The sequence below is a fragment of the Miniopterus natalensis genome, chromosome 4 (assembly GCF_054644295.1).
Source record: "Miniopterus natalensis isolate mMinNat1 chromosome 4, mMinNat1.hap1, whole genome shotgun sequence".
NCBI classification, from domain to species: domain Eukaryota; kingdom Metazoa; phylum Chordata; class Mammalia; order Chiroptera; family Miniopteridae; genus Miniopterus; species Miniopterus natalensis.
Genome location: NC_142084.1, coordinates 73,045,576 through 73,189,754, shown reverse-complemented (window position 1 = coordinate 73,189,754; position 144,179 = coordinate 73,045,576). Strand labels below are relative to the sequence as shown.

Below are 144,179 nucleotides of genomic sequence, written 5' to 3'. Positions count from 1 at the left end.
GGCAGCAGCAACGCAGATCTTAGTAACATATCTCTAGAAAGAACGCCTCAATATCAATGAGGACCGTTCCAGGCAGACGCAAAGTGAGGAAACATATTATTTATTATTTCTTATACTTATCAGGACCATATGAAAGTCCCACAGCACTTGGTCTAACCATTTCTCAGGAGTACTGAAGGGTAGCCTGAAGCCCTTCCCTGACATCTTCTGAGCTGTAGCTTGTGCCTCTGCGGGCCACCCATCCATATGTTCCCATCTACTTCCAGGCTCTCAGAAACTCATCAGAATCTGGCACGGAGAGCCACCCCTGCTGTTCTCAGCACAGCCGAGGATTGATTTCCTTTTTATATCCTTGCTGCCATTTCAGTGGGATTTGGGAAGCAGGGGAGGCAAACATGTGAACTCAGGCTTGAGCCAGAAGCGCCTCATTTTTTAGATTATGTAAACCTCCACCAGCTCCCTCCTGGGAAGGCCAGCTGAGAGGCAATGCCTTGGTTTGTTTTGGCAGTGTCATGTGGGGCCATCCGCCTCCTTGTCCCCCGGCAGCCCCTGAGTGCCAGTGCCCACACAGCACCATCCCAGCCATCCTGAGCCAGGGCGCAGCAGCCAGGTCTCGGTTGATTCACCTTGAGCAGGAACGCCTCAGCATCACAGGGACCATTCCCAGCAGCGAGCATGTCCCCTGTGGCTGAGATGACTGGTTGACTAGTGCACTCTCCCGGGAGATTGTGTGGTCTCTGCTCCTTGGACAACAGTGAGCGCTCATTTTACGCCTGGGCATGTGGGCTTGCACCCTAGATAGAGGCAACACAGCCAGATGTCAAGAAAGCAGGCTCCAGAGGGGCTCACTAGCTGTGTGACGTTGAACAAATTCCCTAACCTTTCTGTGCCTCAGCATCATCCGCTGTAAAATAGGGGCAATATTAATACTTACTTCATATGGCTGATATAAAAACTAAATGGGTTAATATATATGAAGTGCTTAGAACAATGTCTACTAAGCATGGTAAACACTCAATAAACACAGAAACAGAACCAATAGGGTGTGTGTGTGTGTGTGTGTGTGTGTGTGTGTGTGTGTGTGAAGGAATTGGCTCGTGTGGGTGAGGGCTGGTAAATCTGAATTCTACAGAAACTGTGGGTGGGTGAGGGCTGAGGAAAAGTTTGCTCAGCATCTATCGTGTGCCTCCTCCTCCCTTCCCATGTCACCTGCTCTACCCCCAAGCCACCCATGCTAGAGCTGGCTAGTGTGCTAGCCACAGGTGCGGTGTTCACAGTTTCATACAGGGCAATCCCTCTGCCCTGCAGCCACCTCTCTTGCCCTCCTTAGTATCAGGTAACATCATACACTCACATCCAGATCTGTATGTTGGACAGAATTATATTCTGAATGTGAGAGGGAGAGGCTGAATGGTGGGAGGCTGGTAGATGCTGGCATCTTATCTCCTGGGTTTGCATCCTGGTTCTGCTTCCTAATAGCTCAGGATCTCAGACAAGACATTTAACTTCTCTGGACCTTAGTTTTCTCATCCATAAAATGGTGCCATTAGCAGTACTTCTCTCACAAAATTGTTACAAAGAATGTATGGGATAATCTACACTCTGTTATACTGGCTGTTTTACGTAATTCAACATTTTAAAAATTTGCAGAGAGAGAGGAGAGAGGTGACTCACCCGAGGTTGAAAAGCTAATTGCAGCTTGGGGATCAGTCCGCATCTCCAGACCCCTTGTTCACAAAGCCTCCCTCTCTGCAGGGCATTAACGGCCCTAAGCACACAGTGTGAAATGCCAATATTCCCAGGAGGCCTACTGCATGTTGTTATCACCTTAATGTTAGTGATGTGAATTGGTTTGCCACCTTTTTAAAAATTGAACTCTGGCTAGAAAGGAGTGTAGATTGGGGTTGGGGAGGGACAGGATTCATGCCTGTGACTCTGGCGGCCCTGCCTCAGAAAAAAAAAAAATGTGTCCCCTCTCCCGATATCAGGAACAAGGCTGAGATTCAGGTCAGAGGATTGGACCGTACAATGAACAGTACTGCTCCCAAGCCCCCTGCTTTGTGTTTGTGTCTGACTCTCCCAGAGAAGGAGGCTCGGCAGAGCTTATGACCTGAGACTGGCCTCTGCGGTAGGCCTGGGCCACCAGGCGGCAGGGGAAGGAGAGACCACTGCAAAGTCCCTAGCAATTGCCCAGGCAGGACAAGCCATGGACCATTCATTCATTCACTCACTCAGCACAGTTGGTTACCTACTCTGTCCGAGGCAAGTGCCAGTCCCAGACCTCAGGCAATGGCTGCTCTGATGATCCTTTACTGCTGGCAGCCTCGCAGGCTCGTGATAGCCAGAGGGATGCTTAATCCAGGCCTTGAACCTTCAGGACCAGCACCGTCAAACAAACCACGGAGATGGAGCCAGAAAAAACGCACTGACAATTGTGCAGTGTCTTCCTTCAGGGAAGGGAGGCCAGGGCTACAGATGGGATTCCTCCCCTTCCCTGCCTCTTAGAGAGAAAGTACACAGAATAGGTTGTTGTTCTTCTTAATTAAACCCTCTAAGTTTAGACCTGCTTTTCTGAGCAACTTAGCTAGGGAACAGTGGACTAAAGACAATATAAGAAGGAAAATATTGTCAAAAATAGGATGCCATCTTTTGATTATTCAACTCACATTTTCAAGGACTAACTATGGCTTTAAAACAGTATTTCATTTACTCCTCATGAACTCTGTGAAGGCTGAAGATTACAAGGATACATTTGTTTATTGCCCACGGCTGATACGAGGGCCAGAGCCAGGATTTGAAGCCAGCCCTGCGACACAGAGCCCAGTCTGCCCAGTGCAGCTCCTGGGTCTCCCCAGGGCCAGCCAGCAGCCGCCACCCCACACTCCAGCCCAGGCACTGGCTCCCCAGCCCTCTCCTCAGAGGTGTTGCATTTTGTCTCCAAGAAGAAACCCTACCCTTCCCCATCTATTCGAGTTACCAATTCAGCCAGTATCCCCACCAAATAATCTCTCTTGTTCTAGAAAATTCATCAAACCGAAAAGTCACCATGAATTCCGTGATGCTTTGAGATGAATCCATAGTTTAATAATCACAACAGCATGTACGCGCATTTGAAAAACAGTGTCAAAGGAAACATTACTTATTCACTGACTAAAGCACTCCCTGTGCCCATGAATTAGAAAAGCCCTGAAATGACTCACCTTGAAGTTGCCGGGGTTTGGACTGGCTGAGGGCACTGCTTTCCATCCCATAAGCTCTCCCACCTGCTGAACCAGCAGAGCGATCTGGAAGGCAACATTTGCTTTCCTTTAGTTCCCCCTGGTTTATTTTCAAGCTAGAATTCCACCCCCAGCATGGTCAGTGTTACCCGACCTTCTCCTCACAAGGCCATGAGCCCACAACTATTCTGACCATCTCTTCTTTTTCATAACAGTACACAACACAACAGCACATTTACCAGTATTAATTTAATTGTCAGATCAGCCCCAGGTGGGTATATGACTGTCATTTTCCTCAAAATACTGAGGCTCAAAGACTTACGCAAATGTCCAGCTGGTGTTGCTCAGTGGTTGAACGTCAACCCATAAACCAAGAGGTCACCGGTTCGATTCCCAGGCAGGGCACATGCCCAGGTTGTGGGCTCCATTCCCAGTAGGGGGCATGCAGAAGGCAGCCAATCGATGTTTCTCTCTCATTGATGTTTCTATCTATCCCTCTCCCTTCCTCTCTCTCTAAAATCAATAAAAACATATTTTACAAAAGGACTTACTCAACTTGCTTAAGGTTGCTGAACTACTGAGAAAGCAAGATTCAAACCCAGGTTCAGTTCGTTCTCTATCCTACAACCTCCCCCTCCCTCCCTGCCCTCCTTCTCACCTTTCTGTCACCTCCCTTATAGCCATGAGATGGGGCCCCCGAAAGCTCAGGACAGGTGCCTGGGTTTGGTTGCAGGTGGAGGCCCACGCGCCTGCTCTCCCTGTCCACACGGCCTTGCTCTCCAGCCCATTTGGTTTCTAAGGCGCCACACCAGCGTGAAGTGACAGCCCTGTTGGTGCTGGGGACTGTTCTGCTCTCCACATCCTGCCCTAAGAGGCTTCAGGAGGCACAGGAGCAGCCTGTGTGGGGAAGGAACGACAGTCTTAGGAAGCAAAGGCTCATGGGAGCAACCTCAGGAGGGCAGCAGCTACAAAGGGCATTCAGGCCGGCTCAGCCCAGAGGTTTCTCTGGACCATCTGCTACAGAGAACTCCCTACACACAGGCCAAGGAAATTGCTTCCTTTGCTCTCTCTGGGCACTACCTTCCCCTCCAGGAAATGCCTTCCAAATGGCCCTCTCATCTTCAGCTGATGTCCCACCAGTAGTGTCCAGGGGCCCAGCACCCCAGGCCCGCCTGCCTCCAAGGACTCCTCTCCTCCGCCACCCCACCCCCCAAAGATCTCAGCAGCTGCCACACGCTGGTGTTAATTCTGAGTGCCTTCCAAGCACCTGGGTTAATTGCCAAACAAGCAGCTGCCTAACAAAGAGGTGTCCCTCCCCCTGCCCAATAGGACTCAGGTGGAAATGGAGTTGACACCCTGAGGCGGAAAGGCTGTGGCCCATCTGGCCCTTTTCCCTCCCCCTTCTACACTAAACACTTTCGGGCAGGAGGTGGCTGGCTGGGCAAAAGCCTCTAGAGACCCCTCCCCAGATTATTCCAAGTGAGAACCCTGCCCCATTCAAGCTCTGATGGGGCCATCTGTGCCTGAGCTCCAGGAAAAGGGGAGGCAGTGCCCCATGCCTCCAGGGGCCTCCAAGCTGTGAGGAAGCTCTGCCAAGCACTAGCCCCCACACACCTCTTTCAAAGCCCCCCCTTCCCACGCCAAATATCACCACCAGTTCTGCCGTCCCCCGCCTGCCTGAACCTGAGAGCAAACGCCAAGCCAACCTGATTTCCCGCTACACACACCGAGGAAGAGCAAAGGCCTGAGGGCAGGAAGGAAGGTTTAGGCTACTGATTGTGCAGCTGCTGGTACATCCAGACAACCAGACTGGCGACACAGGAGGGATAAGAGGAAGGGTTAGGGACAGAAACTAGGAGCAAGCCTCCAGTCTCCTCCTGGACAAAGGGGTGTCAGCGGATCCTGAGAATATGGGGAGGGAAGGGGGTCCTGCAATCTCACTGACTTCACAGCTTCGCCTTCCAGAAAACTCCAGAGTAAAAACGCACCATATAGCTCCTTTGGTGCAAGTCTTTTATTGATGAGAAAACCCAACACTTAGAAATGCAGATGGCTCGGTCACAGCGAGCTCCTGGGAGATTCAGGACAAGAAGCCATCCCTCCTGAGGCCACGGCCAGCACTCCCCTCCTTCATCTTCTGTCATCATTCGCAGCACAGCTCCCTCTGCATGAGTCAGTCCCCTTCAGTTCCCGGTGCCCCGGGTTCCCTGCGTGTAGAATACTCTGCCCCATAGAAAGAAGGAGAAACAGGAGGGCAGGTGTGTGGGAGACAGTCCTGGGGGTGACTGTTCAAGGGCTCCCCATCTGTGTGGAGAGGGAGCAGCGAGTGAAATCGGAGTCCCACATGGGAAGAGCCTGTGAGAAAAGCCGTGGGGTTCAGCCCTCGGCGCTGACACTCACTAGCTCGGCACCTTGATGCAGAGCTTTACCCCTTTCATCTCCTGACTCCAAGTGTAAAATATCTATAGGAAACCCAACTTCAGCATCATTGCAAAGGGTATGATCTGTTTTATTTTTTTTTTATTTATTTTTTTTTTGTCAATGAGCAGGGAATTTTATTTTTTAAGTCTTTATTGCTGAGAGTATTACAGATGTCCCCCTTTTTTGCCCCATTGCTCCCCTCCACCCAGTTCCTGCCCCACCCTAGGCCTTCACCACCCTACTATCTATGTCCCTGGGCAACGCATATGTGCATGTAAGTTCTTTGGTTAATGAACTTACCCCCTTCGCTCTAAGATTCGTCAGCCTGTGCCATGCATCGAAGCCACTGGTTCTATTTTATTTCTCGGTTTATTTTGTTCATTAGATTTCACATATAACTGAGATCCTGTAATATTTGTCTTTTTCTGATTGGCTTATTTCACTTAGCATAATAATCTCCAGGTCCCTCCACGCTGTCTAAAAGGGCAATAGATCCTTCTTTTTCACAGCTGCATAGTATTCCATCATGTAAATGAGATATCTGTTTTAAAAATACTGCCCTGACAGCTATTAGTTGGATCTGTCCTTCATACTGGGCTTAACAATTGGAGGGTTGTCAAGAGTTCTCTATTAGCCTATGGACCCAGACTTCTGATCTACCCCAAACTAAGAGGAAAGCCTGTAGATGAAGGTAAATGATGCAGATTCCTTGAGCTTGGACCATCCCCAGGATGTAAGCTTGCTTCCCCTGGCTCTCTTTATGGAAGGATAAGTGCAATACGCTCATCCTTGCCTTGGTGCCTGCTCTCCTCCTGAAATGCTCTCCCTTCCACCTGTTCAAATGCAGCCATCCCTGTAGTGAAGACCCTCCCCGGGAAGACTACCCCTCATCGACATTCCGCTTCTCTAACCTCTCGCTGTGATTCAGCATCTCATTTCCTTTCATCTTGTCTTTTAACGAGACCGTAAGTTCCTAGAGGCTAGAAATCACATCGTGTTAATTTTTAAATCTCCTTCGTGGTAGTTTAGTGCAAAGCAAGCATGTATCTTAACCAAAGGGGCCTCGGTTTGCATAAGACCATTTGCCTGCACTCTCCCTCACCCTAACTTTCCTGTTCTGGGTTCTTCTACATATAGTCAAAAAGAAGCTATAGTTCCAAGGAGGTGAGTACGAAGGAGAACTTATCCACTTGCATGACGATCTGAGGCTCCCTATGTTTGTTCACCCATTTCTTCATTCATTAAAGAGAGGAGAGTAGCTATATCTCTGCCAAATATAATTCATGCTGGGGGGACTTTGAACAGAGATGGGGAAAAGCCTGGGAGATTCACCAGACCTTGAGCCAGCAAACGCTGTAGAATTATTTATATCAACAGTAAGTGCTGGCTGCTTTTCGTACATTAGTGATTCTAAGAGCTTTACTTGTATTTACCCAAATTAACCTTACGACTGCCTTTGAAGTAGGGGCTGTCACTATTCCCACTTTGTAGATAATGAAACTGAGGCATAGAGATGTTAAGTCACTCACCAAGGTCTCATGCTAGAAACCTACACAGTCAGGTGGAAGCCAGGCATCTGGCTGGGAGGCTGTGACCCCGAGGATTCCACTGCTCTGCACCTCAGGTCAGTCTCAGGGCACCGGAGAGGGGAGGCACATGGGGAAGGGCATGACGCCACTGAGAGACTTCCGAACCCTGGTGAGGTGGGGCGATTGAAGAGCCAGCGACTCACCTCTGGCCCCTGTGAACCCTCTTCTTTCAAGGACATCCTGAGCCACTCCTGTGAGCTGCCACTTGCAGCTCAGCTCATCCAGGGCTTCCTAGAGGCAGCCTGGCATTCCTGTCTGCCTGAGATTAGCCAGGCTCCAAACACAGGAATCTTTGATCACTCCCAAACCTGTCCTTTTCATTTCTATGCAATTCTGCCTGGCTTCGATCTCGTACAAACCCCAAAGACCCCCCACTTTTAGGTCACCTAGTAACAACCACAGAGTCTGTTTCCTCTGTCCTGTGGGAGTTCAGTAGCAATGCAGAGGAAGAAGCCCAGTGAGGACATGAAAGATAATTAGAAGATGCTAAAAATGAATGGGGTTGCAGGTAAGGGGCCCACCACCCCTTGGGCAGATAGGGAACCATGACCCAGGTGGGTATCCTTAAAGACAGGAAGGAGAGGAGCTCAGAGCTTCAGGCCTGTATGCCAGTGGAGATGGTTAACACGGCCCAAACAGACACTCAGAGCAAGAGTTCCTAGAGAAACCTTCGCCCATAGGTTCTATCGTCACTCATGGAAACTCAGCACCTAATTCATATTGTCAGAGCAAGCACAGTCCCAGAGAGAGCATGAACCCAAGCCAGCTTTCACTCCTGATGGCATGAGACTAGCAGGCCAGAAGTCTTCAGTGGCGATGGAAGCAGCCGGCGACACACTCTCCAGGCCAGCGCTGTCTTCTGAGGCTTGACAGTTCCAGGTGCAGCTCACTGATGTAAATCACCCGAGTGCAGGGGCAAAGGAGGAGGGCGGATTGCAGCAGGTAGTGTTTACTCTGGTGCACCAAGTATCAGGACGTAGCCCCTGCCCCCCACTTCTCTGACTACCCCCCCTCCCCCCTCCGGGCCACTCTCCCCTGGCTCATTTTGCTTCAGCCTCACTAGCCTCCTTCTTACACCCTGAAGGCACCGAGCATGCCCCAGGGCCCTTGTACTTGCTGCTCCAGCTGTCTAGAACAGTCTTCCCCCAGATACCCAGACAATTCCCTCTTCCTTTGCATTTCTGCTCACACATCACCCTATCAGAAGGGTGCCCTGACCTCTGGATATACAGTTCACCCTCTCCTCACAGCAGCACTCTTGTATCCCTTAGGACTGCTTCATTAGACACTCAGGGCCACCTGAGGGGGGGTGTGTGTGTGTGTGTGTGTGTGTGTGTGTGTGTGATCTATTTGGCCCTGACAGAACACAGACTCCATGGGAACAAACTAGGTTTCTGTATCTCTGTACCTGGAACAGTGCCTGACCCAACAGGCACTCAGAATACTTATAGAATCAAACTGGATTCCCCTCCCTTAGTCTCTGAGTGATTTGCTTCTGAAACCATGAGCCGGTGGTTTCCTTTTTTGTGATTCATGTTGTTTGTTTTCTGGACCCACAAGTAAATGTAGAAGGTGCTCTCTCATAGTCACTGGGCAATCCCAGCCCTAGAAACACGGCTTCACCTCTGTCCCTGTGACCCCGGGGTGACTCCACCCCACCACACACTTTCCTGGTTCACTCTCCCCTCTGCTCCCCCCACCCCAGCTTGTGCTGTGCTCCCCACCAAATATGAACTCCCTTCTGCTTATCTAAATCCCACTCAAACTTTCAAACTACTCTCTAGCTGACTTTTTTCTCTGTCTGTTCACTGGCTTCTCCATTCTCTGGGCCCCAGGTCTCTTCCACGTTTAGCACTGAAAGTTCAAAATGTCCTTGTCCTAATCAGACTGTAGCTCTTTGGGGACAGACAGCATGCCTCCCACATCTTCTGCCTCCTCCTGGAACAAATACCATGCAGGGAGATAGTTCTTCTGTGTTGAACAATTTGTCAAAAAATTAATGAAATTATAGGGCATTGTGGAGCAGCATTTCTCTTTCTTGCTGATGTGGCTCCCGCTACCTCCATGTTGGTGTGTCTTAGATCACTGGGTGAGATAAGGGAAAGCATGGGAAAGAGAAAGTCTAAGGCAGATCCATGCCCATTAGTCACTTAGCACTCATTTGAAGACAGATTCTAGAATCGCAGAACACCCAGCTGGAAGGAACCTTGGAAGGCATCTGGCTCAAACCCTGGTGTCAATTCGGGTACTTAGATGCAAGCAACAGAAACTGGCACAGGCTTAACGGGGCAGGAAAGAAATATATTCAAGGGCTAGTGGGAGGGCTGGAGAACAGGGCCTGGAGCTGTGCTTCCAGGAGCAAAGCCCAGCATCATGGTCAGGTGAGTGCCGTTGCCACTCTCATGGGCGCTGGACTTCACAGCTTGTACTGGGGCTGCTGCTGCCTGGGACACAGTCCTGTTTGGGATGCTACCAGGAGGATCCCCCACTGTCCTTGCTCCCTTTGATTTAGATTCTGGCCAGTGCACATCTGATTGGGAGGGTCTGAGTCACCAGTCTCCACCCAGCCGAAAAGGAGGGCAGGGAACAAGCATATTTTCGCAATCTTCAGTGAGATGTGGGCTCTGCTTCTGACCAAAAATTTTTAGGTAGTGATTCACCAAATGGAGGAAGGGATTCAAGCGCAAATGTCCATCCATCTACCCCTCATACTACAGCAGAGGCAACAGTGATCCAGAGAAGGAGCGAATGACTAGGTCACATCATATATCACAAGTAGCTAGGACAGCAGCTCAGGTCTCCTGACTCCATGTCTTATATACTTTCCACTCGCCTGTGTGTAAAAGAAGCAGCCAGTGTGAAAATTAATCAAGGAAACCTCAACTAAAACTGGAGTTGGAGTTGTGAAGGCCTGTAGAGGGGCTCTCATGCCCTGCCAGTCATCAATCACCCCCAACAGGAAGAGATGTCCCTCGTACCTTGCACTTCCAAACAGGAGGAAGAAGGTTTTCCTCTTGCCCAGCACCAATCCCAGCCAACTGAAACACCACATCTCGGCCAATAAGAAGCCAAAGTGCCCGCCGGGTGTGGCTCAGCGGTTGAGCATCGACCTAGGATCCAGGCTATCTGGGTTCGATTCCCGGTCAGGGCACATGCCCGGGTTGTGAGATTGATCAATGACTCTCTATCATTGATGCTTCTATCTCTCTCCCTCTCCTTTCCTCTCTCTGAAATCAATAAAGATATATTTTTTAAAAAAGAAGAAGAAGAAGAAGCCATAGCCACCTGAGCTCTTATTTTCCTCCAATGAAATTTCATTTTTCTGCTGATGACTTTCCTGTCTAACCCTCCTTTCTACAAAGCCTCCCATCTTGCATAACCCCTGCGAGTATCTCTGTGCTTGCTAGATAAAATGCTGCCTGACCCACGAATAATTTAATAAAGCCAATTAAATCTTCACATTTGCTCAGTTAAATGTTGGTTATTAACACTAGTTTAAAAGTTAGAGGCAAAGCAGGACAAACCCTAGAGAGCAAATGGTCAGTGATTTGTGTCCCTGGCAGCTAGTTTAGGGAATAACTGTCTCCTAGATTTGATCACCACTGTTTTTCAACATTTACTCCTCACAGCAGACATTACCTCCTGGAGGGCAGCTCTCCTGAGTCCCCAAGCGCCTTGGTTCCCTGATTTAACTCTGCCACAGCCATCATTATTTATGCTGCAGTATCCACACATGTGTCTGCCCCCTCACCAGGCTGTGAGCCACGTGAGGTGCAGCACTGGCCCAGGGAGTATTGTGGATCATTCATCGCGAATGTGCACTGGGAACGCTGCAGGGCAGTCACATTTATGACAGTCCCCTCTCTCTATAATATTGACCCCCTTCCTGGGTCAACACTTTACTTGTCTTTTGCTTCATGTTTTCAGGATACCTGAAATCACTTTCTCCGAGCATTCTTGTAATAGATCCCGGTGACAGCACAAAGCACAAACCCCAGAGGGTGGCACTTGAGATGGCCTCATAAGGCCTTGGCCAGATTTCTTCCTAGCGGGTGGTAGAAAACAAATGGCAGAGTTGGCAAAGCAGATGTGTGAGGCCAGGAGGCAAAAGTCTAAGTGAAGCAGCCCCTGACAGGACAGAAAGGGCAGGCAGGTGTCTGATGGTTTCTAGGCCCCTGGAAATAACAGGAAGGGGCCTGCAAAGATGCTGAGTCAACAAGAAAGATGTCACAGGAATGAGGTAAGAGCTCCCTGGAGGGACATGCAGCCATCCCTTCACCTTGGAATAAAAATAGTTTAATATCTGTTTGAAAATATTTTCAAGTTCACGGTAGCACTCCCTACTCTTCATTTCAAGTTTGCCCAACCAACCTCTGCACTGACCCACGCATGAAACTTGCCTTGCCATCTCTGGGGCTTCCCCGGGGCTCCTCCGGGGCTATTGCCCAGCTCAGAGAGTCCTTCCTGATGCCCACCCTTCCGAATTCTTGCGACCTGTAAACCCAGCCCAGCTGCTGTCTCCTCCAGGAAGCTTCTCTAGGCAGACCTAGTTCCCAGCTGACACCTCAGGGCAATGCTTGCTTCTACCATTGGCTTCGACACTTTTGCCCCGTTGTCATCTATAGCACACTATTTTCTGAATGCAGGACATGTCTCCCAAGCTAGATTATAAGTCTTTCAATGGTTAAACATGTCAGAAATTCCCTTTTTCTCCATAGCACCTTGCACAACGTCGTGCACAATAATTATATATAACAACAGTTAAAACAATAAACATTATTACCAGAGGAAAAAGAGGGTATGGGGAGGTAGAAGAGGTCTAGGGGGGATAAATGGGGATGGAAGGAGACTTGACTTGGGGTGGTGAACATACAATACACAGATGATGTATTATAGAATTGGACATTTTTTTAATTTAAAGAAAAAAACAATATATATTATAAACAAAACAACCCATTGAAATGATATCATCAAATTCTTTATTCTACATTATTTATTTGGCCTCCATTTTAAGTGATTTATTGACTTTTAGTAACCTCTTTTTAAATTCAATATAATTATCAAAGTAATGGACACTGACGTGTTACACACAACATAATACAAACACCAGAGGTTGGCCAGCCGACCACTCCCGGACGTTTCTCCCTGTAACTCTGAGGCTGGAAAAGCTAAGATGCTCGGCTTCCATTATCCTTGGAGCTGAGGAGGGGCAGAGGGCTCACATTCGAATTTTGGCCAATAAGACAAGCGGTGGTCTGTCGTGCTGTCCCTCGTCCCTCATTCTTTCTCTCTGCCTGGAATGCAGGCAGGGCTGCTAGGACTTCAGCAGCTAACTTGTGGCCGAGGTGACAAATGTGAGCAAAAAGACATAAGAGTTTCAGAGATGCTGATCTTCCCTGACATTGCCAAGATGCTGAGCCAGGACTAGAAGCCATGCATTTTTGAGATTTCTAGTAAATGGAGGGGGAATCTATATTAATTAAGCCACTTAAGTCGGGTTTTTGTAATTTATAGGCAGCCAAGAGCTTTCCTAACTCATATACATGTACATTGTCAAAAACGAAGAAAAACAAAGATGAAAAATCACCTGTCACCTGACCACTATGTTGTTTGTTGCACATGACTCCTTTTTTTTGGAATATAGATAGACTACATTCTTCAATAAAAATGAGATATTTTAATTATACGGTTTTCTATAATTATTTAGCTATATATTATGAACATTTTAAAACCCTGCCATTAAGTATTTTATAGCATTCTTTAGGCGATGTATACTATAATTTATTTTACTAACTTCTTTCCACTTGATTGGATATCAGATTCTTTCTAATACATCACTTCTTATAATCATCGTTGTAGAAATATCCTTGTTTTTGCATAACTTCATAATAATTTTATTAAGATTTTTTTCTTAGAAATGAAGTTTGTAAAAGTTGGCATATCTTCAAGGTTTTGATACACTATCCTAATTTTTCATCTACAAGTTTTATATTTTTCCCAGTAGCACAAATTATAAAACATAAATTTTTAACAAAATATTTGTAGAAGTTCAAGAATAATTAACGGCGTTGCTCAGCAGTTAAGCATCGACCTGGGATCCAGGAGATTCCGATTCAATTCCCGGTCAGGGCACATGCGTGGGTTGCGGGCTCGATCCCCAGCAGGGGGCGTGCAGGAGGCAGCTGATCAATGATTCTCTCATCATTGATGTTTCTGTCTCTCTCCCTCTCCCTTCCTCTCTCTGAAATCAATAAAGACATATTAAAAAAAAAAAAAAAATTAAAGGAAAATATATGCCTAAAATAACACCAAGCTAAATAACCAAGCTTTACAAGAATGTCAGAATTAAAAATGTTTATGTGGGTATTCAAAAATGTATCTCACCATCGCCACCACCACCATAGCCTCCATCTTCATCTCTATTTTAAGAGAAAGACATGGACAAAAGCCAAACAATTGCATTCCAGTATTAAAAAAAAAAAAAAAACAGTCAAAATGAAGATGCAATATACCCCTGAGGGAGTTTGCATGAGAGGATAGAGGGGTCAAGTATTTGAAGCACATTTTCCTGAAGGACCTGGCCAGATTAAGGGAGATGGTGGAGGGAGCAATATTGGGGAAACAGGGAGACATGGAGAGTAAGACTATTTTCTAGAGTAGATGAGTTAGAGGTTGGGGGGAATTGCTGAGCACTAGAGAACAGGTGAGGAGAGGAGATGTTAATAGGAGACCCTATGAACCTACTTCTATCCCCCTGAATGACTATAGGAGATAGAGGTAAAGATCTGATGTCTGCTTAGATTGTTGTTTTTTAGATGTGATGAGGCTCCATGACTCTTCTATGTGAGATAAGATTTTTACAAGGGTTACTCAAGATATAGTTTACTCATCTCTAGCTTGTTGCCCTCCATTGCCATCCGTTCTTTCTACTCTCAACCTGTTTCGTCATGATGGCAGAGAGCATCTTAAGACTCACTCTGTAAAGGCCTCCAGCATCTTCAACATCACCACATCCTCAGCCCACGCATCAAACAGGGAAATGTGTCAGTTTTGTCGGTGTCTGGAGTGATATCTCTCTCGCAGCCCTGATATTGTTAATTTATGACTCCTTTTTAGTTGTTGAGATCAGCCTGGCTAGGGGTTTATAACTTTGTTTATCTTTTTAAAGAATAAGCTTTTGTTCTGGTTTGTTGGTTTTTTATTTTCTCTATTTTTGTCAATTATCCATTTTATTGATCTCTGCTCTTTATTTTCCCTTCTAGGTACTTTGGGTTTGATTCACTCATTTTTTTCCTAGTTCCTTAAAGTGGAAGTGCAGCTCATTCGAGTTTCTATTGTTAAGTCTTCAAGTTCACTAACCTTTTCTTTTGCAGTCTCCAAACTTCTCTTAATGCCATCCAGTGGATTTTTCATTTTATATTTCTATTTTTTTAATCCCTAGAAATTTCATTTGTTTCTTTTTAAATATACTTCTTTCTTTACTCATATGTTCCTTTGAATTCTTGAGGATATTTATGTTAGTTGTTTTAAAAGCCCTTGTCAACTAATTTTATTATTTCTGTCATTTCTGTGGCTATTTCTATTGGCTGATGGTTTTCCTGATTACGAGTCTCATATTTCTGCTTCTTCATAGTCTAGTAATTTCTAATTGGATGCTAGAAATCATGATTTATATTTTGTGTGCTGAGCATTTTTTTAAATTTATCTTTATTGTTAAGAGTATTACAGTTGTCCCCTTTTATTTCCCTCCATCGACTCCCTCCACCCCTCTCCTGCCCCCTCCCCAGGGCTTCACTGCCCTATTACACTTTATTCTGGCAGACAGTTAAGTTTCTTATGGATCTGCTTAATCCTTTCAAAGCTTCTTTTTAAGCTTTATTATAATGGCTTTAGAGAAGTCCTTATACTATCACTAGCTTAACCCCACTATTAACCCCTCTGAAGTTTCCACTGTAAACTCTGAATGCTCAGTGAGGACCCTAAATTCCAGCTGGTCAGAACTCAAACATCTTCCAGACTGTTCAGTTCAGTGTTTCCCTGATAGCATTTCACCCTAGGCATGTGTAGTTTATTACTGAACAACAGATTTAAGGGGACTATTATGCAGATTTCTGGAGTTCTTTTTCCATGCAGCTCCCTCATCTCTGGCACACTGTTCCAGAAATTCTGATTACCTTAGCCTTCCCAACTCTGTTCTCTGTTTACTCCACTCTGAAAGGCTGCTGGGTTCTATTGGGATTACCACCCTGTGCTGACATCCAGAAAGTGCCTCCAGACAGAAGCTGAAGCAATCTTAGAGCTCACTTCATTTGTTTTCTTTCTCTTGGGACCACAGTTAAGGACTGTCTAATGTACAAAAACTATTGCCTGATATATTTTCCCAGTTTTCTAGTTGTTTAAAGCAGAAGGTAAGTATAGTCTCAGTTACTCCAACATGGACTGATGTGGAAGTTTTTTATCTGTATTGTAAACTAAGCTACAAAACCTTCCTAGGTTTGAGCAATAGAGAGCTTCAGAGCAAGCACCCAGAGACCTGGTAGGGCTCTGCCAATAGGGCTAAAGGTAAGACATCCCCAAGATGATAAAATGACTGGAAGAAGGTTCAGGACTTCTTTTATTGTCACGCTTTTTACCTGGAGAGTTTTTCTTGGTTAAAGCTCTAGAATTCATGTTGCAATATTTAGTTATCTTAGACCTGACAAGGACTGAATTCCAAATGCCCAGGAGCAATAGAGGAAGTTATTTGAGTACTCACTTGAAAGAACTGAATTCACAATTTATGTTTTTATAAATATAAGTTTTATATTTATATGTAAATGAGTATTTCTATTTATAATAAAATGAGTTCAAAATTTATACTTTTCCTTGTTTAACACAAGTCCTTCTGACTGACTCCTTACTTCAAGTTAATGCAAGCTACCAGTTGAAAGGAGACAAGTCCTTTCAATTCCCTTCTCTAAGGATCTCACAGAATAAAGGCCATATGGCCAATCTTCATTTCTAAAATATCAAAGAGAATTAACTGTGTTTGCGGTCCCCTTGGTCTAATTAGACCAGGCTAAACCTCAAGAGGTCATGTCACTGCTATTACCCTAGTTCCTCTCCATCACCTTGCTCCTAGACTATTGCCACCAGTCGTCCCCACTCCAATCCAGCCTCCTCATGCTGACTGATAACATTTTCTATAATGAAACCCTAATTGCATCACTCCCTGGTAGGAAAACCTATATAATTTTACATTGCTACAAAGTTTTCCACAATTTGGCCACAACTTTCTCTTCTGATGTTTGGTCCTATGATTTTCCTTCACGCTGCCTTCTAGCTAGACATTAATTTCTGGTTCCTGTGCATGAACTGTAACTTTCCAGCTTTCTTCTCTCTCTCAGTTCACACTTTCTTTCCTCTCTCCAGAATAATTTTCTTATCCCAAATATTTGAATATAAAAACATTACCTATCTTTAAAAGCCCACTCTAAAACAATCACATTCATGAAAACTTTAATATTCTTAGAAGAAATCTCTCTCCTCTCTCACAGGGCTTAATCAGAACCTCATTTATCATGTGTCACTGTCTACTTTATAACCCCTTGGGCATAGAGTCCGTATATCATTCTTTTTTGTGGGTCTTTCAGCTTCTAATGGACGGAGTTGCACATGAGGGCACTCAGTGAATGGTTATTGAGAGGATGAACAATTATATGTCCATATATATTCCTTATTGTTCTTGCTGAGAAATTTAAGATGAATTTGTTTGAAACATATGAATTTGCTGTAGGTCAAAAATAGTCAAACAGTCAAATCAGCAATTTAAAATGGTTCAGTCTTATACATTATCTTCCGCATTTAATATGCCCTACCTGTAGCAAACTATATTACATAATTAAAATCATAAGATATCCAAATTAATCAGGAGCAATGGATTTTCACTAATTAAATAAAAATGTCAAAAATAATTGTTGGGCTTTCAGTCAAGATGGCAGCATAGGTAAATGAAGTACTTGCATCTTCCCACAACATCAAAAATATAACAACCCTGCCCTGGCCAGTGTGGCTCAGTTGGTTGGGCATCATCCTGTGCACTGAAGGGTTGCCGGTTCAATTCCCAGTCAGGACACATGCCAGGGCTGCAGGGTTGATCCCAGTGCCAGGTATGCAGGAGGCAGCTGATCAATGTTGCTCTCACATCAATCTTTCCCTCTTTCTCCCTCCTTCCCTCATCTTCCTCTCTAAAAATAAAATTTTAAAATCTTTAAAAAAAATACTACAGATTTGGTGAGTGACTCAGTTGGTTGGAGTGTCATCCCATACACCAAAAAGTTGTGGGTTTGATTCCTGGTCAGAGCACATACCTAGGTTGCAGTCAGGGCACCTACCTATGGGAGGCAACCGATCAATGTTTCTCTCTTTCTCTCTCTCAAAATCAATTAAAAAACATATCCTGTGGGGTAGAGGTAGGTCAATGGGGGAAAAAAGGGGACATCTGTAATACTTTCAACAGTAAAGATAAATTTTAAAAAAACATATCCTAAGGTGAGAATTCAAAAATAATAATAATAATAAATAACAAAAGGCTAGCAAATACTTAAATATACAACTAAACGACAGAACAACCATCATTCAGAACCACCTGAAATCTAGCTGAACAGAAGTCCTACAACTAGGAATATAAAGAAGAAGCCACATCAAGACTGGTAGGAGGGGCAGAGACGAGGAACAGGCTGGTCCCACACTCACGTGTGCTGGATAAAAATCGGGAGGGATATCTCAGCTGCAGAGGGCCCCCCGAGGAGCTGAGGGGTCAAAGCCCAACACCAGGCCCCCCAGCCCAGGGTTCCAGTGCCCAGAAGAGAAGTTCCGATCACTTCTGGCTGTAAAACCCAGCTGGGCCCTGGCCAGGGTGGCTCAGTTGGTTGTACACTGAAAGGTTGTGGGTTCGATTCACAGTCAGGGCACATAACTAGGTTATGAGTTTGATCCCCAGTTGGGGCATGCACTGGAAGGCAAGCGACTGATGTTTCTCACATCGATGTTTCTCTCTCTCCCCCCTCCCCCTAAACTCAATAAGCATGTCCTCAGGTGAGGATTTAAAAATAACTAAATAAAAATAAATTTTAAAAAAAAATGTATATGCCATTCCTGGGGAGATGTTTACTCTGCTTTGCTTTCAGGAGAAAATTTAGAGAAGCTTCAAGCTAAATGATCTCTATAGTGTCCTCAATACTTTCTCAGTCAATAAATCTCCTTAGGTAGCCAAAAGCCTTGTGTTTTTCTCCTCAAACCTAGCTCATAGTTTTCAAAGTCAGTATGCTGTTTGTGATGTCTGGGGTAGCAGGAGATATGGGAAGTTGAGTTACTGGCACAAGTTGATAGTGGAGCATAAGAGAGCTCATCTCAGCTCTCTTTGTAATCCATTTAATTAATATTTGTTTGGCACCTACTCTACAACACAATCAAGCACTTGACAATACAAAATTCATAATACCCAGCACTGCCAGGTACTGTGGGAAATACAAAGGAACTTAAGGAGTCATCCCTGCACTCAGGAAAGTTATAAGCTGATTAGGAAACCAAGATCAACACACAGGAGATATTAATAACCATGCAGGCTTAGTGACTAAGGGTGTAAATGAGTCTCCTCAGATGTAAGTGCTAACATATGTGATATTTCATTATAAAATGTTACATTGACAGGAACCAATAGAATCATTTACTGCATGAGATTATTGGTTACAGAAAATTGGCAGTAACCAGATCAACAAAATCCTAAATTTCTCAACCATTTGTTAAAACTTGGAAATCGTGTTCTTTAAGGCTTCCCTTGCCAGGTGATTTCATCTCTATTCTTTTACGTCTGTCCCACCCCCCGATGCGGAATGAACAGTGAGTTTGGTCTAAGGTTTGAACTGCTCACCACCCCCTGCCCACCAAGGAGAGACCAGCGAATGTCCACATCTTCGCACACGGCCTTTGAAGGAAAAATGAGGCACAGCCAGGAGGAGACGGCCTGATGAGCCGAAAGGAGTCGTGGACTGGAAAGCAGAAGGCCTTCGTCCTAGTCTTAGCACCGACCTCCCTGACTGCTGTGCTTTGAGCGCGTCACTTCCCCCTCTACACCCTACTTCTGGGCACCTATAAACCAAGAGGGGTAGGAAGAGATTTAAATTCAACATTTATTAGGAGCCCTGAGAAAATGTCCTTAAATGACTCCATTAAATGCCCATGGACAAAATTGAAAACCTACCTCTGAATCATGGGCCCCCAGCCTGTCTAACAACAGTCAATTCCTGGCGAAACATCTCTTTTCCAAACCCTGGCCACATATCTAACCAGACAGACCAGGTGCCCCCCCTCTCCGATGCAGTGAAAGTCTTTCTTTGAACACACGCTAAAGGGGATCATTTGGAGAACTTGATCATGGCTCTGACCGCCTTTTAACTCCCTAAAAACCATCCCTCATAAAGGCATCCGGAGGGTTTAATGTGATTCTGTACACAGACGCTCCCAACTAGTCTGGCTCTAACGCGTTTCTACTAGAAGCTTATTGCTGGGGGCTGTGGGTTGTGACAGAGACAAGCCCCTCTGTGCTGAAACCCGCCTCCCCTTGTGCCTCTGTTTATGCTCTTAGTTCCGGTGCCTGGGTAGATGACAAAGGAGGGTCAGCTCTGACTCACCCAGTGCTGTGAATGTCTTGACCCCGGTGGGCTGCAGGGCCTGAGATGTTTACTTCATTTCCCTTTCACTCCAGACTCAGCTGGGCTCCCAGAGAAGGCAGGCAGCCCACGTGACTCATCCGTCCAGAAATATTTACTGAGGGCTGCTGAGCAGGGAACAGGAAGGAACATCTCCAGTCCGGGGCCTTGGAGTCGCTGGGGGACGCAGTGAGGACCAGCCTGTCCCCGCCGCCTGAAACACCAGCCCTGAGAAAGAACACTCTGGAACCTTGGAGTGTGTAGGGTGGGGAGGGGCTGGATGCCAGCAGGCTGGAAAGTGCTCGTGGCCAAGGGGCTGCCTTGCAGAAATGCGTTTAAACATTTAAGGAAGGCTGACATTTCCCCAAATTTGAATGGTTGGGAGGACATAGAGGACTGTCCTGAGGTAGGGCCGCAGAAATATGTGTGCAGGCTGGCCCTTTCCCTCCTCCAGCCCCGACTCCAGGAGCAAACCGAGAAGCCTCAAACTTGGAAGAGAGTCAAGTCAGGGTGTTGGATATTTGGGGGATGGGGCTGCTGCCTCCCCTTTGTCAGAGCTCTTGGGGGAGCTGCTTCACAGAGAAAGTGAAGGGTAAGGAACAGCATAGACGGAGGCTGTGAGCCTTGGCCAGCTAGGACGCCTCCGCCCCGCACTGCCCTGAGCTTTTGGCCCAGCCCAAGACAGAAATAATAACAGCTGCTACCAATTTCAGACCACTTTCCAGGGGTCAGGCGCTGCTAAATGCCTTAGTTGCATGATCTCATTTAATCTTCACACCACCAGCAGCCCCCGCTTTCTCAGGGAGCTGTAATTATCTCCACCGAAAGTTGAGGGGTTAAGTAACTTCTCTGAGTTTACACAGTTAACAAGAGAAGGGCAGGTGCTAATGCAGGCTTGTCTGACTCCAAGTTCTGTCTTCCCCTGTACCCGATCCTGCTTGCCAGAAAAGAAGATGGAAACTCTAGGGGGACCAACAGGGACATGGCTAGATCTGTGGTGCAGTTCAACAGTGATGGACTGTACCACAGCCATGGGCACGGAGGGCTGGCTTCCAGTGCCTGTTGTTCTTGGTATTTCTGGACCCAGCCTTCTTCCAAGTGCCCTAGCCAACTGCAGAGGAAGAAGATGAGCACTGGGAGGTGGCCTCTACCTTCACCCTGTGCAGTCTTCAGAAATGTCATTAAGAAATAAAACCTCTTAATTATTTTCAATGCTATCAAGCCTTGTTAGGTGAGATTCAACCAAGGGCGAAATCTGTGACACCCCCTCCTTTGCTCGTGTTTGCTGCACTAAGAGGCACACAAAGCTGATTTTGTTTTGTTTTGTTTTGTTTTGTTTTGTTTTCAACAGATTTAATGAGATACATGCCATACAATTCACCAAATTAAAGCCCTGGTTGGTGTGGTTCAGTGGTCAGAGCATCGTCCTGAGCACTGAAGAGTCGCGGGTTTGATTCCCAGTCAGGGAACATACCCAGGGGAAGGGAGTCGGTTTTCATCCATAGGTACAGAGGAGTCTTGGTTGCATCCCAATTCATTAAGCAATTCATGAATTGGGATGCTGCCCAGTTCATGAATTGCTTAATAAAGCCAATTAGATCTTCAAATGTACTAGGTTGAATTTAGCTCTTTAACAGGGGCAAAGAGGTGTGTCTGGAAGAACTGATTTTGTATTCATGAGGCTCGTCCTCAGGTACAAGAGAAGAAAACAGTGAAAGTATTGGCAGGTGTGTTTCAAGGTATTACAGGTCATTGCAGGTGGGCATTGGGTTCCGTGCCTGGGTCCTGGGGCAATAGGCCCAAGAAATTATGGAATTCACAAGTCAGGAAAAAAACGGTATCTTGAGAAGTCAAGATGAAGGAATTGGTCCTTTCTAGACTATAGGGGCAAGGGTTTAGAACTGGCCAGAATCAGCAGAGTGATTTTTCAACTGAAACAAATGTGGGCATGAGGTGAAACTTCCTCTAGAAGATCCTTGGTCCAAAAAATTCCAAAATAAGTGACAGTACTTTCCTCCCGTGTGGCCCAGAACTGAAAATGTCTGCTTAGGAGATAGAGCAGAAGCTGTGCTACCAGGTGGGGCTCACCCTCAATGCAACCCTGAAATTCCAGGACTTCAGGGCTAGAGGAACAAAGCTTAGCAAATTTGCAAGCTCTGTGACAAGACAGCATTCTCAGAGAGTGCAGGCAGTTTGCACAGGTGGATTCTTGCCTGGTTTAGGTAAATTCACAGTGCCAGGAGCAATGCACAGTGCCAAAATTAACCTCTCACTGGGAGCTTTCCTTCACCTGAGGTTAAGTTCATCGATGGGCTGTGAATTCCAAACAGCTGGTGTCACTGAGAGACATATGATGAAGTAGAAGCCAAGATTCCCTTTGTCATCTCCCCCCCCCAGGTGGAATGGTCCTTGGGCAGCACTAAATATTGGAATTTAAGAACATAACTTTGCCTGGGGTAACTGCTGGAGGTTGAATTTTTCTGTTAATTGGAGCTGTTAAAGACAAAATGATTCATTCCGGCACTTGTTAAAGAACTGTCTGGTAAGGCAGACTCTATTCAGGGGAAGTATACATACCTTCCTTATCTCCTGGGGCAGATACTTTTGAGAAGGGAGGTTGTTTCAGTAATTCCTAGGCTACAGGTTAGATTCCTTTAACGATTAGCATATCTACGTGCACAACTAAGCGTGTTATGGAAACTGGGCAGGCTCGAGCAAGATGCAGTTAGACCGATTATTTTATTCTAGTACACACTGACCCCCACCTGGCTTCTTGGCTATAAATCCTCACTTTTCCTTCTATTCGAAGTTGAACACAATCTCTCTCCTCTACTGCAAAACCCCAATTGCTGTGGTCCCTGCATTGCTCATGATACTAGAGTATGAAGTTTCACCATCCCCCTTGGACCCTTGCTGATGTCCAGATGTCTGCAGGCATCAATCACCTCCTGACCTCAAACCCCTCCTGACCTCAAACCCCTCCCGTTCCCCCTTCCCCTGACATAAAAGAAGCCTGAATTCTGTACTTCCTCAAGATGGTTCGAGCTTTTACTTGATTACAAGTGGATGGAAAGTTACCAAGAGGAAACATCAGGAATAGGGGAAAATTTGGCTAACTTGTCCGAACAGAGTCTTGCTGAAGGCTGGCCAGAATAATCAGATATCACCTGGGGATGATGGGGGATGAGGAATCTGACCAGAAATCTCAGATGATCAGATACCAAGGATAGGGGATTCTGGCTGAACTGACCTAGCAGGATTCTTGCTAAAATTGAGCTCTTGAAAACATGTCCAAGAGCTGGGACTGTTGAAAAAGTGTTTAGAGGAGACTGCTTAGAGTTTGGCCAAGGAGAGAATCTTTGTCAGGAGTATGGGGATCTCCAACATCTGTACTTGATAAGCTATGTGTTCTATTAATCAATCAAGCTGTTTGAAAGTGAGACCGTTGAGGCTTGGCATTGGATTAAGGCCCTAAAGAAATTCATTATCCATCGAGAGTCCCAGGGTACAGCAGCTGAAGGAACCCCAGTTCGACCCAACATCAGGAAGTTCTATGGCTGAGTCTCAACACAGTAAGAAATGGAGGAAGATGAATTGCAGACTTTAATTTCCTTAACTTTAACTCATAAAAGCAAGCAAATTTGATTATGGAGATTAGTGTCTTTGAACTTTGACTTGGCAAGGAAATTGACTTTTTGAACTTCGAGTTCTCCCTGGGGATTTGATAATGGGGGCATTCATATTCAAATCGGGCATTCCTAATTGTTGACATTTTATTATGGAATTGTCTTCATACTTTTATAATTGGAAGATCTCAGTGAATCATTGAATTACAACGAAGAACCTGATATGCTATGTTGGAAAATGTCGTTAGACATAATTTGGGATGGGAAAGGGAGTCAGTTTTCAACCATGGGTACAGAGAAATCTTGGTTTTATTTAACTAGTGCCTTCTGGGGTAGACTCTGAACTGCCCTGCGGAGGTCCCAGGAAGCACAACCTTCTGGCTCAGTGCTGCTCTCCAGCCCCGGGAAGTGGGGCCGCCATATCTCGGTGACTCTTGGCTTAAGGGCTAAACCCTGTGGGTTAAACCCCCAGGGTTGTTAGAAACACATTGTCCCCATTCCTGACTTTTCTCTGTCTCCCCACAGGAGCGCTTCTCGGTATATTAAGCAGCACATTTGCCTGCTGACTCCATCTACATTCTCCAATCTGGTCTTTGTTAGTAATAAAGGTGTTGTGATGATTTTTCAATCCCATCCACTTTTTTTGTCTTATTGACAACTGATCATGAAAGCAAAGTAGAAAATAATGGTGTTATTTAAATCCCCCAAAGAACAGCATCTTCAAATTGCGTAGTAGTTGACAAGGCTTATTTCACATACTTATACACACACCTGTGTATAATATACAAAATATAAATTTATAAATATTATAAGTAAAAATATTTTTAAATTTTATAATATTTCCCATATATTATAAAATAAATTTATAAAATATAAATATATATATTGGTGTATATATGAAATATATAAATATAAGATGTATATTAAATATATATACACACACATATAATTGGCACATACACACAGTTTTGTTATTTACAATTATAAATGTCTATAATGTACATCTACTTTGATCTTTACCTTGCTGAATAATATTTGTAAAAATGTCCCTGGTCCTCAGACTGAAAGCAGTGATTCTCAAACCTGACTGTGCATTAAAATCACCTGTTAAAGCACAGATTGGTGGTCCCTACCCCCAGTCTCTGATTCAGTAGATGGGGGTGGTGCCTGAGAATTTGCATTTCTAATAAATTCCCACACTTTGAAAATGACAAGAAAACAATAGGAGTATACTGATGCCACAGACACAACTATCCTTAGATAATAATTTAATGTCATACTTAAAGGACCTCTCTCTCCTTGTTGACCTTAATATATGTTGTAATGTCCATAGACATATAAGCTCAGAAGTTACGAAGGCCAGCCACTGGTTGAGCACCTTCTTTCTTTGTTTGCTGGCAACTGGAGGAGTAACTATATTCCATGGTTGAAGTAGCCAGTAGCCAAGGAACACTTGGTCAGATGCCACTTTGAATGGCAGCCTTCAAGTTCTGCAGAAACTATGACACTCTCCCAAACAAAAAATGTTGGAATGGCTGACCACAGGGACCACAGATGTGTGTGTCTCCACCCAGGGAACCAGCCTTGAGTCTCCTTTCCCTGTTGTCCTTCAAAATCTGGATATAGTGACAAGAAGAGAAATTGAATAACTGCCCTTCCATTGGAAGTTTGGACAATATCTCCATTGATACATAAGACATTCCTCTTACCACAGGCATCATTTACATTAAAAGTAATACATCTCCTCTGATTCAAATGACAAGCGGTTGTGATCATGATCTCTGCTTTCAGCACATACATGAAGAGGAAAAGTGAAACTGCTCATTTTGAAAAGGAAGGTACAGGGTCTGAAACTGACACATAAATGGATAAAACCTCAAAAACAAAAACAAGTATTAAGAGAATGAAATCCTTGCATTGTTAACAAGATAGTGGCAAAGCACTCTGACACTTTTAGAGTTTAAGAGTCTCTGCTCTGGGGCCTGCACATCATGTCCCTCTTCTGAGAGATTCCTTGTATGTAGGTAAGTGTGCATGTTGCCACACGATGCCACACAGTCCTGCCCATCGCTGATTAGACTGGGGACAGAACTTGATTCAAATAGCCAGGGCCATACGGTTCTTGATTCTTGAGAGGGGTGGCTGGCTTAATCAGATCAAAAGCAGCTGACAGAATAGTGTAGAAATGAAAAGACAGAGAAAAGGCAACAGGAAAAAACTGAGAATTAAAAGAAACCACAGGCAGAAGTAAAAAGGAAAAGTATAGACGGGGGAGCAGGAAGGAGAGGTGGAGGAGCGAGACTGCTGAAGTGTCAGACGGGTCCCCAGGGTGGTTCTCCTTTGCAGCTGCTATGGTCACCTCTTCTACATCCCTTGAGAACCCTCACTGGGGGTCTGCAGAAGCTTTCCTTGTCCTTCCATAGACTGAGGTAACCTGAGTGTGTTTCCAGTTCTTGCAAACACATCTTTGCCATAGAAAGAGACAAGAAGAGATTGCTACAGAATATAATCTCGGGCCCAAACCAAACAGATGAAATGTAATATGAGTAAATTATAATATGAGTTGCTTCATTTCAATTTTAAAAATTAATCAGATCTGTCTGGATGGTAGAGGAGACATTAATCTATTGAAAATCCAGCAATACAATGCATCTGCTAAAAAAATAATAATAATAATAATTTTAAAGCAAATTCAGTCTTAGCTTGCCTTAACAGAATTTTAGTGTGGAGAGCTAGAGAGAAGGGAGGAGAGGAGACGGGAAGGGATAGGGGGAGAGAATGTCCCTAACTAGGCCGCGTGTGGGCACATAGCAACAAGAGTAGTTAGTGCCACCCTGGCTGGTGTGGCTCAGTTGGTTGAGTGTCCTCCAATGCACTGAAAGGCTGCTGGTCATGGAACATACCCAGGTTGCAGGTTTGACCCCTGGTCAGGGCATGTACCCGAGGTAACCAATGGATGTTTCTCTCTCACATCAATGTTTCTCTCCCTCTTCTTTCCTCTCTCTAAAATCAATAAAAACATCTTTTTTAAAAGAGTAGTTAGTGGTAGCACAGATTAGGTGGCGTCCCAACATCGTTCCTAGATGTCCTGTGCCTCCTACATAGCACCTTACCTCCCAGAGCATTGTATTCACCATACCTTATCTTTTTTGCTCAGTTACCATTTTCCACGCCAGACTATAAGCTTCATGAAGACAAGGGCATATCTGCCTGGTTCACTGCTCTGCTCCTAGCACCTAGCACCTAGCACCTAGCACCTAGCACCTAGCACCGTGATGAGCATGGTTGGTTCTCTTGAAATATTTATTGAATAAGTGAGAAAAATCACATCATATGAGTAATGGCAAAGTAAAATGGTAACATTAAATTTGGAAAGAAAGAAACCCAGGTGGACTGGATTGTGATTTTCAAGTACGTGCAAGATTTTCAGGTGGAAGAGGGAGGGAGCTTGTTTGGGTTGCTCAGGTGAGCAGGATGAGCATGGGGTGGTAGGCATGTGAGGCCCCAACTGGTGCTCATGCCCCAGCTCACAGCAGTCTTATCACTTGGACCTGAGCCATCTTTTCATCATTTCTAAGTCTGTTCAGGAGTCAACATTTAATGGCCTATTAAGTGATAGTCAGATATTAGGGAGAGGGTTGTTGTTGTTTTTCACCAAACTCCCCAACATTTACAGATGTCAAACATAGAATGGTTTGACTCATAAACTAGTGAGTTCTCTGTTAATATAAATCTTCAAGCAGAGTTGGATAACCACCTGCTGTGTGGGATAATAAGGATTCTAGTGTTGGGTGAGGTGGGACAGGATGACTTTTAGCCCCGTCAACTCTATGGAATTTGGAATTCTATGGAAATTCTAGCTGCAGGCTGAGTGTTTCAGCTTGGACATGAGGACTGTGAACCAAAGAAAGCAGTGGCTGCTGCCTTATTCTGTGGCCTGTTCAGTATGTGACTTAATTTTACTGAGCCTCAGTTATCTCAGCTGCTAAGTGGGGTAACAATACCTGCCCTTCCTCCATGAAAAGGTTGGCAAAGATCAAATGAGACAATGTTTGGATTTCAAAAGTATAAAGTGCTCTACAAATATATGAAGTCTCTGCCCTGGAGGGAGAAAAGGAAATCCTGAAGGACCACATCTTCTGATGTCCAGGCCAAGACTCTGTGAGTCTAAAACAAGTGTTTTTCCTCAGTTCCCTCTAGACAGCCTAGAGGTACTCTGCGTCTGTTCCTCTTTCCCTGCTTGGTGATAATAGGGTGGTTAACTTGTTCTCTTTAGTTGTGGTGGTTTTACTTGGTACATAAATGTCAAGTTCCACCTGGCTAGACGTTAACATACAACGTCTCTTCTCTTTCTTCATGAGTACAATCCTGTTAAATTATCCCTTTATGCTCACATTGATTTTTTCAGTTTTAAGTCCTAAAATAGCATATTCTATCCAACTGCTTTGCGACTTTCAAGGCAATGAGAATGGTGCCTGGCATTATGGGAGTTTAATGCAAATCATAGTGAGGCTGGCTGTGCTTCAAGACAGCGAGAGCACCGCCAAATGGGTGTTTAGCAAGGACAGCCAGGCAGTCCCAGGGGTCTAAATAACCTCACATTGCAGCCTTTCATTCCCAACCCCGTCACCCACACGCAAGCCAAATGGGACCACGAGACAGGTTTTATTATCCCCATTTTACTGAGAGGAAAGACTGAGATTCAAAACAATTAAGCGCCTTTACAATGAAGTACCTTGGTCCCACTAGTGCTGGACCTCAGCTTACAGCTTTGGCTTCCTACTGGCACATCGCTCTTGCTCCTAAATCTTCAGGCATCGTCAGCTGCTGCTGCCTTTTCCATGGGCTGATTCTACTCCAGTCCACTCACGATCATGGCAGCAGGTCCTTCAACCACCGGCCAGTCTTGCTAGGAAAGGCTCTGACCTTGATCATGGCACCTGCTCAGACAATCTGAGAAAGGCCCAGGCAAAGAAAAGGTCCTCAGGCTCTGGCCCGTGTGGCTCAGTTGGTTGGAGCATTGTCCCATACACCCATTCCCGGTCAGGGAGGCTGGATCCCCAGCATTCGGGGGAGTGTGGGGGGCAACCAGTAGATATTTCTTTCTCTCTCTCTCTCTCAAAATCAATTTAAAAAATTTTTAATTAAAAAAAAAGAAAGTGATCTCGGAATAATAGGAAGTAATTAGGAGAGCAAGCTTACCTCTGTTGTAAAATTCCAGTGGCCAGCACTTAAAGCTTATCAGAATAGGAACAAATATAAGCTAGGCGCTTAATGTCTGCCTGAGTAAAAGGGAGGCAGCTGCCACAGGTATACATTGACTTGCAATTTAGAAGAACTTTCACATTGTCACCTGATTTGGTCACAAATTTGGTGACAACCCAGTGAGGTATGTATGACAGATGGGGGTGTGGGTGCTGGGGTGGCTCTCTCTACTTTATAAAAAATCAGCTGAGGTTAAATGACACCCATGGATATGTAGCTAGTAAATGTCAGAGCTACCCGTGAACTCTGGTCTTTGGACAATACTAGAAGATTTTGTCTTGCCCTAGAAGAATCTCAAGCATTGGCTCTGATTTACAGTAAGATTTGGGAAGTTTCTTTTTTGTCTCCCAGAAACAATACCATGGAGGTCAACCCTGTCCGTGAGTCCCTCTGTGCAAAAGGCTGACCCTCCATCGGTATCAGTAGCAGGTTCAGTCACACATTGCCCTTCAAGGTGATGGAGGCTCTTTTCCCTCGATCTGGCTCTGCTATGAGAACCCCAAAGACAGCAGCTGGGAGTATTTGTTATCAGCTTTTAAACCAGCTCCTTCCCTGTGCCTAGAGGAAGAGGGACTTTCCCAGAAAACACTCTTGCACAAGAGGCCCCTCTTTTTCGTCCCTCCCTCACCAGCCTCCACCTCAGTGAAGAGTGCCTCACCTGTCACCAACACCCCTTCCCAGCCAGCACAGCCAGCCTGCAGCCCACACCTCCTGTTTCCTAAGCAGGGAGCCTCCCGCTCAACACAGACTCCAACCAGGACAGGCCAGGGAAGTGCAGGTCTACGGGGAGGGGACGCCTCAGCTCTTCTAAAGGGCTGCGAGCCAGCAGAGGTGGCCCGAGAGTCCCCTCCCCCTCCCAGCACTGGGCTCAGCCCTGCGGCGCAGGGAACCTCAAGGCTGCAAGTTGAAACAAGACTCCCTGCCTCCGTTCTCAGCAGCCGGCCTTTAAATAGGATTAATGAGAGAACATTCTAAACACTGTTCTGAGAGGCTCCAGAACAGGCAGCCGAGGCTTCCTCTCAAGCTGCCCTTTTGCACCGGCTCCCCTGCCTCCCCTTGACTTCAGGCTGGCTCTCTACCCGCAGCGCTCCAGCTCTGCTCAGAACCTGACCTTGGGACCTCAAGGACAAGATGCGGCCCGCCGACCTCCCAAGTACCTCCTCTGCCCACTGCTAGTGCCCAGAAGCTCACTCTTGCCTCATTCATTTAGCTTATCTTCTTTGATAAAACTCAGAGCTAGGAAGGAAGCAGCACTAAGCTGTGTGTCATACACACCTTGGTGTGAAGAGCTCTATTTATAGCACTAAGAGTATCCCCAAGAATTGTAGTAAATGTCATTTAATCTGCTCTCTGTGCCTTCCTGTATCCCTGCCTGTGGAATTATATTGTCAATATCACTCAAACGTGCCAAAAACTGAGGATAGAAGGGCAAGAGACTTAGCTAAGGTCACACAGCTACTAAGTACAGTGTCGAATTCAAACCCAGGTCTCACCTCCAGTCTACAGACTCAAAATGCTGTTCATTTCCTATTGCACGTTGCTGAGTCGGCTTCAGGCTGAATCGCAAAGCTGTTTCCAATGGGAAGATTTAGGGTAGAAGAGGCCCTGAGTCTGTCTTGGGGTGGGGCAGGTGGCGAGGAACAGCAACTGCAGGGGGTTCCTGTATGCCAGGTGCTGTGCTACACAGATCATAAGTATCGAGTTATCAGACCCTCACAACAACACTGGGGGGTAGGTACTGGTACTAGGAAACCTGGAGCTAATGGATGTTGTTTCACACTTTGCCTCAATTGTACTCAAGACAAAAGGGAAAATTCCTCCAAGTTCCTCAAGAGCCTCCTCTGGGTGAAATGCTCACCTGGCTGCTGTCCTTCTGTGCTATTGCCAGCAACCTTCAAGCTAAAAAGAGTCAGGAGCTTTTAGTCCCAGCTAAAAAGAGTCCGAAAATGCTAGAAGTGACCTTGGAGATAACCTGGTAAAACCGCAGGCACCTCCACTCCTCTGTTCCTTCCTTACTCTTCTGTTTTTGCCAGTGATAAGCCTTCTGGTGGAGGCTGGAAATAAAGCAAAGTATGTGGTCGACACCCAGAGAATTTGATACACAAAGTAAAGGGAGTGAGGTTAATCCCAGAAGACACGTGGGGAGACCAGAAGTAGTAGCCCAAAGGTGCAGTGACCTGGAGGATTCAATCAGAAAGCCAGGCAGGCCAGCAGGAGCCCAACGCCAGGACAGTCCTTTGTCCCAGGCTCTCCAGTCTCTGATCCCACCAAATCTTAGGGGACAGCATGGGCCTTTCCGTTGTCTAGGACTTCCTGAGACATGACTGAGTCAATGTGTAAATTAAATTTCAACACACAGGATCTCAAAAGCCTTTGCTATTTGTTTCTCCCCCCTGGAGGGAGGAAATGAGCACACCAACATTCCCCATGGGGGAGCTAAATGATTTATCAGGAGTCCTGGTCTCATGTGTTCTTTTTGCTTAAATGAGTTTAGGGCTACAAGCAAATGTGAGCTTGATGGACCCATTCGCCAAAGGCCTCCTTGGACCTGACAAAGGTCATGCCAACTCCTTTGTCCGCATGTTGTTCCTCAGCCCTGGGGAGAAATTAGCCCAAAGTCAATTAGCCCATTAGTCACCCCCCATGTGCTCAGCAGCAGGCTGAGAGTTATTAGTGATAGGGTATAGAAAAAAAGAGGTGACCCCGGCCTTCATTTAGTCATTACATATTTGTTGAGTGTCTGCCATGTGCCAGGCATTGAGCTGAGCACTTAAAAATCTAGTAAGAAAGTGAGATTCCTTCACCTGAAACAACATAATACAAGTCACAAAGTGCACAGTGAAGGAAAGGATAGCAGGACATGTATGGGCTCTTCGACGGGAATTCAACGGGGTGGGGATGGGGGACCCAAGAGGGCTGGTTCAGGGCTTGCGGGGGAGTCTTCCAAGACACTGCCGTTCTGGCTTGAAGGGCTACAAGGGCTTGGAAGGGGAAGGAGCCTTGGTGGAGGTGAGGAAGCAGCATGGAACCAAGGGGACATACACGTTGGGGAAGGAGAAAAAGAGATGAGTGGTAAGGCTGGGGACACATTGGAGAGGTGCTTGAGAGCTAAGCAAAGAAGTTTAAACTTGGTGATAGAGGGGCAATCTTGTTACAGTGGCCCTGGAAGGCTCCGGCTCAGTTTGGGGCCTCTAGACTTGAGTAGAACTGAGAAGAGTCAACTCTAGACAGGCAGCTGGAATAGCAGAGAGAGCAAAGGTTTCGGGTGGACCGGATTCCAATCCTTTTTCCTCCGTTTACTAGTGATGGAATTTGGGGCACATTATTTAACAACTCTGACCTGCAATTACTTCATTTAGAAAATAGAGATAATGATTTATATGGTTATTAAATAAGATACTATAGATAAACATGTCCAACAAAAATGTGGTGCATAATAGGCAGCAATGACTATTTTTCTCCACAGTTTGCCCCTTTCTCCTTGAAGATAAAGATGAGGTGTAGGTATATCCCTGTATCTATTCCACCTGAGCCAATTGGTCAAAACCAACCATGGTATCTCATTGAGTTTGCCAGTGATTGTCAGATGCTGTTGTGAAGCCTGTCCAGAGTCAGCTGAGAGCCTTCCAGGAAAGGTTTCCTTGATCCTAGGAAAGAGATGTAGGCACAAAGGTACTTTATTTCACAACCCATTGCTGGTTCTGAGTGTGACAGGTAGGCTGATAGATCCAACCTGCAGTCATGAAGCAACCATCCTGAGGGCAGAGCCCATACTCCGGGGGCATCAGAACAGGGAGATGGAAAGACTTGATCTCTGATGACACTGTAAAGCCAAGCTACAAAGTAACCTGGGAGTTGATTTTTTAATTAATTCATGAGATTTTTTTTCTATTGTTTAAGCCAGTTTGATTAGGCTTATTTGTTAGTTGTTAAGTAGAAGCATCTTCCTGATTCATAGCTTTAGAGAAACTAGTCAAAATCATGGAAGAGATAGATTCCAGAACAGGTGATGGGCTTGGACCTTTCAGAGCTACGATATTGAATTAGAAATAGCCTATTTCATCTTTCTGAAAATGGTGTTTGGGGTTGGGAGAAGTCAAATTAGAACACTTCCTTCTTATTTGTCTGTCATCCAGTTCAACTCTGCGTTTACACAGAAGGGTTTGCTAAACAATTATCATATGAGCCTTGTCCACTGGTGGCTAACAAAGTATATTTGTACTAGAAGCTAGTTAGTGCCGTTGGAGTCCTGACTTTGCATTAGCCAAGATATCTGTTCACTGTTCTCTGCTCAGGGGAAGGCTCACTGCCTGTGGTCTTCACTGTCCAAACCAAACCACATTGAGGCACTGCATCAGTTACAGGGTTTCTAAGGCAGGTATAGGACACATGCCTTAGAACCTTGGGGTCCTGGCTCCAGTGAAACTGGGCCCATTTCTTCTCCTGCTCTTGGACTGTTTTCCTTTCAATGAAAGAGTGGGGTGGACATATTTCCTAAGGTAACTTGAGCACGTCAGTTGGGATGAGTCACCCTTGGATAGGAATTCTGAGGTCAGCAAGTTTCCCCCAGTGCACCTAAGAGTTTGTCACCACTTCCCTGGTCACCTGAACCCAAATACATGTTAAATATTCAGCATAAAGATATAAATAATCATGCTACTGATGAGGAAGAAAATAATGAAAATGATAAACAATTCCTTGAAGTCATGTAGTACTTTCTAGGAAAGGATATATACTACTTGCATTTTATCTCACTTAACACCCAGAGAAGTCAAGGAAGAGCTGTTCCTCCCAATGCAAAGGAGAGTTTACTGAAGCCCAGAGATAAGAGGCAAGGGGCCCTGGGACTTACAGGTGAGAAAGGCAAATTCTGCTTATAAGAGCTACACATCCAGGGCAACTCCTGAAGAACTGTTTTGTACCCTGGAGGGAGACAGGACCCTGATGGGCATCCTCGAAGGTCAGGAGCTATTGGCTTGGCCTGCAGGAAAAGCAGCGTTCTTGTACTTTCTCAGGGTAGTTGGGAGACAGATGGAGTAGTGGAAAGACTGTTCATCCCTGAAAGTTTTTCTCAATGATCTAGCATCATAACATTTTCTCATCTACTTTAGGAGAGTACCTAACCTCAGTTAAATATAGTCAGGCTTTCTTAAGGCCCTAGATTTTTAGACTTAAAATAAATTAAACAATTATTTAACATTTTTTACTTTTCTTACCCCTTTCGACTTTATTAATTCTTTTCATCTTTGTGTCATTGCCACAAGACAGGGCAAATGTGACTGGGCCCATTTTACCAACGGGCAAACTGAGTCTCAAAAAGGTTGTGACAAGAGCACACGTTTGAAAAAGCGGGAGTGGATGTGGATCTTCTGTGTGTGAGTCCATTCCTCTCTGAAATATCACCCTGCCCCCCTCCATAGAATTCATTCAGGCATTTTAGAGCATTTGCTAAATGCCAGCAATGTGCTGGGGATTTAATGCCATATAAGGAACAAGTGGTCTTGAATGAGGAACTTACAGAGGAGTTGAAGGTGAGCGGGGAGGCAGACAACTAGTTGAACTGTGATAGGCAAAAGCCCGTTAGAAAGGCAGAGGTATTTCCAATCCAGACAAGCTGCCGGGCCAGCTGGCCCACGGACCCGGTCCTACACGGCCAATCTTAGGTTGCAGAGATGAAGAACAGAATGGTAAGCTGGAACAGTAAGCTACTTGAATCTTAGGTGATGAGTAGACGAGGGTGGCAGAAAACTCTTTATGAGAACACGCTTTATAACCCAGCTTTCTAGATTCAGTTCAGACAAGGGAAAGCCTGAGTGACACGGATGTCCAAATGGGATACCCAGGGCCCAAGAACAGCAGCACTCCTTCGCTCGACAAAAGAAGAGGAGCCACACTGAGAATCTCACCAGGGGTTTTAGGGGCAGACACACCCAGCCATTGCATTACCATACCCAACAGCTGAATCAGGGAGCTAATTATGGCCTTGTACTTCTGGAGACCACATTCCTGAGGCTTTTATGAACACATGCACACACACACACACACACACACACTATACCATCACAGCTCTCCTCCCCCCATTTTCTTCCTTACTTCCACCTCCACTGTTACCTCTAAAGCATCCCTGGCACAGGGTGTTTCTGCTGTTCCATACTGGATCCGGGTTCCACCCCTCACCCAGGCACTGTCCACCCCCTTTGCCTAACTCCGTCATTATAAGAGGGCTGCACGTCAGCCCTTATCTTCTACCTAGAATGCTTCTGTCAGAGAACCACGTGTACCAGTGCTGAAAGAGGGCTCTTAGAGAGTCTCATTCAAACTACTCACTTTGCAGATGAGAAAACCGAGGCCTGGCCAGGGACACCACTTTTCCAACAGCATTTAAATAGTCACGGTAGGGTCAGAACCAGGAGCAGCAGGCCACCTGAAGCTTTTTTGCCCCTTCCATGGAATCCCACAGCTGAAGACACAAAAATGAGTTTGACTGAAGTCTGGAGCCCTCCTGATCCCTTACTCTACCTTCCAAGATTCTACCTTTTATTTAAGGGGCTGGGATATCTAATCTATATTAACCCATTCAGCAAATATTCCTGAGAAACTCCCAACTCTGAGATACCACATTTGTCTCTGGAGATAGGTATAGAGTCCAGTCCCTGACCCCAGACCACTCACATTCTAGGGAGGCAGCCCTGCAGACACAGCCACATGCAAGCAAGCATACATATGCCGTGCCTATGAATGGGCCACAGGAAGCAAGGGGCTTCAGAGAAAGGGGCCTCATTCTGACTGGGGTGATCAGAGAAGCTGTGAACAGGAATTGCATTTTAGGTCTCAAATTTTGACAGGTAAAGAAAGGCTTTTCAAACCGAGGGACGAGTACATACAAAGTGGGAAAGGAGAGGTGAAGTTGAGAAGGCTGAGTAGCCTTAGGGGTTGATACAGAGAAGTTGTAGTATTACTCGTAATAGCTACCGCGTGTAAATACTTACCACTTACCAGGGATTCTTATGGAATCCTCACAACAAACTACAAACTATGAATTCATTATTTAACAAATATTTATTGAGTGCCTAGTATGTGCCAGGCAAGTTCTAGGTGTTGGGAACACATCCATGAACAAAACAAGACTTAGTCCCTCAGCCATGAACACAAGAGAATAGGTCCCTGCCCTCAGGAGTTTACATTCTGGGAATTGTCACCCCCGTTTTATAAGTAAAAAAACCCTGAGATCTAAGGAAGTTAAAGCACTGCTCAGGGTCACACAGATGATAAGTGTCAGAGCCTGTCTGTGCTCTCAAACCTCATGCTGCGCTGCCTTCCAGAAGCCCGGAATTGAGAGCTGGGAGCCTTCAGGGTCTAGACCTGGTAATGAGGGTCTCCTGCAGGGTATTGAGCAGAGGGTGGCAGAAACAACAGGGTGTTGCTTCCCTTAGGGCAGTCTTCCTCCGTTCCTCTTATAATCAGAGGTCAGCTACTCAGTTTTCCCCCCTACACACACACACACACACTCACACACACACACAGTCACACACACACTCACACACACACAGTCACTCACACACACACACTCACACACACACAGTCACTCACACACACACACTCACAGTCACACACACACTCACACACACACACTCACACACACACTCACAGTCACACACACACAGTCACACACACACTCACACACACACTCACAGTCACACACACACACACACACACTCACACACACTCACACACACACACACTCACACACACACTCACAGTCACACACACACACTCACACACACACACACTCACACACGTCTCTTTTGTTGCTGCCTGGGCAGAGCCAGGCCTGGGTTTGAGAGGATTAGTCTCAGTGCACCCTCAGGACCAGAGCCTCATGCAACACCTGGCACCCCGTTTAACTGTCCTTGGAAGCTCGGTTTTCCTCCTCGCTCAATTGCCAAAAGTTGAAAGTGAGCGTGGTAGAGAAAATGATAGTGTTAGACAGGTACTGGGTGAAATTAATAGCTATAAACTTGAAACAGGTCTCGGCTTTTCCCTGAAACTCAGTCCCTGGGAGGGACCTGGAAAAGCTGGCCTTGGAAATGTCTTGGGAGGAGGAGTGCCAGGGCTCGGCTCCCGTCTGCAGCCCTGGCAAGGGGAAGCCCTGCCCCGCACTGGGCTGCTGGTCAAGTCACCGAGCCTAGAAATCTAGCCTTTTGGCGGGGCTCGGGGGTTGGAACGAGGAGGCCTGGCTGGTAAAAAGACACTGGTGAATAAGAAGGGGTGCCAGGGAAGGTGGGAAATGCGGAGCAAAGGGGAAAGAAGGGAGCGGATAAAGGAGACCTGAAGGAGTAAGGACGGCGCGCCCGTAATAGAAGGAAAACGGGAGGGGGCGAGAGTTAGATGGGAACAGTGGGGGAAAGGAGACAAAAAGGTCCAGCAGGCACGGCCACTCGGCGGGTTTTGCTGGAAGTGAGAGCGGGGAGATAGGGCCCCCGGGACCCGGCCCCCGCCGCGGACGCAGAGGAGCCTGGAGTGCCGAGCAGTCCCAGCTGTCAGTCAGAAACAAAGGCCGAGGAGCGGCGAGGGCCAGGCTGCCGGCCTCGCCTGGGCCAATGAGCGGCGCCGGCTCGGATATCGCCCCGCCCCTTCCCCGCTCCGACCAATAACCGGCCCCGTCCCGCCCCGCCTGCCGCGGTTCTGCCCCGCCCAGGCCAATGAGCGGCGCCGGCCCCTCCCCAGCCCGCCCCCTGCGGCCCCGCCCGCCCGCCCGCGGCCCCGCCCGCCCGCCTGCCCGCCCGTGGCTCGGGGACCCCGCGCAGAGGCAGGCGCGCTGGGAGCTGGCGGGTGGCGAGCGGCGCGCGGGCGGCGCGGCCGAAGTTTCTCCGCCTGCCTCGTCCCGCGAGCCAGAGCCACCCCGCAGCTCTGGGAAAAGACAGACGGGAACAAACTGCAGAACACACTGAAAAATAATTCTCAAGCCAGCCCGAGGCACAGGGCGCAGGTAAGGCGCGGGGAACGAGGGGTCTCCTCCCTTCCTTAAGGGTCGCCTGCCGCGGAGGGCGCCCGGGCTCCGGGGACACCGCGCTCCCCGCGGCGTGCGGTGCGTCCGCGCGTCCGTCAGGCTTTGTCTGTCTGTGCCAGGTCCGTCTAGGTGTCTTTGTCTCTGCACGTAACTGTCAGGGTCTCCCCTCCACCAGGGAGGGTGCTGCTGGCTGGTCCCAGCCCAGGAGAAAGAATGGTACTTCCGTCCTTCTGTCTTCGTCTCTGTCTCTCCGCCCCGGCCCCAAACCTGATCTTAATAGACACGAGTGTTGGGTGACACTGGTGTCCGAGGCCAGAGGTGATCGTGAGACTGGAGGGGCCCTGGCCCCAGACGGAGGGTCTGACAGCTGAAGCCTGGCCACTGAACTTGGCCTGGAACTTGGGCGATGGGCTGTGTCCGCACTGGTGGCAGGGACACTGATGCAGTCAGAGGTTTGGAATATTTCACTGAAGGAGTATGTCACACGGGATAAGGTAGATAGAGAGGGGTGATGAACCCCAGGATTTAAGTGGGGGGTGATGAACCCCAGAATGTAAGTGGGCCCCTGGTACTGCAAGTCACCAGTATCAGTCCTGAACATGCACGCACACACCGCATGCACTTATTTCTCTCACCCACCACAGGCAGCCAGCCCCCCACTCTCCCCATGCCCACACACACACACACACACACACACACACACACACACACCCTTCCACATGTTTAAGGCACCAAAACAAGAGCCAGGTGATCTTTCTCTTTCCTGCTCCAAGTGGAAAGGATTGAACTGTGGAGCAAATGAGTGTTCTTCTCGCCCACGAGTGTGGCAGCCCTAGGAAAGTATCCCAGACTTGTTAGCTTCAGAGCCTTCAATTTCTTAGGAACAAGGAGTGCTTGGGGATCTGAGCATCTGAAGTTCCCAGATCCTTCCTCTTCCATTCCATCCACACTCTCCTCGGCTCTGGTCTTGGGTGCTGGCAAATGAGTGAGGAGGCACTGAATTCTGGAGAGCTCTTGGCAGGAGCTGTGCCAGATAAGGGGCTCCTGCTCTGCTGGAAGTGCAGCCTAATTATAATTGTGGGAGCAGAGGAGCCCAGCCACAGAGGGATGAGCTTTCTGCTTGGCAATTCTTGAGAGACCCTTGAGAACAGTCTGTGGGTGGGAGCAAGAGAATGTTTGTAACCTGAGCTTCCTGTAAGTTCAAAAACTATTTTCTGTGTGCTTGCTGGGGAAAATACAGGTGCTGGAAGAATGTATGTATATGTATGCATGTGAAAATGGGGATTAGAGACAGAGTTCGCAGGGGGAAGGGTGTCTGTGCTCCAGGGTGGAAAAGATCCAAGTCCGTGGGTGGAAGTCTGTGGGCAGAGGCATACACGCTAATCAGGCGTGGTGTCTGCACCTTGTATTTATCCAGCGCCTTTCTTCTGAGGCACTTTCTGCACATCACAGACGTTATCTCCTTTGTTATCTCCATTATCCTCACAACATAACTACCAGGTTGGCATGAAGCACGGCTCACTCTCTGTGTTTACCAGTGAAGAAACTGAGGCATGGGAGGGGCAGGGCCTTCCAGGAGGTCCACAGCTAGTGGGAGCAAAGTTAGACTTAGCAACTGGGAGTTCAAGTACAAGGCCTCAGCTGGATAGAGGAGAGTGGGGGACACTCACTCGGCTTGAGGTGAGAAGAAACTCAGGTGGAGAAAGAAGGGTGTCTCTCGAAGGTGTCTGTAGGAGAGCAAGAGGGAGGACGGGACGTTTGTTATTTAAATGGCAGCCTCTGCGTGCTTCACGAGGTAAAACCTGTTTCCACCATGCAGCTTGTGCTTGTGTGTGTGTCTGTGTGCCTCAGTAGACGTGTGGCAGGTGGCTGCCATCAAAGGTGCGCTGCTGTGCAGTGTGTGTGTAGGGCATGTGTCAGGGGAAGATTCGCCAGGCAGTTTTGAGAGGCCGTGTGTCTGCCTGTATGGGCCAAGAGGTGGATGGGCTTCAGCCATAAGAAAATGGCTTTCCAATTCCCCAAATTTATTTGTATGCCTTTCCACTTATTCAGTATTCATTTAATAAATATTCATTGGGTGCCAACGAAATGCAAGGCTCTGGGCCAGGCAGTGAGGCTTCAAAGAGGAGTAAAGTAATGATGGCAAACCTGTCATTAAGCAACTTAGAGACAAGCGTAATGGGTAATAGTTCACAACATCTAATAACATCCACTACGTGCACTGTGTGCCCAGTATTTTTTATTCATTATCTCATTTAATTCTCAGTGCAGCCCTGCAGGGTATGTATGATGATCGGAGGAGGAGACCTACAGAGCGCATCTGGGATGGCAAATGGAGGAGGGAGTGAGGATTTGAACTCCGCTCAGCCCCTGGCTCCTGCTTCCTTTGAACATAGAAATACGTGTTTCTTCCCTGTAAAACGTTCTTGCCCGGTCCTTCCACCTAGCTAGCTCCTGCTTGCACTTCTGGTTTTAACCATGAGGATCACCTCCTCCAAGAAACTGTCCCCTCTCCTTTCGTTAAGCCTAGGTCACGGGCCTTCCTCGGTTCCTGCCATCATTCCATGCTCTCCCTTTACTCACTGGCTCCTGAAGAGCCAGCAACATTCTTAGAGGCAGAGATTGTGTCATGAATTCCCAGAGGAAAGTACAGTGTCTGGCTACTCTGTGTAGGCCCTTAGTAAATGCTTGTTTAATAAAGTGATGGGAAAGAAAAGAGCTGTCAGAGACCCTTGGCAGGGAGCATTTTTCCCAGCAGCAGATTTGTGCAGGGGGCACACTTTGCTGGCGTGGCCTCTGGTATTCATGCCTCTGCTTTGGGCCAGTTCCTTCAGAGGCTCTGCCTAGACAGGGCTTCTCCATCCCAGGTCCTGCCTCCAACAGTTCGGGAGCCTTAAGGAAAACCTAGCCCCCCCTACACACATACCTTCTCTATCTGCCAACCCACTCAATCTCCAGCTCACTCAGCGGACAAGTACAATTATAAAATGGGAGATGCTAGGTGTGATCTAGACTTGGAACCCCAGGGGCAGTGGCTCCAGGGCAATGATGAGGTGTTGCTGGGACTTTGCCAACAAAGAAGTGTCCAACGGCCTGGGGAATCTTTAGGAGCTTTATGTGGTTGGTCTTTGAGTTTGATTTTGAATGGATCTTTGTGTTGCTGCAGTTGGAAAGCCACTGATCTAAATTGGATACTCTTACTCTGCTGCTGGGAGTGTGAATTGCTACCATGTTTGGGGAGGTAATCTGGCCATGATTTGCCCAAGGTCACATGGTCACAGTCTGGTGACTCCCTTCCCGTGCTCTTTGGATCACCCCCTTATTTCTCATATCAGGGTTGCCACATGCCTTCTTAGGGACTGTGATGATTTTAGTTTTTCTTTCAAAGATCATCACTCAAGTTTGAAAAACTCTGCATTTCACTGTTTGTTAAAGGTCTTATCTATGCAAAGTGCCAGGCTGATGGGAGATTTTTTAAAATGGCTAAATAATGGTTTAAGATGACATTTTGTGACGAGAATTGGGAAGGGGAAGCAGCACACATGAATCAATGACAAGGACATTGACACTTGGACTGTGCTAACTTTGAACACAGCAGCTGCTCAGCATGAGGAAGGTGAAGATGTCAGGAAGAAGGTGGTCAAGGACTCAACCTCAAGAAGGTATAAGAGCGTAGACATAACTGCAGCCAGGTCACAGGTCCAGGATGCAAGCTGAGAGCTGAGGGGACAGGGCTTTGCCTTCTAGAGGGGAACCCTGGGGGTAACCTGTTACCTCCTCCCCTCCCCCCCAACCAGTCACCCTGCCCAGAAGAGCTGGGAATGATGGGCGGGAGGGCTCACCTCTTACAACTGCCTCCAGCCAACGAGTGTGCAGACTGGCCTTGGACCCCCTCCTCCAAGGACCGAGAGCAGTGCGTGGGGACGTGTCACGCCGAGCATGGCTGAGTCGGGCTTCGGGCGAGCTGCCGTTTGGCACAGCTGCCTCTCTATCTGTGATCTCCATCCTGCTTCTCTCACTCTCTTGCTTCCTGCCAGACATCGACTTCCACCAGACGGCGACCACCATTCCTAGGCTTCCTGTAATAATGATTTTAATAGCCCTTTTTATCTGTCCAGGACTTTACACCTTAAAAGGGACATTATTATTACCAACTCTGTGGGAAGATTTCTTCTACAATTTGACAGATGAGAAAACTGAGGGAGCCCGTTAGAGGTCAAAGAGTTTACCCAAGGTTTTTAGTGGAACGCTGGGGTTTGAACCCAGCCATCCTGGCCCCCAGTCCTGGGCGATAGCCACCCACCATCAGGCCTCACTAATTGAACAGATTTAGGGTCACGGCATTGTTGACAAGTGTTTAATGTCTAGGAAAAGGAAGATATTTTTAAAATCATAAGAACTCAGTTACTTTCGTAATTATTGTAATCCAAGTGTGATGAGAGTCAGAGTTTTCCTCACTTTTTCTCTGCCCGCCCTCTCCCTAAGTACTTGTTATGCACTTATGTTAAGTCAATAAACAATAAACTAGGGAGTATTGAGCATAAAGGAATGTCTACTTGAGACTTACTTTAAGAAATGAACTTTACCTATATCGGTTCTTTCTTTATAGCTAGTAAATTCATAAGGTTTGGTTCCCTCCACGTTGAAATTATAGCAAATTTTGCCTTTATAGAATCTGAATTAATGGCATTCCATTGGAATACCAGACTTGATTCCATTATCTGTTTCAGTGTTTCCACTTTGTCCATGGGCATTAAATAAATTCAAAACTAAAATGGGCCAGCAGCCTCTGCCCTGGCAATGTGAGCAGCGTGTGGAAACCAGGCTCAGGGGGTGATCACACATGGAGGCTGCCTCCAACGGGGAGAAATTTAGGGGAGATTCAGCTGGAGCGTGGATAGGGAAGAGGGTGTAGTGGGTTTGGAGGGAGATAGAAGAGACAGAGGACAAGCTGTATGAGTGTGTGTGTGCGGACGTGTGCGCTCACTAACACCTAATGCTAATTGTTCTTCTAATCAAGCCAGCAGAGGTGATTTTTCTTACTTAGTGACAGACCAAATTGGTGTTTGAACAGATGATGTGAGTTATATCCAGTACCTGGAACAAAGGCAGTAAAGAGCTACCCTACCCAGATCACCCATAGATTTGCTTCCATGTCAGTGAATTACTGCGGGAGATGTGTGCCTTCAGGATGGCAGCCAGCAGACACACACACACACACACACACACATTCAGTCATCCAGTCTTGTCATCTCTCCCTCTGAGACATGCTCTCCTATGGTACCCACACTCACCACCTCACCCCACAACAGGAATCCTCAGAGACTCCAGATGGTGGGACCTGGCAGACCCACACTTGGGTCTCCCTGGGTGACTTCTCTGTGGCATGACCCCTCCCTGACACCCCAGAACCTCAATTTCTGCCATGCCCAGAGCACCCAGTCTGATTGCCATCAGCCCTTTAGAGCTGCCACTGCCCCCAGGCCAAAGCATCCTCCGGAAGAGTTCAAGGTCTAGGTGAAACTCCCAGCCCAGGGGATGTACAAGGAAACTGCCCCTCAAGGGTGTCAAAAGTGGAGCTAAGATCTTGGTGGGGTGGGTATTGCTCTGGAAATCCATTGCCGTCTAAAGACAAACCCAGCCCCATGCATGAATATAACCTTGTGCACAGACTGTGGGTGGCTGAGGCAGTGCCTGCCAGGCCCCAGGGCAGGGCTATGCACCGGGCTGGCCTGCCGGCTCCGGGGCATCTGCACTCTCCTTGCTGTGGCAAAGCCATTTGCTGCTCAGTCAGCCTCCTCCTGGCACCCTGGGCTGCTAAATTGGTCTCAGCTTGCTGTACTTCCACCCACCACCTCAGTCATTATTCACTGGCAGCGCTCAGAGAGTGGGTGTAAAGCAGCCGAACATTATATTCCTGCTGAAAAGAGAGAGAATTGAGTCTAGGCAGGCAAGGAAAGGAGAGAGGGAAGGAGCTAAGAGGAAGCGAAGGAGGCAGGGAAACAAAGCTTGGGTTCGCCAGCACCTTTTCCCCATGACCCCAGTAACACTGGAGGGTGGAAAGGGTGGTGAGCAGTGGGTGTGTGGGTCCCGGCTTAGCAGGAGGAGAGGCAAGGGTTCTAGGGTAAGAGGGGTACACTCACTACTGAGGGGCAGCACTTGCCTGGTCTGTGGGGGAAGAAAGGACATCAGCTGTGGGGAGAGAAAGACCTCACCCTCCATTAGCTCCCTGTTCCTTAAATTCTACAATAGTTGCTGTCACGCACCAGTGAGCATCTGTTCCCATGTCTTATTAATTCTCATCGCTCTTCTTCCTCCCTGCCTAGACTATAAACCCTTGAAAGAGAAAGTGTGTCATGCCTCAGGTGTGTAGCACCAGGCCCTGGACACAGTCAGGGCTCAGCCCCAAATGGATGAGACTGATGGTGGTGAGGCCTGCTGTGGCCCTTCCTACCCAGCCACCAGATCTCCCTGTACTTCCCAACGGCCACAGGGTCTGGGAACAGAGGCAGCCAAGAGTAGAAGGAATGACAAGGGAGCTTCAGGGCTTGGTCTCTCATCTCAGAGAGGAAACTACAGGGAGGGAAAGGGTTACAGACCTGCCAGGGAAGCAGACACCTAGAGCCTCCCGTCCGGGTGCCCTCCAGCCGTGAGGCATGATGTGATGCTCCTCAATGGCTCATCCACTGCCCTGCCCGCCTGGCATTACACTGGGGCTGGCAGGAAGTGGTAAAGAGTGGTTCTCAGGTCAGAGACAGCATCAGGCAAGGGCAGAGTGACCTTGGCAGGAGGTTCTCTGAGTCACTGATAACATTTGTTTGGTCTCCCAGGGAGAGGGTGGAAGGTGAACAGAGCAACAACCCAAGCTAGCTTGGAACCTGGTGGGCCCCCAACCCTTTTTCTTCCCTCCCACTCTCTTCTCTAGTAAGACAATGGGAAAACCCGAGGACAAAAGCCGCCACATTGCTAGGGAGGCAAGGACACTGGGGAACCACACTCTGAATGTCAGGGGTCAGAAGTCTGGGGAGTGAGCCCTGGAGCTGCTCTTGACCTTCTGCTAGTGGCTAAGAGGCAGCTGTCTGAGTGTCTGGAGGAGGCCTGTGCGGTCTGCCCATCACCTCAGCAGTGAGGCCAGAGGCGCCTGGGCTTCAGGACACTTGAAGCACTCAGGACCCTCCCTTATGTATTGCAGCCTTCAGACTCCCTTCTGCTCCTCCCAGGAAGGGCATCTCAGCAGTGCTCGAGGAGGAGGGAAGGATTAGACTGGGCTCACATCTTGGGGAGACAGCCTCCCCCTCCTTGCTGATCAAATTCCCCCAGCCCCTACTCTCAGCGGCGCCAGCAGACAAACCACACTGCAGGCAGGTGGGGAAAAAGAGAGCCCTAGGCAGCCCCAGCCTCCACCTGCACTGTAAAGGGAGCTGCGCTGAAAGCCAGGAGGGCTTCCAGCTGCCTTCCTCCTCCCCGGCTGGGCCTGCAGCTCCCCCTGCTTGAAGGCTCTGCACCAGCTGGGGGGCGCCTGGGGGCAGGATGCTAGGCTTTTCCTGACGCGACATTTCCTCATCGACCTGGAAGACTGGAGCACTAGGCCTTCAGCTTCCCCAGGCCTCCTCACAGCACCAGGGCCATCTGTTGACTTTGAAACTTGCTATTGACAATGGAGTTACTTCTATGCTAGAGTTCTAGCAGAACCTCCAAGCCCAGGATTCCAGGATGTATCTGGAAACTAAAGCTCCTGTATTGAAGAAATGACCAGTACTCTGCATAGAAACACAGAATCTCAGGGTTGAAGGGCTGTTTAAGTCTCATTGTATCTGCCCCAGTCCACCCTCTCCCCAACAAAAACTTCTCCCCCAAATTGTTGTCTCTTCTCTACTTACTTCCAAGAACTGCTGTTTTGGACCCAAGAACACAGTTCTTTCTATTTTAATTCCATTCCTTTAAAGTCATAGAATGTTATATTCATGTCAAGCTCTCTGCCAGCTCCCAGGGAGGAGACCCTTCCACAAGGCATAGCTGGCCTGGAAATGGGGGAGGAGACAGATACATTAAAAATATATCACTATATAAACATGTAGAATTTAAGTAGGGCCCTATGGGCTGGGTGTGATTTTAAGAGATGGAGGGAGAGGGTGGCAAAGATGGGGACAAGAGGCAGGAAAACAAAGGCAAGATGAGTTAAACTGAGGAGCACTCTGCCTTCCCAGCTTGGGGTTTGTGTGCTATTTGGTGGCAGCAGGGAGCCCTGGTAGTAATAAGAGGACTGGCATGTAGCAGACCTGGGTTTTAGGAGGTTCATCTAGCAATGGAGTATAGAATGGAGGTGAGGGTGGAACACTTTCTAGATATAACATTATTTATTAGAACGCTTTTCTCTCCTCCCTGCCTGCAAGTTGATAGCACATGTTCCTAGAGATCTCATGCAGCCTGGAAACGTGGGGGAGCCAGGGTTCAAGGAGAGGGGAGTTCCTAGTCCAAGATCAAAGGTCAGGGTTAATGTGCTGTGTGGAGGAATTATTTATAACAGGAGACATGGCTAGCACCTTGCTTTGGACTGCTTTGGCCCTGGAACGAATCACAGCAGGCTTTCTTTCCTTTTTTTTTTTTTTTTTATGGGTGAAAACAGAGGTCAGACTGGAGGGCCTTGTTCAGGGTCCCAAGGCTGGTTAGTGGCAGAACCAGGGCTGTGTTCCCACTTCAGGACATTTTCCTCTCAGCCACTGGTAATTGTGAACAAGGACTGCAGGACCAGTAGAATTAATCAGACCCTCAACCTGGAGTGTTCAGCAGGTGTGCCCCATGGGACACACGAGAATGTATCGATAGTGGGCACTCTCAGTCTCTGTGGATCCCCCCCCCCCCCAGGTCAAGGGATGCCCTGGATGTCAGTAACAGCTAATGCCCATCACCTCCGTTTTATTCTCCTATCTTCTTTCTTGTTCCCTGGCTGCTTCAGACATTTTATTTCCCTCTGTTCCTCTGCCGTTTCTTTTATTCTGAGGGTTCTGAGAAGTTCCCAGCTAATGTGACAATGAAGCTTTACTATCCGTTGCAGCTGCTACCAGTTGGCACCTTTCAAAAATGAAAAACCAGTTCTCTGCCTCTGTCTCATATAAGCTGCGTCTAAACCAAATCCAAACAAAATGCAAAGGTCGTGGGTGCCAATCAGCCGTGCTAACCGCCCAGGGCGGTGATGCCACATGGAGAGAGCCTCCCAGACAGGAGGCAGGTCTCATCAAGCAGGGACCTCCTTTACTCTCAGAGGAACAGGGTGCCAGGGAGTCCCCTGCCCACAGCTCTGAAGCTCTCAGAACACCATTCCCCATCTTATTCTGGAAGGCTCCTCAGCCTGGCGCCTGCCGAGAGCTTCCTTCTTGCTTGCTAACAACCTGCACAGTCAAGAGAAGGCAACCCCAGGGCAGTGTCCTGTGAAGTCTCTAGTGAAGTGACACCTGGAGACAGCACCTTCTTCCAGAAATAATTCAGCTCCTGCCATGTCAGTCCTCACCTGGATGGCAACCACAGCCCTGGCAGAGAGAGCAGGCAAGTCCGAAAGGTGAGGCATGGGCTTTTTCATGCTTGTCGATCCCATGAAACAAGTGTGGGCAAGTTTGGGAGCGGACAGCAGAAAGAATCAGAGACCAGTATTTGGATCCCAGCTATCCGTGCTATCTGTTAGCTGTGTGGCTTTGGGCAAGTCACTTAGCCTCTCTGAGCCTCATTTTTCTCATCTGTAACATGTATTGTGTCCCATATAGAAGTTTTATGAAAATTCCATGGGCTAGTATAAGTAAAAGAATGTGAAACATAGTAGGAGCTCCATTTGCGTTAGCTTCAGCCCCTTCCCAACAGCTCCAGTGGAAGGAAACCAGGCATAAGAGTAAGTTCTCTATTCTGGAAGGTCCTGAGCTCGTTGTCCAGGCACATGTCCAGGGGTCAGGGAGGGACAACTTTGGAGCCAGGCAGTGTTCTCTGTGACAGCTACCTTCTTATCTGCTTACTCTGCAAACAGAGACCATTGTAACTGAAAACAATACAAGAGGGAACCCCTCCACCTTTGCCACTGTGGGTGTCCATCCACACTGTCAATCTGACTAAATTTTGACTTGTGATACTGTGCAGAATCGGTGAGTGAGACATCACTGAATGTCCTAGGTCGAGACTCAGCGCTGAAACTGGATCTCTTGCTCACTTTGGCTCATGTCACGTGTGTGAGGGAGAGAAAGGAGGTGAGAGGCGGGCTGGGAGGCCAGGGCTCAGCTGAGGGTTCCCTCCACCTCAGGGAGGACCCCAACTTCCACTCCAGCACTTGTGTGGAACAGAGTTTAGAGAGGACGGTTTCTCCCCAGGGTGAAGGGCTGGATAGAAGGGGCGTACGCCGTGTCTCTGTCTTCCTTCCTCCTGCCTCTTGCTTCAAAGCCAATGTCTTTCCCATCTGGATCATTTTCTGGATTATGTAGCACGTAAGGTCAGGAAAGGGGGAGAAAGAAAAACAAATAAAGTGAAACTTCTCTGTGCATTCAGTTTAGGGGGGATGCACAGATGTGAGCGGGCCCAGGTCCGGCTGCATCACACAGGAGAATGCAAGCGACCGAAGTCGAAGTCTGCACTGGAAAATTAGATGATTTATTCCGCCTAACTGGCACTCAGCAGACAGGGGCAGGAGCCGGGGTGGACCAAGGAGAAGCCGCTCCCGTTTGACACATGCTCCCCAACAGGGATCCTCCCCGTGAAACAAGCAGGGTGGTGCTGAACACACCTTCCACCTGCCCTCTCCTCTTCCTCTGGATTCTTTTTTTTAAGTAGAGGAAACTTCTTCACTTTAAAAGTGAGGCCCCGAGAGTGGAAGTGATTTTCTCTAGGGCACATAGCACACGGCCCTTAGGTTTTTGATCCAATGAGTCCAGCAATTTCTCCATCCTAGCGTGTTGGCCTAGAGGCCAGCCCAGTGGCAACAGCCTCTATTCTAGGACCAGGAGGCTTTGAAGAGATCTCAAAGAGCTGCCCAGGGACAAAGAAGTCATGGGACTTGCCTGGGGCAGTCTCTGCCCCTGACCCTTAAATCAAGGGGAGGTGGGAACCCCTCGCCTGCCCACCTCCCACCTGCAGGACTGAGACAGGGTTTGAAGGACTGGCCTCTGTACAGTCCCTGGGACAGTCTCTATGACTGAGAAGCTGACAGAGACGTGGAACTTGTTAAAGAACCACAGGCCTGCTGAACATGTCTCTGCCCAGTAGGTCCCTCGGGAGATGCGTCCAGGATGGGGAGACAGGGCGAAGAGTTGGCAGCACAGACCCTCTCCGCACACCTATTCCACCAGCAGCTGAGGATTGTGCTCTGTTACCTAAACCCGAGCAACTGAGCAACAGGGACAGGGAGGCACGGGTGTTTCTGGGAGCAGTCAGCTGCAGATCTGTCTCAGCACAGTGCTGCTCCCTGCCTCGCCCAGACCTGCGCTGGCTGCACAGCGCTTCTGAGGCAGCCAGGATGGCAGTCTGCAGGGGCACAGGGGCGGAGGACCCCAGGAATCAGCCACTTCCCTGAAGACCAGAAAGGTCTTATAGAACTCAGCCTTTGCAAGCAAATGTTTCCACATTGAGTCACAGAAGGGCGCCGACAGAAGGTAGAGTCTGGCTTCTAAGAGTGGTTGGTGACTATGAGAATTTCTTTTGCCAGAAAACCACAGCGTGTTCTGTGTGTACCATCCCCTGTGCAAGACTGAGCCTCGCGCAGGGCAAACCAGCCCCGAGCTGCCTCAAATTCACTCTTCCTGCCCAAGCCCCTGAGCTGAGATGACACCCCGGAGCCCACCACCCTGTCCTCTCCTTGCCCCTCCCTGGACTCCGGTAAAAGGACCCCACAGGTGCTCCTTCAAGGAAGTAGTGAAAATGTGGGCTGACAGTGGAGGCCAGGGACAGGGCTGCAGCCCAAGAAGACAGCAGGGCTGAGAGCCACAGAAATGCCTCCAGGAAGCCCTGGGGCTGGGCTGCTGTTAGCCCCCTGCGAGCCTGTGACTGGAGCACAAAACACCTCAGGGGAAGGAGATGCTATTGCTGAACACACCCCAGCCTCTACCCTGTGCTTCACCAAGACCAGAGGCTGGAACTGCTTCCCCCTGCACAGCTAGTTTCTGACTGTCTGCTCTTCCCCTTGAGCGTCCAGAGTTCTGCCTGGCAGGCTCTGTGCCAGGACCCAGGGACACCGGGTGTCCTCAGGGGTGTTACTATCCTCGGTTAGATCAGTGATTTCTAAGCACTTTAAGAGCAATTCTTTTAAACAGTTGATAGATGATTACTCATCTTTTAAAAAATCTAATCTCTAAAGGTCCCAAATGGAAATGTCCCCAGTTCCTTAGACAGTGAAACAAAAACAGTAGAGCCCAGGGATCTGCAAAGTTGGAGAAAAGTCTATCAGGAGTTTGAGCCTAGCCTTAGAGCCCAGCAATGTCTCGAGTCACCAAATCCCATGTTTAAAAACAACAACAAACTAGCTGCCATTTATTAAGCTCCTAATTATATCTTTGTGCCTTTACAAGTAAAATTTCACTCAATAAGTACAGAAGTCCTGTGAGGTAGGTACTGCTGTTAGCACCAGCCTGCAGAAGGAAGTAGAAGCTTAGAGAGGCTGTGGCAAGGCCCAAGACTAGGGGTGACCCCGCAGCACAGGGGGTGATGAAGGAGGGGCTGGGCCATAGGGCAGTGTTGGGGTGAGGTCTGGAGGAACTGCAGGCCTGGGGGGAGGTGGGTGGACAAGGGGGCCTGGGGATCATCACCAGTGGTGAGGTCTGTGCTAGAGGTAAAGAGCTAGAGTGCTGTTGACCACACTCAGGTTCAACGCCTGAGGCCTCATGTGCTGCGTCTGTCAGGTGGGGGTAACAGTGGTGCCTCCCTCTCAGGGTACAGCTAGCACCACGTCATGTGTACATAGTGCTTAGTCCAATACCTAAGGAAACACTCAGCATTGAGAGCTGAAGAGAGAGTTCTTCCCCCTGCTTGACATCACTGGCCTCTGCTATCCAGCTCGGGCACCCTCCTCTGGCCAGAGGAGATGAGAGGGGACAGCAGCTATCGCCCACAGCCTTTCCTGGGCAGCGGTGACCCCACTCCTGAGCCGTAGGAGGCTGGTGATCAGCCTTTTCAGAGGAGGCTTCTGACAGGTTCCAGGTCCTGGTTCTTCTGGGAGACAGAGACTTAAGAATCCCCAGCTGTGCGGGGCAGGGAGGGAGGCAGCGGGAAGGAAGCCTCGCTCAGTGATCTGCCAACACAGCTTCACTCCCTCTTCTCTTGGAGAAAAGAGCTGCGAGGCTGAGAGGGAGCTGGAGGAGGCAGGACTAAGCCCTGGGAGCAGGGAGAGGTGAGAGCTGAACAGACACTACAGTCCAGCTCCCCACTACCCGAGAGACCTCACCAGGAACAGCTCAGTGAAGGAGACCCCCACATCTGGGACCCCTGCTGAAGCCACCCCGCCAGCCCCATCCCAAAGGTTACACCATTTTGCCAAGTCTGGAGGCTGAATCAAAAACCAGGCAAGCTCAGGAACACTTTTTAGAGCCAGGAGGGAAAGGAGAGAAAGGGAGGGAGGGAGAGAGGGAGAGCAAAAGGGAAGGTGGGTGAGTTTATAGATTTAGCTTCCAGCCTTCCTCTCCTTACTGTCTTAGTCACCTCAGGCTGCTGCTATAACAAAATACCATAGATGGGGTGGCTGAAACAATAACCATTCATTTCTCACAGTGCTGGGGGCTGAAAGTCTAAGATCAAGGTGCTGGCAGATTTGGCGCCTCCTGAGAGCCCACTCCCTGATCTGCAGAGGGCCGCCTTCCTGCCGTGTCCTCATGGTGGTCTCCTCCTCTTATCTTATAAAGGCACTAATTCCATCATGGGCTCCCTCAGGGAGGGCTTCATCTAAGCCTCATCACCCCCCAAAGGCTCCACCTCCAAATACCATCCCTTTTGGGTTAGGGCTTCGACATATGAATCTGGGGGAGTCCTTTTCAGATATGTGTATTAGAAGTTCCTCCTTCCACTCTCTGATTTGCCGTTTAATTTCAATGGAGACCTCCGAGGAAGAGAAATTCTTAATTTGTCAGTATTTTTTCTTTATGGTTAGTGTTTTTTATGCCCTGGTTAAGAAGTTGTTCTGCTATGTTTCCTTCTAGGAGCTTTAGTGTTTTACCTTTCATATTTATGTCTACAGGTCATCTGGAATTGTTTTTATGTCGTGTGAAACAGGAGTCAAAATCTACTTTTTTTATAAATAGATACCAGTTGACCAGCAGTGAATAAAAATAACTTTATTTTCCCACTGCTCTGCACTGTCCCCTTTGTCATAATGCAAGTGATGGGACTGTTTCTGGACTCTGTTCTGTTCCAGTGGTCAGTTTCTCTAGCTTTATGTCAATACCACGTTGTCATAATTACTCTTACTCCATGGGTCTTGAAATCTGGTAACACGCACCTTCCATCTTTGTTCTTTTGAAGATAGCCTTGGTTATTCTCGCCCCTTTGCATTTTAATATACAGGGTGTCTGGCCAAAAATCTATACACACTTTAATAACTGATAGCTCAGTTTTGAAAATGAAATGTATTTTAATAAACACTGACTTTATAATTATTCAAGAGCGTGTATACATTTTGGGGGGGACACCCTATATAAGCTGCTGGGATTCTGATTGGGACTGTATTGACCCCATAGATTGATTTGGAGAGAATGAACATCTTTAGAATATCAAGTCTTCCGAATCCATGAACCTGACATATGTCTGCCTTTGTTTAGATTTTCTTTAATTTATCATAACAATACTTTACAGTTTGTAGTGTAGAGATCATATACAATGTCAGTTGTTCCCATATACATTTTCTAAATGATATGTTTTTTTGTTTTTTTATTTACTTGTTGCTAGTACATAGAAGTGCAATTTTTTTTGCACACTGACCTTGACTCCAGACACTTTGCTAAATTTATTGTGAGGATTAAATGAGGTAATGAATAAACCCCAGGCATATTGCAAGGGGCTCACTAACTCTTGTCTGTGTGCAAAAGAACTGAGGCAGGACAGGGACTTGGTACCAAAGGTGCAGTTAGTGAAAGAGACCATCAGGATGGAAAGGTCCGTGAGCCCTTGAGGCAGGATTTGCCTGGCCAGTTAAAGGAGGGAGAATCCCTATGGAGAGAAACAACACAAGAAAACTACCTTGGATGGACCTTGAAGGAGGTTGAAGAGACCTGAGTGGATTGTAGTGATGGCACTGAACTTTACAGTTTGTAAAGCCCTATCACACCTACTCTGTCATTGATCCTCACAGCACAACCATGAGGTCACATGTAAAATCTTTTCATGTCATTTTCAGAGTTAAGGAAAAGGTTCAGAGAGTTAAGAGGCTTGGCCAAAGTATCTCCATGAGGACGTGAGTTGTAAGATAGATTTCACCACTTAATGGAGAGGTTTTCTAACACTAGCAGATGGTAGCATTGGTCTTGACCAGCTAGGTCATGGGAGCAGAAAAGGTTATCAGGAAGGTAAGTGGTGAGAGTGTTGAAATCGGTGTTTAGAAGACCTTTGTGCAGAATGAGAGGCAACAGGCCATCCTGAAGGTTGTGGCCACAGGCTGGGCATGGGATGGTACAGGCCCTGAGGGAAGGAGGGAGCAGTGCAGAGGAAGGAACCACAGAACAGGCCGGGTGCACTGGGGGTCAGGCCCCCAGTTCCCCAAGTGCAATGCATACAAGTAAAGAACGTGCCTATGGGGCTTTTGGATCTCAACTTTCCATTAAAAAAAAAAAAAAAAAGGTGGAACTTTCATGGTTTCTACCCTTTCTCAGCTAATCTCATGATTAAAGCTAAAACCAAAACAGTAAACTGTCCCGCATCTGCTCTGCTGGACCCCCTCTTCCAGGGCTGTGGGCTGTGGGCTGGCTCCCGGCTCCTGTTACACACGGACCTCATTAATCTTCAGAGGCCGCTCCCTCCGGCCGCCCAGAGATGACCCGCCTTGGCTTGCTCTCATCCTGTTAGCTCAGTCCTTTCATCCGGTGACTCCCTTTTAAATGGCTCCTCTGTGCCCAGTGCTCCCTCAGCATGAGGCTGAACTTGGCAGTGGTGAACACCAATAATCCTTTCTCTCTTCTCAAAGTGCGTTTGGTCGTTGATCTCACCAGAGCCTCTCAAAGTGTCTGTATCGGAGAGAGCAGTCCTGCTGCTGCCCCAGAGAGATGATGAAGGGGAGCCCAGGAGAGGATGACACTCAAGACCACTCAACCAGTCGCTGGTCTAGAGGGGCAAGTTCAAGCTCCTAGTCCATTGTAATTTCTACTCCACCATTTAAAAAAAAACAGAGGAGGTGGGGTGTCTGTAGCTTGGGTGACACTGAGATTACCTATATTGGGGTAGTTTTGCCTCTTAGACAGTCCAGCTGTGAAGTTGGAAGATTTCCATGGACCCCATGGACCCCATGGACCCCAGTCCTAAAGGGAGTACAGCCTCCAAAGACCTCTCTCTCTCCTCTGTCTTCCCCCCCAGTGGAGAGTCCTGGGCTGCTTTGAAGGCCAGATGTGCTGAGGGCAAGGTGGGCAGGCAGTCTGTCCCCTGGGGCCTGCAGTTGCAGTCGGTGTATTCAGGCCTTCCTTCCAGCTGGCCTGTTTGGAAAAGGCTTTTTGTGGAAACCTCTCTAGACCTCCAACTATACCACCTCTTTCCCACGAGACACTCCTGAGACACAACTGAGCATTCATGAGATGTCTCCTCTGAGACCAGTGAAGCCACTGGAGAAATCATTGGGCTCCGACACTTTTTTCTAAGCTCTTCTCCAGAGCTGTCCCCATTCCACCCACTTCTGAGGCCCAGGGACATGCCATGGCAGGTGAGGATGGAAGGAAAACTGCCAGATTTTACTTAAAATATCAAACGGGACTAACAGTCATTGAGCACCTGCTCTACGCGTCAGACACTGGACCTGTGCTATCACACATCTAATCTTTAGAACAACCTCAAGGTATACATATTAGTGCTTTTCAACTGAGAAAGACTTTGTCCCCAGGCATCATTTGCAATGTCTAAAACACTTTTAATTGTCACAACTAGGTGGGAGAGGGTGGAGAGTAGGTATAATTGGCATCTAGTATATAGAGGCCAGTGATGCTGCTAAACTTCCTCCAATACACAGGACAGGACAGCCCCTTACAACAAAGAATGATCTTTGTCAACAAGCCAAGACTGAGAAACCCAGTTGCAGTTTACAAATGCACACAGAAACACTAGAGTTCAAAGCTAAGCAGCTTCCCCGAGACCTTACAGCTGGGTACTGGCCAAGTGACATGCTATCCACATCTGTCTGACCCAAAAGCCGATACTTCTTTGGTTACAAAGTGCCCTGTTCAAGAGCAACTGCCCACTAGGTCCCATCTGTCCTGGGAGAGAACAAATATCATTGTTTCTCGCTCTGCAAGCAAACAGGCATCTGCACCCGCCCACCAGAAGCCTGTGAGCCCAGGGAGCAGTTTCTCAGGTACAGGCTTTCCTGTCAGTGCTCTGGACAGTTACAGAGCTGTGAGCTCGGCCTCTTACCTCCAGAAATTTGGGATCTCACCTAATTGGTTATAATATGTGCACATGGAGGAGCCTGGCAAGTGCCAGTTGGGGGTATTGCCCAAAGCCCGGGGGCATCAGAAGGACTATGGGTCCTGGTGGGGATCAGGGGTGTCTCCCTACAAGAGAGTGGGGCAAGAGTAGGTCTTGGGAGCCTCTGGTGGGGCCTCAGTACTCAGGGGAGAATTGAAGTCCTGACACTGGGGAGAATGAGCCTGATTCTGAGGCCAGGCCATGAAGGGAGGGAGCAGGGCTCCAGTTTGGCAGGTGGGTGACAGAATAGGCCACTCACTCTCCCCTCTGCGTCTCCAACTTCATGGTCTGACATTTGCTCTGCATCCTCTAATGACTTCTTCATGGCCCTAACCTTAAAAAACAGTGGAAGACTATTTCCTCTGAGCTGCTGAGACAGAACAACCTGTCATTGCACCCGCCCCTCAGCAGCAATTCAAAGGAGACATAAACAAAGCCTGTGTGCAGGTCCCAGAAGCAGACCTGGCTGGTGGAGGTAGGACTCAGTGAGGGAGGAGGCAGCAGGTAAGCCTGAAAGGTACTTGAGGGCCGGCTTGTGGAGAGCCTTGAAGGCCAGGCTAACGGCTAAGACGAAGGCAGAGGCTGGATCTCCAGAACCAGCTGGTTCTGGCAAGCTCGGGAGGGGAAAGCAGTGTCTGTCTGGAGTGATGTAGCTGCCAGTGTTTAGAGAAGGGAGCTGTCGGGACGCCCCCGCCCCTTCCTCCCTGCTTGCTCTGTGGAGGCCCCCGATTCTCCTGGTGCTTCTTGAAATAACATTAGCACAGTCGCCGCCCCAGCTATTAGAGGGGGAGGGCGGATCTGCATTCAGGCAGCGCTACCCTTTATTTCAAGTGTCCTCACTGCTAATGGAACACGGGGTCTGAACACATGTGCACGCGCCTCCATGCACGTGGCACGGGAGGAATTATCCCAGTGAATGTCAGCGAGTGGACAGGAACAATGAGGTACAGTGAATGAGCGAGTTGTTAGGGGCCTTTCATTAGGCCTGAATGACAGTTGGACTCCCAAGGAAGGGTGCCAGCCTGAACAGTATCCACATCCCGAAAATGAGAGGCGACTTTCACGCCTGACACCACAGGGCTGCAGAAGGCGCGGAAGCCCCTCCAATTAGCCCTATTCCTGGGCAGAGTAAAGCGGGAGGAAGGTGCGCCCTCATCATGGGAAGCACTCAGATCAGTGCCCAAAGAAAGAACTGAGAAAGGGGGGAACACAGCCTCCTCTTTTCTCTGATGAAACTTGGTAGGGGCAGGGGGAACGAGGCTCCTTCATCTCCCCTCTTTCAGTGGCAGTTCCGCTGCTTGGGATGGAAGCTAAACTGGGAAAAGGAGATTCTTGCCAATTACAGCAATTTCTGAGGCAAGTAGCTAGGTGTCTGCCATTTTTTATTTGCCTAACACCAACTCACTAACCTTTCTTCTCCCAACCTCTTTCAGCCTCTCTGGCTTCTCTCCCTCCTTCCTTTAAGACCCATGTAGCTGAGTATGTGGAGACCAACGAAACAGTGTTAGTCTTTGAGAAACCCAAAGACTAGTGTGGAGTGATAGGTAAAGAACAAAAAATTGAAGAGAGAGAATGGAGTCAGGCCCCCTGATGGGAAATGACTGATGAAGCAGCCGGGGAGATGTAGGAGGACTTCACGGAGGAAGTGGTATTTGAGCGGGACTTTGAAGAGCAGGTTATCACAGGCTCAAAGCTGGGGTCACAGGGGAAGTTATGAAAGAGATTCTAGATTGACCAGCAGCCTGAGCAAGGCCATGAGGGTTATATGCAGAGTGGTATTGGGAGAAATGGTGAGGAATCAGTGGAGGGTGAAGGGTGGGACAGAGCCGGAAAGAGGGGTTAGGGCCCAGGTCACGTAGGGTCATGAATGCCCTGGGAGCTCAGGTGTCTGAGGGAGGAAATTAGGACCCATTGCAAAGGGGAGAGGCTGAAAGGAAGTCAGCCTGAAGTGACCAGGTCTGTGTTTCAGAAAGGTAACTTTTAGTGTTGCAGCGTGGAAGCTCTATCTGAGCCAGAAGAGACCTAAGCAGAAAGTTTGCTCGTTCATTCATTCACTGAACATTTCTCCAGCTCCAGCTATGTGCCGGGCACTGTTCTAAATTAGACAGTCCAAGGGACTCGCAGTTAATGGGGCTGTTTCTGCACGTCTTTCCCGAGTACGCGCTGGGACACTCCTGGTTGCATGGGAGGCTCTCACACATATTGTCTTCCTGCCAGCTTCCCTCCAGTCCCAGATTCCCAAACTGCACCAAGTCAGAATTGGCAATAGACAGTGATAGCCCCTCTGGGAAATTTCCAGAGTGCTGACAAATCCTGTTGTTTTGGATCTTGCAGGAGATTCTTGGCTCTGCAGAGAAAGGGGTGCTTTTGGGACAGTTTGCCTGCCTGCGGTTGCCTGGGCTTTCTAGTATTCTCCCCTTCTCCCTTCCAGTCAGAGTGACCTCCAGAGCAAAAATGCCCAGTTCAAAGGCCAGTTCTTAAACCATTCTTTTCTCGGTTTTGTCCTGTTGAAATTAATACCAGCCTTATATACTTTACTCCTAGGGATGCCTTCAGTAATTATCCACTGTTCAAGACATTGTACCTTAAAGTGAATAAAATAAGTCTACTCCTGAATTATATTATTTGTTGATAGCCTACAGGCCTCTTACACTTATTTTATTTTACTTTTTGTGCTGATAGTGGTGGTGATGGGAGGGAGTAGCTGGCTACTGGTTTAGAGATGTCTCTTCCTATTAAAATGTGCTCCAGTCCCTGAAAGCTGCCTTCATTTCCGCAGGCTATGAGATTTCTCCTACCATGCGAAAGTGCACTCAGCCGCACACCTCCCTCTAGTCAGCGGCGACTTCTTGTAGTTAATAACAGCTCATCCAGCATGTGACATCTGCACAAAAGAAACCAGATCTCCATAACCAGCAGCTATGATATAATCTCTGCATTTATCTCTACTGCTGTGTCTGCATGGACCCTCACCTCCCGCACTCCCTCCCCTCCCAGTCACTGTATTTACATCACAATGAAGGCCTTTCCGAGGGAGCGCCCCAGATGGAACCAGCCAGCACTTCCATCCCCCTCCTCCCCCCTCCCCCTTTTCTTTATTCTTCCCCCTCCCCAGGTTCCCCTTCACCCTTTGGGATCCTACCCCTCCCAAATGCCCTTAGCCCTCCTCCTACCCAGGTGCTGCCCCCACTCCCTGCTCACCTCTCTCTCTGGGGTCTCCAGGAAAGCTTCAGTCAGGAAGAAGTGGGGATTGGGGCTAAGTGATATGCTCAATTCTTCCTGTTCTTTTTACCCCCAACTTAAAGATTCATCTGCCCCCTCTACATGGCTTCTACTTTGCCCCCAACTCATGGCCCTACAGACACTTCCCTCCAGGAGCCCAACCCTGAGAGGTAGCCCCTTTCTCTCTCTCTCTCTCTCTCTCTCTCTCTCTCTCTCTCTCTCTCACACACACACACACACACACACACACACACAAACAGCCACTCTATTTTGTTTTCCATGACATCACCCCAGGGAGCCACTCAGTGAGGGGCCAAGGGTCAGGTCAGGATGTCACTAAGACTCATTCAACCTTCTTTTGTACTAACTACCACTTCCGACTAGATAAGACCACCAACTCATTGGTTTTCCTGGAATTTTCCCTGTCTTAGCACTGGAGCCTCACACCCCACAGGCTGCAAGCAAATCTGGAATTCCCGCAGTCCCAAGCAAATCTGTCCAGAAATACAAAAGGCAGCGGTAAGAGCCCAGGCTTCTTGGAGAGTCTCAGTTCTTTGGTTTGCCCATCGGAATCTGGGCTCAAGAAGAGTTTACTCTCTAGGTGACAAAAGCACTAGTCATCAGTGTAGAGTCTTCTGAGCAGGAGAAACCAGGAAGGATGGGTCTGGGCGAGGGTGATGGGCTGTGCCTAAGATGGGTGGAGGTGATATGACAAAGGCATGGAGAAGGGAAAGGGCTACATGGACCCTTGAGAGTCCTCAGAGATGCTGGCAAGGAGGTCACTCTAGATGTGAGATGCAGCTCTGTGTGTCAATGACCCTGTGTCCTGGACCAATTGGGAAGCATGCTTAGTTGGTATAGCTTGTGATAGTGGCAGGTGAGGTGAGATGAGAGGTTGGGGTTAGATTGTACAGGGGTTAGGTTGAATGCAAGTTAGATTTGTTACTTTCTGAGGTGATTGTATGTCGATAAGGGCAGGCTTTGTTCTGCTCACTGCTGTGGCCATGGGCCCTGATAGTGACTGCATGCAGTAAATGTTCACCAAATACTTGTGAATGTTGAACAAAAGCACATGCTCCCAGCAGCCCACAGATACAGTGACAGATCTCTCTACCTGTCAAAGCAACTACTGACATATGCCTGGGAGGTGACACGCAGCTGTGCCTGCTCTGTCAGGCATATCAGTCCTGCTTTCACCCTGCTTACCCCATGACTGGGCTGTGTGGGCAGTGGATGACTGTGGCCTATGAGCTAGAATTCCTGGGTTCTAGAACCAGCTCTTCTAGCTGTGACCTTGGAGCTGTGTTACAATACCTGTCCTGAGCTGGGTGAGGACAGATGAGATAAGGGCCCACTGTGTAGGTGCTTGAAGTACAAGGTGCCGCAGCACCCTACGTATCACTGTAGGCAGAGCAGCTGGGAAGTGGTCCATTTAGCTGGCACTCACTAGTTCCTAGCTACTTCTCACTCCTTGTCCCTTGTAGTCAACTGAACACTAAGTGGCTGAGGGGAGGGGGCAGGGGACCTAGAGACGCCAAACCTCCCTCCTCAGTATTCTCACTCCTGGCCTGGCCCTCATGGGAAGAAATATGGCTGATATGTAAGGTGACTCCACATCCCACATCCCACTTTCTGTCTGCAGTCCGCATGTGTTAATACCGGTGCCCCCATTCACTCTTTAAAGTGTCCAAATTATATCGTCACCCTACTGGCAGCCTGTGCTGTGTTCACAGCTTCTGTGTTCCTGGGAAATCTTATGTTTGCAAACCAGTGGCTTTAGTTGGACACAGAGAAAACCAAGAGTGGCTGGCAGCTTGGCTAAATCACATGTTTATGTGCACACATGTCTCCTTGGCCATAGTCACCCCCAGCTTTTAATTGTACTGCCCACAGGACCTGGGGAAGGAGCCCCATTGCCAGCACAGTGGCGACAGGGAAGGTATTAAAGGGGATTCTCGCACCCTCGGCCCTCTTCCACCTGGCTATAATGCCATGGGTTACAACAAGCAGGCTGCCGCGTATCCTGCAAGGAATCTGTGTGCGAGGGGGTTAGAGCAGACTCCCTTGCCCTGGTTTTGCATTTTGAGAGGACAGCACAATACCTTATACCCCTGATCCAAACTTAAATATCTAGAGTTTCCCAACACTCCAGAAGTGCCCTCCACCCTTACTCCACATTGTTATTTTCATGAGCCCTAAGTGGCTACCTTGGAAGATGGGAGAGAGGAAAGAGGGAGGGAGGGAGGGAGGGAGGGAGGGAGGGAGGGAGGGAGGGAGGGAGGGAGGGAGGGAGGGAGGGAATCTTCCCTTACTGAGGGAGGCTAAGATTTTCCCCAGGGCCTGAGGTGGATGGGAAGGTTGAGGGGATGGGGATGGGGATGGGGTGAATGCAAGGTTAGGAATTACTCAGATGAAATCTAATTAAAATGCTCATCTAACTCAAATTCACATGGACTTACCCAGTATTTCCTCAGAATATAAGACAAAGTCTACCCTCAAGGAACTAACAATAGTTCAGGTCAGGCTATAATCAACAAAATGATAAATTACCAAGAAAATACCAGAACAGTGGTTCTCAAGCTTTATCCTGCATCAGAATCCTCTGGCGAGCCACTAAAACACAGTCTTGGGCCCCAGGAATCTGGGTTGGGGTGGGCCTGAGAGCGTGCATCTCTAACAAGGCCCCTGTTGCTGCTGGGCTGGGGGCTATACTTTGAGAGCCATTGCCAAAGAGGACCTAGGGGTTGACAGGCCTCGAATTCACGTTGGAAGCTCCATAGAGAGGCAGCGTTCCCGGTGGGTCTTGACAGGTGAGCAGGGTTCAGGATACCCTGCGATGACAGCTGGCGATTACTGAGTGCTTGCGCTGTGCCTGCCGGGCACCAAGTGTCATTGTTGAGCTTGTTCTGTTCATTTCATCATAGAAATCGAGTGGAGTAGATGCAGTCCTTGGCCAGAGACGCCAAGGGATTGGGTGACTCATTCTGCCATGCCGGCGAAAACAGCACAGGAGGTGTTGCTGAGGGTTAAGATTCCCCCAGTTAGAGGTCTCTCCTCCTGCCCAGAGCAAGTCTTCTGCTCTGAGATCTCCATCCGATGCCGATGTTGTATGCCCAGCCCTTCCCCCCCAGAGTTCAGGGAATGGGTATCTGTGGCCTCGGATTTGATTTCCCAACAGGGCATAGGACTTGGCATTGCCTCCTTCAGGCACAGTAAAAAGGAGAGGTGCTTGTCTACCTTTCCCGGAGAAGCAGCCAAGGTCAGGGAGGTCCTTCCTGGCGGAGGGCAGACCGTGTGGAAAAGCACTGAGAGGCGCTTTGGGGAACCATGAGCCATTCAGCATCACTGGAGCGTGAAGCACAAGAAAAGGCAGGGGCCAAGCAGGAGCGACCTTCAAGTCCCAGCATCTCCATGTGGCTCATCAGAGCTTCTTTATGCAACTCTGGTTATGTCAGAGAGTAACCCCATCAGTGAAAGTATCACAGGGGTGGAGGGGACAGTAATGAGGGACTTCAGGAGCAGCCGTGGCCAACCCTGCAGGATCCCCAGGCTTTGCAGTAATTATCTCACTGTCAGGGCGGTGGGGGCTGTGGGCTCCAGCAGGGGAGCAGGGTTACTTGCTGCTGGGCAGAGGCTGCTTTGCTAGATGTGAGACTTCTAGTTCCCCAGCAGGTACGTGCCCTGGAGGAACAAGCGGTGAGGTAGGAATGAGGGCAGAGGTAACACAGAAGTCAAGATTCCGTAGCCAGACACATCAGATGGTACCAAGAGAGGATTAACTCAGGACATGTAGAGACTCGTCAGGAACGATCGCAGGTTCCTGTGTTGTGCACACAGATCCCATCGGACAGGCCATTCCTTTGAGCACCTGAGCCACCATTTTCAGAAGCTAGAGGAGAAGTGAGCCCTGGTGCCCCGTGGTGACCTAGTCATGGACATGGATGAGACTCACCTTTTGCTCACACGTGGGAGCGGTTGCTGCGCTCATAGCAGCAGGGGTGAAATTTGCATGAGCTTTGCATGTAACTGTGGCTTAATTTTGGGAAAGAGAAGGGCAGGTTGGGATTGGTGGGCAATCATGTTCCTAAGGAGAACCATCAATCAGCTCTGTTAAGACACAAACTGCCCACTGGGGAGGGGGAAGGCTCAGCCAGCAGCTGACCCCTGCGATGTGCACACAAAAGGCTGCCAGGCGGAATGGCTTTTGACTCCTCCCAGCAGTGGGAAGCCGAATTGCTTCTGATTGTTCACCGGATGGGATGATTCAGCCTACCGGTGATTTCCCTTTCACTTTCTGCCTTTCCAGGGAACCCAAGTGCACTTGGCTGAGAGCTGCGTGGGCCCCTGATCCCAGCCCACCTGCAACCTGCTGCCCCTTGACCCCCCTCAGCCTCTGCACATTGCCCACGCTCCTCCACCTCCTTCCTTCTCCACCCTCACCTTTTTTTCATTTATCCGTTCACTTAGAAATATGTATTGAGCTTTGCACAGGGAGCCCTCCAGGCATCAGCAAAGCAAGCATCGGGAGAGCTGCAGACTGGGCTGAGATGATTAACCAGCTCCCAGGCTCACCCCTGCCCCTGCCCCAGCCCCTGACCCTCATCCAGAGCAGCAAATGGCAGGAAAGGTCAAGGACAGTAATACAAACAATGGAATTCCAGATAAGGAAAGCTGAGTCAGGCAGTGTACTGAGGCAGAGGACAGAGGGTCAGGGGGAGAGTCATCTTGAAAGGGGAGCCAAGTAGCCCTGCAGGCAGAGAGGCAGGTCTGGCTCAGCCCTGCTCTCCACAGGGAGATGGGGGTGGTGGTGGGGTGGTAATCCTTCCCTAAAGACCTGTTCCTTTAACTTCAAGACATGAGGATCTAGCTCTTGCATCTTTCCACACTGCTTTATAATTTCACAAGCACTTTGGTGCAAATTTATCCAGTCTATACTGTCCTTCTTATTGTGGTCAAGTATTTTCATATGTATATATATTTCATCTAATCGTGAATACCTCCTCTGTGAGGTAGGTATCAGCTGTGTTTATCTGACATGTACAGAAATAGAGATGCGGGAAGGTGAAACCTTATGCCAGGTGAAAAATCAGATCCACTAATCTGTGAGCCTCTGTCAAGGGCCTAATACCATCCTGCAGGTAGCCTACTGAATGGTGCCTGATGGCTCCCTCCTGTGGTCCCATCGCTATACAGGCACTCAGGGGGATTGCCTGAGGGGGCAAACAAGTCACAGCAGGCAAGGCCAGAAACAACCTGCTTGCTGTGTGTTCCAGAGTTGGAGGAGGCCGAACCGAAAATAGAGCTGAGCTTCCCTGATCTCCACCAAGCATTGTTCCATTATAGGACTGTCCCCAAACAACAGCAGGTCTGGGCACTTTGGGGCAGTCAGCACCATGTGGACAGAGAAGCAGGAGGGAAGAACATGAGGGCAACTCCAGAAATAGGGTGAGCGAGGTGGCATCTTCTACCAGGGTGTCTCAGGCAGTGTCTTAGCTGGGCTGCTCTAACAGAATACCACAAACGGGGGCTTAAACAACACACAGTTACTCCTCACAGTTCTGGAAGCTGGAAGTCCAGTATCAAGGCATTGGCAGATTCTGTCTCTGGTGAGACCTCTCTTCCTGGTTTGCAGCGTCCTCACATGGTGGGAGAGAGACAGAGGGAGAGAAAGGAAGACAGAGAGGTAGATTGAGAGCAAAGGAGCTCTCTGGTCTCTTCTTATAAGAGCACTAATCCCATCATGAGGACCCCACCCACATGCTCACCTCACCGCAATCGTCTCCCAGGCTGACCACCTGATACCATCTACTGGGGTTAGGGCTTCAACACATGAATTGTAGGAGCACACAGACATTCAGTCCATAATAGGCAAACAATAGAGTGAGAACCTTTGCCTCACTTCGGTATGAAAGAAAACATTAAAAACCACTCATGTGCTGGAGGCAGAGAGAGCCAGCTGTGATCCTCAGTTCAACTGGTGCTGCTTTTTAAAAATGCTTTTTATTTACCTGTCTTGTCTTTCCACCATTCCCTTGAAAACAGAGATTGCCTTGGTTTGTTTTTGTTTTTTTGTTTTATTTTATTTTGTGTTTTTGTTGTTGTTTGCTTTTTTTGTCTCAGCTGAAACTTTTGAACATGACTGGGATGTGAAAGACATGAAGGAGATAGTCAATTTCCTTCTCCCCAAGGTGACCATTGACTCAAAGTCTAAGAGCTAGAAGTTCGGGTTGAAGCCAGATTTGGATTCTAGCTCTCTCTAGACCTGGCTTCTGATCTGCATGTGTGGGGCCCAACCTAATCCACATCTCCCTGAGCCCCACCTGCTCTTCCACACACTCAGCCAGTGATCCCTGAGAGCTGATTTTGTGAAAACATGCACTGAGAGTGTGTTGTATCCTTAGCACTGTGCTTAACACTATGTGGGACACAGTGCAGCTCTGGTTTCATTGCTGCCTTCAAGGAGGTTTAAAGATAATGAAGAGATAACCCTCCACCTTAATGCGAGAGCTGTCCCCAGGCCTTGCATGCTGAGTACCAGGGGAGCTGAGCACCATAATGCCTGCATCCAGTGGAGGGATTTCCTGTTGCCTACAAGGCTCCCCTGCCGAGGTGGGGAGACCCAAGCCAGGCCAGGAAGAGGCAGGATTCTTCCTTTGAAAGGAAGCTGAGGGCTCACTGTGAGGTTGCAGTTCTTTGTGAGAGGCTTGCCTGTCTTCTTCTAGGCACCCTCCATGGTATTTAGCATGTGGCCTACCCAGGAGGGCAATGTGAATGAATAATGGTGAGTGTGTGTTCTCCAGGTTCCACAGATAGATCTGAACCGACTCCCTGGGCTAAGACTGGAAATTGTGCTGGACTGTGATGCCCCCAGAGTGAGGAAGACAGCTGCAGGCAGAGCTCTGGTCCCAGCCCAGCAACCATCAGCCTTTGCTGGAGGCAGGTCAACTCCCCCATAGCCCACAGCTGGGCCCATGCGGAGCCTGCCGCAGCTTCGTGCTCTGGCTTCCCAGGCACTAACCCCCAGGGGAATCATCTGTTATTGGAGCAGTGCCAAGAGTTGAGAGCTCACAGGATGGAATCCCAGCCATATCAGGCAGCCTTACACACATGCATGCATGCACACAGCACACACACACACACACACACACACACATTCCCTTACACATTTGGCCCATACACGGCAGGGAGCTGCTCACACAAACACACACACCAGTCTGGAAAATGGAGCTCCTGTCCCGTTGGGAAAACGGAAAAGATACTGGCTTCAAGTCCAGAACTTTTGATATAACTAAGTCCCTTCCCTGCTCTTGGCCTCTGTGCAGCTTCTACGTTGTGAAGGAGTCGGGGTAAAGGATCTCTAAGGTCCTGCACGGCTTCCATGTTATGGAATTTTGACCAGTATCCAGGCTGCCTCAGAGCAGGAAGTTTCTTTGTCACCTGCAGCAGGACAACATCTCTGGCCAGGACTCCTTCACCGGACCCTGTCACTGGGGTCCTCCCTCCTGCCTCTGCTCTGCCAATGGCACCCTCTTCTTGATGACAATGATGTGCCCCTCCCCCACCCTGGACTAATATGGGGAAGTGGAATTTGGGGCTCTGGTCCCACTGTTGCTGCTCTCCTTTCATGTATTGGCCAATATGGGTCTCAGATGCCACCTCTTCTTGACAGTCTCAATTTAAGGGGGAGGGGCTTTTAAAACTAGGTGCCTTCCAAGACTTAAAGGAAAATAAATATTACAAAAATTTACACACATGTGGCAAAGTAATCATATACAGGAGGGTTTTAGCAACAAAATGGAAACACCTGAATAGGAAATGGTCAACACAGTGTGCTAGAATGACTGCAGCAGGTGAAGGAGCAACGTGAGTGGGTCCCAACCGGCAAAATGTTAAAGCAGCCGAGGTTGCAAAATGATACTAGTGTTAATTCTGCATGAGCTACTCAGGTTATTTTTGTAGTATTTTGGTATTTTAATCAATTAAGATGAAAATTAAATAGAAGAAAGAAAGCTCTAATAACATCATATCAGGACCAGGGGCAAGCGTTGGTGAGGTGTCTACCCAGAGCCTTGCTCATCACGGCCTGGGTGGCTGCCCCTCTGACTGCCTGGCCCCTCCTTTTATTTTATGACCCCCTTTGAAGTAGGTCTGAAGTCTGTCCCAGTCCTGGGAAGGGGGACTGTGGGGCCTGGAGTCTGAGTTTGGGAGGGGCAGGCTGCACTGAGGTGATAATAATTTCTTTAGTTTCACTTCTTCCACTTGCTCCCACTTTCCCAATCCCTGAAGGAAAGCCAAGAGTCTTCAGTTAAGACAAGAATCTAAGACCAAGTTATTTGTTCCTCCTCAGAGCCCCAAGCTCATGTTTGATCCCCTGAGAGCAGGATATATTAATCTTTTTAACCTGGGTCAATCAAGGGGCATTCCAGGTAAAGGAACCCTAAGAAGTCATAGCCAAATCTTGGAGGGGAGACACTTTTTTTGAGGAGGGGTAAATAGCTCACTCGCTTCTCCAGAGGTCTCAGAGAAGACCTGAACTGAACCCAGCCCCTCATGTTGTGGTTGGAAACAGCCCAGAGAGGGCCCGAGGCTCTGCAGCAAAGGGGAGGGTTACACTTGGCACCCCATCTGTCTCTCCCCAGGGACAGGGGCATCGTGGGAAAGCCACAGTCCTCATACCACTGAGGCGGTGCTGGTGGCCAACCGGGTAGATCTGGGAGTGCAGGGCACTCCTGCCGTAAGCCATCTGTATAATTGAATATCTCAGCGAACTGGCCCGGAGAACCATGAAAAATAACACTAACAATAACCAGCACTGGTGATTTTTCCAAATACTTGCTAAGCTCTAACTTCCTTCCATGTTCATACTGTGAACCCTGAATTTAAAGAAAGAAAGGCACCTACTAAGAAGGGCTCCTGATGGCTAACTGAGCTCAACTTTTAAAAAACACAGCCTACCAGCCATTCCTGCACATGGGCCTCCCAAGCAAACTGCACTCGCGGAGAAGCTTCTGCATTAGACTGCCCGCCTTGGCTGCTAAGCTGCCTGCCTGCGCTGTGCCTCTGCTCGCTGAACCAGCCCTTATATAACCGTTCCTGGCGTCCCAATTCAACCAATAGGGCTGAGGCTGTCCCCATCCAATTGGAGCTGTGACCAATCAGAGCAGCTCTATTCTGACCAATCAGGGACAAGGGGCAGCACTTTATCTGTATAAGCCAGCTCCTCTCTGGTTAGGAGAATGTACCTCGGTTTTCTAACATCTCTGTTGATGAACATTTCAGTTTGCAAACACCATAAACTTGGAGGTCAATGCTTCAGTTTTCGAACATGCCTCGGAAGTCGAACATGCCCCACAGCTTCCACTGAGGGCAGGATCCTGAGGCCTAGCTGTCAGCTGCTGATCCCTCGGTTTTCAAACGTTTCGGAACTCGAACTGTCTTCCGGAACAGATCACATTCAAAAACCAAGGCATCGCTGGCCTTTCCAAGATTGAAGAATGGATTTCTCCAGCTGGAGCTGAAACACTGAAGAAAGGTCTCCTGGCACACTCAGCTGTTCCACAGCAGCGATGTTTTAGAGGAACAGAAAGACAGTTTTTAGAACACTCAGTCAATGACAGGACTGAGGTCCTAAAAACTGTCTTTCTGTTCCTCTAAAACCAGACTCCTCAACCTCATTTCTATTGACAGTTTGGGTCAGATAATTCTTTGTCATAGGGGCTGTTTTCGTCACAGGGGCTGTCCTGTGCTCCATCTACTAGATCCCAGTCATTAAGTCATGACAATCTCCAAATTTGCCAAGTCACCCCACTTGAGAACCACCGCTGTACCTCAGACCTTTGCACTGCTCTTCTCCCCAAGGGACTATTCTATCAAAATTCTCATCAGGCTGCCTGGTCCTCAGAGGCCTTCCCCGGGCACTGCCAGTGAAGTAGTAAATGCCCCCTCACGCCCACACACACACCTGTTCCTCTTATCTCTTTGGCTTTAGTTTTTTATTCTGTGTCCTTACTGTTCTCCTTTCCCCTCTCCCCCTGCACTTTGCATACTTGGTCCCTGTCAGGAGCTGAATAAATATTTACTGAATAAATGATTAAATAAATCCCTCACATGAAGCCCCATCTTCTAGGCTCAGCCTGCAGGTGACATTGCACAGCAGTTAGTGGGACACACCCAAATGGGTGGGCCTGAGAGTGGGCAGCACAGCTCACCCTAGGTGCTGGAGGAGGCTGCGCACAGAGCTGGCACAGCCTCCCCGAGCTTGTATGCACTGGGCCGTGGCACCTCCTTGGTGGGAGAAGGCCAGGCAGAGCAGAGATGCCCTGCAGCATGGCTGTGGGTGCCTGGTTGACCCTCCCGCTAGGGAGTGGAGAAGAGGAGAGATGGGGAGGGTGAAGGAGGGAGAGAAAACGGGGAGCAGGAAGGGAAATGTGGGGGCTGAGAAGGAGCGAGGTGGCTGGAGGCTGAGCATCCTGGTCTTGTGGTGACCTCTCTAGACCTGGGGGAGAGTTGGGGGCAGAAGTTTGGGTTGGTATGGGCAGGGCCAGAGCTGCTTTTCCCTGTGGTTTGGGTTGGGAGGTTGTGTAGCATTATTTCTCACCTTCCTGAGTGTAGGCAGGCCCCTCTTCACCTCCATGCCTCTATCTCCATGTTTTAGAAGGGATGCTCAGAGAAGCACATGTCCTGTGGCATCAGCCCTGGTTTCCTTTGAGAAGGAGGGTGCAGAATGGAGTGGGGGAAGGAGGCTGTGGTGGGAGTAGAAGCAGCCTGAAGCTGAGAGTGTCCCACAGGATCCAGGACATTGCTTGCCCTGGTGTAGCAGCCACAGTCATTCGTGGGGGGTGAGGGGAGACGGGCTGGCACTGCGTCTGGGTGGAAGTGTCGTAAGTTCTCTGGCGCCAGATTCTGAGAAGTATAGCCTGGGGGGATCCTTTTCCACTAGCTGTTCTCTTCTCCTCTCTTCTCTGAAGACCTGAAGTCTAATTCTTGCTGGATTCCTTCTTTGAAGTCAGTAGGAGGTCATGCAGAACAAGGTTACTCCAACATACTCAGTGTGAGGTTCCGTATATGGTTCCTTCCCTTTTTCCTCCCCAGTCCTTCCCTCTTCCTTTCTCCTGTTTGAATCACCAGGATCTTTGTGCTTATTTCCACCCTGAGTACATACTCCTGGCCAGAGGGATATGTTTCCCAGGAATAGAAATGTGCCCCTGACCCTGTCCTTCCTGAGCACAGAGATGCAATCCTGTGGGTGGGTGGGAAAACTAGGGCTGGGGACTAGGCTGGACCACAGCCAAGTTTTCTGCGATGTTCTCTCCAAGTTGAAAACAGAACAAGTCCAGACATTGAAAGGTAATTAGTTTAGCTCCAAGTGGATCTGGGGATAATCTCAAACTTCAAAGCTCCTCTGTGTGTCAAGACCTGGGGAGTGGAGGAAGGGCAGGCATCAGAGACTAAGCATGCTGTCGGAGGACCAGAGGCCACCGTCCTTCACCCATCTCTTCTCCATTGCTACCCACATCATTGGACTTTTCCTCTCCTTCCCCTAGGGCCTAGAACAGTGCATGTGCTTCACAAGTCATCCAGGCTGCTGCTCAGGGAGCAAAGGGGCTCACCTGTACTTAAAACCTTGTTGTCATTCACCCAAAAGGAAATGAAGCTATAGCCAGAGGCGATGACCTTGATTTCTTCCCCAGGCTTTCTCTCCCCAACCCTGGAAACTCCCTTTGCTGTCCAGGACTGACCCCTAACATCTCTGAGCCTCTCCTAAAGCCCTCAGCAATGTGCTGTAGCATGGATTCATAACTTAGGTCAAGGCCCCACCAGGGTCCCTGATCAGTTGAATTCCAAGGTCCAGGTCTCTGAGCCTGTGCCTCATCTTCTTCAGTGTTGTTCTAGGAGCTATAGGTGCAAAGTCTTTGCTCTCACAGAGCTTATATTCTGGTGGACATGTTCAGAACACACATTTAAAAATAAGATTATTACAGGTTAAAGCAAGTGTTACAAAAGAAAGAAACAGATTGGGATGACAAAAAGTGGTGAGGGAGATGGATTTCCCCCAGGGTAACCAGAATAGTGACCTTGCAGAGGTGATATGTGAGTTGAGAACTGAAGGATGAGAGAACATTCTGTGTGAAGAGCTAAGGGAAGACACTTGTCAGCAAAGGCAACAGCAGGCGCAGAAGGCCCTTGGTGGGAAAAGGCTTGATGTGTTCAACCAACAGAAAAGAGCCGAGGGGCTGTAATTGTAGTTATGAGCAAGGAAAGAATGGGGTGAGATATGATTGGAGCAACAGGCAAAGCCAAGGCCTGCTCGAGGCCTGCAGGACTTGGTAAGGAGTCTGCTTTACTCCAGGAACAGTGGGAAGCCTTGAAGGGTTTCACCAGGGTGTGTGATGGTTGTGCTGCTTCAGATGCTTAAGATGAACAGACTGGGGAAAGACAAATTTGCAGGCGAGAAGAGATGGCATTGGAACAGGAGAACACAAACAGATCCATGAAGCATGTCTGCCTAATACTAGTTATAATCGAACGTGTTCTATGCTTCTCAAGGGCAACCCCTCTCCTCGTCCTTGCATTGATCACACATCTGTAGCGCACCTGTCACGTGCTGAGCATTGCCCTTGACTTCTGTTAGTCTGCTCCATCCTCATACTGGGCCTCTGAAATAGTTACTATTCTTATTTTGTAAGCAAAGAAACCTCAGGGAAGTTGATTTTCAAACCCCGATCTGCCTGATCTCCACAACACTATCCATACAGATGCTCACAAACGTACAATTGGATGGGTAAAAAAATAAGTCGCCAGTTGCCCAAGGGGTGTACTGTGCAGAGTGCAGGAGAGTCTTTTGGCTGAAAATAGCTTTCCTACACATGGAAAACAAGAATTTTTGCCTCCAAAGACCTGAAGGCCTCAGCTGAGTAAGAGATGGGTGACCTGGGGGATGAGAAGTATATTCTGTCATTGTCACCTGTTAAATGAGCACAGGAACTCTATATTGTCAGGGAATGGGAGTCGGGAAAGTTGCATGTGGAAGAGTGAAAACTCATTCAGGAAAAGGGGGGCATTGAAGACAACAGGGATGGTGAACGCTGGAGGGAATAATGGTAATAACATAATAATAGATGCCAAAGAAAATGCACGCCGTGTACTGAGTGCCTGGTCCACACCCGTTAGCTTATCGTGGTATCTCACATACGCCTCATAACGAACCTCGGGGGTAGGTATGGCTGCGGCTCCTTGATTCTAGGAGGCCGTCAACTTAATAAAAGCTTTTCCTAGGACAACATACATCACAGTTACACAGTGATGTTTTGCTGTGTTGTGCTTTTACTAATGGAACATAGAACATATTTATTCTTAACCCAACCTCTTGGTCCTTCAGGACGACAGTGCACAGTGGAATCCAGGCCTTCACGCACGGAGTTGAGGCGTCTTCTGGCTCCTTCCACTGTGCACATGCGACTCTCCATAGCCTGCCTGGGACATTTTTTGCCCCTTTAGGATCAACAGTATCATTTAGAATGGAATAAAGAGCGCAGGGTCCTCCTGATTTCCTGTTTTATTAACCATATAGCTTTGTCTTTCCTAATTGGCTCAGCTATGTTTTGACTGGCTAAGAAACACTCCTGCAGTGAATGACAACAGCCTTTCTTTGCTTTGAAAATCATGTGACCTATGCTCACAGATTTGCCTAAATCTGTGCGTGTGTTGGCATTGATATCCCAGTGTATTCATTCCTCTGTCCAGTGAAGGGCAAGGTCGTTGTCATTGTTTTCAAAGTTTATTATAAGATGCGTTCTTATTACTTTTTTAAAAAACTAAGTGTATCTTAGAATTAGTTTATGAAGCTGAAGATTGAAGAGGTTGAAGATGTTAGAGAGTTTACCTCACATGTCAGAGCTGGCAGGAGGCATAACTGGGAATCTAAACCATCTATCACATACATCTCAGCGTTCAAGGGTGTAATTATTTCCCTCCTCTTTCTCTCTGGAACCCTCTCCAGCCAGGCCTTTCCTCCCGCCACACCACCAAAACTGCTCTTGCGAGGCCACTGATGACCTCCCCGCGGCCAAGTCCACTGACCGCTTCTCAGTGAGCAGTACTGACTCCATCCTCAGAGACAGCTTCTTACGTGGCTCCCTCAGGTCTCCTGCAGGCGCTGGAAGCTTCTCAGTTTCTCTCCCTCATACTCCTCACAGTGCTGCCACCACGGGTCAGTCCTCAGACGTCTCTGTCTCCCTGCCTTTGCTTCCTCGGTGGCCTCTTCTAGTCCCATAGCTGGCTTCTCCATGCAACAGCTTCCACATAGAAACCTGCAGCCGCCGCAGCTCCCACCCCTCCTACCGCCCACTCTCCAGCACCCTCCACGTCTTCTCCGACATTTCCATCCCCACTTCATCCTAAACTGGCTCCTTCTGTGGCCTTTGTAGCTCTATAAACAGCAACAGACTTATTCTAGTTACTCGACTGGACTCCTCTCTTTCTCTTGCTCCATGCATTCGCTCCTGTAGCAAATCCTATCAGCTGAAACTTAAAATTAAATCTAAAATTTAATCCAAATCTACCCCCTGGCCCAGCCGTGGCAGTCACTCACCTAACATAATTGGCTCACCACGTCCACCCAGGCCCCTCAACAGCCTTTTCTCCACCCAGCAGCCAGAGGGACCCTCTGCAGCCTCAGTCAGATCACGGTGTTGCTGCTTAAAGCCATCAGAGTAAGAGCCAAAGCCCTTAGGCCACCAGGCTCTGTGTGGCCCGGGCCTGCTAGCTCCTGACTTCTCCTCCTGCTAACTGGTCTCCAGCCGCCTGGTCTCCTCGCTGGCCTCCCATGTGCCAGGCACTCTCCACCTCAGGGACTCGGGGCTTTCCACGCGGGGCTACTTCTGAGCTGCTTCTCTCTCCCCCACATTCCCATGTGACGTGCTCCCTCATTTTGGGGTATCTCTTTAAGTGATACCCCAACAGAGAGGCTTCCCTTATGCTCCCTGTATAAACACCACCCCCCCCCGAATTCCGTCCCATGTGCTTTGCTTTGTTTCCCGTAGCACCTCTGTCACTTGAGATGGTCCATGTTGTTTGTTCATGGCCCATCCACTTTGCACTGTACACGAGCCCGTGAGCACAGAGACAAAAGTGTCTTAGTCACTGCTGTGTCCGTGCTCAGAAAAGCGCCCTTGGGAAGCAGGCCCCTGGTGAGTGTTTGTTGAATTTGGGGACAAAGGAAGAATGGAGAGCCTAGAGACAGGACTGAGCTTCTGTTAAGAGACACATGCATTTCTCCACTGCCCAGCCCCTGCTGTAAGAACCCCCTTCAAGTCACCCCCCAGGACCGCAGTGACTAGCCCTGGCTGACCGCTGCTCGGTGTCTCTTCCAGGTCTGCGCTCTTCCAGGCTCGGCGAGGCTGTGCTATGACTGCAGTACCCTCAGGGAGCCAGGACTGCCCCTCGCAGCTGCACCAGGTTCCCACGGCGCCCTGCCTGGCCCTGGCCCCGAGTCGCCATGGGCAGTGTCAGTAGCCTCATCTCGGGCCATGGCTTCCACAGCAAGCACTGCCGGGCCTCGCAGTACAAGCTGCGCAAATCCTCCCACCTCAAGAAACTCAACCGGTACTCGGACGGGCTGCTCAGATTCGGCTTCTCCCAGGACTCGGGTCATGGCAAGTCCAGCTCCAAAATGGGAAAGAGTGAAGACTTTTTCTACATCAAAGTCAGTCAGAAGGCCCGGGGCTCCCACCACCCTGATTATACTGCACTGTCCAGTGGAGACTTAGGGGGCCAAGCTGGGGTGGACTTTGGCCCGTCTACCCCACCCAAGCTCATGCCCTTTTCCAATCAGCTAGAAATGGTAAGTGGGGGTCTCTGGAATGGCAGGGGAGAGCAAAATGGGTGGAGAGCACAGGGCAGGGAGGGATGGCAGTGGTGACCGAAACATTTAGATCTTCGAAAGGCCAGAGCAGCTTGGTGAGGGTGGAAATTCCCAGCCGCACTGCAGAGATCAAAGGTTAGGCAACGGAAGCGAGATGTTGGTCAGTCTTGGGTGAGCCCTTGAGCGAAGGGGAAATGAAAGGCTTTCTGAGCTCCCCCGGGATGTGCTGGATTGTCAAGGCAGGACCAACAGCAGCATTTTCAAGTGCGTGGGAAGGAGGGGGAGCTCTGGTGTCATCTGGAAGAGCAGATGGGGAGTCCGCTTGGAGAGCTGACAGCTTCTCTTGCTAGCAGACTCCTCATTTGCTGCATGGTGGCGTGGTGGCTCCTCTCAAGCCGGGCCAGCCGCCGACTGGCTGGATGAGGGCAATGAGTTTCTTGCCATCATCTTTAGCAGAAATGAGGGCAAAAGAGTCCTTCATACTCAGAAATCCAGTCCTCATGCCAGATCAAGCTCTCATGGGGCCAACCAGTGGATGCCAAAAACCATGTTCCTATTTCATCCCCAGGCCCCACACTGGCTTTGATACACTAGGAAGTGGCCCCATATGTCTGCACAGAGCCTTAAGCTTTTTAGACTAAAGGGATTATAAATTGCATAGTACTCTACCAATGAAAATGACAATTTTAAGGAAAGGGTTATGTCAAGTGTCCCTCCCAACCCTTTGAGGAGATCACCGGGGAGTCTACTGGAAGGGGCAGTGGAGGTGAGCAACGGGTTGACTTCTACGGGGACTCCATGCTCACCCAGCCTAACGCTCCTGTCCACGCCACACAGAGACAGAGCCAGAGCTGTCCATCTCAGGAGGCTGGGACAAGCTGGTGGCAGGTGGCAGTTCATAGGGGATTGTTAAGGACATCCTCCAGGCACAGAGCTGCTTCTCCTCAAGAGATTCAGCACATTGGCTGCTTCAGAGCACCATGCGAGGTCGTCTAGGATTATGGCCAAGAAGGGTGCCACGTGGCTGGGTGGGGAGGGAGACACAGGTCATATGGTTCTTTTCCTCCCTAGGCCTCCGAGAAGGGTGCCGTGCGGCCTACAGCCTTCAAGCCGGTGCTGCCTCGATCAGGAGCAGTCCTGCATGCCTCCCCCGAGAGTACCAGCCACCAGCTGCACCCCGCCGCTCCAGACAAGCCCAAGGAGCAGGAGCTGAAGCCCGGCCTGTGCTCTGGGGCTCTTTCTGATTCCGGCCGCAACTCCATGTCCAGCCTGCCCACACACAGCACCAGCAGCAGCTACCAGCTGGACCCTCTGGTCACAGCTGTGGGTCCCGCCAGCCGTTTCGGGGGCTCGGCCCACAACATCACCCAGGGCATCCTCCTCCAGGACAGCAACATGATGAGCCTGAAGGCGCTGTCCTTCTCGGATGGGGGCAGCAAGCTGGCCCACCCAGGCAAGGCAGACAGGGGCTCCTCGTGCGTGCGCTCGCCCATCTCCACGGACGAGTGCACCATCCAGGAGCTGGAGCACAAGCTGCTGGAGAGGGAGGGCGAGCTGCAGAAGCTGCGGCGCAGCTTTGAGGAGAAGGAGCTGGCCTCCAGCCAGGCCTATGAGGAGCGGCAGTGGCGCTACCAGGAGGAGCTGGAGGGCCCCGAGCAGAAGTGCAGCAGCAAGCTGAAGGCGGCCTCGCAGAAGAGCCAGCGCACACAGCAGGTGCTGCACCTGCAGGTGCTCCAGCTCCAGCAAGAGAAGCGGCAGCTCCGGCAGGAGCTTGAGAGCCTCATGAAGGAGCAGGACCTGCTGGAGACCAAGCTGCGGTCCTACGAGAAGGAGAAGACCAGCTTCGCCCCCGCGCTAGAAGAGACCCAGTGGGAGGTGAGACTGGGGGTGCTCCATGTTTGGTGCCCGGGCCCCTCCCCTCCTCCAGGTTCTGGCCAGTGGTGTGTAGACACAAGCTGCCCAGCACACTGCACTAAAGGGCTGGCTTCATGATCCAAATGAGGGGCTTCCTGGTAACCATACCAGGGATGCAGTTAGTCCATGCTTCTCACTTTCTCCCTGTCTGCTAGGTATGCTCTTCCACCGGTCCCAGCACCGGTGGAAGAGTGTACCTAGTAGAATTGAATTTATTGACCAAGTCACTGACCAAGAGGCTGAACCATAAGAAGCAAGGCCTAGCTGAACCATAAGAAGCAAGGGCCAGCTTGCTTCATCTGCTCACAGCAGGCTCAATAGAAGCACAGCCATACCTGAGTTCATGCTGGTCCAAGAGCCAGGAGAGAGAGAGGATATATTACTTTTGAGGGAAGGGCCTCCACCCACTGGTGAGAGTGACCCCATTTGTGGCAGGTCGCAGTGGCAGAATGGATCACTCCCCCTAGAAGTGTCAGTGGGGATTCTATCAAGCGTCTGAGATGGAAACAGGACAGGAAGAAAAGGGCTCACGTGCGCACATGCACACACTCAGGCACACTTGGAAGTGAAGGCTCTGCACCTGGCCACTGGAGAACCAGCTTGACCCCCACATCCTGCTGCCTGAGGGCAGCTGTTCTCACTGGGAGGCCCCTGGAGGTGGTGCTGGGACCGGTGGGAGAGTGTACCTAGCAGCTCTGTGGTTCACCCCAGGCAGACTCCACCCTGGAAAGGGACTGAACGCCATTGTGTCTGGTTGGACCAGCACCACCACCCTACAGCACAACCATCTGCTTGCACTGGAGCTCTCTGTACTTGTCCTGGAAGTTAGAAGGACAGTGTTACCAGAAGTAGAGGAAAAGGGCCCTTTCTATGGAAGAGATGGATGGAGAACTGGACAGGTGGGAAGGGAGTCGCTTCCTGTTTGCCAGGTTTCCCAGGGTGGAAAGGATGTGGGCACAGCAGAACCTGCCCTAGCCACTGTTTCTCAGCCTGGGCTTGGGGACACCTCAGAGATATAAGCTATATAAGCCAGTGCTGGCATTAGGCATCCATCCTTGTTTGTCCCATCCAGAGCTAAGCTGGACATTGCTGTGAGCCTCAATCAGGCTATATAGCGAAACAATAAGTTAAGTTCAATTAAGCATTTATAATAGCATAGACATATTCAAACATATTTATAATAATAATGTATAGAGTGTTTATTAAGTGTCAGGCCCTAGGTTCTCTCACTACTCCTTACCCTATGGAGGAGTTACTGTTACTAATCCTCCATTTACAGTTAAGGAGAATGAGGCACAGAGAGGTTATGATGGCGAATAGCTAGTTAGATGGCTTGCCCACGGCCACCACATAATAAGTATCAGAGCCAGGACTTGATGCTGACAGCTTGGCCCCAGAGTTCACATTTTTCATCGCTGCACCATATTGCCACTATGCTAATGGTCACTCAGGTCATAAGTGGTCAAGTCAGGATCCCAAGCTGGCCCATGCCTCCACCATGCCTCTGTGCTGCTCCCTCCATAAACAAACACAGGCTTGGCCCTGAAAGGTATTCTCGGTCCCGGTCAGTGCTTCCAACGTGGTTCATGACAACAAAGGGGTTTCTACCATGAGAGGAAAAGTGGGAAATATCAAAGTGGCTTCCAGAATCCCTCCTGTTAGAGGCCCAGGCGCTGGCTTCATTCTACCAGCTTTCCCAGGGCAGCGGGAAGTACACTGTGACACACAACCAGACTGGCCTTGGTCTTCTTCTGAGCCACTCAAGACCCTGAATGGCCCAGACCCAGAAACACACCTATCTGCTTTAGCACCTTTGGTTTTGTTTGCAGGTCTTTGCCAACTTTGTTGGGGAACAGGAATAGAAATGGTGGAGGCCCGGAGGCAGGGAGGTCACAGTCGCCATCATTTGGTAGATAGGAATCAGGCCCTGCCTCTGAGCCAGGCACAGTGCTCGTCACGGGACGAATGTGTGGATGTGGTCTTCACCCCAGTAGGGAGGACAGGAGCTGGGTGTGTGCAGGGGTGAGGTCAGAGTGTATGGGCATAAACACAGCGATGGAGACGTAGCAGACATGGAAATCAGTGCCACTGATGTTAAATGTGGATGCTGGAGATGCTGGCAGTAGGCAGATTAAACCACTGACCATCGATGGACACATGGCCATAGGTATCGACTGAGATTTCTACTCTGAATTAGGGTGAGGGAGTCATGTGGACAGACCGAGCCAGACTGCAGAATGAAATGAGCTTCAGGGAGGGGCTTGGCCCTCATGGGTCACTCAGACCAGCATGCCTGGGAACCCTCTGGAGGCCCCGTGTCAGGACAGCTTCATTCTGTGAGGCAGGGAAGAGGTAGCCTGCCCTGGGCGATGCCCTCTCACCTCCTGGCACTCTCTCTTCTCTCCCTCCCCGCCCCCGGCAGGTGTGCCAGAAGTCAGGGGAGATCTCTCTCCTGAAGCAGCAGCTGAAGGAGTCCCAGATGGAGGTCAACGCCAAGGCCAGTGAGATCCTCAGTCTGAAGGCGCAGCTGAAGGACACGCGGGGCAAGCTGGAGGGCATGGAGATGAAGACGCAGGATTTGGAGAGCGCTCTGCGCACCAAGGGCCTGGAGCTGGAGGTCTGCGAGAACGAGCTGCAGCGCAAGAAGAACGAGTCCGAGCTCCTGCGGGAGAAGGTGAACCTGCTGGAGCAGGAGCTGCTGGAGCTGCGGGCCCAGGCCGCCCTGCAGCGGGACTGCGTGTCCCGGGGGCCCGGGCTGGGAGCCGGGCCAGCGCCCACCTTCTCTGAGGACATCCCCGCCCTGCAGCGGGAGTTGGAGAGGCTGCGGGCCGAGCTGAAGGAGGAGCGGCAAGGCCACGACCAGATGTCCTCGGGCTTCCAGCACGAGCGACTGGTTTGGAAGGAGGAGAAAGAGAAGGTGATCCAGTACCAGAAGCAGCTACAGCAGAGCTACCTGGCCATGTACCAGCGGAACCAGCGCCTGGAGAAGGCCCTGCAGCAGCTAGCCCACAGGGACGGTGCGGGGGAGCCTTTGGAGATTGACCTGGAAGGGGCTGACATCCCCTACGAGGACATCATCGCCACCGAGATCTGAGGGGCCTCCTGGGAGAGGGAGAGCTGGGACCTGGCATTGGAGGCAGGGGTGCAGAGCCTGTCCAGGAGGGCTCCCCTCTCCTGCTTCCCTGCTCAGTAACTGGGCCTCTCTGAGAGAAGCCTGCCCTGACGCAGACCTGGGATCCTGAAGGGGAGAGAAGTGGAGGGGAGAGGAGGGACTGCCACATAGCCTCTCTTCCCTTTTCCCGTGGTCCAGTGCTCACCATTCTGCAGCCCACCAGACCTCTAGCTCTCCCAAGAGATGGGCCCAGGGGTCTCCATCATTTGCTTAAGGTCTCCCTAAACCTTGGCCTTTATTCAAATATTTAGAGATACCCTCCCCCGGGGATGGTGGCAGCTGTGGTGAAGGCCAGTGACCTCTCTTCCCACATTCTCCCTCCCCTGGATACACTGGGATGCCTTGGAAATAGAAAGAAGCCATTGGTGATCAGAATCCTTGTCATAACCTGAGCTCTTCCTCTGGCCAAGGGGGTGCAGGGGTTGGAGTGGGGTGTGGAGAACCTGGCTTCGCTACATCAGCACTGGCCTGATCCCAGCAAGCCACAGAAGGGAGGGAGAGCTGGGTAGCCCAGGAGAGTCTACTCAGCAAGGACCACAGGGGGCAGAGGGAGAAGCTCAAGGCCAGACCCTGCAGGTCCTGATAACTGGAGGTGAGCAGCTCTGGGCAGCTGGTGGCCTTTAATCTCAGTGACCACTTTTCTTAAAGCCATAGATACTGAGGACCTGGGGAGGTGCTAGGAAGGGAAGATTGAAGGCACCATGACACGGGATGAGTGTGGCTTTCCATTTGAACAAAGGAGAGCCTCCAGATGGTTCCTGGTGGGGTCTGGAGGCAGGGCTTCCCCGCCTGGTTGAAGTTGGCCAGTGACCACTTTGAACTTGTTTTCTCCCCCAAGAATCAAGCCTTTGCTGGATCCAAAATAACGTCTATCCGCTGAGGTGGTTCAGGATGACCTGGGCGGCAGCATACCTTTTCCCTTCACATCGCCAGTGCCAAGTTCAGACAAGAGTCCTTCCTGGTCAGGAGGGGTGGCCGGAGCCCCAGGCAGGGAGAGTGAGAGGCGCAGACACAGCCTTATGAAGGTCCCCAGGGCCACTGGCTGGCCTCCCTCCACCCTGAGCCCCACAGAGCCCTGTCTGTGGAGAAGCCAGAGGCTGCAGCTGCCGGGAGCTGGGCCAGTGCTGGGGAGGCTGCTTTCCTTCCGAAGGGGTGCAGAGCTGGGGGAGGACAGCAAAGGTAGGGTGTCTCAGTTGCTTGTTTCAGAATTTTTTTTTTTTTTTCTTTCTTGTGTTTTCAGAAGCAAGCCAGATCTAGCAGGCAGTCGGGCTGTTCCATGTGCTATTTTTGACTCTAGCCACAGCTGCTGTTCTTAGGACAGCCAGCCCTTGCCGGGTTCCTGTGCCTCATGCCTGCCTGCTGGGAGGGCTCACGGAGGCAAGGGGGATGGGGGATGAGAATGGCTGGGTCATAGCAGCTCCACACCTACCCCACCCGCCTCCCTGACCTCTGACCTTTGGCTACAGCCCTCCCCTACCCCCCACCCCATGGGAGTGGAGCTGCTCTTCCTGCCCCTGACACTCCAGGACCCATCACGTTCCTTCCCTGAGTCTGGGGTGAGGGGAGGGCCACCTTCCCTGCGGTTGGCTCTGCCTTTCCATCCCCAGGGCTCAGCTATGCCTGAGCATTTCTGGAATTTGAAGCCATGGCTCTTAGTCATAAACCAGATTTAAACCTGGAGTCCACAGGCCAAGAGCCCCTCCCTGCCTGGAGGGCACTACCGCCACTGGGCATAGTGCAGACCCCCAATCAAAGAGGTCCCATTGCCTGTGCCATGGCCCTTCCTCCCTCCATTTCCACCAGCCCGTGCCTTGCGTTCTTCCTCCCCGTGAGACTGCCCCCCAGGACAGAGACAGGGGCTGCTGCCCCCTCCCCAGGCTGGAGGCACCCCTCCCAAAGAGCAGTCCTTCACCTGAGAAGTGGTGGGTGCTAACTGGGGGAGGTGGGTGCTAACCATGGCGTGACAGTGCCCTGCACCCCACATCCCTGCCCTCAGCCAACTCATGGATCCCTCCCTGAGCTGCCACGAGCCCAAGGCCCCAGTATGGCCCACAGTAGCACCAGGGTGCATCAGGGTCCTGTAACATAGCAACCTCACCACCCTGTGGCTTTCTTCCCCTCCCTTTGGAAAAACGTCCTTACTCCTCCTGGACCATGCCAGACCCAGCCTCTCCAGAAAGAGGCTGTGAACAGCAGAGGCTGAGCAGGGACTGGGGAGGTCCGACTGCGTGGGCCTCAGAGCAGGCAGCCTGGCCCCGGCCAGCGTGAGCTCTTCACTGCCCTTCCCTCTTCGCTGCCCTTCCCTCTGAGCACTCCTGCTGGCATGAGAGCTCACTCAGACCCACCCACTTGCTCCCCAAAGAATATCTGGCACGAAATGTTCCAGCTGTCTGCAGAAAGCAGCATCCAGCACCACCTCTCCAAGGAGGGGATTCTGCCCCTGGGACTTGGGATGACCAGACTCTCACCAGTGCCCACTGCACATGTCTCCTCTGGCCACCAATAGTTCAGATGACTCCTGCTGGGCACACTCTGCCCACTGTGGGCACTAATCTCTGTGGGGGCTGGGGGCCATCTCTCCCTGAGAAGCAACCGCTGAGCCTCAGCCCCTGCCCTGGTCTTGTCCTCACCTAGCCGAGGCTGCCCAGAGGTAAGCCAGGCTGGGCTGCTGGAGCAGCAGCTTCAGGAGGGTCATTCCCTGTGGGCCCCGAGTTCTCCTGAGCCAGAGCCGTTCACCCTGTGCAGGGGGGTGCTCCCCTTGCCTGCAGCATGGAGGGTCCATGCTGCGTCTGCAGGCAGAGCCGGAACCCCCAGCCAAGGCTGCCTTTGGATGGACTAGCATTTGGAAGAATATGTACAGTTATTTTTCTCTTGGTTGTTTCTTGTTTGGTTTGCTTTGCTTTTGACAGCTTTGTTTTATTTTTGATGCCCCTTTCGGCTATGTAAACTATTTCTGTTTTTATTTATGAATAAAGAATGCCATTTCTCATGCCCTCCCTAGCCCGTTTTATCTACTCAAGCCACCCTCCTTCCCCTTACATGCCGCCCAACAAGCCCCTCTCCATCCGAAGGGCAAGGAACAATAGGGAAGCAGGCCTGGAAAGGGACAGGCCTGGAAATGACTCTTTCAGCTATAGGAGGGGCAGCAAACGGGGAGCAAAGGCTTTCCCACCCCATCTCCTCTGGAGCACTGTCCAAGACGCAAGCCTTCCCTGAGCCCCCAAACCTGCTTATTATTTTAGGGGGGGAGAAGAACAAAAGGGAAAGAGAGAGAGACTGCTGCTTCCCCAGAACAAGCAGCTGGGGCCTCAGCATGGCCACGCCGGGCGCAGGCACAGGAACCCTCGCGGGGCCACAGACTGTGCCGCCGAGCTTGCAGGGGGAGGCGCAGCCGCGTTCCCCAGGCAGCCTCCGCAGCAGGTGCCTCCCGAGTGAGGCGAGGAAAGTCACGCTGCCTCCAAATCGCTCCGCAACAGTGCGTCGCAGGTGGAGCATCGGGCCTCACCTTCCAAACCCTCGCGCGAGCCTGTGTTCACTCAACAAATACTGAGCTCCGCCTCGATGGCAAGCTCTGTCCTCGATGCCGGAGATACAGAGGCGAACGGGACAGCCGAGGCCCTTTGTCCTTACAGACCCTACGCTGTGGAAGCCACAGAGCAGCTGCTCCTCCACCCCGGTGAGCGGTGAGCGCTGTGGGGGAGGCGCACAGGGCACAGGGCGCACTGTCTGGAAGGTTCAGGGAGGGGGCAGATTGCTCCAGGGAAAGGAAGGCTGGAGAACCAAAATGTCTCCTCCTTTCAACGTTCTGGGAGACTGCTAGTCACTGTCCTTCCCTAACTTGGACCTCCCCCTGCCCCCCCCCAAGTTCTCTCTCTAGGAAACCTCCCCTTCCCTGGGGCCTCAGCAGACAGCTCTTTAACAGGCGGCCACTCCCAGCTGTCCTCTGACGCCAGCATCTCACTACAACCCCTGTGGCCCTGAGCAGCCCGAAGCCTCACCTTCCTCTCCCACTAAAACACCTGCACCCACCACTTCCAGTGAAGACCGCCGACAGGCCTGACGCATGCAGCATCGCGCTCCCGCGGCGCAAGAGAAAAACAAGGCTGTGTGAAATGGCATAATCCCTGTATGGACGCCTCAGTTCAAACAGCACCTTTCCGTATAACTTGAGTGAGAAATGTTCAATTGATTTATTTATCTACACATATTTTTACATGTCTGTTTCTTTGCCTCCGCAGACATTTATCCAGCGCACTGTATAATCAGAACTGTTCCCCAGCCTGGCTGTATTCCACCAATCTCGGCTTGCAGTGGGAGCGTCCTTGGCCCTGTGCTTTTCTTTGATCCTGTCTCTCTAATCAGACCCTAGATCCTGTAGTGTTCACTCCGCAAAGCCCTTGCCTCCTTCCTCTTTCCTTCCCTCACCCACTGGCTCAGCTGTGGTCGTTAGGGTCACAGAAGGCCCAAGACATCTTAGACATCTTCTACTTCGACCCACCTCACTTTGACAGATGTGCTAAAGAGAGACTAGAAAGGACTTCCTCAAGGTCACACAGCTAGTGAATGACAGACCCAGTCACCTTGACGGCCCTGCTAACCCTGCTGGTTCCTTTGCCACATTCTGGTCCATTAACTGCACTGGCACACAAGTCGGGTTTATCCCCCGTGCTGCTCCCACCAGGCCCTCCTTTGCTCAGACCCTTCAGGAATCCCACTGACCACAGAATAAAGTTCAATGCCCTCAGCTGGCTTCAAGCCTCTCCACTTTACGGTTCCAACACCTACCTCGCCAACCTGAATCTACCTGCAGATCAAAGTATATTCACTGAAACATCCCATCTACCATCAATATAAGCTCAATAAACACCAAGATGTTCCCCCGGTCCGGTCATGCTCTGCCCCCATCCTGTTCCACCTGAGACCGCAGGTGCCTGGATGGGAGGCAGCATGGCAGGGGGTCAAGTGCCCAATCTGAGGACTCAGAGCTGGCTGCCCTCACCCCCAGGCTCCACCCTGCTGCACTGTGTGACCTTAGATAAGTTACTTAACCCTGTGCTTCAGAGGGTTGTTTTGACAATTAAATGAGATGATGCTAATAAAAATAAGCTAGAGTTGCTATTATTACTATCATAATTTGTTAACCACAATTAGTATTGTTTGTTAATATAACGTTACTGCCTTGATCTGTGATGAACTACAGTGGTGCCCCAGCAAAGCTTCAGCCCTTGGGGAACAGCTGACTCTATTCTGGTCAGCTGTCTCCCCCCACCCTTCTCCCCACCCCTGCTCTCAACTCCAGAAGGCTGGCTTGAGGGGAAAGCCCACCGGGGAGAGGGCGCAGCTGGGGGAAGAAAGGAACAAAGAGGAATTTGCAAGGGGGTGTCCTGGAACAGGCCTGGGCCAGCCTGTGGCACCAACCCCCCCCCCCCCAAAGGGAGCAGTTAGCATCCGGCTTCCCACCCCAAGTGCAGCCTCTCCTTTCTCACGGCCCCTCCCCCACTCAGCCTTGCCTCACAGCACCAGCCTGAGCTCACACACACTCATGTGTACACAGGCGCACACACACGTGCACACACACGCACACACACACACACAGGCACAGATTTCCCCCTACATTGTCCCTCCTGCTCCCCACCCCCACTGCCTTAATTAGGGCTTATTGAGCAGTAAGTAGCTCAAGAGGCATTTATGATCAGTGACAGGTGAGGCAAATGAAATATTCCTTACACCAGAAGTACAGGATGATTTGCCAGCCGTGACCCATCACCAGTGGCACCTTCTTGGGCTGCAGGGTCCAGCAAGGCCCTCCCTGTGTGTACAGCCTGTGGGTTCAAAGCCAAGGCTCCCTTTGCTAGATTGGTTTTTCCAGGCAGGAAGACAAGCGCGCAGCAGAGCAGGCCAGGTGGGCGGGGGCGCTGCCCAGGACCACAGAAAGGTAGTTAGCGTGCACTGGCTGGGCTGATGACTTCCCAAATCTGCACTTGCATCTAATCTGCACACGGAAAGATGCTGCGGCTCAGGGAGCCTAGGCCCCCAGGGTACAAGGCCTGGTTGTGACCATAGCACAGACACCAGGCTGCCTCTCCTTTCACCCTTACTACAGTCCAGATCCACTGTTCCTGACAGGCCACAAAAAGGTGGTCTGAGCCCCTCTTGCCCACCTACCGACTGATGAAGGGAGGCCGACCATCCCCTCAGCACATCCCTTCCCATCTCAGAGTCCTGAAATTCCACCTTAGAAATGCATGTCTTTGGGCTAAACTTTCAGAAGTATGAATATTCCAGGAGAGGTGGCCCCCGAATAAGTGAATGGAATTCCGAAGCATTTCCCAAACTAGAGACAAATGGGGCCCTGGGAGATCGCTGGGCTCCAGCAGGGAAGCTGGGTGTGGACACAGTAAGGGAGCAGGAGTGAGTAGCCGAAGATCAGCTGGTCCAAAATCACCTTGTGTTCCCCCCACCGCCACTGGCCGTCAGAGTGGCCTAAGCTCTCCAGGGTCACCCATCCTCCAGCCCCTGAAAATGCCAGTTCAGTCTGAGCCTGGTCTACTCTGGCCCCAGCTTTGGCCACTATCAGACTGGAGGGAGAGGACCACCCACTCAGGCCTCAGGACCATCCATCCAAGCCCATTCTGTATAGACAGAGAGCCCAGTGAACCAGGCCTGCCAGGGAAAGAAGTAAGGAGGTGGCTGAGCACCTTTGCCCACCCTCCAGCCCCACCAGCCCCACCAGCCTCCTGCCCAGCTTCCTGCAGGGCCCCTGTGAAAGCAAATGCTTTCCAGGGAAGTTCTGGCTCCGTCTCCCATCTGGCTGGGCCTCAAAGGCTATACTTAGAAAGCGGGAGGGGCCACAACGAGGCCCATTGGCAGCTCGAAGCCAGAGCTGGCATCACAGAAAGCATAGCCACGGGAAAACCAAAGGAGCCCCAGCCCAAAGCCGGCTTCCCAGTCGGTTACCAGCTCCCTCCTGCTTCCTGAGCCTGAGAAAAGCAACTGTTCTCAGGCTCAGTTTCACACTGCCATCTTGAAATATCTTAGTTTAGTAGGGTATTTTCCTATTTACGATTCCCAAAGGGCACAGTTATATAGAAAAGATAAAAGCCTATCAAGATACTTTATTCTTCTTACACACACACACACACACACACACACACACACACACACAGGGTAAACCTGCAAAAAAGACAATGCTCCTTTTCTCTAGATTCCGGATATTTTTAAATTGATGTTGAAATTTAGGGCTTGCAAGGTGTGTGAGTGTGTGTGTGGGGGGGGGGTGGATGTGGTGGGTGTGGGTGTGGTGTGTGTGTGTATACATGGGTGCGGGTGGGGAGGGGCTGCAGGGCACTACATTTCTTCCATTTTATCCCTACCCCTCACCAGGAAACAGGTCAACCTCCAGAAAGTGCCTGTGACATTGATGAGGTTCCCCAGGAGGCTGGCTCTAGGACAGATGCATGCAGCCTCCTCGGGGGGATCTGTCCTACATCCCAGCCACTGCCCGTGGTCCCCCGGGAATAGTTGTAGCTGTGGGCTCAGGAGCTCTTGGAGCTGAGGACGAGTCTCAGGGAATCTCAGCTGAGAGCTGCAGCTACTACACTCCCAGCTAGGGAATGGGTCTCCTCCTGGAGGGGTCCCCCCCCACAGCCTCTTTCTCTTCCCCCCACTCCTCTCTGTACCCTCATTGTTGCCTGCCCCCACCTCTCAACCCTGCACCACACACCAAAGCCATATGGATGGGGCCCTTCATCCTATCTCTCGCCACCCCACCTCCAAGTCCTCACGGATATCACCAAGACCAAACCAAGAGTCCTGGGTAAAGCCGAAGGACAACGGACATGCACACTGCCCCTCTTCCTGCCCCCAAAGACAACGGTGCAGGCACTCAGCATCCTCACTGCCAAGAACCAAACTTGTTAGGAACTTCGGCAAGTTACAGAGAACAGAAGGAACATTTGTTGAATATCTCCAACATGCTGTGTGACAGGCACTTTTAAGGACTTCTCGGGTGGTCCCAGCAAATCTCCCTGGTGAGACTTTAGGCTTGTGCAGGGCAGCTGGGGCACCAGAACTGGGCTGGCAAGGAAAGGGGCCTCGGGGCGTGCTGTGCAGTGCGGTTCTGAGTCGCCCAAGAGCCAGCCCAGCAGTTCAGCTGTCAGTAACCTCTGCGCAGCAGCCCCAGGAGCCAGCCCAGCACGTCCTTGGCCACAGTGGGTGCTCCGTCCTTGGCAGAGGGCTCTGAATGGCCGTTAGACTTCCCACAGGCTTCACTGCCAGTTCCCCTAAGTGTCCTTGAGCAAACCCCTCAACCTCTGAGGTCCCCTTCCCTAATCCACACGTCCTGACGATCCAGAGGGTCCGTGGTGAAGACTCTCCCCCTCTGGCTGCTGGCGAGGCCATCTCAGGCTATAAGTGACAGAGGAAGTGGCCATTTCCAGGCGATTGTGTTCCACACAGAGGAGAGAGAACAGGCTGGACACTAATGGCTGCACGCTGGGGAGGTGGCCTGAGAGGGCTGAGGGCTCCCCATTCAACCGCCTAAGGAGGCAAGAGATCATTAAGCTGCTTCAGCCTCCCAGGCAGGAGGCTGGGAGGAGACTAGCATGGGGACGGGTCCCCTGCTTCCTGTCCCAGGAAGGGCAGGCACGGTAACTGGCCCTCCCTTCTCTCAGAGGCACCGGGATGCTGTCCCACATCCTCAGGGACAGCACGTTGGTTCTGTGGCTCCAGGTCTACGTCCCACGGGAGTCAGTCTACATCCCACAGGAGTCACAGCACTAGTCACAGCACAAGATTCTCACCTGGTGGTCTTTCCCCCTCACCATGCTCCAATCTGTCCCCTGAGGCACCAGGACAGGCAAGGAGTGCCACCAGCCAGTGTCTGACAGTGAAGGCCAGAGGAAACTGACAGGCTGCTCTGTTGGGACTGGGTGCCTGGCTTCTGGGTGGGACATAGCCCACCCTTGGATCCCAGCAACCTTCTGACCCATGAGGTTGCCCGCCACCGGGGCGTGGGGGGATGGCACAGTGCACAGCAGTACAGCAAAGAGCCTCACCAACGGGGCCAGCGGCGGGGACAGAGCTGCCCCAGAGCCTGTGCTTTGAGCCTGGCTGGGCCTTGGTCCCGCTGCCTTCCAGGAGGGCTGCTGGCTGCCTGGAAGGAGCTGAAACACCTCTTCCCTCGGTTTCCTCCAGACGGTGAGCTCTGGAGGGTGCTCATTTCTTTCAGATCCCCACCCAGTGCCCAGCACAGGAGGCACCCACATTCAATCAGCATGCCCTGAGCAGAGGGGGAGGAGTGGGGGAGAGGGGGAGCCCCAGCTGCGCTCAGGACCGGCTTTGTGGCCTCGGAGACAGACGTGAGTAATTAGAAGATGGACTGTGCAAACAGCACGAGGAGCCAGGCGGGGCCGGGGGAGGGTGCTCTAGTCCCATTTCATTAGGCGGTTTAGGGCCCTGGTCATGCCTTAATTACATGGGGTGGGGGTGGAAGACACTGAGGCTGGTCTCCCCTCCCCCAGCCACCGCAGACCGCCTGCTGTCAGAGCCAGGTCCTGCTGAAACTGCCCGGGAGGGTGGCGGAGGGGCAGAGGCCCCCACCACCACTTTTAGCTTCCTGCCCCGGGGGGGCCGGGGAGCTCTCAGCCTGTCTCCTCTTTAATTAAACTGGGGTAACACCACCTACCTTCCAGGGGTCTGTTCGTGTCCCAGGGCTGCCTAAGCAGTACCACAGCCCAGGAGGCCTGAAGCAACAGAATTGGATTGCCTCACGTTCTGAGGCCGGGAGCCAGAAACCAAGGTGCGGGCAGGGCAGGGCAGGGCAGGGCGCAGCTCCCTCTGGAGGCTCCAGGGGACACTGGTCCTTCGGTTTCTCCCAGCTCCGGGTGGCCTCAGGCGAACCCCGGCAGCAGGAGCCTTCCACCCTCCCCTCGGCTTCCCCCGGCTGCTTTCGAGCCTGTGTCTTCACACGGCCTCACTCTCCCCATGTGTGTCTCCTTTTTGTAAAGACACCAGTCATGTTGGATTAGGGGCCACCTCATCTTAACTAATTACAGCTGCAAGGATCCCATTTCCAAATAAGGATCTGTTCTGAGGTCCTGGAGGTTTGGACGTCAACACAGCTCAGCCCATCACGGGGGTTGGGAGGCCTGAGCCCGAAAGGCCACCGTTCGGGGTCCCTGTGCGGGCGCCGCCTGAAGCAGGCCCTGGGGAGCGGAGCAGGGGCCTGGGCGTGTCTGCAGGCGGGCGGGTTAACCCCTCGGCTTGTTTAAAGCCGCCCTCCGGTGAAGAAGGGGGTGGGCCCGGGTGGGTAACTCACTCGAGGCAACTTGATTTTCTTCAGAATAGCCCCAGGTCCCAAGAGTGTGAAACTGGGGCCCGACCCCTTTGAAGTGCAAATGCAGGCCCCCCTGAAGCCCCCCCTGGAATAATCTGGCCTGGCATCTGCCACCGCGCCCGGAAGTGCGCCCGCCAGCTGCTCCCGCTCTCGGCCACCGGCTGCAGTCAGGTGGCTGGAGGACCAGGCCCCAGGCAGCCCCAGGCCCCGCAATCACCACTTAGCAGGAGGAGTATTAAGGGGCTGAGTGTGCGACGTGCTGGCGGCAGCTGGGCCTGCCTCCCCATTTGCTGGGATACCTGCTGTCCCCGCCAGACTGGGGGGGAGGCGGGGGGCACAGTGGCCCTTTGTTTAACAGGCAGCCCTGCGGGGCATCGGGCTCGGTCACAGAAGTCACAGAGGGGTAATGATAAGATTCCTACAAGTGGCTATAAGAATCAGCGAGTGAACTTGGTGATGAGGCGGTACAGAGGTCCTCTGCCGCAGAAGGGGTCCCTGCTGGCTGCTCCATGACATTATTTGGCTTCTCCTCAAACCCAGGGCCAGAGCCAGCACCCAGACAAGCGGTGTTCTGCTTCAAAACCCACCGGGGCTCAGATAGAGCGGCTGCTGCTGGTATTCAACCTCTGGTCAAGTTAATTACCTCGAGCCTCAGTCTTCTCACCTGTGAAATAGGAACCATAATGCCTACTCATCAGTCACTGGGAGCAGCTGGAGCGAGTGAAGGGAAAGCACCCACCTTTAACTGGCCGCCCCTCCCCCCACGGTGGGCTAAGTGAGGGGAGAGGGAAACGGTAGTGTTGGCCTCAGGTCATCTTGGTGCTAAATGGAGGCCTTTGGGAGGAACGTTTGTCCCTTTCTCCCTCTACCCTTATCCCATGGAACTGCTCCTTCTCAGCCCTGCTCACTTTGCCACTTTGTGGGGTCACTTGCCTGTTTCAGGGCCCCATTTAGGATCAGTCTGGGCTGAGGTTAACAGGCCCTGGTCCTCAAACAGCTCCCAGGCTGAGGGTAGACAGGCATCACCTGAGATGCAAGGCCCACCAACACAATGGATAGTCAGTGGCCCAGCCAGGAGCCGAGGCAGCTGGGCTTAGGTTCTAAGGACCCCCTCTTCGGCATGCGCAGCTGTCGCCTGGGAGTGAGGCCAAGGCTGCCTTCCCCTTTCCCAGAGCCCCTCTTTAGGGGAGGGCACCCTCTCTTAGAGGGGACAGGGCGGTGCCACCAAGACTCTGGAGCCTGCAGGATAAAGGAGCTGACACCAGCCTGTGCCTTCCTGGGCCCCTCAGGGATCTTAGTCCTGACCCACAGCAGACTGGAGAGAGGGCATTGGAATTGGGTCTGTATGAGTGTTGTGTGGCTGCGGTAACAAAGAACCACTGACTGTGTGTCTTAAACAAAGGAAATGTGTTGTTTCACAATTCTGGAGGTCCAGAAACTGAGATGTCAAAGTCCTGCCCCAAATCAAGGTGTGGACAGGGTTGGTTCCTTCGGAGGGGTATGGGGGAGAATCTGCCCCAGGCCCCTCCTAGCATCCGGTGCTTTGCTGCTCATCTTTGTCCCTCCTCGGCCTGTAGCTGCACAACTCCAGTCTCCAAGTGTTGCTCTCCCTGTGTCGCCGCCATCTTCACACGGCAGTATTTTTTTAAGGGACACCAGTCATATTGGATTAGAGCCCTACTCCAGTATAATCTCATCTAATCTAATTATATCTGTAACAACCCTATTTCCAAATAAGGTCACATTCTGAGGTATGGGAGGCTAGGACTTCAGTATTGGAATTTGGGGGTACATTATCCGTCCCATAACAGGACTTGGGGGTAGAATAAGATTTTGAGCAGAAAAGGAGCAGCCCCTTGTATGATACCAAAGCCAAGATGAGAGAGCTGGAGGTGTAACACACTGAGGAAAAGGCAAAGAATCAAGTGTGCCTGGGCCCCAGGACCTCGAGGTGGGAAGGAGGCCGCTGTCTCAGAACAATCACTGTGGCACACCTGTCTGTCTGCCACCTGGGAGACATGAAAGGCCAGCCTCAGCCCTGGCTTTTTCACGGTAATTGGGAATCTGCCTGTGAGTGATCTAAGGGGGAGAGAGAGAGCTCACCACGGGGAAGGGCTCTGCCTCTAGGGGAAACCACCCAGGTAAAGCCCTGGCTGGGTTTTTGATCCTGCTACTGTTAACCTCCATTCCTCCACTTCCTCATCTGTCGAACAGGTAACTAGTTGTGCCTGTATCATAGTGTTGTTTCAATAATTAAATCAAGTGATTCTGTATTTCAGTCTCAGCCTGGAATGTAGTAAATATGTACATTCCGGCCATTGGTACACAGCCCTGGGGGTGCATGTCCTGAAGAGAACACAGAGGCATCTTTGGGTATAAACGAGTTGGGACTACAGTGAGACCCTGGGGTGGAAAAGGGCCGGAAGGGGAAAGGAGCCCCTTGCCGACTCCCACTCGGGGCTTCTAACAGGACTTCAGAAGGAGGGCACACAAGGACTGGAGTGCCTCCCTGCCCCTAAGAACACCCCCTTTTCCCATGCAGTCCACTGACACCTTGTGGTGAGTAGTGGAAACGCAGCGAGAATCGCTAGGGCTTTAGAGTCAATCCTTTCTGTGCCCGAAACAACTCCCTAGTGTCGCAGCTGCGGAGGCCTGCCTGACGCGACCCTTCCCTACCCACAGCCCACAGCTCATAAAAGCAGCCCTGGGTGAACCTGCGTCCCCAGGGCTGCGGCTTGGGTAACCACGGCCAGTCTTGCCTGAGAAGATGAATCTGTGAATTGAGGAGAAGGGGGCAAGAAGGGAACAGAGAACAGTTTGAGAAGATCACATCTGACCCTTTCTTGAAAACCAGGAAACAACTGGTATTCCCTGAGGACGCCATGATGTGAGCCACCCATCTAGGAATTAAGATCCAGGCCCTCTTTTCAACTGCATGGATGGTGCTTGAGGGCACAAGTGAAATCAGTTATACAGGGAAAGACAAATGCTGTATGGCCTGACTTATATGTGGAATCTAAAAATACTAACCTGGCCAGTGTGGCTCAGTGGTTGAGTATCAACCCATGAACCTGGAGGTCACGGTTCTATTTCCAGTCAGGGCATGGTCCTGGATTTCCAGCTTGACTCCCCAGTAGGGGGCATGTAGGAGGCAGCCGATCAATGATTCTCTCTCATCATTGATGTTTCTATCTCTCCCTCTCCCTTTCTCTCTCTGAAATCAATAAAAACATTTTTTTTTTAAATAAAAATTCTGAACTCACAAAAATAGAGATCAGATTGATGGTTGCCAGAGGCAGGGGCTGGGGGTGAGAGAATTGGATTAAGGGGGGGTCATAAGGTATAAACTTCCATTTATAAGATAATTAAGTCCCGAGGATGTAATGTTCAACATGGTGACTATAGTTAACAATACTGTGTTGTATATTTGAAAGTTACTAAGAGAGTAGATCTTAAAAGTTCTCATCACAAGGAAAAAAATCAAAACTGTGAGGTGATGAATGCTAACTAATCCCACCGTGGCAATCATTTTGTAATATAAACATATATCAAATCATTATGTTGTACACCTTAAACTTATACAATGTTATATGTCAATTATATCTCAATAAAACTAGGGGCAGACAAAAGCCCCTAGTTGCCTCAGCAAGGTGGTAAGAAAGAAGCCCCACCATATCCCTAAAAGGGACACTGAGCACAAGCATGCACACTGGCCCAGGCCAATCCGGGGTCCTGGAATTTAGAAATCACATGGGCTCCCTATTTTCCGGCCTCACTGGGGACCCTGAAATAAAAAAACCTATCTTTGCAAAGTGTAGACCCTGGATTTCCAAAACAAACACAAACGGCTAAAAGGCTGGGAATCTTGTGGTAACTTGGTTTCCATTAACATAATGTACATTTTAATGCATTAAATTAGCAAGGCCTCTTCCCCCTTCTGGTATTAGAAGTTAGGATGGTGGTTTCCTTGGGGAGGGGGTGGAAAGAGTCGGGCACTGGAAGAGGGCATGATGGGAACTTCTGAGGGGCTGACAATGTCCTGTCTGATGAGTAGGATCTGGTTCCACAGGCCTGTTCGCTTTGTGAAAATCCATCAGCTATACTAATTACTATATTAATGATCTGTGTGATTTTCTGTATGTTACCGTAATGGAAAGTTTTTCTTAAAATTAAGGTTTTGTTTTTAATTTTATTTTTTTAATAAGAAAGAACACCCAGTACTAATGAGGACACCCATACACTGATGGTGGGACCACAAGTGCCATGAGTACTTTTTAAAAGCACGTTGCCACTGTAAGTCAAGAGCTTTGGTAGTGTCGCATTCTCTGTCTACACTTTTGGAAATCTCTTTAGTAAGTATCTCAGAATACAGAAAAGTATTTACATATCAACAATATATATATTCACAGCACAAATGAAAAGTTGAAAATAGCCTGTTAAACAATAGAGGAAATATGGTATATTTATAAAGTATTGTAGAGTCACTAAATTGTTTGAATGCTTAATAAGTGCAGCTTCCCATGCAATTAAGTAAAAAGCAGGATGCAAAATTTATGTATCTTTAGTTTCAACTGTATCTAAGCACTTAGTCTCATAATAAATAAAGGTCTAGTGTTTAAAAAAAAAAGGGGGGGGCATTAAGTATATCTTTAAATAAGAATTCTACAAGTTACTCATCGCCCAAGCAAACCAAATTCTTTGGCATTGAGAAACCCACCCTCACATACTGCTGGTGGGGATAAAAATGATGCGGCTGCTTTGCGAGCTCTGTGGTTCCTCAAAAGGTTTAACAGAGAGTTACCCTATGTCCCAGCAATTCCACTGCTAGGCATAAACTCAGGAGGAGTGAAGCATACGTCACATAAGAACCTGTACATGGATGCTCACAGAGGCATTATCCATAATGGCACAGCGACAAAGGACCATATATAGTGATTCCATTTATATGAAATGTCCAGAACAGGCAAACCCATAGGGACAGATAGGCTACTGGCTTCCTAGGACTGAGAGGGTTGGGGGGAAATGAGAAGTGACTTCTAGTGGGTACAGGATTTTTTTGGGGGGAGGGAATATCAAAATGTTATAAAACTGATTGTAGTGCTGATTGCACAACTCTGCAACTATACCAAAAACACTGAATGGCGCACTTTAAATTGGTGACTTGTATGGTATGTGAATCGTATCACAACAAAGCTGCTATTGAAAATAAAACCCACACGGTAGTAGCCATGCTCCCACATGACCTGTACTGCTCCAGGGCACAGCCGGGGCTTCAGGTCCTGACCTGTCAAAGCAGACTCTCCTGTAAACTGTGGCATGCACGCTGAACCTGTGATGAAATTTCTGCAGGCCAGCCCTTATTGGCTTAAAACACCTTTCACACGCATGCTTTTGTATCTTTCAGAATCCTTGGCAAACACACAGGTAACTGCCTGGTCTTTTCACAGGTTGTCAAAGCACTTAGGGGTATATTTCCTGGGCTGAGTCTCTGGCTGGTCCAGAAATGAGCACGTTTCAGCCTTTACCCTGCACCTCCCTTCCAGTGGGGGTGAGGGGTGGGCTTCTAGCTTGGCTCACACTTCAGCCTGGTCTCCTCACGCTTCCTTAGGGCTCAGCCTCCCCACTCTAGTCCTGAGATCTCATGATGAGGGAGGAAGCACAGAAAGAAGCATGGAGAATGGATCCCTCCACCCTCCGAGCCTTTGATCCAAGCAGATGAAGTAGGTAAGAGTAGTGGACTGATGCATAGGAAGGGGCTTTGAAGTTCTTCTAGGGGACCATGTTTCCCCTCATTGCAGTTTAAGTAATCCAAACAAAAGTACTTTATTTTGAAATTACTTTTATTATATGAGCTGTGTTGTTTTAACTATGACACCATACAGATTGAACCGCATAGCTCATTGTTTCCTAAGTGTATGTATTGAGAGTTTACAGCTTATACATCTGTCTTCTTGACATGATTCCCATTAACTTGTATACCTGGTCTGTGGGAGAAAGAAGCCATAATTGCTTTGGGCTTTTGCTTAACAAGATGGGTGGACAAAGCCATGACTGTTAAGGGATTCTATATAACAAAATGTTAAGTTTCCTGAGTAGCAGGATGATGGGATTCTTATTTCTTTGTACTTACCTGCACTTTCTGAGTCTTATTGGAACAATGAGTATTATTAAGTAAACCATTGGTGAAACTTCCCCAGTGCTAGGTTACACATGAGTACTACTGAATAAGAGGTCCTGGGGAAAAGTACAACAGAACCAGAGAACAGAATGTCTCAGCTCGGAGCATACTGAGGTTTCCAGTAACCGAAGCTGGAATCAGAGTCCCGCCTTCCATGGAAGTTGATTCTGAAGACCATGTTCAAGGTTTTCATGACCTCAGTTCCAGTTACCCATTTGGAAGAACAGAAGTATAAAGACCCCTGTTCCAGAAGGATAGATCTGAGTCCTAATCCTACTCACATATTGAAGAGGTGAATAATTTCATCAACGGATGGTTGAGGGAACTAAAAATATTTAGACTGAAGTCTTAGAAAAAATGGCAACTATCTTCAAAGCAGTGGATAGTTATCACATGGAAGAGCCCTGGGAAACAGGCCACAGACAGCACTATGTGAAGTTACAGAGGCAAGTTATACCTTGATTTAGGAAGAACATTCCAGCCATCAGAGAGGTCCGTCCCTGCAGTGGACTGCCTCCTGAGGAAGCTCCACTATCACCAGAAGCTGGGTAGCACTGTATCAAATATTAAAGGGCCCTCAGTCATCAGGAGAGAGTTGGACCGGATCATCTGTTTGATCCTTCTAACCCAGAGCTCCTGATTCCACGGGGCTCTTTGCACCAGTTTTGGCTTGTTTTCGTTTATTTTTATTAGAGCATGTTCCCCAAATTAGTGTGTAGCTCAAAAACACCAAACAACAACAAAACCCCCGCCACCGTTTGATTCAGTGAACTGCCCCTGGAAATTGCCTGTCTCCATTACTGGAGCTGTGTTCTGCCGCACATGCCGGCTCAGGAGCTGCTGCCCTCTTGTGGAGAAGCCAAACACAACTGCTTAGAGAGCAAGCAAGATGCATTTGGAGATTATTGTCTATGCACGACCCGATCTTTCCTTCTCCCAACCTCTTCACTTTTTGCAGTGACCCCTGAAGCTCTTGACCCTATGTCATCAGGGCCTCTTGTTTACATTCACAAAACAACTGTCCCTTAAAATACTGTACTTTTAGCCACAATATAAAGCCCTGGTTTCCACGGAGTGGTTGGAATTTGCACCTGCCTATTTCAAGTTACGGAGTGAACTTGGATGTTAACACAATGCTATGGAAGAGCACTAGATCAGGTTTAAAGGCCTAGGTTCTAGCTCATGTTCTGCCATTCCTTCACTGTGAACAAGTCACAAATTTATTACATTTATTAAAAACTCTGCCCTGCTGTCGTGGCTCAGTGGTTGAGGGTCGACCCATGAACGGGGTTGCTGGCTCGATCCCCAGTAGGGCGTGCAGGAGGCAGCCAATCAATGACTCTCATCGATGTTTGTGTTTCTCTTTCTCTCTCTCCCCCTTCCTCTCTGAAATCAATAAAAACATATTTAAATAATAATAAAATAAAATAAGCTCTGGAGTTTGGAGACGAGATCCTCTAGAGTAAGTGGTCTGTCCTACGCGTACTACTTGCAGCTGCTCTTCACAGCAAATGGCTGTGTTCTATTCTCGTCTAGGGACCCTCAAAGGAGACTGGCCAACCCCAGATCTTGTTTATCTGTGCCTTTCACCTCAGGGACTGCCACTGGCAGAAGTCTTTCTTTTCTCTTAAAAAGGAACTGTGTTGGACTGATCAGAGAGGAACCAACAATTCCTAGGTTGCTCAGGTGCCTGAAAACATTGGCCAAGTTTTCCAGACAGGTTTTGCCATTCTTGCTGAGAATACAAAGCCCTGTGACTGATTAGTCACTGGAAGTGATCTGTCATTGTTTCTCAACGTCAGTCACCAGCTCACTGTTGCCACAGCAGGGTTTCATATGGGGAGGGCAGCTGAGGACACCATAGAGTTAGAGTGCTAGGTAGGTAGGTGTTCAAACACCAAACTGGAAAATGGTTTGGAATAAAATCACAGTTGGTAGTTGAGTGAGAAACATGACTTTTATTTTGTGTTATGAACTTTCAAGACACTTTAATGAGAGTCACGGAAACAGAGAATAAAGATTAACCAGGAAACTAGTGATTGTGGAAACTCTTGGGCATCATGAAGGGCACCATAAACAATATCTTAGCCTGGAAGAATAGACCTATAATTATATAAACTATGGCTGAGATCATGTAGTGATCTCAAGGAATGTAAGGGGCAGGGAAAAGCAATTTCCAATGTAGAATGTAAGAGATGCAGCTCCTTCAGGGCAGAGCTGTAACTACCTGCCTCAGTTAGAGTTCCCATTTCCAGGAACTAAACAGTCCCCCACACTAAACAGAGTACAAAGAGTATTTTGCATTAAATATTAACTTTATACTACATCAGTATATTCAGGACATCTCTCCATATTGAAATATATATTACCTATTTCAATCTTTATAATGACTCCATAATATGCCTTTGTAATAATTTACTATAATTTATCTAATTAATCCTATTAATGGGCATCTGAGTTGTTTCCAGTTTTCTATATTACAAACAATACTGTAATAAAGCCCTTAGAAAATGCTATATTTACACTTCTATTCAGTTTTTACATAAAAGTATTGAATTCCTCTATTTTTCTTTCACTTTTTTCAATTACAGCGACATTTGGTATTACTTTTTCTTAGTTTCAGATGTACAGCATAGTAGTTAGAAATTTATATAATTTACAAAGTGATCCCCCAATAAGTCTACCCACCTGGTACCATATATAGTTATTACATTATTGACTATATTCCCTATGTTATACTTTATATCCCCATGACTACTGTGTAACTACCAATCTGTACTTAATCCCTTCACCTTTTACACCCAGTCCCCCACCCCCTCCCATCTTGCAATCATATGGTATTTGTCTTTCTCTGTCAGACTTATTTCACTTAGTATAACACTCTCTAGGTCCATCCATGTTATCCCAAAAGATAAGATTTCATTCTTTTTTTTATGGCTAAGCAATAATCCATTATATATATGTACCACCCCTTCTTTATCCAATCATTTATTGATGGGCACTTACATTGCTTCCTATCTTTGCAATTGTAAACAATGTTGCAATGAACACAGGAATGCATGTTATCTTTTTGAATTAATGGTTTGGGTTCCTTAGGACAAATACCTAGTGGGTTGCTGGGTCATATGATAGTTCTATTTTTAATCTTTCGAGAACCCTCTGTACTGCTTTCCACAGTAGCTGCACCAGTCTGCATTCCCACCAACAGTGCACAAAGGTTCCCTTTTCTCCACATCCTCAAGAACACTTGTTGATTTATTGATAACCATTCTGACAAGTGGGTATCTCATGGTTTTAATTTGCATCTCTCTGATGATTAGTGATGTTGAAAATCTTTTCATATGTCTATTGACCATCTGTATGTCCTCTTTGGAGAAATATTTATTCAGGTCCTCTGCCCACTTTTTAATTGGATTGTTTTGGGGCTTTTTGGTGTTAAGCTGTATGAGTTCTTTATAAAATTTGGATATTAATTGCTTATCGGATGTATCATTGGCAAATATCTTCTCTCAATTAATGGTTGTCTTTTCGTTTTGTTGATGGTTTCCTTTGCTGTGCAAAAACCTTTTAGTTTGATGTAATCCCATTAATTTTTTTCTTTTATTTCCCTTGCCCAAGGAGATATATCAGAAAAAAATATTACTAAGCAATGTCAGAGAGTTGACTGCCAATTTTTTCTTCTAGGAGTTTTACGGTTTCAGATCTTACATTTTAAGTCTTTAATCCACTTTGAGTTTATTCTTGTATATGGTTTAAGAACATGGTCTAGTTTCAGTCTTCTGCATGTATCTGCTGTTTTCCCATAACCATTTGTTGAATAGTGTCTTCATCCCTTTGTATATTCTTGCCTCCTTTGTCACAGATCAACTAATCATATATATAGGTGGGGGTTTATTTCTGGGCTCCCTATTCCATTCCATTGATCTCTGTGCATGTTTTTATGCCAGTGCCATGCCATTTTGATTACTATGGCCTTGTAGTATAGTTTGATACCTCCACCTTCATTATTCTTTGTCAAGATTGCTGTAGCTATTCAGTGTCATTTGTGGATACAAATAAATTATAGGATCATTTGTTCTAGTTCTGTGAAAAATGCCATTGGTATTTTTATAGGGACTGCATTGAATCTATAAATTACTTTGGGTAGTATGGACATTTTAACAGTGTTAATTCTTTCTATCCATGAGCACGGGAGGTAATATGCTTCCATTTATTTTTATCTTCTTCAATTTCTTCCTTCAATGTCTTTTTTTTTTAAATGTTTTTTACTAATTTTTTAGAGAGAGGGACGAAGATGGAGAGATAGAAACATCAATGAGAGAAAAACATCAATTGGCTGCCTCCAGCACGCCCCCTGCCAAGGATCAAACCTGCAACCCAAGCATGTGCTCTGACCGAGAATCGAACTGGTGACCTCTTGGTTCATGGGTCAATGCTCAACCACTGAGCTACATCAGCCAGGCTCCTTCAATGTCTTATAATTTTCTGAGTACAGGTCTTTTACTTCCTTGGTTAAATTTATTTCTAGATATATTATTCTTTTTGATTCAGTTATAAATGGGTTTTCTTAATTTATCTTTCTGATAGTTATTGGTGTATAACAATGTAACTGATACCTGAATATTTGTTTGTATTCTGATACTTTACCAAATTCATTTACCAGTTCTAATAAATAGGGTTTTTTGGTGGAATCTTTAGGGTTCTCTATATATAGTATCATATGACTTTCATTTTTAAAATGCGTTTCTTTGTACTTAGGTTTCTCACAAAAGATAATTTTCTTTCAAGAACTGACATGCTAAGCTTTTGTTGTCTCTAAATGGCATTTTTAGTTTAGTGTGGTGAACAATTCTCTGTTGTCCCCTAATATTGGATTAAGCTAACTCTCCCTTACTAGTATAATGGAAAATTTCAAAAGCAGACAATGTTTTGTTGACCTCAGAGACCTTGCATCATCCACACCTGCTAAAAAGAAAACATCCTAGTGAGGCATTTACTACATTAGTCTTAAAACATTTTTTTATTTACAGGGACTCTCACAAACTGAAGTGACAGTCAACTGCCAGCAACACATGTTTCATGAGTCATGTCGTTCGCCTGAACTTGGAAGATACTTTTTCTCCTTCCAAATACTTTAAGCCAACTGAAGTGAAAATTTTTTTCTTTTTAAAAAATTTGATCACAGTGAGGGTTCATATTAAAGCATAATTTTAATGGGTCTTTTAATTAACTTTTATTACTGGTACAAAAAGATACACTAAGAAAAGTTTTCACTAAAACATAAGTAACAAACTAATAAGATACTACTTAACCAACTAATCCTAAGCGTTATGTAAAAGTAGTAAGTCAATCTGCCTTAATAAAGGTTTAATAGAAGTAGCCTACTCTGAGCACCTACCATGGACCAGATGCTGTTCTAGTGTTTTATAGACAGTCTTTAGTCCTTGGAATAACCCTAAAAGGAACATAAGCAAACAGACCCAAACTTGTCAAATTACTAAGCAAGGCTATATGGTTAGTGGCAGCACCAGGATTAGAACACAGGCCTGGCCAGTTCTTGCCATGATTGAGCCCTTTCCTCTACATCTCCAACTGCCTTGCTGAAGATAAGAGACAGGATGCCGCCCCAATGCCATACCCTGGTGCTTTACCCAAGGTGTTTCCTTGATATACTGGACCTCTTTTTAAAATTTTATTTGAAGCAAGCTTTGACTTGCTTCAATGTGTATTTCATTTTCTACTTATCACCCACTTTCATTTCTGGCAGATGGGTTCTAGAGGTCCTGAAAATGTCTGTAACAAAGAACTCTATAGAACACCTGCAGTAACTCTCAACACTGGATCAAACTACAGTATGCTGGAAGAGATATCACTGAACAGGGCAGCCTGAAACAGAGGGTACACAACCTGGGCCATGTTCCTTACAACCCAAAGGTTTCGTTCACAATGCTGTTTATGGTGTTCTAAACTGTGAGTCAAAGAGGTGCATTATTATATATATTTGCTTGTTGCTATGATTTTTCTGATTAGAAGATATAAGCCACTTTAGGTCACTTCCATTTAATTTAATATTTATTTTCATTTTATATCCAGATGTCACATTTTCTACATTAAAATATAATCATGCTGACTCCCCCCACACACACCCTCTAAGAAAAAAGTGAAGAACTTTACACAACTTGAAAGATGGAATGCACAGAGAAGTTGCTATTGCACCCAAGTAACAAAGAACACAGAGACCACACAGTAGACATGGCAGAGTGCATAGAAGACAGCTCAGGGCTCACAGCAGGAAGGAGCAGGAATTAAAAGGCTAAAGCTTTTAAATTCTATCACTTGTGCCACAAGATTACCCTGAAGAGGCAAAGATAGGTCAAAAAGCAGGACCAAATAAGAGTGTTTTCCAAAGGCTGCTCTCTAACAGTTTAAAATGTCCATACACAGGAGAATTTTTCCTCCCACCGTGCCTTCAGCATCTGGCAAACACTTTAGAAAATTACACCACTGTTAGCATGTCCAAATGTAGAATGGGAGTAGGTTTTTCTTCTCTTTTTTGAATTGTACCCCAAACTCTTTCCAAGCAACAATTATACTGATCATTTTAATTATGATTCCTCTGCATGAAAACCCAGAAAGGATCATCAAGACAAGGCATCTCACTACTATCCGATCAACACCAGCTGTGCAAAAGCTGCATGACTGTGTGTTACTCAGAGGGAGGGAGAACAGTAAGACACAGGAGTCTCAACTCCTTTTCTAATCTATTCATTAAACAGGAAAGAGCAGGTGGACAGTAAAAACCATCTGCTTAGAGCAGCAGCACAGAGCTAGAGGTACACTAACAATCCAAAAACAAATGCTCAGGAGAGAGCTCTTGGCTCTTCTGAGGAGGCTTTCAGCCCTGATCCTGCCCCTAATTTGGAGAACAAAGCATTATAACTTCAGATAGTGATACTCTCGAGAGGGTGGAGAGGGAAGATCTGAGAGACTCAAATAATGAAGACATTATTAGGCAACTAACTACCCCACTATTTACAAATACACACATGAGTAAGAAAACTTCACCTCCATCCCTGAAGCTACTTTAAATAAACCACTGAAGATCCAGGTTTTCTGAACAGGGGACATTTTAAAGTCTGTTAGCAGTTTAAGATATTGCAACACTGGCACAATATGTCACCTATTCTTTGTTTTTAATTGCAGGGTAACACGGTAAATGCCAACACAAAGGTGGGGATGGAGGAGTGCAAAGGAATCAAGAAAACAGAACCAGTATTACACGAGAGTATCGAACCAGCGATGAGATGGCAGTTAGTGCTTTGCGGAGTCCCGAGGGTAGAACTCGCTCAGGGTGCTCTGAGGGATTCTCTTCAGCATTTCTTTGGGGAAAATTCGGAGCAGCTGCCAGCCAATGTCCAAAGTCTCATAGACAGTGCGGTTTTCGTAAGGACCTTATAAAAAATTGAGATCAGATGAATAAAGGCAAGCTACTTCCAACTTATCAGGTTATTCAGGGTGAATTCTGTTATATGACCAGCACTGTGAACATGGAGTATATAAAAGGAAATAGAGCAGTTAGTTCTCCCCAAACTGGATGTGATTAATTGTGGAAATGAGGGCACAGATAATAAGCACCATTGCAAATCAGAGGAAAGGGAGAGGCCTGTGGGCTAGAGACAGCAGGCAGGCAGTCTATTGTGCAATGGAAACCAAACCCAGTGTTGTGTCCAGAAAGTAGTGAGAAAAAGTTTCCCAGGAACAGAGGCTGAATTTGACAGATACTTAAAAGCCTGAAAGGCCAACTGAGCATCTGAATAGATCAGTGGTTTTCAATGTTGTTGCTATTTTTTTAATAGCAGAAATAAACCTTATCATGCAAATAAATCTCATTTCTTAACTAAGGAATCAGAGTGGCCGAAGTTCCGGATTCTTTTCTTTACCAGAAGAATTTCATTTTTACCTTTTAAAGTACGAAGGTCTGCATTAAAAAAACAACACTCATATATATTTGGGGGATTTTAATGTTAATAAAAAAATGCATCATGTAAATAGAAAAGTGCACAAATCCTAAGTGTGTAGTTTTATGCATTACTACAAAATAAACACATCTAAGTACCACTGAGGTCAGGAAGAGTATTAGCAGCATTAGTAGGAGTGGCAGGAGAGAAACCAAACCAAGCAGCTTGAAAACCCTACACAGGCTATGAAATAAAAACTATTTTGGACAATCAATAAAATTTACTCTGGAAATTGTATATAGGGAATCAGGGAGAATGGTGAAAAAACTAGCATTAACAGCCAGGGACGATGAAACCAAAGGTGTAGATTTGGTCTTAAGACTCAAAGTGTGGTCCAACTCAAAGAGTGACCAGAGATCAGTAGCTTCAACATCACCCAGGAACTTAGGAACAATGCCCCATTCCTGAGCTTGAGCTAACCAAGACAATGGTCACGCCAGAGGTAGACAGAAGCTGAAGAGGGAATTGCTAGGCAGGTGGTCAGTTGGGAAAAAACTTTTGTTCTGACCATGCCAAGCCTTAGGGATGGTGGCATAAACAAAGGTGTCCCAGTTGAAAATGTGGGATTCAGGCTTCAGAAAGAGGGTAAGGATCATACATGGTAATTCAGTCAACCTATAGGGAAAAAGCTAAAGCTTGGGGGGTAAGGGGATGGGGGAAGCACAGGCAACTAAGTCCCTAGGAACATAAACAATTAAGAAGCAGGAAGATATATCAAAAAAGGAGATGAAAACAGATGGGTCAGAAAAGTCCCAAACTCCCAAAGCCAGAGGAGATGGTTGCAGAGAAGTTAGGAGGAAGGAGACATGGCAACGAAAGCCAGTTGTAAGGAAGGGAGAAAATAAGGTGGGAGCTAAATAACTGGATAATGGAGTTGAAAGCAGAGGGGAAGGCACCAGAGCACTAAGACATGACAGAGTTGAAGGACCTTTTTCTCTAATCAGAAGGAAAATTATATAGAGACCAGTGTAAAATCTCTTAGATTGGGAAAGAGGTCTTTAAAACTATATATGAGGCTTTTATATTTGTAAAAAAACAGTCATCTTACCCTGAGCAATAAAGTTCCTCTCAAACTTCTGTAGAAATTCCAAGTAAAGAAGATCATCTGAGGTAAGGGCTTCTTCTCCAACCACAGCTTTCATGGCTTGTACATCCTTACCAATAGCATAGCACGCATACTAAAGAGAAAAACGGTTTACATAAACAGAGAGAAGACTGTATATATGTTAATAGTAATCTGGGCTACTAGCAATAAGTGTATTGCTTTAGCTATCTTCATAAGAGACCACAGAAAGAATTTCACGTTATTTACAAACACAATTCACATAAATAAAACTCATGAAATACACTTCCTCAATGTGTCAATGAGCTTACACTTTATAGAACATTTGAAAATCAGAACTCAGCCCGGCTGGTATGGCTCAGTGGTTGAGCATCAACCTATGAACCAAGAGGTCACGGTTCAATTCCCAGTTGGGGCACATGTCCAGGTTTTGGGCTCAATCCCCATAGGGGGCATGCAGGAAGCAGCTGATCAATGACTCTCTCATAATTAGTGTTTCTATCTCTCTCTCTCCCTTCCTCTCTCTGAAATCAATAAAAACATATAAAAAATTTTAAAAAAAGAATCAGAATTCGTACCATGGAATAATCCATCTTGAAGTTCTATTCAAGAAAAATACTTGTGCTATCAGGTGTACCGTTTCTACTTTAAGGTTAAAAGTATTTTTCTTTATTTGTACGTGCTATACAGTCTCATATGACTATGGAAACCAAGGATTTCACAGAATATATAAAGCTGTATCCCTTAGTATTCCAGTGGTTGCTTAATATGTTAAGCAAGAAATGTTAGAGTATCCTTTCAGGAATACTCCATAATTATTATTGTTGTTATTAATAAAAACTTATAATAGCCTATGGCTTGGATTTTTATTTAGAAGCTACTTTACATAAGATTAAATAAAGTTTCAAGTATATGATTTAAAAAAATTTTTTTATATCTCTATTGATTTCAGAGAGAGGGAGGGAGATAGACAGAAACATCAATGATGAGTCATTGATCGGCTGCCTCCTGCAGACACCCACTGGGGATTGAGCCTGCAACCCAGGCATGTGCCCTGACAGGGAAATGAACCTTGATCTCCAGGATCATACATAGGTCAATGCTCAACCACTGAACTACACTGGTCAGGCAAGCATATGATTTTTAATCTTGGTTATCAGCACCCATCCTTATGAAAAAAAAAAAAAAAAGACTGCTTGGTTCTAATGAATATTTTTTTGTTTTTGTTTTTAAAGTGTATCTTTATTGATTTCAGAGAGAAGGAGAGGGAGAGATAGAAACATCAATGATGAGAGAGTCATTGATTGGCTGCCTCCTGCACGCCCCCGACAGGGCATCGAGCCTGAAACCCGGAAGGAGAAAAATGCACCCTGACCGGAATTAAACCGCAATCTCCCAGATCCTAGGTCGACACTCAAGAGCTGAGCTACACCCAGCCAGGCTCTAATGAATGTTTTTATATTTCACATGAAGCTTATATTAAAATTCTATGTGCACAGGGAAAAGAAAAGTGATATGGGAGAAAGACAAGAAGTATAAGACAGCAGAAAAAATGGACCAAGAAAGGCATTTACTTCTTTAAATGCCATCCTTAAGATGATATACGTACCAGCTGGTTAGATACATCGGCATGATCCTTTCTGGTCATACCTTCCCCAATAGCAGACTTCATTAACCGTGATAACGAAGGTAGCACATTAATAGGAGGGTAAATCTTGGGAATGGAAGGAGAAAAATATTATATTTAAGTACAAAATTTAAGCTTTACTGGTAGTAAAGAAGCAGTTCAAAACTCATTATTATTCCTTTAGTTACTCTTCTATTCTCTATATCCATGAGATCGGGGATTTTTTTGTTTTTAGATTCCACATATAAGTGAGATGATATGGTATTTATCTTTTTCTGTTTGACTTACTGCTGCAGTTGTTTCCTAGATGAGTTTTAACATGTTTTCCTGGTATGAAACTCTTTATGACATAATATTTCTTTTGAGAATCAAATCCAAAAAGTGAAACCTATACAACAATAGTACAAGATTATATATTGAATAACTGAATTTTCGATATCTGCCTACACTATCAAATCTAAGTGGTCTTCTGAACTCTGACTCATTATGATATACAAAATAAAAAGATTAACAGTAATTCCACCAAAAAGGTGATCTAGTAGAGAAACATCAAAAATTTGTTTTTGATGATTCACCCATAAAAAAAATAAAATCTTGTCATTTCGACAACATGGATGGACCTTGAGGGCATTATGCTAAGTGAAATAAGTCAAACAGAAAAAGATAAATATCACATGGTTTCACTTATATGTGGAATCTAAAAACAAAAAAAACCCCGAGCTCATGGATATAGAGAACAGACTGGTGGTTGCCTGAGGCAGGGAGTGGGTAGACATAATGAAGGGGGTCAAAATGTACAGATTTCCAGTTACAAAATGAACAAGTCACAGGGATGTAATGTACAGCATGATGAACATAGTTAACAAAACTGCATTGCATATTATATCTGAAAGTAGCTAGGAGAGTGGACCTTAAAATTTCTCATCACAAGAAAATAAATTTTTACCTATGGTGATGGATGTTAACTGGACTTACGGTGATCACCTTGCAACATACACAAATATTGAATCATTACGCTGTACACTTGAAACTAATAGATTAATTATCCCTCAATAAAAAAACAGAAAAAATTTTGTTTTTGTATTACTAATAAGATTGGTAGGTTAGACTATTATGGAATAGAATACCCAAAAAAGTTCCTTAAGACAACTGATTCTATTTTAAGGCACAATAAAGAAAAGTGGAAATTTAATTCTTAATTCTAGCACTCTTATCCACACCAGGATTTTGTAGTTGTCACTGATCGGTTCTGTGACTTTAAGTGAAATGATATATAACAAAACCACTTTTACCACAGGCTGATTGATATAAAAGAGTTAAGTGCCTATGGCATCTCATCAACTTTAGGACAAAATGACACTGAGTTAAACAATGATCTTCGATGATGTACTGTACAAAGAAATGACAAGTTTACAGCCATGTCAAAATCAATTTGCTATTCTCCAAAAAAAAATAAAATAAAATAATCCCTAAGAGCACAGTCCAAGTCACTGAAGAGTAACTAAAGAGTAGATTTGTAAGCTTTACAGTGCCGCTCAAATGTCAAATACCTGTCTGTTGTGTAGCTGTCTGTCCACATAGATCTGCCCCTCTGTGATATATCCAGTCAAGTCAGGGATGGGGTGAGTAATATCTACCAGCGGAAGACATGTGATGTTAGTTAAAGTGTCCATTTCATATAAACAAACCCACAGGATGTCAATCTGTATTACCTACAGCATTACCTAAAACTGTACTATATAACATCATTTTCTGTGATGATGGGAAAGTTCTGTATCTGTGTTATACAATATGGTAGCCACTATGGCTACTGAGCACCAAAAAATGTGGATAATGTAACTGGAAAACTTTACGGTATTTCAAATTTATCTAATTTTAAACTTTAGAATTTAAGTAGCCAAATGTGGCTAGAAGTTACCATATTGAACAGTATTTGGTTGTAGCATAGGTAGATATGTCTTGGCACATGAGGTAAATTAGCTGCATTCATAAAAAGTACTATTTCTTCTAGTTATGTGATCTCTCCCTCAAATATAAAAAAAAAATTCCATTTTAAATACCAAGTCCCCTTACAGGGACTGCTAATGGGATATATACTGCGAGAATATTCTTAACTCACAAATTATTTCAACATGGAAAATACAGAGATGCTAGACAAGTAAAGTGACACAATGCAGGCAATGCCAAAAAGGTCACACAAGTCAAGACATTTCTAAGTCTGCTAAATTACAAATAGTAATTTGTAGCTACTTCCTTAGAACAAATAATTTTCATGTCAGAGGCAGTATGGTATACCAGTTAGTGTGAATTATGAATTCAGACTGCCGGGGTTCTAAAGCTATCACTTCCTAACCTTGACAGATCCCTTTACCTCCCTGTGCCTCAGATCTCGAAGTTGCTATGAAAATCAAATGAGTCAATATTTACAAAGCACTCAAAACATCCTCGATTATAGTGAGTTATCACTGTTTCTGAAATATCTGCTAAAAGTGCCTTTAAAAACCAAGATAAGGACTAAAAGGCTGAGTCTTTGCTCCAGGGCCACCCTGAGCATCCACTAGACAGGCACTGCACTGTGTGCTTTCACACATAGTAAAGGAAACTAATTTTTAACGAGCCTTTGGTGATCATCTGTCTCTAAAGTCTTGTGGCATTTATTATTTGTGCTTTTCATTTGACACTTAAGCTACCTTAAATTATTTCTGCACATACATATAATATCCAATTAGACTGAACAACTTAAATTAGGTAGAGATCATAGTTTTTTTTAAATTACTTATATCTAGACCAGTGTCCTGCAAACAGCAGGCACTCAATAGTACATAGTAAATGAAAATTTAAAATTCAAATTATAAAGAAAACTGGGATTTTTTTCTTACACAAAAGGATAATGATAATTATGAGCAGTTTTCAAATGAAAAATTCTACTTAGGTACCAATTACTGGCTACCGTAAACCCTTGAAGGATAAACTCTCTCAGAAAGGTAGTCTTCTCTCTTAGAATCAAAACCCTTACAAGGGTTAGGTCTGCTATAATCCAAAGACCAAAAACTTACCATCGTTAGGCATGGTGAGAATAGGGATTTGAGTAATAGAGCCGTTTCTACCTTCCACTCGACCAGCGCGTTCATATATTGTGGCTAAGTCTGTATACATGTAACCTGGGAAACCTCGTCGACCAGGAACCTCTTCCCTGGCCGCTGAAACCTGACAGTAAGCCAAGGAGCAGAATATCACACACCAGAATATGGAAAGCAAAGCTTTGTTTGAACATGACTAATTACAAAGCTGGAATATTATCTTTTTCATTTTAAATAGTCTCTAAGAGATCATTTAGAAAAATCTAGCAACACAAGTTCAAATTATTCTGCAACAAAAATGTTGAAAATTGGGACCAGAAGTTTTTTTGCTAAGATCGTGTTGCCATAACACAAATCTTCAAATAGCTTTCTAGAAAATGTGCTTGCAATTTTAAAAACCAAAGGAAGTTAATTTTAAAACTAAGAGAACTTATTAGTTCACAAGATTTATTTTATGCCAAGGACCTTGCCATATATATGTAAGCTAAGCCTGAAAAGGTCAAAGGGAAGGAAATCTATACCAGGAGTAATTTGACATACTTTACATTCATTATTTCATCCTACCGACAACACTATGAGGAAGGTAATGTTGTTAATGCCAATTTGTAGTTAGAACCAAAGGTCAGATAAATGATTTCCCAAACTCACAGAGCCAGGAGTCCATTCACTGCACAAAAAGTGAATAGTAACTAATGGTCTTTCTCTAAGAGACATCCATGCTAGAATATAGGCATACCTATTAATCTACAACCACTAAAAACCCAAAAGCATTAAGGTCAAGTTTAAGTACTACTTTGGCACCTTCAAAAGAGTGTGCTACAGCAGTGCCACTCAAAGTGTGGTCTGCAGACCAGCTTTTATCAATGTGCAATGAGAAAATATAAAAAATAAAATAAGCATTTAGAAAACTTTAAGGGCAATTTAACAGAATAATGTTATGTCTGGTGACTCTAATAAAATAAATCTGGGCTTGTAAGTTATGTACTTTTTAATTTCACTTTTCTAAGTTCATTTTTATTATATTTTAGAAAAAGTATTGGTCTGTGATGGGTGCAGGGTGGGGGGAGCCCTCCACTAAAAAAACACGGTAGCAGAGAGAGATATGGTGATGGATCTCAGGGAATTTTAAGAAGCTTTTAACATGCTTAAAAAAGTAGCTTACTCAAAATTTCAGTAACTTACATTAGAACAAACACCCTAAACTTCTGGGTGATAACTCAAGAATCTCAATATTGTTCCTAAATAAACACTGAGTTTTCTGAAAGAAAAGGTTCTAAGAAGGGTGTTGCCAGAATATGGTCTTTATTTATTCAAATATTAATATTATAAAATTCTGAAAAAGGTTAAAAATTGACAGTGTACACAGAGGCAGAAGTTCCTGGGAGAGTAACTGAATAAATAGCCTGCATCATTTATCATTTACTCTCTTTTAGAATCAAGTCTTAATCCATGGAGACAGTGACAGTATGATAAATAGGTTAATAATTTAAATCTTCTAATCATTTCAACTAAAGTGACAGACGTTTTAAAAACATAATGAAAGAAAAATGAATACTTGCAAAGGGACAAGATAAGCCTGAAAATTAAGCCATTTTAATTAAGAAAAAAGTTACCTCTCGAAGTGCTTCAGCATAAGAACTCATATCTGTTAGGATAACCAATACATGTTTCTCACACTGATAGGCCAGAAATTCGGCTGTGGTTAGAGCCAAGCGAGGAGTGATAATTCGTTCAATACTGAAATGGAACATTAAGTACTATTGTCACTCAAACAAAAAGGCCAAAAACAAAAGAAAATGAGATTCTGGAAATAACGGTGCCGTCTCCTCTAAAAGTTTTAAATAAATTGAGGGGGGTAAAGCAATTATTACTTTAAAAATTCTTAAGTAAGGCAGTTACTTTATGTATTTACATAATAAGAACTACTTTCTTCTACAAAGTTGAATTGGTTATTTTATAAATGATTTCTCCGAACTATATAGTTCTCAAAACAGAGAGAGAGGGGGAGGGGGGGGGAATAGGGACCAGATTTCTCAGATAAGATAAAAAGATCATTTATTGAGTACAAACTGTGTGGTAGGTAATTTATATGTATTATTTAATATGCACAACAACCCTGTGAGACAAGTACTATTTGTCATATTTTCTGGAACACGAAATTGAGCTTCAGAGCCAAAGTGATTTGCCCAAAGCTAAACAACTACCGAAAAATAGAACTGGAATTTAAATACAGGTATCTCATTCTTAAGCCCAAGTTGCTTTCATTATAATATTTTACCTCCCTAGTCTTAGGTAACAGTTTAGACCCAAAGCTTGGATGAACAGAAAGAAATAGCTCTATTTACATACGTAGGGTCATTAGCCAAGTTCAAAAAGAGGCAGACGTTGTCCATGGAGCCATTTTCTTCAAAGTCAGATTTGAAGAACCGGGCAGTTTCCATGTTTACCTAAATAGCAATCAATGATTTCATCAGTACTGGGAGAAGAAACATTCTCAATATGCATTTCTGATGAAGACCAAGCTATAGATCTGCATTGTTCCTTCCTTTAAAGTTTTCAAGTACTCAAAAATTTTTCACAAAAGCCAACAGAGTAAAAAGCCTGCTTTGGGCACAAAGAGAATTATTATTATTATAGTCAAATGCCAAATTTTAATCTTCAGTTTGCCTAAAATGCCAAGTTGCAACTTTTCTACCTAGAGATAAATTCAGTGATACATGTGTAATTTTCTAAACTGTTCTAACAACATTAAGCAATTAATTTTCTATTTCATACTAAACCAGAAAATAATTGTACTTACACCCATAGCAGCAAATACAATTGCAAAATTTTCCTCACTGTAGTCCACTACATCTTTGGATTTCTTTACCAAACCAGCCTGGCGACAGATCTGAGCTGCAATCTGAGGAGTACAAAAGCACTGAGTTTAAATCTGAAATAACATTTCTACAACAAAATACCTTTATCCTAAACTTTTTGAAATTGTAATTATAAATGAAATTGGGATGTTTTAAGGGCTTTACCCAACAAAACTATTTTGCACTTTTTGCAAAGAATCCTAAGAGTAAGCAAGAAGACAGCTATCATGAGTGGATAAACAGTACATGGATTATATAAACAGTAACACTGGGGACTCATGTTGAAAACCCTTTAGTTTCTCACTAATGTGAAGCATTTAGAAATTGTTCCTTGTAAAATTTCATATCAAACAGATTCTAGTTCTCACCTCATTGTGTGGTAAGCCAGCAGCAGAGAAGATAGGAATTTTCTGCCCCCTAGCAATACTGTTCATTCCATCTATGGCCGAAATGCCGGTCTGAATCATCTCCTCTGGGTAGATGCGACACTGAGGATTGATTGGCTGGCCTAATGCATTTCCAAAAGGGAAAATTTTATTATGTCTGTACATGAAGACTAAAACCATATAAAGCATTTCTTTCTATTCTTAAACTATCAGTTATTGCTGAAATATGGAACTGTTTAGATAATTTTTTCCATTAGTCTTACGTAAGCTCACGAAATACATGGTAGCAGAACCCAAGTTCCTAAAGTGAAATAAAGGTATAGCAAATAAGAAAGCAATCCTAATTTCAAAGCCATAGCTTTACTATTTACATTTCACATATACCCTAGTGATATCTTAAGATATTTACATAAAATTTTAAGGTGATTTCTAGGAAAAATAAATTTATTAAATAATAAATAATTATGAAGCATGTTGTTATAAAAATCACTATCTGGCAACAATATAAGCTAGACAGATATAGGCCATTTTTCACAAAAGATAGAAATCCATTAACTGTCCTTACCCATGATGTCAAGGAAGTCTTCAGCCAGTACAACAGGACCTCTGTCGATCGGTTTTCCCGATCCATTGAATACCCTACCTGTAAAGCAGTACGACAGTACAAGTGGACAATAGCACAAACATTCGTTTTTTAAAAGACTTCACGGAAACATGTTGAAAAGAAAACAGATCTCTGATCAGAATGAATAATAATATCAATTTACCAAGCATGTCCTCAGACACTGGTGTTCGGAGAATATCCCCAGTAAACTCACAGGATGTTTTCTTGGCATCTATACCTGAAGTCCCCTCAAATACCTACCAAGAAAGAGAAGTAATCAGGAGTGTAAAAGAAATTTAAATCATAAGCACTTAGATTTTGTCAGCCCTTATAAAGTCAAATACATAAACGTACACTATTTTTAATATCACAAACACAACTTCTTGACAAGGGTCGTGCCGGTAAGACATTTAATCCTATAAGCAAGCTAATGTTTTTTACATTTTTAAAGAATTAAGTTTTTTAAAAAAGAAAGAATAAAAATATGCATCAGAGACCGTAGGTGGCTCCATAAAGCCTAAGAAATTTACTATCTGGCCCGTTACAGAAATTTTGCTGACCCTTGCTCTAAATTACTTTTTAAGTGAACAATGTTCTCTGCGAAAAATGGCATTTCCCATAATCAGTAACACTAAAAAACCAAGAATTATAGGAGACAATTTAAAGAAACAGACGCAGATCTTGTTTTGGTTTCATCCCATAAGCTGTGATTTCTGCTTTTCATCTCTCTCTTTCTATTTGATTACCTGCTTCATTTTACCCATTTAAAAAAAAAACAAGCCATTTTACCAGTGGAGCTATTGGGCTAGAATGGACGTAAGTGGCTGACATTTGGCAAGAAACATGCAAAAATAATCCCACTCCTCCCCCAGATACACTTATTCAATGATGACTAGAAAAAACATGCGGTGTTCCTTACATTTTTCTGATTAGGAAAAAGTTCAACTGGCCAGGTTTTAAAAGTGATGCTTACCTGAACCACTGCTTTGGAACCACTAACTTCTAGAACTTGCCCACTTCTCTTCGTGCCATCTGGTAATGTTAAGTGAACAATCTCAGCATACCTGGGAAACTAAATAGGAAAAAATAAAGGATCAATAACTAACTATAGGGTTGGGGTTAGTTAGATTTAGGGTTAGGGTTTAAAGCTCCCCAAAATACTCCATATGCTCTATCTTGATCAAAGCATATATCCATATGCAATCCCACTACCTCCCTGACACACAAAGGTACACCCAGGAGTTTATGACATTCTCAAGTAGTTTAAGTCCTTAAAACACTAATCACTGGTATACACACTGGCAAACCAGCATAAGGTACAGAGAGAAGGGTCTTAAATCTGTGAAAACACAGTAGTTAATATTTTTCTTCTGTGTATATTTTAAAGTTTTGAGACTACAGAAAGGTACAGAACTTACAAATAAGCATGTTTCCCTACTCAGAACTGATGTTTGCTATGTGTATAATCTGGGCTGTTTGTGTAATCTCCTGTGTGCTTTGGGAGCAGGGGGATAAATGCAACTAAATAATAAAATAATGACTATTACAGTACAATAACATTAATGTTCCCCCCTCAATCTAATTCTCCTAACCAGATATGTATTCCTTCTATCCATTCTTAATATTTTAAATACATGTTTCCAAAAATATAGTGAGGTTTCATTTATATAAATGGCAACATACTAAATACATCACCCTGCAACTTTTTTTTCACTTGACCTTGTGTTTTGGATCTGTCATGGTAATACTGACCTTACTTTATCAATATAATCTATTGAAAGATGCACTACTATTTTGTGTGAAGAAAAACATCTGCCAATTAAACTATCACGGACCATTGATTTTGGAAATGCTAACATGTGAATGTATGGGCATCTCAGAATTAATGTTAGAATAGATTCAGTAAAAATAAAGTCAAATGACGCCACATTTTATTCAGCTGTTCCACCAATGGAGTTCAAGGTTGTTCCAAATTTGCAGTTACAAACATGCTGCCATGAACATTCTCACATGTGCACTTCACACAAGTGTGCCCGAGTTCCTCTAAGGTATTTAATTACCTAGCGGTGGGCTACAGGCTGTGCCCATCTTCTGCCAAATTACTCTGCAAAGAATTGCATTAATTTACAATCTCCCTAGCCAGTATACAAAAGTATTTTTCCCTACATCTCTGCTAGCTTATATAATTATTATTAAACATTAATTTTTGCCATTGGTAAAGTAAAAAATAGCATCTTTCCAATTTGTATTTTCTTGATTCTACTAATATTGAGCATCTTTTCACATTTACCGACAATTCAGACTTCATTTCCTGACTGTTTTATTAAAATCTTTTCTTCACTTTCAACTGGATCTACTTTTCCTTATTTATTTGTAGGAGTTTTACAGATTCTGGATACTGATCTTTTTGCAAATATCTGTTCCCAGTCACTTTCTTATCTTTTAATTTGTTTATGGTATCTTATCGCATGAAGTTTTAAAACTTTTTATGTAATAAAGTAATTTTGCCTTTATGATTTGTGCCTTTGTGTATTATTGAGAAAAATCTTCCAATCTGAAGTCATTAAAATGGCCCTCCGCACTGTCTTCCACAATAGGTTTCTCATTTCAGGCTTTTAATCCATCTGGACTTATTTTTGGTATTTAATTTTACTTTTCTCATTTTCATTCCTTTTCATATAAGAAGCCAAATACCCTAATATTTACTGAGTAGTACAAAATGTCTCCCACTGACTTGTAATGTAGCCTTTACCATTTGCCAAGGCCAATTCTCGTGTGTGAGGAGAGTTCTTAATTTTGCTCCACTGATATACTTGCTTACTCCTGCACCAAATCTCTATTCCTGATTATCTCTAACTGATTTTGTTACCTAGGGGAATCAAGATCTTTGCTATTCTGTCATTCATGAACATGGAATCTACACTTATTTTAAGCTTTCTTTTATGTCTTCCAAAAAAGTTTTATAGTTTTCTGTAAGTAGGTACTAAAATTCTAATTAGTTAATCTGGGGTACAGAACACTACTGATTTCTGTAGACCAGTCCTTGTATCCAGCAACTCTGCTTTACACATTGTTTCTAATCGTCTGTCCACTGAATGACTTGGGTTTTCTGTTTTAGTTAATCATATCACCAAGAAATGATTAGCTGTGCCTTTTCTTTGTAATCCCTTTACTCCCTAATTTCTTTTTCCCACAGCACTGGTTAGGTTCCAAGCACAAAGGCAGGGAGTGGTGGTGACAATAAGCATTCTCCCCTTGCTCTCCCCTTAAGCATGCTGTTTGCTGTGGGTTGTTGAGGGCGTCCTTTAAGAGCCTAGAAGTTTGTTCTAGTCCTTATTTCCAAGAGACTTTTTTTAAAATGTGTAATTTTATCAGATACTTTTTCTGTATTTATTAAGAAGGGCATGAGCTTTTTCTAGTTTAATCCATGAATTAGCTGAATTACACTGATACATTTTCTAATATCAAGGATCTCTATATATCTTGGAAAAACTCTACTCTGTCGTAATTCTGGGGGTTTTTTGCATATTTTTGCTAATATCTAATACATGAGTATATTTTATTAAGAATTTTGGAATCTGTGTTTATAAGTGAGAATAGCTATATTTTTCTTTTATTACCCTTTGTCTGGTATGGGAATCAAAGATGTGCTAATTTCATTAAAATGAACTGGGTAGCAGTCTCCATCTTCTTCTATACTGATACAATCTGTATAACATTACCTGTTCCTTGATCCTATATGTATGCTTTAAGTCAAAAACAAAAGCCAAGAACTAAAAACAAACCAAAAAAAAATCACTCTAAATCTGGTGGTATAAAGCCTTCTTAAAACTACATAAAATTCACCAGCTTTTCCTCAGCTGGAAGTATACCCCAAACATACATTCAATTAAGTTTTAGCTCTCTTGAAATTACTTCCTCAAAGATGTTTTCTAAGTCCTTTACATTATTGATTCTCATAGCATTATACACTTACCCCTGATAGTACTGACTAATTAGACATTTATGGGAAGCCCTGGGGAGGGGGGGCAGAGTAGAGGGAGGCAAAGCAGGGAGAAATAAGGGACATCTGTAATAGAGTCAACAAATTTTTAAAAAGAGTATATCTAAAAGCTTGTAAGCAAAATAGGGCTAATCACTACTATTTTTCTCAAGAATAGCCTGGTACATAGGAGAAACATTAAACTTTCGCTATCCTCCAGGCTCTGAAAAATAATCCACTTAAAGATCTATTTTTTTTAGTATGATGATTTACTGAAATTAAAATATTCCAGGATGGACTATTCCATTTGACCAGTTCACATAAGGCACTCCAGTGGGTTTTCTCCTAGTTGAGAAAACTCTGTGGGAATGGGATCAACCCAGCATAGGCCTTTGCTGGATGGGAGGTAAAGGGCAGGGCAAAACAAGGGGAATAAAACATGATTAGAAACATTCCAGAAAAAAGTTATTACTTTATCATTATCCTAAGTTTGTTTCTGGCCTGCCTTACCATTTATAGCCAAGATGATTTCCATGTTCAAAACACTAGCCAAGTGCAGTGAAGGCCTAGGGAGGGGGCAGGAGCGGGGTAGAGGAGGGTCAATGGGGGGGAGGGGAGGGAGAACATATGTAATACTTTCAAAATAAAGATAAATTTTTAAAAAGACCACTAGCCAAATAGTATGACGTATGTGTGATTAGACAGTTTTTTTGAATTTGTGATCTTCCCCAAAGTGACTGAGTTTTTTCTTTTTTAAGTCATTCAAAATTGTGTTAATTATTCTAGTGCCAGTTACTGCTCTAAACAAAGAAAAAGTTTATGACTATTAAAAGGTAAATAGTAGCTTTGAGGATTCAAGTTGCCATTGCAATAAATTATAAATGGAATGGGCATATTCTTACAAGTAAAAATAAAACAGATTTCACTTTATTAAAAATACTCTCTGGGTAGGAAGTATCTCAATATTATTTTGTTGTCATATCATAAACCCTTTTTGGAAGTGACTTGTCTATATTCTTTTTTTAAAAATACGTTTTTACTGATTCTAGAGAGAGGAAGGGAGAGAGGGAGAGAAACAGATCCACTGCCTCCTACACATTCCCTACTGGGGACCAAGCCACAACTCAAGCATGTGCCTTGACTGGGAATAGAACCTGTCGATCCTTTGGTGCATGCGACAATGCTCAACCAACTGAGCCACACCGGCCAGGGTGACTGTCTATATTCTGTCTAGTAAAGATACTTTTTCTTTTTTGTCAACAGAAAATGTGTTTCTTTCCAACCAAGAATATACTCTTTTGCGGTATTTGTGACATTATAAACAATTCAGTTGTATGATATACAAAACAACTTGCTGTATTTTTTCTGATAAATTATAGTGTGGTTTTGTAAATTCTCATATTTTTGGTAATTGCCATAAATAGGCTTGCTGTCAAATTCTTTATATATTCTTTAATTTTTAGAGTATTAAAGTTTAAAACCAAGAGGAACTTCCTTTATTCATTCATAGCCCTTACAATTTTAGTACACAAGACAAAAATATAACAAGTAATTACAACACACGGCAGTCTATAAAAAGTCATAAGATACTATATATCTATATAATATCCTACAGGTTAAAAAACACACTCATAAATATTACTGATTTTCCCCCCCTAACAAACCTGTGAGGTAGGAGTGACAAATTTGTGGGTTTTTTTGTTTTTTTTTGCAAACAAGAATCTCTAGGTCACAAACAGAACCCATAGTGGATCCAGCACTGGAATCCAGTCTTCTGATTTTTTATCTAAAACTCTTGTCTCCTACACAGCACTGATATTCAGACCAAGGAATGGCTTAAAAATCATAACCTAAAATTTAAAGTATACTTAAACAGGGCTTAATGCCACGTTTTAAACTTTATAAGTGGTTAAACGATGATGGTGGTATATTACCTTAACATGATCTAAGATCACTAACGGACCATTGACTCCTGATACTGTCTTGTATGCTGGAAAAAAAACAGAAGAGTCCACTTTAGTCAAATAGAACAGCCTAAATCATCTCTCTGGGATTACACAAAAACCTCTCTCCACTTTATCACACCCATTACAATATGGAACACTCAAACAGTTACAAAATTTTTCAATGAAAAATTTATTAAGTATGTCTGTGCCTGTACAACTTTTCATAATCCACCCACATCCAACCAAAAACATTTTGAATCCTTACTATGAGTAAGTCACGTTTTAATAACCCAGGACACAAAAAAGTGACAGAGGAACAGATTTCCCTCAAGAGTTCAGTTTTATATGGAGAAGGGGGAAGTTAAGAAACTCTAACAGATGTGCAGAGGGTTTGTGGGAACACAGGAAAAACCTAGGTGTCATTCTCACTTTGAAGAGAAAAAGAAAACTTTGTAGGAGGTGGCACTTACCAAAGTAGATAAGGAATGGGAAGGGAAAACTTAACTTTAAGCACAAGTGACAAAACTCACGAAGGAAATCTGAGAAAATGTAGTCTGTTAAGGTAAAAAGCTATCATTAAATGGAATCTTAAAAACTATAGGCAAACTGCTTTATGAATTGAGGGAGTAGGCAATGGAATGAAAGGCCAGAGGATCAAATAAAGTAAGTATCCTTTAAAAAAAAAAAAAAAATCAAATGTTACTGTCAGTTTAGAGGCTTATATTTTCCACTGGAAATTATACCCTAGGAATGAACTGCCAGTCTGCAAGGTAGCTATCCCCAGGGTAGCTATCCTTCCACCATATCACACATCACATAACTTGTTAAGTGTAATGGTAATCAGGTATAAAACAGAACACTCAAGAGAGAGTAATTCTAATACCAGAACTAACTTAATTTTGTAATCAGAACAGCTGAAAAAACAAATAAAATGAATATATGAGGAAAACTTAGTATAAGGCCTAAAATAAGTTCTAAGAAGTATCAACCAATTGGGAATTTTTCACTTGCTCGATTTCTTATTGAGTCTTGCAGAGATTTCTGTCACAGATGTAGATTCCTGAGAATGAGGAAACCATTTAATAACCAGTCTGTCCACCAAGGGGCTCCAGAACTCAACACATAATTTCTTCAGCCTGGGAGCAGTGCCCTGGAAAAAACATGGGGACAGAGCAGGCAAGCACTATCAGGGCCCCTTGGCTTTCATACTCATAGGCCATTTAAATCCCAACACCAAATATTTGCTTGAATATCTATGTAATTGTAATTATCTCATTGGAGGCTTCAAAATGACTTTTTTTTTAAACTGTAGACAAAAGGAAAGTCACAAATTTAAAAAGTTAAGTCACTTGAATGGATAGAATTAGTCATTACTTAAAAATTATTAGAAAGACCCAAATGTCCTATTTTCTGCTACTTTTATGATAATCTACTCCATTGATTTAAAATACTCAAATACCCTTAAAAAGAATTCCTACCCCTGAAAGATTATCCATTGTTCTCATTTTAGAGTTCAAACATTCTATCAATGACTTCTAAAATTGCTATGTAGAAATGCAAAGTGAGCTACATTAGAAACATGTTTTCTTAGAGCCCAGTTTTTAAACATGGACGTTTTCAAAACTTTTACTTAAACAGTTGGGGATGAAAGGAGGGAGTAGGGTGGGTGGGGGGCATGATCTAGTTTTGAGATTTATAGGCAAATGTAACATCAATAAAATCCTTCAGGTTCTGAAAGTGTCTTTATTTTTTGGACAAGATTTGCATCTCCTTTAAACTTCTATCCTCTACAACAATGATGTTTCAGAATCTCATGTTGAAATTCAAGCTCATTCAAAATTACGAAGTTTTGCCAGTCACGAGCAAAAGCATGACCAAGAAAAGAAACACTAGTCATTGCTTTTCCCAGAAACAGTGAATAAAGCTGACTTCTACACAAAACAAGGTTCTACTTCATCAAAAGAGTCTCTAAATTTGCAACAAGTTTTTTAAATTTAAATTTTATTTTTCAATTACATTTTACATTCAGTATTATTTTGTATTATTTTCAGGTGTACAGCACAGTGGTTAGAGAATCATGCACTTTGCAAAGTATACCCCCCCTCGATATTTCCAGTACCTACCATAATTATCACAATATTATTACTGACTATATTCCCTATGCTGTATTTTACACCCTATGCAGCCTTTTAAAAAGCCAGTAAGTAATCATTCAAATTAATTAATACCAACACTACTAAGTACTTGCTCGAAATTCTTATTTAATCTCCGTAACAGATCTGTGAGTTAACTAATATTATCCCAAGTTTTAGAAGAGAAAAATGATTCTCAGAAATTAAGTAACTTGCCCAAGGATCTGAACTTATATAGTCTGGCTCTAGAGTCATTTGTTCTTTAACTCTGCACTGCAGCTCTAATTATAAAACTGAATTGGTTTTTTGTGGTATGGTACACTCATAATTATCTGCAAGACTACATAGCTGTATCACTCAATATAATTTCATGAGTCTACATCTTTAGCTATGAAAAAATAAATTATTTTTACTACTTAACGCACTGTACAATAATTCCCTTTGTGGCCACATTTTGTCATTACTGCAAAACAATCTTTCTTCAATGGAGTGTAGCCACTGGAGAGTTTAAGTAAAGGAAAGAATCTAATGGAGATGCTTCAGCAGTTTTCCCTCACTGGAAAACATGAAAAACAGGAGGAGACTGCTTCAGATACAAATCAGAGGTTAAGCAACATGCTTGGTTTAAATTAAACTGACATACACAAACTAAACTAGTAACTGTTATAACCCAAACTAAATTAAAAACATTACCAAACAAAAACTTGGAGAGTGCATCACTTTTAAAGAGCATCTTTGGAAAGGTTACCTTACTTCAGCTCCACAAAATGCTGGGAGGTAGGAAAGGCTGATACACCCATCCTACAGTTAAACTAAGGCTCTGAGAAATTTGTTACTAAATGAGAAGGCCAGGATTAGAAGTGTCTTTTTGTTTTGTTGGTTGTTTTTTTCCCTAATTCTAAAACTGGTACCCTATGACCTTACAGTATTTCTGAATTTAGTCTCCAGTAAAATTAAAAAATATGGAGATGACACAGTTCCAAGCACTTGGACTACAAATAAATACTAGAAGAAAGTTTATGTACAAACTATAGCTCTTTTCCATAATAATAAAACTATTTCCAAAAGAAGGGGGGGAAAAGCAGGGAAAATGCTATTAAACACTACCTTTTATCTCCCAGAATATTTTCAGCTTTCTTCACCATTATCATTAACAACCCAAAGCAGAGATAACAGTTTAGAGTAAGGCTGCCAAAGACATTAAGCTGCTCTTCAAAAAAGTAAAACCCATTCAAAGATCACATGAACATTTTTATTTAACAAAATAATGACCATTCTTCTCTTGAAAATTTTCAAATGAACAAGAATTTGGGTCTGCAGGGAATGACAACACAGCAGATAACATGTTTACATTATACCCCAAACACATTTTACAACCAACAAGTCACATGTTTGACTCTGAACTATCAAGCAGGCAATATATATTTACAGAGTAACATTTAAAGCCAAACTCTACAAAGGTTTTTAAGAGGCAAATATTTTGTAAGACGACATCCTCTTCCTCCTGCAGGAGATGAGATTGTTCAACACTACTACAGCCACTTAATGATTGTGCAATTTTTAAAGAGAAAATTAAACAGCCATTGCACAAGAGACCTACTCCTTCAGCCTCCACCTTATTACCAAAACAAAAATCCAGAGCAATCACCTTCCATTGCACAAGAGTACAGTACAGATCCACACCCTGAACAGTGGGCACTGAGAGAGAGGTTCTAGAAAAAAGCAGGCCAATGATTCCTTTATTTGACTTTTCTGGGGCTAGCTCTGCTTTACACTGTAACCTAGCCAGGATCTCAAGAAAATGGAGATTGTCTAATTAAAAATGTTTAGCGTCCAAAGGCTCTATTGTATGTTATTCAACCTTGCTCAAAGTTTAAAAGAAAATCAAGTTTCCTTTCCTTGTGACTTCAGAAATTCAACTAAAGCGCTCAAGATTATATCAATCCTGCACATCTCATTTTCCATTTCTTGTTAATAGCCCCATAATCCTGAAATTGTTTTAAAACAGGATCCGATCTGTACAGTGGAACTGCTAATATTACTCCATTCAGGGAGATTACTCCATTCGTTAAACAAGCACAGATTAAATAACTATACCGTATCACCTAAGATGGTATCATCAATCTTTAATTAGAAAAGTTAAGGGGTTAATCAATATTTATTCACAAGCAATTAAAACTGTTAACTAGAATCAAGAATGTGGCAATGCAGGAAAAAAGATATTCTGCAAATGCAATTAGCTGTTAGCCTACGTATGATATCATTTATGCTTTTTTAGAATAATCCAGACACAGCAGGGAATTCAACTCAACCAGGTATCCCAACTCCCTACTGATTCCATCCACGTTAAGAATCTATACACTAAACTATCAGAACAAGGGGTTTAAATGCAAGTTATACAACAAATTACAAGCCATGGTAAGTACTTCCATGTGTCAAGCACTGTACTAGGCACTGAAGATACAAAAAGGATTCTGGCCCTCTAAAGGTTCAGTTTTAAGCATTATGTTGCAACAATTCTGTCAGGAGGAATCTCATCTGCAGAAGTTCTTCAGTCACTGGCTAGGCACACTGTGATATCATACTCATCTCCCTGAAGAGTTCCAACCTTAATCATGAACTCTCTAAACAATGTTATTATTTCAGTGATACTCTCCAAATTGACACTGAATGAATAATTATATGTAAATTGACTATTGCACCCTTAAACACACAAATGCAATTTATAAAGGAATTCATAACTGTTAAGTATAAATTTATTGTTAAAGTCCACATAAGAATGCAACATCTGTCAATTTCCTGAAACATGTATATCAGCTCATATAAACCTCCAATAAGCATTCTCTAAAATTCAGATAAGCCCCAGTGTAAAAAGTACATCTCAGCAAACCATAGAATCAAGTGTTTTTTCCTTTCCTCACACTGCAGTGCTGTCACATGACCCAGTGACAGATCAGGATGGGATTAGTCAGGCAGGAGAAAAATCCTTCATCTGAAATTTTTTAACCAATGAGCCACCCACAAAGAGGAACTATGGCAATTAACCAGTGCAAATATAGTACTGCCATCTGGGGAAACATCAGGTGCTTTCCCAAGTTTGGAGTCTATTTCCAGGGATTATCCCGTTCTTAAGAAAGGTGTGAAGAGGTCTGATGCTACACAACTGTATTGTTCAGTAACCAAGGGTCATTTCTTGAGCAGTTCACTTAAACCTGGTTTATTAAGGCCTTTTTATAGTCACAACAACACTTAAACATGCCTGTGTACATGCTTTGCACATGTGCTATATACTATGAGCAAAGATGTTTGACAGCCTTGCACTCAATCCAGTTAGCTTAACTGGTCGGGAGAGGCAATGGTAGAAAAAGGCCCCGCAAGAATTAAGAAACCTGGAATTTTAGTTCCTGCTAAGCCAATAATCAGGTGTCTAAAGCCTGGCAAGTCCTGTCCCTCCAGGAACCTTAGGCTTCTCACTGTAAAATGAGAGGGTTAGACTAGATAACCTGAAGAGTACTTTTCAGCTCTCGCGTTCAGTGATATGCAGATGTCCTGCTGCGGAACAGCCCCTCCACCGACCATCATCTCCCTCCGGCAACCGGCAGACCTCCATCCACGAAAGGCCCGACCACGTCAGCGATGGCACGACACCTTCGCCCGCGGCAGGAGCTGCCCTGAGGTCCAGGCCACTGAGAAGGGGCGTTCCCTCGACCCCTAAATAGCCAAATGAGGTCAGGCGAAGATACAGATTGGAGTGACAAGAAGCGGCCTTCCCTCAGAGGCAGGAAGCAAGGGCCAGAGAATGCTCCAGCACGGGGATGTTGGAGAGGGCGGGGCAACAGCCAGCAGCCCACCAACCCCAGGAGCAAGCGCCCGCTGGCGTTCTTCCCCTCACGGAAATGTAAAGTGCGCTCACAGCTTCTTCTAGAGAGAGAGACGTGTGGGGGAGGGTAGACGGGGACGCGAGGGAGAAAAATAAGTCCTCCCCCACCTCCCAAGCCACAGGCTAAGCAGGTGAGCCGGAGCAAGGGGCTGGGCTAAGGAGCAAAGACAGGATCCCCCTTGCTCTCTGATACTCACTGAGGCGAGGCTGGGAGAGGTAGTTCCGGCTCGCTGCTAGCGTTTGCTCCCAAGATCCCGCCACCGCCCCGCTGGTGGCCACCGGTAGCTCGGGTGCGGCCCCGTTCACGATACCCCGCATCGCCCGCAGCGCCATTTTGTCTCCTCCGTCCCGACTGGCCCCGCAGCAGCGCCGCGCAGGCGTAGATATAGCAGGGGCAGCCCGCGCTCCCGGCTCCGCCCATGCGCGCTGCGGAGCCTCGGCCTCGCCCCGCCCCCGCCCCGCCCCCTCCGCGGCTCTCCGCCTGCGGCCTCGTGACTGGCGATCTCCGTGGGCGGGACTGAGCCTGCGCACCAGCTGGGGGAGCTGACCAGGGTGCTGGGAGGAAGGGCGCCTGGCCAGGGACAGGGAAGCAGAAGCGAAAGAGGGACCCAGCGAGAAAGGCAAGATTTCAGGGAGAAAAAAAGGAAATGGGGAAAAAGGCAGCCTATAAGGGAGGCAGGGGGAAGAAAGGCAAGCATGTACAAGGAAACATCAAGTAATGTCCAGATTATAATGGCATTTCATGACGTTGAATGAAGAGAACTCCAGTCCTAAAAACACTTTGAAAAACAGAAGCAATAAAAAACCTATTCAGGGATTATTAAAATAGGGTGCTATGTGCCATCATATCTTTTACTTTACTATCTTCCTGTTCAATTTGTTCACTAATCTATCATTCAAAAACCATATATTGGGCTGTTTTAGGGTGGTGGTAGCAGTGTGAAAAACAAAGTGGGATGTATTTGAAAACTAAGAGACTAACACAAGAATGGCCAGCTGGCTGTGGAAGGTGACAGCCCAGGCTTGAGGCCTGAGTGGTTGAATGGATGGTGGTGGAGAAGGAAGTGAGGAATTTTGCTGGTGGTGGAGGAGGAAAGGAGATCTATTTAGTTAAGTTTCCTGTGGAATATTCAGAAGGATATTTCCATTGGACTATAGGTAAATATACCAGAAGATATCTGAGCTGAACTGAGATCAAAATCTGTGACTTATCACCCCGCCGGCGTGGCTCAGCAGTTAAGCATCGTCCTAGGATCCAGGAGATTGTGGTTCGATTCCTGGTCAGGGCACATGCCCGGGTTGCGGGCTCGATCCCCAGTCAGGGGTGTGCAGGAGGCTGCTGATCAATGACTCTCTCATCATTGATGTTTCTATCTCCCTCTTCCTTCCTCTCTCTGAAATCAATAAAGATGTGTTTTTAAAAAAAAAAAAACAACAAAAAAAAAAAACTGTGACTTATCATCATGATAGTGATATGGAAATAAAGGAGATAAAACAGAGAGTGTGTGTATTGTGTGGGAAGATGCTAAAGATCAACTTTTAAGGTTAAAAAGATTAGGGGATGTACTAAAAAGTATACTGCAATCAAACTTGGACTGATATTAGAGTTATAGAGAATCCAGAGCACATGTCCTACAAGCAAGAAAAGAAAAGAAAAAAATCTCAAGGAGGGGTTATTGTATAATGCCAAAAACCAAAGAGAAGGCAAGTAACAGGAGCACTACTAGTATCCACTGCATTTGGCCATTAGAAGACCATTATGTTACAATGGGAAGATAGATGCTTAATGAAGAACAATAAATTGTTTTGCATAGGAGAAAGTTGTAGGGTTTGAACTGTATACAATGGTGGTATATCCTAAAGGAAGTGAGAGTTAATTACATAAAGTTTATTTTAGATGCATCTCATTTCCATGCCCTTTGTAATAAATGCTCACAACCCTTTTGAACCATACCACTGAAGAAAATATGCCTTAATTTTGAGTGAGAACCACACCACTGAAGAAGGTATTCCTTAATTTTGAGTGAGATTAAACACCATTTAGTATATCTTTATAATTAAAGAAAAGAAAGGCAAAACAATAAAAAACACCATTTTGTTCTAGTTCATGAGACTGACTACAATTTTTAACTAATATCCAAAGTTGGCAAGAAATTAAGGAAACAAGAATTTTCATATTTTATTGCTAAAAGTATAATTGATATGATATCTGTAAGAGCAATTTGGTGGTACTAGACTCAAATATTTCAATGTTAGAAACTTAGTCTATCCTTAGGAAAATTATATATATGTGTGTGTGTGTGTGTGTGTGTGTGTGTGTGTAATATGAGTGTATATGACAAATATTTCTACTTTTAATTTAATAACCTCTGTTGTTTCAATCCTTTAATATGTGTTTGCCTCGATATTTTTTAAATACAATATATGACATCCTTTTTATAAAAGTTATAAATCTGCTTTTCTCATGCTATTTTTTTATGATAATAGATAAGTTTCAGATATGACAATCAGACTGTTGGCTATTGTTACAAACCTTTTATCCTTTTAGGAGTAGTTCAAGATGTTTACTTTTTACTTTTTTTTTAAATTTTTTACTCTGTGAGCAGGAATCAGTTATGGCCTCTAGTACAAAAGCAAAGCATTAACCTTAACATTTATTGAACAAATATTTGAACAACTTATTATGTGTACTGGATACTGTTCTAAGTCCTAGAGATAGACAAAGTCCCTATCCTCATGGCACTTACAAAAGGGGGAAATCAGGAAACAAACAACATACTAATAAAATGCCTGGTAGAGACAAGTGTGATAAAAAATAATAAAACAAGACTAGGGGTAAGAGTGATTAGGATAGAAGAGTTTAGATGGTATGGTCAGGGAATGCCCCTATCAGCTGTCTGAGACCTAAAATGAAAAGAGAAAGTCCTGGGAAGCTCCAGAAGATGTGTGATCCAGGTAGAGGGAAAAGTAAGTGGAAAAGTCCTGAGTCAGAAGGAAAGCGGGGCTAGAAAGGATTACACTGAGAGCAGTAGGAGAGAGGCCTGGGCCAGGTCAACAGGGCTTTAGAAGCAACGGGTGGGGGGTTGAATTTTACTCTTAGTGTGATTAGAGAGTTTTACAAAGAGATAACGTGACCTGATTAGGCTTTAGAAAGACTAAACCTTGTTTTATTGGGCAAAAAATGAACTGAGGCAGAAGGCAAAAGAGACATTGAAAAACCAGTTCGGAAGCTATTGTAATTGTCTAGGTGAACGGTGACGACTCAGGCCAGAGTGATGGCTCTCCTCCAGCACCCTGCCACAGCACTCTGACCTTACCTCTATCGCAGAGCTCATCACTGTCATGACAGCACTGACAACTGTCCATTCACGTTTTCCCCTCTTTTGTTACTTTCTATAACCTGCTGTAGAACAAAGAGATGTAGAGAAGAGGGAAGTAGGCAGAAATATTTTGAAGGAAAAAAATGGTAGAGATAAGACCAAGATTGCTGTAAAACAGAGGTCTTGAACTGGGGATGCATAGAAATCTGAAACCTTATGAAAAATGTATGCATATAGTCATTTTCCATGGAGGTAACCCATCGATTTCTATCAGATTCTCAAAAGAGCCTGAAACTCTTAAAGAAAAAATAGCTAAGCAGCATCCAGTAATGGGGGAAATGGTATTTTCATTTATTGAATCATGTGTGTTAAATTGTTTTTCTCTCTGGTAGTGTCAGGTAGTTGTATTACTTGGCACCATCTCCAACTTCTTAGACAAATACAATTATTTATTTTTATTTTATAATTTCTTATGGTCTAATGACAGTATCTGTGCAGAGTGCAGGTAGCTCAAAAATATTCGTCAACTGAAATTGAACATGAGAGTTTCTCAGAGATATTTAAAGCATTAATATTTAAACACTTTTCCTCAGGTTTCAAAAAGTATTTCCTTAATATATAAGAAAGACAAAGGGTAAAACAAATATTTTGCACATAAAAATATAGGCAGGAAAGTATGGGAAATGTTAGTTTTCCTAATAATAAAGAAATTGAAACTGAAATGACCATGATGTTCTACTGTATCTGTTAAATTAGCAAAACTAACCAAGTAATTCTTTTTAAGTGCTGATAGTTAGGGACTAAGAGGTGTGCCGTCACCTTTCTCCTGGCTTGATAAATTGGACATTTCTTCTGGAGAGCAACCTGGTATGGGCCAAGAATCATAAAATTGTTCATCATGTTTGATTCAATAATTTGATTTGGTAATCTCGAAATGGGATTATTGACCAAAGGAATATGTTTATAGCTTATTATGGCAATACTATTACTCATCATAGTGAAAATGAAGTAGTAACCTGAATAGCTAACAACAGTGAACTGGACAAGGATTCCATATTTATGGATACTGGCATGCATATGATATATAGTTAGTAGAATTTAAGCATATGGAATTATGTATACAAAATAATACTGAGTGAAAAGAGCTAAACGTATACAGACCAATTACAATAGTGCAAAACATTTTTATACACTGATAAAATTCAGAAGACACTGTGCAGTGATAAATAATTGAGAATGCAGTTTGAGGGTGTGTCTTTTTTTCCTTCTAAAATGGACATTAAATATCCAAAGTCACATCCGCTCACACAAAGAGCATTGCCTGGGGGAAGGGGGTATGCAGCACTGTGGTTAAGAGGCTCTGGAGCCCCACAGCTAAAGTTCTGCTTGTCTACTTATCCTTGAACAAAAATTTGCTTGTCTACTTATGCTCTCTAGGCCCCATTTGCAAGCTGAGGGTCTAATAGTACCTTCTTCATAAACTTGTTGTAAGCATCGAAAGAGATTAATGCAAAGTGGTTGCCATAGCAAAGGCTAAATATGTTTTAACTAGTGTTATATAGTTTGATGGATTGCTTGATCAAGTATGTACATATTACTTACTATGTGTCAGGCTCTTTTCTAAGAGCTTTTATAAATGACGCCTCTTCCTGACTAGTTTGTATTAAGCAGGGACTATATCTTATCATTTTCTTGTGTCTTCTATCTATCACACCCAGCAAGGTAACCTGCACATAGCACTTAATAAATACCTATTAGATGAATGAAAATGTGTCACTCCCTTCTCAAGGATGAGCAGTTCTCCACCAGTCTTGTTGATACAGAGGGGTTTTCCTTAAGGAATACTCACCCTGCTCAGCTAGTATCCTGGTTATAGTCCTTCTATTATATGTTGAAATCCTGTTCTTACTTTACCCCCAAGAAATGCAAGATTGACTGGCCCCAGCAGTAGGGTTTGTGGTCGGAACATGGGACTCGGAGTCACTAACCCCAGTGACCTCTGGTCAATCCTCAATTCCTTCTGTCTCTGAGTCTTCATTGGACAGTTGGGAAGAATTATGTCATAGTTCTCAAGGATTTAAAAGCAGGCTTCCATAAAGCAACATCTCAGACAGAAATGCAAACACTTATTCTTTTATTACAAATGATTAATGCCGAAGAAAATTAGAGACAGGAAGGGAAGGAAAGCTCGTGCCAGTGACCTAATTTTCCCCGCATAATGTGCATCTCTCTTCATTTGCTGGAAAATCCTAATCAGGGAAAAACACAGCAATGACAACCTGCAGCAGATTTAATAAATAGGCCTGTACATTTCCATGTAACAAGGCATAAACCAATATGATATCATCAATATAAAATTTTCAGGGTCAGATGGGAGAGGAAACTAATTAATTTGTATATATTTCTCTCTTTGTTGTTGTGTTGGCTGTTTTCTAATTTGGAGTGAGCTTTACAGGCTGGAAACTCTACTTTGACCTCCTGAAAGCTGAGATCTCTGGTTCTATTCCATGTTACTTTCTTTGTGACTAGGGTCACTGATGTGTTGTGGAAAGAAAGGGAACAGCAGAGGGCCCCCTATGATCAGAACAGTGGCTACCTAAGAGCAAGCCCTGCAAGTGTTTAAACCTGTCAACCCAAGAAGGGGCCAATGGCTGGAAGTTCCCATTGCAGGTGCTGGCTGTTTCATTGTCTCCCAGTGTGAAGTGAGGGAAAGTGCCCTTGAAACTCCAGCTGCCCTTCCTTTGTCAAAGGCTTTCTTTTGTTGCCAGGTCAAGACAGCCCTTTCTCATTCCAAATGTTCCAAACAAAACAGAATCATTTATATAAATGCTGGTGCATCTATTTGATGGAATATCATTCTGACACTGAGAAAAATATTTTAAGCATGGGGGAAGTTTTACAATACATACAGTGCTGAGTAAAAACTTTTGTACGAAATGGCACACCCAGTATAATTTCTATTATATCTATGTGTACACTTACCCTCAGAGAAAATATTGGAAAACATACAGATGTTAACAGTGACTATCTCTGACTTATGGGATGTTTTATATTCTTAATATTTGTCAAAATTTATTTTGCATGAGCATCCATTACATTTTTTAATCAGACATAAAATTGGGACTGTTAAGGTACATCTGTTTAAGATGGCACAGTTTTTATTTTAACAGGCAGCAGGTTAAACTAGTGGTAGAACAAGCATGTGACAAATAAAACATTCTGTGTTACAGAGACCTGGAAGGGACCTGGGCCAGAGGAAGTAATGACAGATGACACAGAGTCAACATTCAATGAGAACCCATTGTTTTGCCTCTAAGACTAGTTTGTGATGGTTAGACCTAGGATACACCTTGGGGATCAACTAGACTTAACTCTCCCATTTACAGATGAAGAAACTGAAGCTCAGAGAAGTAGAGTGATTTCCCTAAGTCCCAGAAGTAGAATAGTACCGGGGCTAGGAAGACAATGTAACCCACCCAGACTTTAAACCATGTTGTGGTTGCTCTTTTCTCCATAGCTGCCCAGTTCTGGCTCTGTGGCCTGTATACACAATAAATCAGCTTGGGAGATTTCCTCTGATGCAGGGTAATTATAGATGATCTCTTCTACCCCCATTTAGGGGAACTTTGGAAGGAGAAACTAATTCGAAGATAGGCAGGGGCTTCTGAACGTCTGAAAAGAGAAGTAAGGTCCAGGATCTGACCTGGTATCTGCCTGAAGCCCCTTCTCTAGTGTCAGAGATGACCTAGGGACAAGCTGGGCTCAGAAATCTGAGATTCTCAGGAAAAATTCTAGGGATTTATTCTAATTTCCAAATTTCCCACTAGTTATGGCAATGTACCTACACTGCCTCAATGTCCGAATCTGACCAGGGACAGAAAAGGCCTCATTTTCTGGCTTACTTATGATGTACTCATTAGAGAGTGTAGTGAAAGCCTGAATGGCATTTTCTGTTGAGTGAACACTGATGATGAACTCAATGTGGTGCTTGCGCTGAAAAGCCTTGGAAGAACTCAAGATATGTTTCTGCTCTCCAGTGGTAAGTGCGTTGAACTGAGCTGTGTCCTCAGGCAGGCCATTTCTCTGAGCCTATGTCACATCTTTAAAGCAAAGATGACATTACTGCAAAGGCAATATTGTGGAGACAAGATTAATACACATAATATGAGAGTATATGCAAAATAGCATAGAATGGCATCTCGGATTGTCTAACCAGTAAGAGAAAGGTCAGTTAGGATTGGTTTAGGTCAGGTTGGTCTCCACGGGAAGGTGAATCTTTTCAGTAGACAGAATGTGGAGGGATTTGGATTAGAGGAACAACATTGGGTGTCCTATGTGAGTCTTGAACAAGGCATGTAAATTCTCATGGTCGGCAAAAAGTAACAGCTCTGACACAGTTCATGATGGAGGTTGCATTTAGAAGGGGAATTTATTCTAGGGAACTTAGGGTCTGGAAATTCCCCCAACAAATAGAGAAGTTTAGTCAGAGCAGAGTCCATGTTTTATGGTTTTTCTGATAGATAAATGCATAGAGTCCAATATTATGTGCCTACTAGTGCCACTCTTCTAAGTTCTTACCATTAGTGTACTCATTGGATCCTCACAAGAACTATCAGTTAGCAAACGGAGGCATAGAGAAACCAAGTAGTTTGTCCAAATTCTCACAGCTAGTGAACAGCAGAACCAGGACCCAAACCCTGCTAATCCAGGTGTTCCTTTTCCATTCCCTGGTGTTTACAGCAGGATACTAAAAAAAAAAAAAGAAAAAGAAAAAAGCATGGTCTTTGTTTCTAAGAGACTTTACCACTGGCCTTTCATACCCCAGTGAAAGTCATGGCTATCTCCACAGGCTCTCCGACATAGCACAATGGTTTTGGGGATGGTAGATTTTCCATCTGTGGTCCATGAATTAAGGTTCATAAGGAGTCGTGGCTGAGGCTAAGATCCCAAGGGTCAGCATTGGATTTCAAAACCCTCAGCTCTGCTTGTGGAATTCTGCTCCCATGCTCCAGGATGGGTAGATTTGGGATCCAAATTCCAAATGGAAGATGGAAATAACATTCCTATTCTTCAGCTATGAGGCTCTGGGAAAGGGCAAGTCTCCTTCAAGGTTTCCAATACCTCAGCCAGTCTTCCATGAAGCTCAGAGGCTAGAGCGTTCGTCATCATCACCATCAACAAGTAGTTACCGAGCACCTCTGCCGGGCAAGATGCTGAGGCCCATGGGCAGAACAAAGGTCAGGAGGCTAAAACCCTGCCTTTAAGTAGCTTCCGGCCTCGAATCACAGAACTATAGTTCAAGGAAAAATGTCACAGTGTCATAAAGTGTCATATCTCTGCTTCTGGTTTTTGGCTAGTCTTATTCTTAACCAACTCCTGAGTAACTCCAAGGTGGGCACTGAAGGAAGAGGCGTGGGAGCACTGACTGCTGAATGCAGCTGGGGCGGCATTTCCTGAGCAGAGCAGGCTTGAGTCAAACAGAGATGACACATCCTGGTAATCAGGGGACAATGGCCAGACTGAAACTTGATAGTAAGAGAGGACTTTTGAAAAGATATGCTGAGAAGCAGGAAAGAACTAGAAAGAATGGAGGGAGCTCACCGGGGCAGCAGCCATGAAGGAAGTCAAAAGCGGGAGCAAGCACAAAACAGGCAGGACTGTGCACATGAGACTTAGTCTGTGCTGAGGACACAAAGGTTATAAATTGAGTAGCAGGTGAGAAGCAACAGACAGAAGAGCCCCCAAGGGCAAGCCCGACCAGGACAACTTACTGCCAAGTTCTGCGTTATAATGGGACAGCTGTAGGTCCCCTCCGGTTGCACTGGCCAGAGGAAATCCAGACTGAATTTGCAGGGACCTGGCTCGAGGGCTGAGGAATCCGGTTTCCCAGGGGCAGACTCTATATCTTCTTTGGCTTTAAACATTTCTGAGTCTGCTATCTCCACAGGCAGGGCTATCTCTTCAAGGGCATTTGAGGTGAAGGCATGCTGGTTGTGGGAGGGGGGCTGAATTTGACGAATCCCCAGTCGACCGATTTATTGCTGAGTTTGCTGTGTCCCTACAATACAATCATTCAATAAGATTCCAGCTTATTTTGAGTTTGGTTTTCAAAGCGCCTGATTTCCCTTGATCTGAAACAAAACCCTTCTCTCACTTTGCCATGTCCAGCAATTCCCTACCTTTTTTGGACACAGGTCACCCCTCAGGGTCCACAGTGCCGTGTGCATCGCAGCCATAGAGTAATGCTTTCCTGGCCTTTTCAGAAGCCTGTGACAGAAACCAAATCTCTCCAGTCCAAGCCTGGAACACTGACATATGCTCCATATAAGAGGAAGTCTGAACTGATTGTTAAGTGTTTGAACAGTAAGAGAAACAGGAAGCAATGAGAAACCAAAACACCCTCCAGGGCTGAGTCAAAGGCCATCTACTCTGGCAGGCCATATCAGCCACAGCCAAAGGTAAGTATAATTAGGCTATACATGTTATTTGGTCCTGAGAAAAAGCTGTCTGTCTGATGATGCTATGTGCCAGCCTCTTTCACTGGAGTGATAACAGAGCCACTGTCAAGGAGCCTCAGACTTCCACTGCAGTCTCGATTGCTCTCAACACCCCACTCTAGCCGGAAATCATTAGTCCCTATCAAGGGCTCAGAGCCCACTAGTCTATATACATATAGACTGAGCTATTACTTTTTACTGGTAAGTTTTTATTTAAAAAATTTTCCCACTATAATTTAGATAATAAACTAAAATCTCCCATAATTTTGTGATTTAGCAAAACCACTAACATAAATGACATGTATTTAATGTATATAGAGCTTTTATAGGTATATAATTACAATTACAATTACATAGTTTTTTTAACATTTTTGATTGTGGTAAAATATAAGTAACATAAAATCTATTATCTGAGCCATTTTTCTGTGTAAATTTCAGTAGTACTAAGCATATTCACATTGTTGTACAATCAGCCAATCTCCAGAAGTTTTTCAGCTTGCAAAACTGAAACTCTAAATCCATTAAACAACTTCTCTCTTCTTCCTCTCCCCAGACACTGGAAACCACCATTCTACTTTCTGTTTCTGTGAATTTGATTACTCTAGATACCTCATATAAGTGAAATCATACAGTATTTGTCTTTTTATTACTGTCTTATTTAACTTAGCATAATGCCCTCAAGATTGTCCATGTCCATGTTGTAGCATGTGTCAGAATTTCCTCCCTTGCTAAGGCTGGGTAAAATTCCACTGTTTACATATACCAAATTTTCTTTATTCATTCATCTGCTGATGAACATTTGGGTTGCCTCCACCTTCTGACTATTGTGCATAATGCTGCTAGCAATGTACATAAAGTTTTACATCTTACCCTTACACTTCCCGTTATAATACCTATGTGTGTGTGTGTGTGTGTGTGTATAAATATATATATAAATGTACATATATATAACATTTTTTCCAGGTTGCCCTGGTTGGTGTGGCTGTGTGGTTAGAGCATTGTCCTGTGCACCAAAGGGTCACAAGTTCGATTCCCAGTCAGGGCACATACCCAGGTTGCAGGTTTGACCCCTCGTCGGGGTATGTGCATGAGGCAACCAATCGATGTTTCTCTCTCACATTGATGATGTTTCTCTCTCTCTGTCTCCCTATCCCTTCCTCTTTCCAGAATCGATGAAAAGGCAAATCCTCAGGTGAGGATTAAAAATTTTTTTTCTAAGTTGATATATAGCCTTCATGATAATGTTTTTTTCTGTTTCATTAATAACACGACAGTTCTTCAGGCCCATGGATTTAAATATTTTTCTACAGTTGGATACTCGAGATATTTCCAATTTTTCCTAACTGCTATGATAATAATGTAGTACTTAGGATATGCTCCCCCCCATATTTTAGCTTTTTTTAGAATAGATCCCTAAGAAGTGAAATTACTGAGTAAAAAAGTATAAATGTTTTATAACTTAAAAGACAAAAGATAGAAAATTAAACTGCTTTCTAAAAGAATTGTACCCACTTGCATTGCTACTAATAGTGTCTACAAAGTTCCTTTTCACCATACTCACACCAGTTTCACTGGGTGTGGGGGTTTTTACATTAAAAAACTAGACAGGAGGAAGATAGAGCTCATTTCTGTTTAATAAACAACATTCTGATCATTAATAGTGATGGGCATTTGTGAGAACAACCCAGTCTTGGCTAACCTGTGAATACTAGCATGGTCACAATTGACTGAAATATATGTGTGTGTGTGTAATGTATAATATATATGTATGTATTAGAAACATGCCTGACATGTAGTAGGTGCTCAATAAATGATGGCTATTATTATTGTTGCCATTGTTTCTATTAACGCCCAAAATCTGATGACTGTCAGTCTGTGCCCGCTCTCTCAGACCCTCAGCTCCCCCAAACCATGGTTTTCCAATTATTTGGGGCTTTCTCAGTTTGGTGATACCTCAGAAGAGCTTTTTCTTCCCTGTGGAAGTGCTCTACCTAAACCTTCGGCTGCTGGAGTTCTCTACTAGACACAGTTTTGCTTGGCTGGTGGCTGCTGCAAGCCCTCAGAATAACCAAACCGCACTTAGGAAAGAGAGCTTGGTGGAAGAAGTGTCACCTGGACTCCAAACAGGACACTGCCTTGTGCCCAGAGTTTTGTAATTTTATTAATACAGTTTCCCCATCTTCTGCCCCTAACCCCCTCTCTCCATAGAGACTCAGGCCACAGGGTGTGTAAAGTGGCTGGTATCCCGACAGTAGAGAGAGCAATGCCCAGCCCCCTGCCAGAGGTGGTCACATTCTCCTCTTCGAACCTGTGAATGCGCTAACTTACATGGTAAAAAGGACTTTGCAGATCTGATTAAGTTCAAGGTCAGGGGATATTATCTTGTAATATCTGGATGGACCTAATGTAATTACATCAGTTCTTATAAGTGAAGGATGGGGACAACAAGCTGAGAGCCAGAGAGGGGGGCGGGGGAGGGACAGTGTGTTTAAATGATGGAGAGAGAGTTAATGCAGGCGGCCTCTGGAAGCTGGAAAAGACAAGGAAACAGATTCTGTCCTAGAGTCTCCAGAAGGATTGCAGCTCTGCAGACACCTTGATTTTTAGCCCAATAAGATCTCAGAATTCCAAGGTAATAAATCTGTGGTTTTAAGACATTGAGTTTGTGGTAATCGTTACAGCAGCCATAAGAAACTCATACACTCCCCCAATGTCCTTGCCTCCTCCCCCTATTTCTCTTTGCAGGTTTCTTTAAAGGTCTTTCCACCTTTTTAGACCTTCATTGAAAGTTTCTAAGTTACTTCATACAATTAGGAGAGTCCCACCAGTTCCCCACTTAGGAAACCTCTGCTTCTACTCTTGCTCATGAGTTGTATTTGTTCTTTTGTAAACTGTTTATGGTCTTTTCCCCACTGACTCTTAATATCAGAAAAATATAGACCTATAGTGCCATTCTTTTTTTTTTTTTTTTTTCCCTTGGTAAATTGACCATTTTATTATTATAAAATGTTCTAATCCATCTCTGATAATTTTCTTTACTCAGAAGTTTATTTTGATAGTCGTATATGTACTCATATTTTCCTTTGATTAATGATTGCATGGTATATAATTTTTCCATTCACTTAGTTTTAACCTTCTAGTTGAATTGAGTTTTGTTTTGTTTTTTTAATTTATCTTTATTGTTGAAAGTATTACAGGTGTCCATTTTTCCCCCCCAATTGACCCCCTCCACTTTGCTCCCACCCCCTCCCCAGGCCTTCATCCCATTATTGACTGTGCCCATGGGTTATGCATATATGCCCATAACTTCTTTGGTTAATCTTTTCTCACCCTCCACCCCCTTCCCTCTTTCCTCTGAAATATGATCGTCTATTGCATGCATCAATGTCTCTGGATCTATTTAGTTCATCAGATTCTTTTGTTCATTAGCTTCTTCTTAAAGAAGACCCTTCAACATTTCCTGTAGTGCTGGTCTGGTGGTGATGAACTCCTTTAGCTTTTTCTTATCTGTGAAGCTCTTTATCTGACCTTCAATTCTAAATGATAGCTTTGCTGGGTAGAGCAGTCTTGGTTGTAGGTCCTTGTTTTTCATCGCTTTGAATATTTCTTGCCACTCCCTTCTGGCCTGCAAAGTTTCTGTTGAGAAATCAGCTGACAGTCATATGGCTGCTCCCTTGTAGGTAACCAATTGCTTTTCTTTTGCTGCTTTTAAGATTCTCTCTTTGTCTTTAACCTTTGGCATTTTAATTATGATGTGTCTTGCTGTGGGCCTCTTTGGGTTCCTCTTGTTTGGGACCCTCTGTGCTTCCTGAACTTGTAAGTCGATTTCTTTCCCCAGGTAGGGGAAGTTTTCTGTAATTATTTTTTCAAATAGGTTTTCAATTCTTGCTCTCTTTTGTCTCCTTCTTGCACCCCAATAACATGAATGTTGGGCCACTTGGAGTTGTCCCAGGGGCTCCTTATACTATCTTCATATTTCTGGATTCTTTTTTTTTTGCTCTTCTGGTTGGGCGTTTTTTTTTTCCTCATGTTCCAAATTGCTGATTTGATTCTCATTGCCTCTACTCTTCTGTTGATTCCCTGTAAATTATTCTTCATTTCAGTTCATGTAGCCTTCATTTCAAATTGGTACTTTATTATGTCATTGATTTTCTCAGTTGTTTTCGTAATACTCTTACTAATATGGTTGAGCATCCTTATAAACAAAATTCTGAACTCTATATCTGTTATCTTGCTTGGATCTATTTCATTTAGTTCCTCTTCTAGAGATTTCTTCTGTTCTTTCCTTTGTGACATGTTTCTTTGCCTCCACATTTTGGCTGCTTCCAGGTGTTTGTTTCTATGCATTAGGTAGAGCTGCTATGTCTCCTGGAATTTGTAGAGTGGTTTTGTGTAGTAGGTGTTCTGTAGAGTCCAGTGGCTCAGCTTCCCCAGTCACCTGAGCTGGACCTTCTAGGTGCTCCCCTGTGTGGGCTGTGTGCACTGTCCTGTTGTAGTTGAGCCTTGGTTGCTGTTAGCATTACTGGGAGGAATTGACCCCCTGGCCAATCAGCTGTGAAGACCAGCTGCAACTACAGCCAAAGAACTGCTGTGCTAGAGACACCCCTATGGAGCAGGATTTACTTCAGTGGAGCTTTGGTGTTCACCATGTGTGCCCCTTGAGTGTGTCATTCATGGATATGGAAGGGTTGTAATCCAGTGTGGTGCACTGTCTTTGGGGCCTCCCAGGAGGTGCAAAGTCAGCCTCTACCAGTGCCTTGCCCAGGGCCACCCAGCATGAGCTACATAGCAAACTGTAGTTGGCTGTTACTTGTGCTGGGCTTAGAGATATTTAGGAGAGGCCAAGCTATGAACCAATGCAGGCTGCCGCTAGTGCCAGGCCTGGGGCCATTTATCAAGCCGTATGGGGCCCGCTGCTGCTTGTGTGAGAGATTTGAGGAAAGTCCTAAGCATGAGGCTTGAGAGGCCACTTGCACAGAAAAGCCCCTGGAAATGGCCTGGATGAGCTGCAGGTGGGGAGGGGCGGGGCCTCCGGGCATCACGGGGCGGGGCCAAAGGCGTGAGGCGCTGGCGATTCAAATATGGCGCCTGCCTGCCGGCTGTGTGCGGGGAGGACTCCCCACAGGAGCAATGGCCTCTGCCAGCCCTTCTGCCTGGGAGGAAGCCGCCCCTCCACCTCTCGCCCCGATTTCAGGCAGGCTAGTTCCTCCCAAGTGTCCCGGGTCCTTTCAGGCTGCTGCCCGGCGCTGGGCTCAGAGGGAGCGTCTGAGTGAGTCCGTGCCGGGCCCTTTAGAGGAGCTGCTGGGGCTCCCACAGCCTCCGCGACCCTCAGGGACAGTCCCCGCTGGTTTTCACAGCCTGGAGTTGTAGGGGCTTCTCTTCCCAGCCCTGGAGCCCTGGGAGGGGGGCCCAGTGTGGGGCTGGGACCCCTCCCTCCTCCAGGAAACCTCTGCCGCCGAGATGTCCCTCCTGGATTAACCCGCGGCACCGGGTGTGGCCCCACGGCTGCGTCTCCTCAGTTCAGCCCCGATCCGCCCACGTCTCCGCCCCTCCTCCCGGTCTCGGTGCTTCTTCAGCTCCCTGGTTGTGGGGCTTCTGTCCAGCCAGATTTCAGGAGGCCCTGAGTGGTGGCGGTTCTGCATTTGAGCTGTAATTTGATATGGCGGCGGGAGGCGGCGGGTGCAGCGGTTCCCTGTGCCGCCATCTTGTTTCCTACAGTGCCACCCGGGGTCCCACAGTGAGCCGCACCCCCTGGGTAGCCATCCATGTAGCCACCCGTCCACCAAATGTCTACTGGAGGCTACTGCCAGGCATCGGGCTAATATTGGGACGCTAGTGCGCAATCTATGACTTTGCAGACGTCGTAAATGTTGGACTTTTATGACTTGAGAACAACATGCATAGATTATTATGCATTTGTTTTTTGGTCCTGTGGGTGTTCTAGGATTTCTTTCTTTCCAGAAAGCAACTGGGAATGTGGGAGCCTCTTTGACTAGGGAGCAAGGGACAGGAACTGCACTCCGGCTCATTTTGTCTTCCAATTTATATTTAGACTCAGGCAGGAGTTAAAGAGTTTGATGATAGATAAGCGCGGATGAGAAACATTGCGGCCAGTGCATCTTTGCTCAGGGTAATTTCTCCTCTCTCTCCATTCTCTCCAGCCCTGCTTTCCTGCCTCTGACGCAGGGAGCTAAGGGTCTGAATGGAACCTGCTGGAGGATCCAATTAAATTTTTGTGGACAAAGGGCACACACAACTCCCTCAGATAACAGGTGGCAATAAATCCATCAGCACATCCACTTTCAGAGAACAGAGTCCCTGCTGAACTGCGAACAGCTGCCAATATCTCATTGAGTACCTCGCGCAAGATTGGCTCTATGGTAAGAAGTTTCTCTGGATAGATTTAATCCTTCCTTGTCATTTGTGTCTCTCAACAAAGAATTTTTATTCTAAAGTAAAGTTGACTACTGATTAGTTAGCAGATTCCTGGTTTTGTTTCATTTTTTGGTCTATCCTTAGAGTACCTATTTTAAGCCATTTTACGTCTTTTTTGTTTTCTTTTGCTTTCCTTTTAGTCTCTTTATTTCCCTCCTTATGTGTTCAAACTAAATTTGTATTTAGAAATGCCTTATTTATACAGGATCTTAGATGATTGCATGCATTTTCTGGTTAAAACTTATCTGGGGATTTGGTGCAGTGGGCACCTCTTGGTCACTTAAAATTGTCGTGTGGGTAAGGTTCTTCCAGCCCTGGTCTTAGAACAGAAGAGAGTAGCTCAGTACTTGGTATACTACTTGCAACACTTGAGGCTGACTATTGAATCCCAGTGAGAAATATTTAACATATTTACTTCTTGTATTATGAAAATAGTTGATAATAAAACACTTAAAAATTACAGAAAAAGAAAAAGAAGATCATTTAAATATCGTTATAACAGCTGACATTGGGGTATGTATCTTCCTAGTCTTTTGAAAATATGCAAATAAATTTTTTTCTTATATTATTGAAGTTAAGCTGTAAATACAGTTCAATTTTTTTTAAAGCTTAACATCATATTAAGAGTATTTTCTAAGTCATTGAAATTGTTTGAAAACATGATTTTAAGAGCTGTTTATATTTCACCATTAAAATGTTTCATTTATATTATATAAATAATTCAGCAATTTATAACTTTAAACCTAAATCTTGGACTACACTTCTGATCAGTTCATTAGGATACGTTGTTAGAAGTAGAGTTACCAAATCAAAGGATAAATGATCCTTAGAGTCTGATGCATTTTATGGCAGTAATATATTTTAAAATTTAAATGGTTGGTATTATTGACACCATAACAGAAGCCATAGAAAAGAAAAGAAAAAATTTCCCAGAAACTGTTATTAACTGAAGTTTAACAAAATACTGTTACTTAATGCTGACTAATGATATGAAATCCTGAGTAGAAAACTAATTGTGAACATTAATATTTTGTTTACACAGAGTAACACACCTTTCTGAGCAGGGATTTATAGTTTAAACAAAAGGATAGGAGCACTTCCAGTATTGCAGAGCAAGGAGAGGTGGTGGGGGTACAAGCCTGCAAGTTAAAAAGCTTGGGATTTCATTCCAGCTTGACACCAATTGTGTGACCTGAGACAAACCTCCCAGCTTGGAGTCTCAGATTTCTCATCCATGAGATAAAAGGGTTGGTCCAGGTTGGTGTTTTTCAGTCGGCAGTATGAGTCACATGAGATATTTTTGTGCAATACATAGGCATAGACCATAATTTGTTTTTGGCACAGCACCAAAAGTTATTTATTATTATTATTATTTTAAAATATATCTTTATTGATTTCAGAGAAAGGAAGGGAGAAGGAGAGAGAGGGAGCTGAAACATCAATGATGAGAGAGTTGTCACTGATCGGCTGCCTCATGCATGCCCCGACTAGGGATCGAGCCCACAACCTGAGCATGTGCCCTGACCAGGAATTGAACAGTGACCTCCTGGACCCTAGGTCGATGCTCAACCTCTCAGCCACCCCTGGCAGGGCTAAAGTTATTTTTTAAAACAAGTGTTTCAGTTTGTTATTTTAAGTGGATTTGGAGAAAAAGATTAAGTAATAGTGTAAGTTGTCCTCAGATATGATGAGATGTGATGTAACCATCGAGGCGATAGGCAGGTGTCTGACCTTTGAGAAACAGCTAGATGGTCTCCGGAATCCTCATCATATGCTAGATTGAATTCCAGTATGAAAAACTGGTAAGCAGTGCTTATTTGGCAGGCATTGTGGGATCCACCTAGAGTTATTAAGCTGAATAAGACATGAACAGAGCCCTGGTTGGGTGGCTCAGTTGGTTGGAGCGTCGTTCTGTATACCAAAAGGTGGCAGGTTCTGTTCCCAGTCAGGGCACAAACCTAGGTTGTGGGTTCAATCCCCAGTCAGGGCACCTACGGGAGGCAACAGATTGATGTTTCTCCTCTCCCACATCGATGTTTCTCTCTCTTTCTCTCCCTTCCTCTCTTTAAAAATCAATAAACAGCCCAGCCGGGCATGGCTCAGTGGTTGAGCGTCGGCCTAGGATCCAGGCAATCGGGACTCGATTCCCAATCAGGGCACATGCCCGGGTTGTAGACTGCAGCCGATCAATGACTCTCTCATCATTGATGTTTCTGTCTCTCTCTCCCCCTCT

At 46.1% G+C, this 144,179-nt stretch overlaps 2 protein-coding genes across 2 annotated transcripts; one reads left to right on the top strand and one right to left on the bottom strand.

Annotated features, from left to right (window-relative positions):
• The first annotated feature begins 37,624 nt into the window (after nucleotides 1–37,624).
• Nucleotides 37,625–82,604, top strand: LZTS1 (leucine zipper tumor suppressor 1). The gene is made up of 4 exons (XM_016210883.2): nucleotides 37,625–37,797; nucleotides 74,028–74,497; nucleotides 75,590–76,393; nucleotides 78,855–82,604. The coding sequence occupies exons 2-4, from the start codon at nucleotides 74,153–74,155 to the stop codon at nucleotides 79,524–79,526; spliced, it is 1,821 nt and encodes a 606-aa protein (XP_016066369.2). The 5' UTR covers nucleotides 37,625–37,797; nucleotides 74,028–74,152; the 3' UTR covers nucleotides 79,527–82,604.
• Nucleotides 82,605–98,056: 15,452 nt separating this feature from the next.
• Nucleotides 98,057–126,039, bottom strand: ATP6V1B2 (ATPase H+ transporting V1 subunit B2). The gene is made up of 14 exons (XM_016210884.2): nucleotides 125,892–126,039; nucleotides 119,671–119,726; nucleotides 114,728–114,826; nucleotides 113,918–114,011; nucleotides 113,716–113,793; nucleotides 113,133–113,272; nucleotides 112,707–112,808; nucleotides 112,256–112,353; nucleotides 111,520–111,643; nucleotides 109,883–110,033; nucleotides 108,377–108,459; nucleotides 106,809–106,913; nucleotides 105,185–105,314; nucleotides 98,057–103,569 (listed from the first exon to the last, which is right to left on the bottom strand). The coding sequence occupies exons 1-14, from the start codon at nucleotides 126,025–126,027 to the stop codon at nucleotides 103,430–103,432; spliced, it is 1,536 nt and encodes a 511-aa protein (XP_016066370.1). The 5' UTR covers nucleotides 126,028–126,039; the 3' UTR covers nucleotides 98,057–103,429.
• Nucleotides 126,040–144,179: the final 18,140 nt, after the last annotated feature.

What these genes read in the sequence shown, in the direction of transcription:
- LZTS1 (XM_016210883.2), top strand. Translation starts at nt 74,153, where the DNA reads ATGGGCAGTGTCAGTAGCCTCATCTCGGGCCATGGCTTCCACAGCAAG. An exon ending in TTTCCAATCAGCTAGAAATG is followed by an intron (nt 74,498 to 75,589) that starts GTAAGTGGGGGT and finishes TTTCCTCCCTAG; the next exon opens with GCCTCCGAGAAGGGTGCCGT. An exon ending in TAGAAGAGACCCAGTGGGAG is followed by an intron (nt 76,394 to 78,854) that starts GTGAGACTGGGG and finishes CGCCCCCGGCAG; the next exon opens with GTGTGCCAGAAGTCAGGGGA.
- ATP6V1B2 (XM_016210884.2), bottom strand. Translation starts at nt 126,027, where the DNA reads ATGGCGCTGCGGGCGATGCGGGGTATCGTGAACGGGGCCGCACCCGAG. An exon ending in GTTCCAAAGCAGTGGTTCAG is followed by an intron (nt 114,012 to 114,727) that starts GTAAGCATCACT and finishes CTTTCTTGGTAG; the next exon opens with GTATTTGAGGGGACTTCAGG. An exon ending in CCGATGTATCTAACCAGCTG is followed by an intron (nt 105,315 to 106,808) that starts GTACGTATATCA and finishes TTTTCTCTTTAG; the next exon opens with TATGCGTGCTATGCTATTGG.